Source organism: Oncorhynchus nerka, linkage group LG17 (genome assembly GCF_034236695.1).
Source record: "Oncorhynchus nerka isolate Pitt River linkage group LG17, Oner_Uvic_2.0, whole genome shotgun sequence".
Taxonomy (NCBI): Eukaryota; Metazoa; Chordata; class Actinopteri; order Salmoniformes; family Salmonidae; genus Oncorhynchus; species Oncorhynchus nerka.
This window is the reverse complement of record NC_088412.1, coordinates 22,328,507-22,472,685: the sequence shown is the minus strand read 5'-3', so window position 1 is coordinate 22,472,685 and position 144,179 is coordinate 22,328,507. Positions and strand designations below refer to the sequence as shown.

At 43.4% G+C, this 144,179-nt stretch overlaps 3 protein-coding genes across 4 annotated transcripts; 2 read left to right on the top strand and 1 right to left on the bottom strand.

Annotated features, from left to right (window-relative positions):
- Positions 1 to 25,655: 25,655 nt before the first annotated feature.
- On the top strand, positions 25,656 to 72,992 carry LOC115144893 (leucine-rich repeat and immunoglobulin-like domain-containing nogo receptor-interacting protein 3). Its single transcript, XM_029686007.2, has 2 exons — positions 25,656 to 26,212; positions 69,964 to 72,992. The coding sequence occupies exon 2, from the start codon at positions 70,014 to 70,016 to the stop codon at positions 71,832 to 71,834; it is 1,821 nt and encodes a 606-aa protein (XP_029541867.1). The 5' UTR covers positions 25,656 to 26,212; positions 69,964 to 70,013; the 3' UTR covers positions 71,835 to 72,992.
- Positions 72,993 to 74,942: 1,950 nt separating this feature from the next.
- Positions 74,943 to 78,143, top strand: LOC135561341 (uncharacterized). The gene is made up of 3 exons (XM_065002789.1): positions 74,943 to 74,957; positions 76,815 to 77,153; positions 77,349 to 78,143. The coding sequence occupies exons 1-3, from the start codon at positions 74,943 to 74,945 to the stop codon at positions 78,141 to 78,143; spliced, it is 1,149 nt and encodes a 382-aa protein (XP_064858861.1).
- Positions 78,144 to 106,934: 28,791 nt separating this feature from the next.
- Positions 106,935 to 123,276, bottom strand: LOC115144891 (nuclear factor interleukin-3-regulated protein-like). 2 transcript variants are annotated; one of them, XM_029686006.2, is made up of 2 exons: positions 122,980 to 123,276; positions 106,935 to 108,832 (listed from the first exon to the last, which is right to left on the bottom strand). In XM_029686006.2, exon 2 carries the CDS (start codon positions 108,797 to 108,799, stop codon positions 107,960 to 107,962), a length of 840 nt encoding a protein of 279 aa, XP_029541866.1. In that variant the 5' UTR covers positions 108,800 to 108,832; positions 122,980 to 123,276; the 3' UTR covers positions 106,935 to 107,959. The 2 variants fall into 2 exon arrangements, with proteins under 2 accessions (XP_029541866.1, XP_029541865.1); XM_029686005.2 differs by having other exon boundaries at positions 106,935 to 108,905; positions 122,980 to 123,275.
- Positions 123,277 to 144,179: the final 20,903 nt, after the last annotated feature.

Below are 144,179 nucleotides of genomic sequence, written 5' to 3'. Positions count from 1 at the left end.
GAAGGGACCCTCCAGATGACTGGCATGGTTACCTAAGGAGCCTGTAAATCACAATGAAGATTAAAGTGGGCACATTTAAAGCTGCTGTGGATGTGCAGTGCCCACCAGAAATTGTGTGCAGAAACATTTGAAATAGGTAGACATTTTTTGGGGGGGTCTCATAGAGTTGATAATAGTTTGGGATGCAGATGGAGGCTCTTGAGCCATCGGGCTCCAAAACATGGCCTTGTCCTTGATGTAATCTCCAATTTTTCAGCTAGAGCAACTCAGTGGTGTAAAGTACTTGAGTAAAAATACTTTAAAGTACTACTTAAGTAGTTTTTTGGGGTATCTGTACTTTACTATTTTATATTTTTGACAACTTACTTTTACTTCACCACATTCTTAAAGAAAATCATGTACTTTTTACTCCATACATTTTCCCTGACACCCAAATGTATTCGTTACATTTGGTATGTTTAGCAGGACAGGAAAATTGTCCAATTCACGCATTTATCAAGAGAACATCCCTGGTCATCCCTTCTGCATCTGATCTGATGCACTCTCTAAACATAAATGCTTTGTTTGTAAATCATGTCTGAGTGTTGATGTGCCCCTGGCTGTCGGTTAAACAAAATTATAAAATCGTGCTGTCTGGTTTGCTCAATATAAGGAACTTGAAATGATTTATACTTTTGCTTTTGATACTTAAGTATATTTCTAACAAAACTTTTAGACTTTTACTCAAGTAATATTTTATTGGGTGACTTTAATTTGAGTCATTTTCTATTAAGGTATCTTTACTTTTACTCAAGTATGACAATTGGGTATGTTTCCCACCACTAGAGAAACTGTGTTGAAATGGAAACAAAAATAATCTGAATGCCTTGAAGGCCAGTAGACTAGGTTTGGCTGAACGACGTGCACCTTGTGTTTTGGTCCATCAGCTCATCATACCTACACACGGGATTAAACGGCCTGGCTGAACTCTCAGTCCTGAAGGTAGCTGGCCAGATGTGGTCAGTAACATCTCTCCCCAACAGCCCGACTCACTGAAGTGAGAAGCAAGAGATCAGGGCTTGGGGCCGTCACCTCTCCTTCTCAGTCTGACCATGATGACAATCCCTTTCACACATGCAGCAAACCCTCTTAGAATGAAGATGGATCATAAGAGGACACTGTGCACCTGCGGCAGACATTCTAGACTCTGATTCTTTTTTGTTAATGAGCAAACTTATGAATGCATGGTTAATGTCTAAACTGTCCATCAAAGAACTGAGAGGTACTGGTAACCTGCGAAAATAAAGGAAACACCAACATTAAGTGTCTTAATAGGGCGTTGGTCCACCACAAGCCAAAACATATTCAATACACCTTGGCTTAGATTCTACAAGTGTCTGGAACTTTATTGGAGGGATGTGACACCATTCTTCCATAAGAAATTTCAGCATTTGTTTTGTTGATAGTGGTGGAAAGCGCTGTCTCAGGCGTCGCGGCATTCTCCCATTAGTGTTCAATTGGGTTGAGATCAGACAGCCATGGCGTATGGTTTACATCATTTTGATGCTTGTCAAACCATTCAATGACCTCTCGTGCCCTGTTGATGGGGCCATTGTCATCCTGCCTAGAAGGCCAGCATCCCAGAGTCTCCTCTTCACTGTTGAGGTTGAGACTGGTGTTTTGCAGGTACTCTTTAATGAAGCTGCCAGTTGAGGACTTGTGAGGCGTCTGTTTCTCAAACTAGACACTGTAATGTACTTGTCCTCTTGCTCAGTTGTGCACCGGGGCCTCCCACTCAAATCAAATTTTATATTCTTTATATTCTGGTTAGAGACAGTTTGCACTGTTCTGTGAAGAGAGTAGTACACTGCTTTGTATGAAATCTTCAGTTTCTTGGCAATTTCTCACATGGAATAGCCTTAAATTCTCAGAACAAGAATAGACTGACGAGTTTCAGAATTAAGGTCTTTGTTTCTGGCCAGTTTGAGCCTGTAATCAAAGCCACAAATGCTGATGCTCCAGGTACTCAACTCGTCTAAAGAAGGCCAGTTGTATTGCTTCTTTAATCAGAATAACAGTTTTCAGCTGTGCTAACATAATTGCTAAAGGGTTTTCTAATGATAAACTTGGATTAGCTAACACAACGTGCCATTGGAACACAGGAGTGATGGTTTCTGATTATGGGCCTCTGTACACCTATGTATATATTCCATAAAAAACATCTGCCGTTTCCGCCTATGTAGATATTCCATAAAACATCTGCTGTTTCCAGTCATTTACAACATTAACAATGTCTACACTGTATTTCTGATCAAGTTGATGTTATTTTAATGGACAAAAAATGTGCTGTTCTTTCAAAAACAAGAAAATGTCTAAGTGACCCCAAACTTTTGAACGGTTGTGTACTTTTATGCCTAATTTACTCAAGTGTTTCCACTATTTTGGCAGTTACCTTTAACTCACACACTAGGAGCCTCACAGTTTGAGAGCAGAGACAGCTTGTTAAGTCCCTATATTTCACAATTAGGGCCAGGAATGCAGATGGCCTGTTCTGATTGTCATTTGCTTGATTGGAGGACAGGCTCTTTGATTCAATATGCTCACAACACCTGCATTACGTGTCACTTTATGTTAACATCATGCTGATTTCATTACAAGATAATTGAGAGGACAACTTCTGACATGATGTTTTTGTGAAATTGTATCCATCGTACATTTGAACTGGTATAAAAAAAAGTACCTCATTAAAAACGAGACTTTCTGTTTGACGCTTTTGGAACATTCCCCATGAATAATGATGATGCCACTTGTACAGAGACCTAATTTGCTTGTAGCTAACGACTTCTGGCCTCTGGATCCAAACACCAAAATAGCTCCTATTAAGACTGACGGCCAATTACAGCCATTTAACAACTGCATTTAGGCTGCGTTTAGACACGCAGCCCAATTCTGATAATTTATTCCACTAATTGGTCTTTTGACCAATCACATCAGATCTTTTCACATCCGATCTTTTCACATCAGATCTTTTTCAGAGCTGATCTGATTGGTCAAATGTGCGAAGAAAAAAAAGATCTGAATTTGGCTGCCTGTGTGAACAGGTCCAATGCAGCCGTTTTGATCTAAATTTCAAATAATTTCTGGGTAACAATTAAGTACTTTACTGTGATTGTTTTCAATTTAAAAAAGCTTCTTAACAAAGAGCAATTTCTCAAGCTAGAATTTTGCTAGTACTGTCTGGGAGTGGTCTGAGTGAGGGTCCTAATTGGATGAGCCTAATGGGAGGGATATGTAACCTGAACTAGCTGTCATTGCCAGAGAGGTTTGAAACTCTCTTTGTTATTGGTCTATTAACTTATACCGCCTGGTGATGTCGCCAGGCAGGCCAAAACTCCATCCCACCAAAACAGGCTGAAAGTTCAGGCAGTCTTTTCAAACAGCTCTTACACTAAAATTACATTATCATAATTTTCACAATTTCACAGTATCTTTCCAATCTCAGGAAAATCAAGTTTGACTGCATTGGGCCTTTAACATACACAGCACCACAGAGATGGCAATGCAATAAGATTTTCCAGTGAGTTCTATATATGCACAATTTCATTCTGTATATGCCCCTTGCTTGGGGATTAGTGTTTGGAAGGTGCTGCTGACTCTAGAATGTAGGGCAGAGAGCTGGTTAGAGACACACCATCCAGGAGATCTCATTCTCTCACTTTTAGGGTTGCAAAATTCCAGAATTTTCCCAAAATGTACAGGTTTTCCAGAAATCCCGGTTGGAAAATTCTTTGAATCGGGAGGGAATGAGCAAGAAATCCAGAATCGTCTAACCATGACTTCTGAAAAACCTAGGGGTTTTGGGAAAGTTACTGACATTTTGAAACTCCACTCACTTTTAAGGCTTTAAAAAAAAATACTTGACAAAAATAGCAGCTTTAGTTTTTCTAGTTTTATAGAATATGGTTAATTTATGTGAAACAGGATAGCACAGTGGAGGGTACTAGTCCATTACTAATGGGGTGGACACAGATGTTTATAGCCTTATGTACTATATAGTGTCAGTTCATTACCATTTCTCATGTAGTCCCCTATTCCTCAGTCTGTGGGGTCTACGCAATATAAACAAAGGTTATGCAACGTCTCTAGTGAATGTTTGTTTTCGTCTCCCCCAACAGCCACTCATAGATGTTCTCTGCCTGACAGTACAGTAGCAGACAGGGTTGGGTGACAGTGATGGTAATATGCAGAGTGTGTGTACCTCCCCCTTTAGTCAGAGGCCCTACCTCAGCTCTTTGATGTGCCCACCGGAAGTAATGGGATTTGTCATGTCTTCAGACTTCACTGTATCTTCACTCACTCCTGTTCTGTCTGTGTACAAGAGATACAACTGACCATTTCCCTGTTTCCTGAGCGATGCTAATGATTCAACTCATTACAAATATGTATTTCCTCTCTGGACCTGTACACACAAAGTAAAGTTTGGTATTTGAGATGAGGGCATCGCCTTAGTTTGAGCTGATGGAGCTGGGGGAGAGGATGTGGAGGAGTGTTACACTCATGTTTCAATAACCTCATTGAGAGCTCATTTTCACTGACTTAGTGTCTGTAGATGAGATTTCAGATTGGTCTGCCTTGCCAGCAGGAAATTAAAGTTGGATGGTGTGAGATTTCTGTGACGCTGTCTATGTGAAGCGAGCAAAATCCACTTCTGTTTCTGACAATAATTTCAAAAGAAAGTAGGCCTATGCCGTCAGAAAATAAAATATCCCCCAGCCTTAGTGCCCTGTATAGCTTGGTGATCTCATTTGATCATTTTCTCACAAAAAGGCCATTTTGTGACAAGTAAGTTTTCATCCTGCCTTGCCTTGGCTGGCAGTTGATCATTGGACATAATAACAGCTATTTATTTATTTGTGCAGCCAAGAGAGAATTTATGGCTCCCTAAAAGCGTGTGATGGATATAAACTCTGGAAGGCCAAAACAATCTACCATTCCTTTATGCTTGTGTGCTCCCAATATTGGTATTTGTCATATTGAATAGAATGAATGCTCTGCCAGTCATGTTATTTGTTTTAGAATGGGAAAATGAAAACCGATACTAAGACTAAAATGAATGCAGAACCAGGGACGTGTCAGGCCAGGGTGAGTGTAGCAATGTGTTTTTGAAGCACCACGGCCTATAGAGAGACCGGAGGAGGGAGTTTTGTGAGGCATCAGTCTGGTTTTATAGTGCTGCTGGTACGCCAACCCAACATGGCAACTACAGCCAGGGTTCTTATGTAAGAAGCCGTGAGCAGGGAACTCTGAATAGGACTGTTGAACCGCTCATGAAAAGGAGTCCAACTACCTTCACTCACAACAAAACAAACCGTTTGACTGAAAATAAGCTGGAAGGGGAAAATGTGGAAAGGGGAGCGGTTACATAATGGGAGCGATTTGTTTCCTTTTCCTTCTATGAAATGAACTGGGTTTTTCAGGGGGGGGTTCGAGTCATTCAGAGCACTGTGCTCTGACAATACAATAACTGATATATATTATACACTGTACGTACATACATACATACATACAGTTGAAGTCGGAAGTTCACATACACCTTTTAGTCAAATACATTTAAACTCAGTTTGTCACAATTCTTGAAATTTAATTTAAGTAAAAATTCCGTCTTAGGTCATTTAGGATCACCACTTTATTTTAAGAATATGAAATGACAGAATAATAGTAGAGACAATTATTTATTTCAGATTTGATTTCTTTATTCGCATTCCCAGTTAGTCAGAAGTTTCCATCCACTCAATTAGTATTTGGTAGCATTGACTTTAAATTGTTTAACTTGGGTCAAATGTTTCGGGTAGCCTTCCACAATAAGTTGGGTGAATTTTGGCCCATTCCTCCTGACAGAGCTGGTGTAACTGAGTCAGGTTTGTAGGCCTCCTTGCTCGCACATGCTTTTTCAGTTCTGCCCACAAATGTTCTATAGGATCGAGGTCAGGGCTTTGTGATGGCCACTCAAATACATTGACTTTGTTGTCCTTAAGCCATTTTGCCACAACTTTGGAAGTATGCTTGGGGTCATTGTCCATTTGGAAGACCCATTTGCGACCAAGCTTTAACTTCCTGACTGAGGTCTTGAGATGTTGCTTCAATATATCCACATTATTTGACTTCCTCATGATGCTATCTATTTTGTGAAGTGCACCAGTCCCTCCTGCAGCAAAGCACACCCACAACATGATGCTGCCACCCACGTGCTTCACGGTTGGGATGGTGTCTTCGGCTTGCAAGCCTCCCCATTTTTCCTCCAAACATAATGGTCATTATAGCCAAACAGTTCTATCTTTGTTTCATCAGACCAGAGGACGTTTCTCCAAAAAGTATATTCTTTGTCCCCATGTGCAGTTGCAAACCGTAGTCTGGCATTTTATGGCGATTTTGTAGCAGTGGCTTCTTCCTTGCTGAGCAGCCTTTCAGGTTATGTCGATATAGGACACGTTTTACTGTGGATATAGATACTTTTGTACCTGTTTCCTCCAGCATCTTTACAAGGTCCTTTGCTGTTGTTCTGCACTTTTCACACCAAAGTATGTTCATCTCTAGGAGACGACGCGTCTCCTTCCTGAGCGCTATGACGGCTGTGTGGTCCCATGGTGTTTATACTTGCGTACTATTGTTTGTACAGATGAACGTGGTACTTTCAGGTGTTTGGAAATTGCTCCCAAGGATGAACCAGACTTGTGGAGGTCTACAATTTTTTTTCTGAGGTCTTGGCTGATTTCTTTTGATTTTCCAATGGTGTTAAGCAAAGAGGCATTGAGTTTGAAGGTAGGCCTTGAAATACATCCACAGGTACACCTCCAATTGACTCAAATGATATCAATTAGCCTATCAGAAGCTTCTAAAGCCATGACATAATTTTCTGGAATTTTCCAAGATGTTTAAAGGCACAGTCAACTTAGTGTATGTAATCTTCTGACCCAGTGGAATTGTGATACAGTGAATTATAAGTGAAATAATCTGTCTGTAAACAATTGTTGGAAGAATGACTTGTGTCATGCACAAAGTAGATGTCCTAACCGAATTGGCAAAACTATAGTTTGTTAACAAGACATTTATGGAGTGGTTGAAAAAGTAGTTTTAATGACTCCAACCTAAATGTATGTAAACTTCTGACTTCAACTGAACCTGCACTAGAAACACAAAGCCACCTTGTCTTGTCCAAGTTTGTATTTCGTATAGCAATGCCCACACTAATACCAACAGTATATTCTAGAACAAACAGAGTAAAAGCAGGCATAGAAAAGTGATTTAGTTGCGCTTAACACCACATCACCTAATGGGTTCTCATGGCTTGACTGGAGCACTGCCAGGCTAAAACAAAATGGAGCAGTGGTCAGCACACTCTACAGTACAGACTCTCTCACAAATCAAGCAAAAGAACCCATTCCGGGATATTCATGCCTTGCATTTGATCTTTGTGTTTGTGTGTGTGTGCATGAGAGTGTGGAAAGGTGCACGGTATGCATGGGTGTGTGTATCAGTGTATATCCATAGAGAGAATCATTCTGCCACTGAGATGGATTCTCATGAAGCTCACTTAACGTTATCTAAAAACCATTCAGCACTGAACACCCAGTGATTTTTTTACACAGCCTGGAGGTGTGTTGGGTCATTGTCCTGTTGAAAAACAATTGATGGTCCCACTAAGTGCAAACCAGACGGGATTACGTATCGCTGCAGAATGCTGTGGTAGCCATGCCTTGAATTCTAAATAAATCACAGACAGTGTCACTAGCAAAGCACTCCCATACCATCACACCTCCTCCTCCATGCTTCACGGTGGGATCCACACATGCAGAGATCATCCATTCACCTACTCTGCGTCTCACAAAGACATGGCGGATGGAACCAAAAATCGCAAATTATGACTCGGCAGTCAAAAGGACAGATTTCCACTGGTCTAATGTCCATTGCTCGTGTTTCTTGGCCCAAGCAAGTCTCTTCTTATTATTGGTTTCCTTTAGTAGTGTTTTCTTTGCAACAATTCGATCATGAAGGCCTGATTCACGTAGTCTCGTCTGAACAGCTGATGTTAAGATGTGTCTGTTACTTGAACTCTGTGAAGCATTTATTTGGGCTGCATTTTCTGAGGCTGGTAACTCTAATGAACATATCCTCTGCAGCAGAGGTAACTCTGGGTCTTCCTTTCCTATGGCGGTCCTCATGAGAGACAGTTTCATCATGGCACCTGATGGTTTTTGCGACTGCACTTGAAGAAACTTTCAAAGTTCTTGAAATGTTCCGTATAGACTGACCTTCATGTCTTAAAGTAATGATGGACTGTCGTTTCTCTTTGCTTATTTAAGCTGTTCTTGCCATAATATGGACTTGGTCTTTTACCAAATAGGGCTATCTTCTGTATACTACCCTTACCTTGTCACACACACAAACAACACAACTGATTAGCTCAAATGCATTAAGATGGAAAGACATTCCACAAATGAACGTTTAACAAGGCACTCCTGTTAATTCAAATGCATTCCAGGTGACTACCTCATGAAGCTGGTTGAGAGAATGCCAAGAATGTGCAAAGCTGTCATCAAGGCAAAGGGTGGCTACTTTGAAGAATCTCAAATATAACATATATTTTGATTTGTTTGACACTTTTTTGGTTACTACGCGATTCCAGAGAAGGAGTGTCCAAACTTTTGACTGGTACTGTACATACACATACATATACACACGCATATATACGTATATATATATATAGATATACATATTTATAAAACAAATATATTTTCCTTTATTACTTTCTAACCCTATCACCCCTCCCCTAAACTCAGCAACAACAAAAAAACTGTCTTTCAAATATAATTCATAAAAATACAAATAACTTCACAGATCTTCATTGTAAAGGGTTTAAACACTGTTTCCCATGCGTGCTCAATGAACCATAAACAATTAATGAACATGCACCTGTGGAACGGTCGTTAAGACACTAACAGCTTACAGACGGTAGGCAATTAAGGTCACAGTTATGAAAACTAAGGACACTAAAGAGGATTAGTGTCCTAAGATTTCTACTGACTCTGAAAAACACCTATAGAATGATACCCAGGCTCCCTGCTCATCTGCGTGAATAAATTGCAATGTCCGTACTGTGAGACGCCTAAGACAGCGATACAGGGAGACAGGACGGACAGCTGATCGTCCTCGCGGTGGCAGACCACGTGTAACAACACCTGCACAGGATCGGTACATCTGAACATCACACCTGTGGGACAGGTACAGGGTGGCAACAACTGCCCGAGTTACACCAGGAACGCACAATCCCTCCATCAGTGCTCAGACTGTCCGCAATAGGCTGAGAAAGGCTAGACTGAGGGCTTGTAGGCCTGTTGTAAGGCAGGTCCTCACCAGACATCATCGGCAACAACGTTGCCTAACCCATTGTCGCTGGACCAGACAGGACTGGCATAAAGTGCTCTTCACTGACGAGTCACGGTTTTGTCTCACCAGGGGTGATGGTCGGATTGCCGTTTAAGACATCCTCCTCCCTCATGTCGTACCTTCCTGCAGGCTCATCCTGACATGACCCTCCAGCATGACAATGCCACCAGCCATACTGCTCGTTCTATGCGTGATTTCCTGCAAGACAGGAATGTCAGTGTGCTGCCATGGCCAGTGAAGAGCTCGGATCTCAATCCCATTGAGCACATCTGGAACCTGCTGGTTCGGAGGGTGAGGGCTAGGGCCATTCCCCCCAGAAATGTCAGGGAACTTGCAGGTGCCTTGGTGGAAGAGTGGGGTAACATCTCATAGCAAGAACGGGCAAATCTGATGCAGTCCAGTTTTGAGCCCCCCTTTGTTCAGGGTCACATTATTCCATTTCTGTTAGTCACATGTCTGTGGAACTTGTTCAGTTTATGTCTCAGTTGTTGAATCTTGTTATGTTCATACAAATATCTACACATGTTAAGTTTTCTGAAAATAAACACAGTTGACAGTGAGAGGACGTTTCTTTTTTTGCTGAGTTTACTGTATTGTCTATATTGTAATTGTTTTGAATGACCTGCCCAGGGACTGAGGTTGAAAATTAGCCGGCTGGCTAAAACCGGCACTTTTACTGAAACTTTGATTAATGTGCACGGTCCCTGTAAAAATAAAATAAACTCAAACTCAATATACATTTTGTGGACACAGTCTATTTTAATAGTTCTCTTTTGTTTGTTTTTGGTCCTGTCCTTCCTCTACCCTCAACCTCTCCCATCTATTTCTTGATTTCTTTTTTGCCATATCTTTGAAACTGTGCTCTTTCACAATGTTTTACATTAGTTATCTTGTTATTATTTGTTGTTATTAGTCCCAACCTTAAACTCCATTCAACTCCTCCCATCTATCTCTTAACACCATTCATAATGGATACCATTTTTCTAGTAAATTCAGATTATATCTCCTTTGTGTTCATCTCATTGTGAAATCATGTGAATTCCTGTACTCGTGTGAAATCCTCCTGGAAACCACAGAGAAATGTGATCCTCTCCACGGCGTTCTAATCCACCCACCATCCTCTTGTCTCGGCTCGGCCTCAATCTGCATACTGTGTGGGTGGCCTCACTGATCTGTATGAATAGTTACATTGCTCTCAGGTACACATGTATGCGGACGCACGCACGCACGCAGACACACACACACACACACACACACACGCATAAATCACTCCCCAGGGACATTGGGGACTATAATCAAGGCCTGGAGAGAAACAAAATGATTTGCATTGTCAGAACTCCGCAAGAAGGGAAACATTTCTATTGCAGATTTTAGAAATAACAATAAATAACTCCCTTATTTAGCCTTGAATATTTCCGATAGATTTTGACGTTGCATGTTAATCTCAATAAGCCAATTTAACATCTGAAATAACACCCAGGGGATTGTGCAGCATGAGCAGTTGTTACCATCCAGTTGCATCTCGTACTGTAGCTGCAGTGTTCGTAGCATACGCTTGACCTTTCAAATAAGAGGATACACTTTCAAATAGGAGGATACACATGTTGCTGAGAGGAAGTTTATCAAGGAAAAACCAGAGACATATTTCCGGGCTCTGTGAAACTGTTGCTGGGAATAGCTCATCTCCCTCTTTCTCTAAGCTCCTGTATGACTTTACCTTCCTACTGAGTATAATTCACTGGTGGAATATTTTAGACCTGAATTTTTGGGGATTCTTTACAGACTTCAGAAGTTCTTGCGAATGAAGAGGAATGGGATGATTGAGAAGCTGATTGCAGGCATGATGCTAGAGAAGCTGCAGGCATGATGCTAGAGCTCTAGTAATTGTATCTGGAATGAGCAGAATGCCTTTAAGGAGTAGACAGTCCTCATGAAATATATTTTCTCCATAATCCCCGCTCATAAATTTCCATCGTTTGGATATTTGTGTTTGAAATCTGTATTGTGTTTAGGCTATCTCTTTCCGGTTCCAAGCGGTTTAAAGGCTCTCTTCCTTTGATAGTAATGGGAGGAATGAGCTGCCTCAGAAAGCAAAGCGGGGTTCACTAATCCTGCCCTCTATCTCCTTCCACCCATACACTTCTTATTTACTCATGACAGCTCCAAATTGAAACTGTGATCACATTTTTCACACCATCACTCTTCCCCCACTTCAATCTTTAAGCTGCTCTCTTCCCGAACACAGAAGTAGCATTTTTGCTTTCTCTCTTCCTGGCTGTCTCCTCCAAGGTTGCATTCCTGCGTTGAGGGCGCTATCAATATCTGATCCCTGTGCACCCCTGTTCACCCTGTCACAGTCTATGGAGAACACTTCATCTGTTAAGATGGAGGACTGCGGTGTTGGTGGAGAGCAGTGGGGTGGATTAATCACAGCTGATGTATTTCTCCCTCTGACAGCTACAGCCAGTCTTGTCATTACCAGCAGATAAAGATGAAGAGAACCAGTGGCTGGGAATTGACTGGGCCATGTGTCCTACCACTCCTCTATCGCTGGTTGTGTTGTAGAACACTTGGTGTAAGGTTTAAAGTGTAAACAGTGGCAGACTTCTGCCAGGCTCACCCCAACAACCACTGGGTTAAATGCATTAGTTAGGAATGGTGTATATTGGATAAATACTATACTATTGCCCAATGCAATGTATATAGCCTAAAGCAAATTTTTTGTGTGTACACACACACACACACACACACACACACACACACACACACACACACACACACACACTTAATGGGATAACACAATGTATAAACAGCCGTGGCCTGTTGGTGGAGCGTAAACTGGGTGGCTGTGACAGCCGGTTTGTGTGAGCTCTGGCCCTGAGCCCAGGCTTGCTCTGGCATGTGGTTGTGGGCAGTGCGCTTGACTAGGCTTTGTATTGCTCATGAAATCCTCCATAGGCACACAGACCAGCTCTCAGGCAGGCTTCAAACAGAGACCGAGACAGGCAGCTCAGCTGTCCATATGGAATCTTCTCCCTCTACCGCTACACTGCAGCAGGGCTCCCCACTCATTAGTCTACTACAACCTACAACCTACTTTTGGCCAGATCCACCTGCCTCTGATGAGAACTAATGACTAGCTAGAGGAATGCTGATACACAATTCATTTGCATGATCATTCAGCACAGCAGCCTGATTCATGAAGGGGACAATGAGTGGGATCAACAGCCATTTTATAGAACATAGCTGAATGGATTATGTTTTAGATTACAGTAGTACATAAGCAGGCATGTGAATACTGCAGAACTACAGGGAATGAGAAAGGGGTGAAATGTTCCCATAGAGCTAAATGTAATTGTTTTGATAATTGCAACAGCTGTTGGAAGGAGTGGAGGACCAAGGTGCAGCGTGGTACGTGTTCATCTTTATGGTAGGAGACTATAACTGTAACGGCTGTTGGAAGGAGTGGAGGACCAAGGTGCAGCGTGGTACGTGTTCATCTTTATGGTAGGAGACTATAACTGTAACGGCTGTTGGAAGGAGTGGAGGACCAAGGTGCAGCGTGGTACGTGTTCATCTTTATGGTAGGAGACTATAACTGTAACAGCTGTTGGAAGGAGTGGAGGACCAAGGTGCAGCGTGGTACGTGTTCATCTTTATGGTAGGAGACTATAACTGTAACAGCTGCTGGAAGGAGTGGAGGACCAAGGTGCAGCGTGGTACGTGTTCATCTTTATGGTAGGAGACTATAACTGTAACGGCTGTTGGAAGGAGTGGAGGACCAAGGTGCAGCGTGGTACGTGTTCATCTTTATGGTAGGAGACTATAACTGTAACGGCTGTTGGAAGGAGTGGAGGACCAAGGTGCAGCGTGGTACGTGTTCATCTTTATGGTAGGAGACTATAACTGTAACGGCTGTTGGAAGGAGTGGAGGACCAAGGTGCAGCGTGGTACGTGTTCATCTTTATGGTAGGAGACTATAACTGTAACGGCTGTTGGAAGGAGTGGAGGACCAAGGTGCAGCGTGGTACGTGTTCATCTTTATGGTAGGAGACTATAACTGTAACGGCTGTTGGAAGGAGTGGAGGACCAAGGTGCAGCGTGGTACGTGTTCATCTTTATGGTAGGAGACTATAACTGTAACAGCTGTTGGAAGGAGTGGAGGACCAAGGTGCAGCGTGGTACGCGTTCATCTTTATTATTTGGACTGAACACTGATTAACTAAAAAACAAGGAAGAGACCGAACGAAACAATTCTGTCTGGTGCAGAGAAACTCAAAACAGAAAACTACCCACACCACACAGGTGGGAAAAGGCTACCTAAGTATGGTTCTCAATCAGAGACAACGATAGACAGCTGCCTCTGATTGAGAACCACACCCGGCCAAACATACAGAAATAGAAAACATAGAACCCACAACATAGAATGCCCACCCCAACTCACGCCCTGACCAAACCAAAATAGAGACATAAAAGGATCTCTAAGGTCAGGGCGTGACAATAATGCTGCGTTTTTTTGCTGCCAGGGGCCCAATAATTGTCTTTCACATGCTGCACATTTGCATATAAAAACAGAGAAACAACCAATTAAAGGTGACTTTTTCCTTGTTTAAATATAATCCATTTCCGTATGCCGTTGTTCCTTGTCGTTGTTACAAGTCAAGTACACAACCCACAACACCTACACTGTCTTCACTACAGAGCTTTCACTGTCCATTGATTTTAATGTAATGTTTTCATTTCAGTTGAGAATTGCTGTGTCTGAATGTGAATTTTGTGTACAGTTGGCAAATATGTATACTTGTATAATTGACTTAGCTGAGGATAATATGGGCTTTGTTGAAAAACATAATGGCCAGCTGTGTATACACCATGAGCATCAAATACATTTCCATTTGTCACATGCTTTGTAAACAACAGGTGTAGACTAACAGTGAAATTCTTACTTACGGGCCAGAGAAAAATGATAGAAAAAATAAATACACAATGAGTAACTATCACTTTGTGTACACGGGGTACCAGAACATTATACAAAATCCATGTAAGAGCATGTAAATACCACGACTGTCCGGCTGGATCTGTCCCTACTGTGTTGAGCAGAGCGGCCGGGTAGGAGATCCCTGTGGGTTAGCCACTACTACATTACATTTACATTACATTTAAGTCATTTAGCAGACGCTCTTATCCAGAGCGACTTACAAATTGGTGCTTTCACCTTATGACATCCAGTGGAACAGCCACTTTACAATAGTGCATCTAGGTCTTTTAAGGGGGGGGGGGGAGAGAGAAGGATTACTTTATCCTATCCTAGGTATTCCTTAAAGAGGTGGGGTTTCAGGTGTCTCCGGAAGGTGGTGATTGACTCCGCTGTCCTGGCGTCGTGAGGGAGTTTGTTCCACCATTGGGGGGCCAGAGCAGCGAACAGTTTTGACTGGGCTGAGCGGGAACTGTACTTCCTCAGTGGTAGGGAGGCGAGCAGGCCAGAGGTGGATGAACGCAGTGCCCTTGTTTGGGTGTAGGGCCTGATCAGAGCCTGGAGGTACTGAGGTGCCGTTCCCCTCACAGCTCCGTAGGCAAGCACCATGGTCTTGTAGCGGATGCGAGCTTCAACTGGAAGCCAGTGGAGAGAGCGGAGGAGCGGGGTGACGTGAGAGAACTTGGGAAGGTTGAACACCAGACGGGCTGCGGCGTTCTGGATGAGTTGTAGGGGTTTAATGGCACAGGCAGGAGCCCAGCCAACAGCGAGTTGCAGTAATCCAGACGGGAGATGACAAGTGCCTGGATTAGGACCTGCGCCGCTTCCTGTGTGAGGCAGGGTCGTACTCTGCGGATGTTGTAGAGCATGAACCTACAGGAACGGGCCACCGCCTTGATGTTATTTGAGAACGACAGGGTGTTGTCCAGGATCACGCCAAGGTTCTTAGCGCTCTGGGACGAGGACACAATGGAGTTGTCAACCGTGATGGCGAGATCATGGAACGGGCAGTCCTTCCCCGGGAGGAAGAGCAGCTCCGTCTTGCCGAGGTTCAGCTTGAGGTGATGATCCGTCATCCACACTGATATGTCTGCCAGACATGCAGAGATGCGATTCGCCACCTGGTCGTCAGAAGGGGGAAAGGAGAAGATTAATTGTGTGTCGTCTGCATAGCAATGATAGGAGAGACCATGTGAGGTTATGACAGAGCCAAGTGACTTGGTGTATAGCGAGAATAGGAGAGGGCCTAGAACAGAGCCCTGGGGGACACCAGTGGTGAGAGCACGTGGTGAGGAGACGGATTCTCGCCACGCCACCTGGTAGGAGCGACCTGTCAGGTAGGACGCAATCCAAGCGTGGGCCGCGCCGGAGATGCCCAACTCGGAGAGGGTGGAGAGGAGGATCTGATGGTTCACAGTATCGAAGGCAGCCGATAGGTCTAGAAGGATGAGAGCAGAGGAGAGAGAGTTAGCTTTAGCAGTGCGGAGCGCCTCCGTGATACAGAGAAGAGCAGTCTCAGTTGAATGACTAGTCTTGAAACCTGACTGATTTGGATCAAGAAGGTCATTCTGAGAGAGATAGCGGGAGAGCTGGCCAAGGACGGCACGTTCAAGAGTTTTGGAGAGAAAAGAAAGAAGGGATACTGGTCTGTAGTTGTTGACATCGGAGGGATCGAGTGTAGGTTTTTTCAGAAGGGGTGCAACTCTCGCTCTCTTGAAGACAGGAGGGACGTAGCCAGCGGTCAGTAATACTAATACAGGGCTTTGCTGACCTAGTGGCCAGGGCCAAGTTTAGCTGTGTTTAAGCCAGTGATGAGGGACATACAGCATCTGACTAGACAGGTGGGTGATGATGATGGTACTGACCCAGTGAGCTCCAGACACCATCCACCCTACTATAACACTCCCAGGGACTGGACAAACCAATACATACTAAACATCATAGATAGGCTATTTCCCATGTGGTCTGGGTGCCTGTTGTCTTGCATGGCAGTTACTATGTATCCTTGTTGAATAGAGATACAGCCAGGTACCCAGGTTATTTCTCATGGTGATCTCAGTGTGTTTATAATTCATTTTCCAGACCCTTTGCCTCCCTCTTTCTTTTCTGTCGACTTCAGCATTATCGGGGCACGTGTTCCTGACTGATATTCACCGCCACCTTCATTTGCTGGGGCAGCTGTTTCCCCGCTAAAAGCGTAGGGGATAGATGTTTCATACTGTCGTGTGAACGTATAGCTGCAGTCATGTCTAATGTATTATTTTGTTTCAATTATGTATCTGTCTGTCGTGAGGATATCCATATCGAAATACTAAAGCAGGAAAATCCCTGCTCTCTCTCTCTCTCTCTCTCTCTCTCTCTCTCTCTCTGTGTGTGTGTGTGTTTACTCCACAATAAATGACAGATTTTAAGACATTTAAATCTTCTGCTCTCTCCATGACAGACTGACCAGGTGAAATATATGATCCCTTATTGATGTCACTTGTTAAATCCACTTCAATCAGTGTAGATGAAGGGGAGTAGACAAGTGAAAGAAGGATTTTTCAGCATTGAGACAGTGTACTTGTGCCATTGAAAGGGTGAATGGACAAAACAAAATATTTAAGTGCCTTTGAATGGGGTATGGTAGTAGATGCCAGACACACTGATTTGACGGTGTCAAGTACTGCAATGCTGCTGGGTTTTTCACGCTCAAATGTTTCCTGTGTTAATCAAGAATGGTCCACCACCCAAAGGACATTCAGTCAACTTGACACAAGTCAACTTAGATGAAATGGGTCTCATTGTGTCTGATGAAAACCAAACACTGCATTCCACAGTGAGAACCTCATACCAATGGTCAACGACCAACGGTCGTCATCAAAATCAAATGTATTTACAAAGCCCTTCTTACATCAGCTGATATCTCAAAGTGCTGTACATAAACCCAGCCTAAAACCCCAAACAGCAAGCAATGCAGGTGTAGAAGCACGGTGGCTAAGAAAAACTCCCTAGAAAGGCCAGAACCTAGGAAGAAACCTAGAGAGGAACCAGGCTATGAGGGGTGGCCAGTCCTCTTCTGGCTGTGCCAGGTAGAGATTATAACAGAACATGGCCAAGATGTTCAAATATTCATAGATGACCAGCAGGGTCAAATAATAATAATCACTGTGGTTGTCGAGGGAGCAACAGGTCAGCACCTCAGGAGTAAATGTCAGTTGGCTTTTCATAGCCGATCATTCAGAGTATCTCTACCGCTCCTGCTGTCTCTAGAGAGTTGAAAACAGCAGGTCTGGAACAGGTAGCACATCCGGTGAACAGGTCAGGGTTCCATAGCCGCAGGCAGAACAGTTGAAACTGGAGCAGCAGCACGGCCAGGTGGACTGGGGACAGCCAGGTAGCCCTGAGGCATGGTCCTATGGCTCAGGTCCTCCGAGAGAGAGAAAGAAATAATTAGAGAGAAAAATACTTAAATTCACACAGGACACCGGATAAGACAGGAGAAATACTCCAGATATAACAGACTGACCCTAGCCCGCCAACACATAAACTACTGCAGCATAAATACTGGAGGCTGAGACAGGAGGGGTCGGGAGACACTGTGGCCCTGTCCAAAGATACCCCTGGACAGGGCCAAACAGGGCTAGCACTGGAGTAATATGATCAAATTTTTTGCTTCTAGTCAAGATTCTAGCAGCCGTATTTAGCACTAACTGAAGTTTATTTAGTGCTTTATCCGGGTAGCCGGAAAGTAGAGCATTGCAGTAGTCTAACCTAGAAGTGACAAAAGCATGGATTAATTTTTCTGCGTCATCTTTGGACAGAAAGTTTCTGTCTGGCAATTTCTTTTTTACACGGGCAATTTGGGTGATGCATAACTTTGTTAATTAAATAAATAAAATATGCGTCCATTTTTTGTTGTTGTTGTTATTTGTAAACTCATGTTCCCTGTATCTAGTATTAGGTTTTGGTTGAAGATCTGAAACCATTCAGTCAAAAAATATGCAAAAATAGAGAATCAGAAAGGGGACAAATACTTTTTCACGACACTGTACATATCAACCTCAATTACCTCCTACCCCTGCACATCGACTCAGTTCTGGTACTCCGTGTATATAGCCATGTTATCGTTGCTCATTATGTATTTATTACTTGTGTAGTAATTTTTCTAGTTCTCCTTTTTCTCTCTGCGTGGTTGGGAAGTGCCCGTAAGTAAGCATTTCACTGTTAGTCTACACCTGTTGTTAACGAAGCATGTGGCCATTTTTCTGTTTTAATTTGTTGATGTTAACATAATAACATTACATTATAGAATCATATTGTATATCATTTTAATTAATGGACATCAGTGAATGCTTCTCCAAAAATGTTTGAAGTGTTTTAATGTAATGTATTTGAAACAGTTACAAAACAAAACATTTTGTTGGCATATCTGGTAATATTTTGTTAAATATATATAACTGACATGCTTGATCCATCGTTTTCGGTTGTCCTCATTATTGGCTTTATTAACCCAGTTATTTATTCAGGTATGGCCATGCAAAATCTTTGACTCTCTATAGCAAAAAGTAATTTGGTGGAGTTATCATATAGGGTGCCATGTGGTAATATGGTACTATACCAATACTGTCCATTCTGGCTCATCATACCCCAAAATGCATACATGTATGACCTTTGACCCCCCCTCCCCCAAGGTGAGCCCATAGGGATGTCATTACCATTCCAATTGTTTCATACCTTATTGTGTTCTGAAGTTAATAACATATCAAATTGCCTTAGTTTGAGAAGATTGTTCCCTGATAATACAGAATTACATTTCATACCCTCAATCCTGTTGGCCCAACTAACCGCATAACATACACTGAAAAAATATATAAGCGCAACATGCAACATGTAACATGTTGGTCCCATGTTTCGTGAGCTGAAATGAAAGATCCCAGAAGTTTTTGATACGCACAAAAAGTGTATTTTTTCTTAATTTCTGTGCACAAATTTGTTTACATCCCTGTTAGTGAGTATTTCTCATTTGCCAAGTTAATCCATCCACCTGAGGGTGTGCCATATCAAGCTGATTAAACTGTATTATCATTACACAGGTCCACCTTGTGCTGGGGACAATTAAAGGCCACTCTAAAATGCCACAGATGCCTCAAGTTCTGAGGGAGTGTGCAATTACCATGATGAGTGCAGGAATGCTCACCAGAGCTGTTGCCAGAGAATTTAATGTTAATTTCTCTACCATAAGCCGCCTCCAACGTCATTTTAGGGAATTTGGCAGTGCATCCAATTGGTTTCACAACCGTCCGCAGACCACGTGTAACCACGCCAGCCTAGGACCTCCACATCTGCCTTCTTCACTTGTGGGATCGTCTGAGACCATCCACCCGGACAGCTGATGAAGCTGTAGGTTTGCAAAACCAAATCATTTTTGCACAAACTGTCAGAAACCGTCTCGGGGAAGCTCATCTGCATGCTCATCGTCCTCCCCCTGGTCTTGACCTGAGAGAGGTACAGCGTGACAGCGAAGCCTAATCATTACAGCAATTATAATCTGGCCTGTGGATTTTTTGTTGTTGTTGTTCATGTATTAATTCTAGACATGTTTCATGGGAACATTGCAGGAACATTTCTGTGTATCAGTTGTTAGGGCGCCACCTGATGGTCCCAAAGAAACGTTCTCCCCGAAAAAAAAAATCATTAGACATCACTCCTTGTTACGGTTGCCAAGCCAATCAAGGCTCTGAACCACTGATCAATTTGTAGCTCTGTCTGTTGGTAAGGTTAGGGATACTCACACACAGTGCTTTTAACATACAGTGTTTTCAAGTTACATATTTGAAGTAGGTGATTCATGTCCTCACCTGGGTTTCTCAACCTCTTCGGTCATGGTACCCCGGTCTTCCCGCTACGCCACCATGTCGTTGTAAGGTATCGGTTAATCTGACTATTTTCATAATTTGACTTGATTTACAGTACTTTTTTTAGCGATTTAAGCATATTAACATGTTTTTTTTGTGTTTGTTTAAATTTTTTTACCCCGTTTTCTCCCCAATTTCGTGGTATCCAATTGTTTAGTCGCTACAACTCCCGTACGGGTTCGGGAGAGACGAAGGTTGAAAGTCATGCGTCCTCCGATACACTACCCAACCAAGCCGCACTGCTTCTTAACACAGCGCGCATCCAACCCGGAAGCCAGCCGCACCAATGTGTCGGAGGAAACACCGTGCACCTTGGTTAGCGTGCACTGCGCCCGGCCCGCCACAGGAGTCGCTGGTGCGCGATGAGACACGGATATCCCTACCGGCCAAGCCCTCCCTAACCCGGACGACGCTAGGCCAATTGTGTGTCGCCCCACGGACCTCCCGGTCGCGGCCGGTTACGACTGAACCTGGGCGTGAACCCAGAGTCTCTGGTGGCCCTTAACCACTGCGCCACCCGGGAGGCCCTATATTAACATGTTTTAATGAAATCCTGAATCACTATAATAAATAAAATAGCTTTTCTTGAGTGTACTTTTAACAGAGCTGAGATTTACTTCAAAGTGCATTCACTCTATTGTGTACACCAATCAAGTTGTTTCATCTACATAAGTGCCTAGGGAGACGGGGTTAAGGTTTATTCTGGACAGGGCCTAACTGTACTTGCCCAATAAGCACATGCCCTAAAGATATCCCTTATTTGGACAATGGTTAGGGTGTTCAACGTTGGTGCTGGTGGCCTGGGTTTGAGTCACCATACTCTCACATTCTTAGCGATATAAAATGTGTATACACAACATTAAGAGCGTATGGTCTTTCCATGACATAGACCGACCAATTGAATCCAGGTGAAAGCTATGATCCCTTATTGATGTCTCTTGTTATTTTTAATCCTTGAAACATGAATTGTGTACATTATGTGTGCCATTCAGAGGGTGAATGGACAAGACAAAATATTTAAGTGCCTTTGAACTGGGTATGGTAGTAGGTGCCAGGTGCACTGGTTTGTGTCAAGAACTGCAACGCTGCTGGGTTTTGCAACGCTCAACAGTTTCCTGTGTGTATGAAAAGGACATCCAGACAACTTGACACAACTGTGGGAAGCATTGGAGTCAACATGGGCCAGCATCCCTGTGGAACTCTTTCGACACCTTGTAGAGTCCATGCTCCGACGAATTGTTGCTGTTCTGAGGGCAAAAGGGAGTGCAACTAAATATTAGGAAGGTGTTCCGAATGTTTTCTCTACTCAGTGTAAGTAGACAGTATAACCTGCAGCCATTCATCCGCCCTGTGATCTTGTTGCAGAAGTAATTATTCAGTAATGATAAGGCTTTGCTGCTGGTAAATGGTGTGTGTAGTGTAATCACATTCACACAGAGAGGCAGTCTCCCAGTGGGAATCTGTATTTAGTAAACATGGCCCCCCGCCCACCGAGCGCCCTCATTCAGCGTGTAGGCCAACGGGTGCAGCTAGCGCTGTCTGTCTCCAGGGCCCAGACTTCCCTTCCCTTCTCTCTGCAAGCTGGCAGTCTCTGTGGATGTTACAGGATGCACAGCCTACACACTCTCCCCACAGACCCCTCTTTATCTCTCCCTCGTCATCCAGCTTTCACTCCGCCTCCTACCCCGTTTTCCATTTCATTCTTTCACTCCTCCCATTTTTACTCACTCTCCCTCATCTACCATCTCTCTCTCCTAGTCTCTGGAGGCTACAGGGTACAAACACTCCACACCCGCCTTTCTTCCTCCCCTCCCTCCTTCCCCTCGCTCCTTCTCTCTCCTCCCTCCTCACAGGCCACAGGGTCTCCAGCGTCAGCTCAGGCCAGTGTGAGTCACCACCTCTCTCGCATAAACCACCACCGTGTCACGCACGCAGACACACACTCACCCCTCACAGGTACGTTAATCACCATGACTCTGCACCAAGGCACACATTTGTTCAGTTTGGGAATATGTTTCAGGTGCCAGAGGCAGTGACACTTGCAATAACCCAGCTCCACTCCACAGGTGTCAGATGCTGCACCTTTCTGCTCCTAACATCAAATCGGGATTTGATCAGAGATGCGTTTCTCTGCCCCCATAACGACCTTCCTACTGATATCTGTAGTGAGCATGCTACTTATGTGTTTTGATAGTGTTTGGCCAGTCACACAAATCATACAGCACTAGTTGAGGTCAGCATACCACCCTCCCAGTCCTGGGAGTGTGTGTTACTGTGTTGCTGTGTGCCACCCCAGATCGGCCTGGTCCGCAGGGCGTGAACGAGCAGCAGAATTACTCGGCCCCTTTCACAGCTGCAGTGAGGGAGCAGTGAGGCTGCAAAAGCTGTTTACCCCCCAGCACAGCAGCTTCCTCCCTAGGGCAGACATGCAGTTGATAACAGCAGTCATACTGTTGTGGCTGAGCCACACAGACAAACTCGTGCATGTATGCTCACGCACGTATGCACATACAGATTCCAGTGCCCCTCACTATAAAAGCTGCACTCATCTGTGATTGCAAGGGCACATAGTTGCAATCCGGTCCATTTATCAGTTTTCTCAGTCTATTAAACTTCCCTCTCTCTCTTCTTTCCCTTCTCTCTTCCTTCTCTCAGTCTTTTGCATTTGGTGTGCGAGGATGTTTGTGAGTGTACTTAAAGTTGCTCAGGGCCAGTAGATAGACTATTACTTACTTCAAAAATGAGTGTGCTGGCTTGAACATATCGAGAGCATCTGTATGGGTTTGTTGACTGCATTGATTAGGTGAAATGTGATGGTTGACTTTGCACCAACATCCGTATGCTTCTCAATATCACAATAGCTCAGCATCACATGCAAGACATTGACTCAGAGTACACTTGACTCCAACATCCCTGAGAACACTTGACTCCAACATCCATGAGTACACTTGACTCCAACATCCCTGAGAACACTTGACTCCAACATCCATGAGTACACTTGACTCCAACATCCCCGAGAACACTTGACTCCAACATCCCTGAGTACACTTGATTCCAACATCCCTGAGAACACTTGACTCCAACATCCCTGAGTATACTTGACTCCAACATCCCTGAGAACATTTGACTCCAACATCCATGAGTACACTTGACTCCAACATCCCTAAGAACACTTTACTCCAACATCCATGAGTACACTTGACTCCAACATCCCTGAGAACATTTGACTCCAACATCCATGAGTACACTTGACTCCAACATCCCTGAGAACACTTGACTCCAACATCCCTGAGAACACTTGACTCCAACATCCATGAGTACACTTGACTCCAACATCCATGAGTACACTTGACTCCAACATCCCTGAGAACACTTGACTCCAACATCCCTGAGAACATTTGACTCCAACATCCATGAGTACACTTGATTCCAACATCCATGAGTACACTTGACTCCAACATCCCTGAGAACACTTGACTCCAACATCCCTGAGTATGCTTGACTCCAACATCCCTGAGAACATTTTACTCCAACATCCATGAGTATGCTTGACTCCAACATCCCTGAGAACATTTTACTCCAACATCTATGAGGATACTTGACTCCAACATCCCTGAGAACACTTGACTCCAAGATCGTGCAAACTTATGCCTGCCTCTTGCCTGGGGAAATACATGGGGTGGAGAAATTCCTAGCAGGGCTTCAGAGACCAGAGCTTCAACAGAAGGCTAGAGTGTTTCCTCACGAAACCCAGACATAAAAATTCCATGATTTTCTTCTCACTAAATGTAATCCATAGAATAGTCATTTGGAGGAAGGATTGTTTACATAAACTTGTATGTGGACACCCTTTCAAATGAGTGGATTCGGCTATTTCAGCCACACCTGTTGCTGACAAGTGAGCATAGAGTAATGCAATCTCCATAGACAAACATTGGCAGTAGAATGGCCCGTACTGAATAGCTCAGTGACTTTCAACGTGGCACTGTCATTGTGCTGAAGCACGAAATGCCTAAAAATGGTCTGTCTTCGGTTACAACACTCACTACGAGTTCCAAACTGCCTCTGGAAGCAATGTCAGCACAAGAACTGTTCTTCGGGAGCTTCATGAAATGGGGATCCATGGCCGAGCAGCCGCACACAAGCCTAAGATCACCACGCACAATGCCAAGCATCGGCTGGAGTGGTGTAAAGCTTGCCGCCATTGGACTCTGGAGCAGTGGAAACAAATTATCTGAAGTGATGAATCACGTTTCACCATCTGGCAGTCTGACGGATCAATCTGGGTTTAGTGGATGCCAGGAGAACGCTACATGCCCCAAAGCATAGTGCCAACTGTAAAGTTTGGTGGAGGAGGAATAATGGCCTGGGGCTGTTTTTCATGGTTCGAGCTAGGCCCCTTAGTTCCAGTGATGGTAAATCTTGACGCCAGAGCATAAAATGACATTCTAGACGATTCTGTGCTTCCAACTTTGTGGCAACAGTTTGGGGAAAGCCCTTTCCCGTTTCAGCATGACAATGCTCCTGTGCACAAAGCTAGGTCTATGCAGAAATTATTTGTCGAGATTGGTGTAAATGATTATTTTTTATAAATAACTCCCTCATGCGCCTGTTGCCAACCCCTGCTTTAAGAGATCAATGTAAACCCTCAGACAAAACAGCAGAATTATCATGTAGGCTGTAATATGATTATGAACATACATTTTTGGAATGACGTTTTCTGCCAGTGAGTAGGAATCGTGCTAGTACAGAAACAGAGAAATAATGATCACCCCTTCCATATGATCATTACTGGGTGGTTCCTTACATAATTAGAACCGTGTTCGCATTTTCTTAGCTTTGCATAGAGATTCTGCATTAGTGCACCTGAAGTGTTGTCTCTTAGGGACAATAAAGGGACAATAAGGGGTGAAATAAGGTACAGTCTATGCGTTCACCTGAATATGACACTCTTGCACTGCCTTGGACTCCGATTTACTCTGTTATTTAACACCATGGCTGAAGTATAAAATATCGGTTTGAACAGCCTGGAGGTAAAGTTATCTCCTCATTCTCAGCTTCTGAGCTCCCAGGGGGCATAAAATGTGACTCCTATGTTGCTTGTCTGGGGTTATGCAGAGGGAGAAAGTAAATGTGCTTTTTTACTGTCTGGTCAGAAGAAGTTTAGAAATATATTAATAATATCAAGCGAAAAGTATATTTCCATGTTCAAGCAATCTCAAATGCAATGTATTGAACCTCTCTATCTTCCATCATTCCATTGCCATCTGGCCCTTTGTGGATGAGCTAAACCTTTTGTCTATGTTTTTCCTGTTTTCCAGACTTTTGAGATGATCCCTAAGCCGTTAGTTGGCTAGCAGAGTGAGTTGTGAAGCTGAACAGCCGGAGTAGTGGAGAGGCAGCAACAGCACAGATGTGCTCCACTGAACAGCAGCAGCAGGGCTGTCTCTCTCCCTCACACACACATGCGCACACACATACACTCACATGCCCCTGTAGTGAAAGAGCACACCATCACCAGCTCAGGCTGTCACAGTGGCAGAGACACAAAGCCCTGTGTCCAATGGGAACCAGAAGCTGACTCTGGAACACAAAGAAGAGAGAGAGAGGGGGAAAGAGACTTCAGTTGCCTTTTCATCTGCAGAGGCAGAGGGAAGAGGTTGATGCACTATAGATAGCGGGAGCGAGGGGGAGCGAGAGGGGGAGCGAAGCAATTGCAGTCAGGCTCAGTTGCTGCTGTCAAAAGCTGGAGGCTCAGTGAGTATTATCATAGGAAGCTGGTTGAGCAACATCACAGTCCAACACACACACACTCTCTGGACAGACGGACCGCAGAACCAGAGACGCACAGGCAACACACACACGCCGAGTGAGGACCAGGCTTGCGAACGTGGATGGACCACCGGTCAAGATCTGGGTAAGACAACTTCTACTATGCAAAAGCCACACATTCACACAGGCATGCACCCAGCACAGACATTGAACACATGGGATCCCCATAGCACTTGGGACAGGACTCCCTGTCACTGACATCCACCTGTAATCACCTGAAGGTGTAATAGCATTAATTCATTAGGATGTAACACCACATATTAGATTGAAGCTAAGTGAATGGATACTGTATAGTCATCCTCTTGTCTCCCTGCCTTGTGGATTTTTGTGCGGTTTCCTATCACATCAGTGTCATCCCATTCCCAACCCTTCTGTTATCACTTCCAGAGGCTCTGTGTGTTGTTTCTCCATCAGCCTCAGGTCAAAGTGGGTTTGTGCAGTCATAGCAGATTGTTTTCCAAGGAGCTAGACAGACATCTGATGTTGTTATCACTTTGGGTGGGTATTTTCTCTCTGTCCCTAAAACGTGTCTTCTGTATTTGCTTCCTCTGTACCACCACGTTCTGCCCGTGTCTTTGCTCATCCTCACACAATTAGAGCTTGATTACCAGGACAGAGAGGAGGCTGCACCCGGGATCGACCCCGCAGGCGTCTCACTGTGAGGGGGATGTGTTGTTGGACTGACTCCCTGTCCTGCCACAGTCAGACTGACTGGCTTAGTGGGACTGACTGAATGACTGACTCTGGAGCTCTAGGGCTTCCAACCGCCCTAGTCAGACAGACAGACATGTAGTCAGACAGACAGACAGACAGACATGCAGTCAGACAGACAGACATGCAGTCAGACAGACAGACAGACAGAGAGACAGACAGTCATGCAGACAGACAGACAGACAGACAGACAGACAGACAGACAGACAGACAGACAGACAGACAGACAGACAGACAGACAGACAGACAGACAGACAGACAGACAGACAGACAGACAGACAGACAGACAGACAGACATGCAGTCAGACAGACAGACATGCAGTCAGACAGACAGACAGAGAGACATGCAGTCAAACAGACATGCAGTCAGTCAGACAGACATTCAGACAGACAGTCAGACAGACAGTCAGACAACAGGAACAATAGCTGCTGGTGAAACAGTCTAGTTCTCCTATCCAATCTGCCTGCCTGTATGCCTGGACTTATTTCTGATGCCAGTTTTTATTGGTTTTCCTGATGGATTTTTATGTGATAGATGAGATAAGATGCAATGAGACAAGATGATACTTTGTCTGTTATGGGATATTGGATGGGATATTGGTTAATCAGAGACAGGAGAGCACCGGTAGCAATTGCACTTATAACCCTCAGTCAATTGCGTTTAACAGCACCTAGCCACAGGATAACCCTGCCCATCCATAATGAAATGGCCTAATGAATTGTTATGGCACCCACGGTGCCTCCGAGTGCAATGTATCCATTACGCCTACGGATCTCTGCCATCTCCTGCTGTTGCATATAAAGCTGTCCACTGTGCTCAAATGTGACATTACATCTCCTCAGCACTGGCAGAGTCGAGCCTCATTGTTTCCCAGCATGGCTTTGAGGCCAGTAAAACAGCCATGCATCCCCTGTAAGCAAACTTAGAGCACCACTACTGTCACAGTGGGCAGAAGAGAATGGGGGAGTGGAAAAGTGGTGGAGGACAGCAGAACACTGCCCCTGTGTGCTGTCAAACGCCTGAAGGCTACTAGTAGCATGTAAGTGGCAATAGAGAAAATATCCTGTTCGCTCTTGAAATAATGGCATTCCGCTTTAGTTGACTTCCCACTCTCTCACCTCTTCAGCTGCATAATGAATATTCAGAATGACCTGTCCTGAACCAACTGCAGCACTGTGAGTCGGCAACATCAATCATACCTTAAGAACATCAAACATGGTTCACAGCTCATAGAGGTCATTGAACAGATAGGCTCCTTTCAACATTTTAATTTTACCTTTATTTAACTAGGCAAGTCAGTTAAGAACAAATTCTTATTTACAATGAAGGCCTACACCAGCCAAACCCTAACACAGACGACGCTGGGCCAATCGTGTGCCACCTTATGGGACTCCCAATCACGGCTGGTTGTGATGGAATCGAACCAGGGTCTGTAGTGACACCTCTAGCACTGAGATGCAGTGCCTTAGACCCCTGCGCCACTCGGGAGCCCAATATTGTCAACCTCTGTTACAGTTTTACGTGTCAGATTGTCATTTACTACATTGCCTTGTTATGAAGGTGTAATACGTACAACAGAGATGTACTGATTGGAATTAGCACCATTATGTAACTCGATTCAGTATTGTACTATGATGTCTTTGGATGTCCACCAGCTGGTGACTAAAGCCAATAAAGGAGATTACAGAAGGAGCCCTGCTTGTGTTCGCAGGCAACATTCCTCAGTTTTGTCCCACCACCACAATCCCATCATCATACCACACCTATCCACCGGTCATTCCACCTCCTCCCACCGTAATGCATTTCCTCTGTTCCCGCTTTGAGCGGAACCCTTGTAACAACATGGCCGGTTCATTTGGCATCTGAGCTAATGAGTTTGCCGGTGACCCCTTTGTAGCACCCAGAGCATCTGCCAACGCAGATACTACAATAGCAGGTCCGAACAGAGGAGAGAGTGAGACAGGGATTTGTATTCCTTGGGGGCAGCGTTTTGATGTCTTTCTGGTCTTGGCATGAAAGAGAGTGGAATGAACTAGTCATGTCTTTACAAGAGGGCTAAAAGAGAGAGCTAGGACTGATTTGTAGCGGTTTGTATGCTTTAGCTGGTTCACTGTAGCTGGTTATCATATATATAGGCTATTTCTGTTCCATGGTCAATGTAATTAATCTGCTACAGCCTGGAATCTGTTAATCGCTGATAAGTAATTTGTTAATGGTTGGTTTCTCATCACATTTCAGGGATGTCAATTATTGGTCAACCATAAACTTTGTTCCTTACCCAAACACAGCCTTTAAAAACAAAGACCTAATCCTGTTGTTTTCAGAAGGTTTACAAAATGGCAGAAGATAGAGGCATGGAAGTGTGAGAGACTGACAGTTAAAAACATGAACCTGTAAGTGTAACTGAGCGTGGCCGCAGAGCCGGTAAATCACCTAGTGGGCAGTGGAGAGCCGGAGGAGGTGGTCAGGGGCTGTGAGTTCATTTCATTTGATGTATTTTCTTTGCCTGGCAGCTCGACTTGAAATAGTGTGACTTGCTGGTCATAAAACAGATCTCTCTCCAGTATGGATGTACATGAGTGGGTTATGGGGCAGCAGGGTGAGTTATACAGGCTCCATGCTACAGTAGCTATATCACTCATCGTAGGCCATAGCCCCTCTGGCATTCCTGTATTAGAACACCTGTTTAATGTGGCCTTTGGAGGACAATGGCTCAGGTTCCTCTTTGTCTCTCAGTGGGCCTGTTGCTTGGGCCCGCTCTTTAATTACAGTGCCTTGCGAAAGTATTCGCCCCTTGAACTTTGCGACCTTTTGCCACATTTCAGGCTTCAAACATAAAGATATAAAACTGTATTTTTTTGTGAAGAATCAACAACAAGTGGGACACAATCATGAAGTGGAACGACATTTATTGGATATTTCAAACTTTTTTAACAAATCAAAAACTGAAAAATTGGGCGTGCAAAATTATTCAGCCCCCTTAAGTTAATACTTTGTAGCGCCACCTTTTGCTGCGATTACAGCTGTAAGTCGCTTGGGGTATGTCTCTATCAGTTTTGCACATCGAGAGACTGACATTTTTTCCCATTCCTCCTTGCAAAACAGCTCGAGCTCAGTGAGGTTGGATGGAGAGCATTTGTGAACAGCAGTTTTCAGTTCTTTCCACAGATTCTCGATTGGATTCAGGTCTGGACTTTGACTTGGCCATTCTAACACCTGGATATGTTTATTTTTGAACCATTCCATTGTAGATTTTGCTTTATGTTTTGGATCATTGTCTTGTTGGAAGACAAATGTCCGTCCCAGTCTCAGGTCTTTTGCAGACTCCATCAGGTTTTCTTCCAGAATGGTCCTGTATTTGGCTCCATCCATCTTCCCATCAATTTTAACCATCTTCCCTGTCCCTGCTGAAGAAAAGCAGGCCCAAACCATGATGCTGCCACCACCATGTTTGACAGTGGGGATGGTGTGTTCAGGGTGATGAGCTGTGTTGCTTTTACGCCAAACATAACGTTTTGCATTGTTGCCAAAAAGTTCCATTTTGGTTTCATCTGACCAGAGCACCTTCTTCCACATGTTTGGTGTGTCTCCCAGGTGGTTTGTGGCAAACTTTAAACAACACTTTTTATGGATATCTTTAAGAAATGGCTTTCTTCTTGCCACTCTTCCATAAAGGCCAGATTTGTGCAATATACGACTGATTGTTGTCCTATGGACAGAGTGTCCCACCTCAGCTGTAGATCTCTGCAGTTCATCCAGAGTAATCATGGGCCTCTTGGCTGCATCTCTGATCAGTCTTCTCCTTGTATGAGCTGAAAGTTTAGAGGGACGGGCAGGTCTTGGTAGATTTGCAGTGGTCTGATACTCCTTCCATTTCAATATTATCGCTTGCACAGTGCTCCTTGGGATGTTTAAAGCTTGGGAAATCTTTTTGTATCCAAATCCATCTTTAAACTTCTTCACAACAGTATCTCGGACCTGCCTGGTGTGTTCCTTGTTCTTCATGATGCTCTCTGCGCTTTTAACGGACCTCTGAGACTATCACAGTGCAGGTGCATTTATACGGAGACTTGATTACACACAGGTGGATTGTATTTATCATCATTAGTCATTTAGGTCAACATTGGATCATTCAGAGATCCTCACTGAACTTCTGGAGAGAGTTTGCTGCACTGAAAGTAAAGGGGCTGAATAATTTTGCACGCCCAATTTTTCAGTTTTTGATATGTTAAAAATGTTTGAAATATCCAATAAATGTCGTTCCACTTCATGATTGTGTCCCACTTGTTGTTGATTCTTCACAAAAAAATACAGTTTTATATCTTTATGTTTGAAGCCTGAAATGTGGCAAAAGGTCGCAAAGTTCAAGGGGGCCGAATACTTTCGCAAGGCACTGTACAAAATGAATGGTCTAGTCATCAAACAAGCCACACGCTGATTGTACCATTGTGCCATAATCTGAATGATGTGAGGGCACAGGGTATCTGATTACCCTACCCATGATCTGCCCACCACTTGTCAGCTGCAGGTGGCCTTAATTTGATAGATTTGTGTTTGTCCAAAATAGCTATTTTATTGCTTAAATGTTCCCACACACAGCCCGATCCTGGCGAGAAGTTATAATAGAACCCTTTTGTCTGGTGTGACCAGACTTAAACCGATTGCTGGTCTGATTAATCACTTTTCTTATGAAGCATTTTGCGCATGTTAGTTAATAGTTTACAGGGTATTAGACTGAGCTGACTGAGCTTGGGACCGGCAACCTTCAGCAGGGGAGCTGAGTGAGTGTGATGATGAAAGGAAGATGGATGATCAGTCAGATTGTGCTGGAGCTCAGCCATCCACCAGCATTCTCCTCAATCAGCCTCTCTGTCCAATGCATGACTCCTATCTATCATCTAAAGCAGGAGATCATGGTATCAGTTCAGAAGCATGCCATCTTTCCTCTGTGTTAAATAATAATGAGTCAGTTCCTCAAATCGTCTCCAGAGGAGGCAGCAGATACCACAGCAGCAGGAGAGCAGAGCAGGCACAGCTATATAGCAGCAGGATGTCGGGTACATTTATATTTTATATAAGTGTTATGGCAGAGTGTGGTAGTGAGGACAGCTAATGATGGGAACTGAACCCAGTTATTTCCTTCATTATGCCGGGTTAATTTATATGTGTGGGGCGGAAGGCAGAAGGAGAGATGGAAGGCAGCCTCCTCGTCTCCCTAAGTGTCCCAAGAGTTGGAGTGTATTTTTAGGGTCATGTTTTTTACTACTCTATCTGTATCTGTGTCATTTTATAAGGCTGCCTACGAGCAGGGGGAAGGGACCTATTCCATTCTCCAATTCCAATTCTTTCTGGATGTTTTGAAAGAAGAAATCAAATGTGGTCCTTTGTGTCTGTCTGTACATTTTGGTGACATTTGGATGGTGAGAACCTTCTAAGCATTTTGATGACAGTTGGATGGTGAGAACCTTCTAAACAGGCTGCCTCATCCTCAGGGAACATGAATTTAGTTCAGAGAGAGTGAGTGGAGAGAGTGGAGCTGTTTGATCAGAAATACTGTACCTAGGCTTTTTCATTTCCTAGGCTTTTTTATTTGTATTTATTATGGATCCCCATTAGCTGCTGCCAAGCAGCTACAGTCGTGGCCAAAAGTTTTGAGAATGACCCAAATATACATTTTCACAAAGTCTTCTGCCTCAGTTTGTCTGATGGCAATTTGCATATACTCCAGAATGTTATGAAGAGTGATCAGATGAATTGCAATTAATTGCAAAGTCCCTCTTTGCCGCGCAAATTAACTGAATCCCCCAAAAACATTTCCACTGCATTTCAGCCCTGCCACAAAAGGACCAGCTGACATCATGTCAGTGATTCTCTCGTTAACACAGGTGTGAGTGTTGACGAGGACAAGGCTGGAGATCACTCTGTTATGCTGATTGAGTTCGAAAAACAGACTGGAAGCTTCAAAAGGAGGGTGGTGCTTGGAATCATTGCATTTCCTCTGTCAACCATGTTTACCTGCAAGGAAACGCGTGCCGTCATCATTGCTTTGCACAAAAAGGGCTTCACAGGCAAGGATATTGCTGCCAGTAAGATTGCACCTAAATCAACCATTTATCGGATCATTAAGAACTTCAAGGAGAGCGGTTCAAATGCTGTGAAGAAGGCTTCAGGGCGCCCAAGGAGGTCCAGCAAGCGTCAGGACCGTCTCCTAAAGTTGACTCTGCTGCGGGATCGGGGCACCACCAGTACAGAGCTTGCTCAGGAATGGCAGCAGGCAGGTGTAAGTGCATCTGCACAAATAGTGATGCAAAGACCTTTGGAGGATGGCCTGGTGTCAAGAAGGGCAGCAAAAATGCTGCTTCTCTCCAGGAAAAACTTCAGGGACAGACTGATATTCTGCAAAAGGTACAGGGATCGGACTGCTGAAGACTGGGGTAAAGTCATTTTCTCTGATGAATCCCCTTTCCGATTGTTTGGCATCCGGAAAAGAAGCTTGTCCGGAGAAGACAAGGTGAGCGCTACCATCAGTCCTGTGTCATGCAAACAGTAAAGCATCCTGAGACCATTCATTTGTGGGGTTGCTTCCCAGCCAAGGGAGTGGGCTCACTCACAATTTTGCCTTTGAACACAGCCATGAATAAAGAATGGTACTAACACATCCTCCAAGAGCAACTTCTCCCAACCATCCAGGAAGAGTTTGGTTACAAACAATGCCTTTTTCAGCATGATGGAGCACCTTGCCATAAGGCAAAAGTGATAACTAAGTGGCTCGGGGAACAAAACATCAATATTTTGGATCCATGGCCTGGAAACTCCCCAGACCTTAATCCCATTGAGAACTTGTGGTCAATCCTCAAGAGGCGGGTGGACAAACAAAACCCCACAAATTCTGACAAACTCCAAGCATTGATTATGCAAGAATGGACTGCCATTAGTCAGGATGTGGGCCAGAAGTTAATTGACAGCATGCCAGGGCGGATTGCAGAGGTCTTGGAAAAGAAGGGTCAACACTGGAAATATTGACTCTTTGCATCAACTTCATGTAATTGTCAATAAAAGCCCTTGACACTTATGAAATGCTTGTAATTATTCTTCAGTGTTCAATAGTAACATCTGACAAAAAATATCTAAAGACACTGAAGCAGCAAACTTTGTGGAAATTAATACTTGTATCATTCTCAAAACTTTTAGCCACGACTGTACTCTTCAGCAAAATTAAGGTTATATTTAATTTTAAAACATTATCCCAGAAAGGAGAGTGTAGAACGGTGGAACTCGCACTTCTCCACTTTCACAAATAACTGGTTCTCCAGGAGGCGCTGAAGGACTTGTCGAACAAGGAGAATGTGTTCTTGGGCAGAAACGATTTAACATGTCCCGGAGCACATACAGTGCCTTGCGAAAGTATTCGGCCCCCTTGAACTTTGCGACCTTTTGCCACATTTCAGGCTTCAAACATAAAGATTTAAAACTGTATTTTTTTGTGAAGAAACAACAACAAGTGGGACACAATCATGAAGTGGAACGACATTTATTGGATATTTCAAACTTTTTTAACAAATCAAAAACTGAAAAATTGGGCGTGCAAAATTATTCAGCCCCTTTACTTTCAGTGCAGCAAACTCTCTCCAGAAGTTCAGTGAGGATCTCTGAATGATCCAATGTTGACCTAAATGACTAATGATGATAAATACAATCCACCTGTGTGTAATCAAGTCTCCGTATAAATGCACCTGCACTGTGATAGTCTCAGAGGTCCGTTAAAAGCGCAGAGAGCATCATGAAGAACAAGGAACACACCAGGCAGGTCCGAGATACTGTTGTGAAGAAGTTTAAAGCCGGATTTCCCAAGCTTTAAACATCCCAAGGAGCACTGTGCAAGCGATAATATTGAAATGGAAGGAGTATCAGACCACTGCAAATCTACCAAGACCCTCTAAACTTTCAGCTCATACAAGGAGAGGACTGATCAGAGATGCAGCCAAGAGGCCCATGATCACTCTGGATGAACTGCAGAGATCTACAGCTGAGGTGGGACACTCTGTCCATAGGACAACAATCAGTCGTATATTGCACAAATCTGGCCTTTATGGAAGAGTGGCAAGAAGAAAGCCATTTCTTAAAGATATCCATAAAAAGTGTTGTTTAAAGTTTGCCACAAGCCACCTGGGAGACACACCAAACATGTGGAAGAAGGTGCTCTGGTCAGATGAAACCAAAATTGAACTTTTTGGCAACAATGCAAAACGTTATGTTTGGCGTAAAAGCAACACAGCTCATCACCCTGAACACACCATCCCCACTGTCAAACATGGTGGTGGCAGCATCATGGTTTGGGCCTGCTTTTCTTCAGCAGGGACAGGGAAGATGGTTAAAATTGATGGGAAGATGGATGGAGCCAAATACAGGACCATTCTGGAAGAAAACCTGATGGAGTCTGCAAAAGACCTGAGACTGGGACGGACATTTGTCTTCCAACAAGACAATGATCCAAAACATAAAGCAAAATCTACAATGGAATGGTTCAAAAATAAACATATCCAGGTGTTAGAATGGCCAAGTCAAAGTCCAGACCTGAATCCAATCGAGAATCTGTGGAAAGAACTGAAAACTGCTGTTCACAAATGCTCTCCATCCAACCTCACTGAGCTCGAGCTGTTTTGCAAGGAGGAATGGGAAAAAATGTCAGTCTCTCGATGTGCAAAACTGATAGAGACATACCCCAAGCGACTTACAGCTGTAATCGCAGCAAAAGGTGGCGCTACAAAGTATTAACTTAAGGGGGCTGAATAATTTTGCACGCCCAATTTTTCAGTTTTTGATTTGTTAAAAAAGTTTGAAATATCCAATAAATGTCGTTCCACTACATGATTGTGTCCCACTTGTTGTTGATTCTTCACAAAAAAACACAGTTTTATATCTTTATGTTTGAAGCCTGAAATGTGGCAAAAGGTCGCAAAGTTCAAGGGGGCCGAATACTTTCGCAAGGCACTGTAGTTTACCAGGGCCTGGAAGACACAGTGGGCGTTGGTGAGTCCAAACGGCATGACCAGGTACTCGTAATGTCCACTGGCAGTGTTGAAGGCTGTCTTCCACTCATCTTCTTCACGTATCTGAACCAGGTGCTAGTCATTCCGAAGGTCCAGCTTGGAGAAGATGGTAGCTCCCTGGAGAGGTTCGAAAGCTGAGGAGAGGAGTGGTTTGGGGTAACAATCCTTGATCGTTATGTCATTAAGACCCCGGTAGTCAACGCACGGACGCAGGGTCTTGTCCTTCTTTTCCACAAAGAAAAACCCTGCGCCGGCAGGAGATGCAGACGGTCGGATGCCTCCAGCAGCCAGAGATTCCTCAATGTACTCCTCCATGACCTTGGTCTCCGGGCCAGATAGGGAATATAGCCGACCACGGAGCGGTGTGGTGCCTGGGAGAAGGTCGATGGCAGAATCGTAGGGACGATGCGGGGAAAGAGAAGTTGCCCCGAGCCCTGCTGAAGACCTCCAGGAGGTTATGGTACTCTGCGGGAATGGCAGAGAAATCCGAGGCTTTACTTAAGCACTGAGGAGGACGTCTCGGGGAAGGCTACGCCGCTTTGAGACAATGGGAATGACAGAACGGACTCCAACCCAGGGTTGAACTCGTGGTCCAGTCAGTAACGGGGTTGTGGTTTTAGAGCCAAGAAAAATCCCAAAACAACAGGAACATGGGGGAAATCAATGAGGAGAAGCTGTATAGCCTCACTGTGATTTCCTAAATCCCGCAGATTAACAGGAACAGTGCTGTGGGTAACTCTTCCAATAGAGTGGCCGTCCAGTGCCCTAGTGTCCATGGGAACAGAGAGGAGTTGAGTGGGGATACCTAACTCAGAAACTAGGGTAGCGTCCATAAAACTCTCATCCGAAAACAGGCGATAATCCAGCTCTGCCCAGTTGCACAGTCTCAATGATTCTCGAGGGAACTTGGGTGGCTTCGGTTCTTCTCAGAAGTGCACACTTCGGGGACCTCCGGATTCCTTCAGAGGTGAGCAAGCAGCAGCGGATGAACGAATGTTCCCGAGACTCAACCTCCACTCACTCCGGCGTTCTCGTAGACCCCCATCAATCCTAATCGTAAGGGCGATGAGGGAATCGAGGTTCAACGGTAACTCCTGCGCTGCGAGCTCATCTTTTATTTCCTCCGACAGTCCATGAAGGAAGGTATCAAACAGAGCCTCCGGATTCCAGGCACTCTTGGCGACCAATGTGCGAAACTCTACCGCGTAGTATGTCACACTACGGGATTTCTGGTGTACCTTCAGTAGTTTTCGAGCCGCCTCTCTCCCGGGCACCGGTGAATCGAATATCTTCCTCACCTCAACAATGAAATCTTTCAGGTTATGGCAAATGGTGGATTGTTGCTCCCAAACAGCCGTCGCCCAGTAGAGTGCCCTTCTGAACTTTAGCGTAAGTAGATAAGCTATCTTCGATCGATCCGAAGCCAGCATATCGCTCCGAAGGAGGTAAAAGGGGTCCTCGGGGAGCCGGGGTAGGCTGAACAAACCCACCACTAGTAGGGAAGTTACAGAGTGGCTGGGAGGTCTCAGATGTGGCATGCTGCTTGTGAGCTAATTCACGGAATTGCTCTGTTAATGCCTTGAACCCCTGGTCGTGATGTTCCGCCAGAGATCGGAACACCTCCATCAGGTTCGGAAGTAGCTTCTCCTGTCTCTTAATGGTAGCTCCCTGCAGGGAGACAGCGTGAGGGAGCTGGTCCAAGTCTGCTTGATCAGTCATGGCCAGTTCGTACTATAACGACACAAGGTGAGACCCAGATGCAGATACAGGAGGCAGATGGTTTGAGCTCTGATATTTATTAGAATCCAAGGGTAGGCAAAAGGCGGGTCGGGGACAGGCAGGAGTTCATAGCGGGGCGGCAGGCAGGCTCGAGGTCAGGGGCAGGCAGAGTGGTCATGCAGGCGGGCTCACATTTAGGACAGGCAAGGGTCAGAACCAGGAATGACGAGAAAAAGAGAGACTGGGAAAAAACAGGCGCTACGAGAAAAACATTGGTTGACTTGGCAAACAAGACGAACTGGCACAGACAGACAGAAAACACAGGTATAAATACACAGGGGATAATGGGGAAGATGGGCGACACCTGGAGGGGGGTGGAGACAGCACAAGGACAGGTGTGACAAGATCATTCATTTAAAAAAATGTGATCTAAAATATTGTTCGGCACCAACAGTGCACACACTGCATATTTATGTTTGCCAACACACATGAGAGAATTTGACTTCACTGGCTGCTTATACAGTAGAGTAGAGTGAGGAGAATACTTTGGTTCTTGAGTGTGTGTGTGTGTGTGTGTGTGTGTGTGTGTGTGTGTGTGTGTGTGTGTGTGTGTGTGTGTGTGTGTGTGTGTGTGTGTGTGTGTGTTTGTGTGAGCCTTTTCAAACAGGGCTGAGGCACGTTGGGTATGCGTTGTGTGTGTTTTTTTCTTGGATGGCGTTCACTGTTCTCTCTGTTTGACAGGTGTACTCTCGTCTGTGTGTACTGGGTTGCCACACTCTTAAGGTTAAGAGGACAGAGTGCCTTTGGACCACTGGGATATGCTATGAATTTATCATGCACAAGTGCCTCTCTCCACTCCAGCATGTCATTGGTTGAAATGAATTATTCAGCTTTCTTAGAAATACACAACCATCACAGATTCATAGATTGGTCGGTTGTATGGCAGTAAACTGTCAGAACCTATCCCATCATCCTCTCCAATCCCCCCCTCTCTCGTTCGCTCTTTTTCTCACTCTCATCTCAGATCAGTTGATCTCTTGTCCTTCGGATGAAGAGCTACCTTTCTTCCAAATGTGGTGAAGGCTGATTGGTGGATGAGTCGGGATAAACATTGTCTAAGGGACCTATTATCTGTGTGATGGCAGGGAGTTTGCTGTTTGTTTGTTTGTGTGCTTGGCTGTGCTGTTTGTTGACACTAACTGCCTGTGTGCTTTTATACAGCATACTGTTTTATCCGTGCCCCAGTGAGTTCCTGTGTGATGTCAGAAGAGATCTGCATTTGATGTGCAGCACCCAATTACCCAGAGATCTCATGGTACAGAGTGGACCATGGCATGCTGCCTAGCCAAGCCTGTGGGAGGCTATGAAGTGAATATGGGATCTCTGTTAGCAGCTGCCCCAATCCAGGGTCAGTGAAATGACATGCTTAGACTGGTTTAGTGTGATTTCAATAGACAGTTTTCATTTTACTCTGCTGTGAGCATAGCATTTAGTTGATTATCATAACGCTAGATATGCTACAGACTGTCACCATTGTTATTTGAGACTCAATTGTTGGCCTTTTTCTGGCATTTTCTATAAGGCAAATACTCAATAATATATGATCTACTGTATGTTGCAGATTAAAATGATATATGATTGTAAAAACATATGATACACGTCACATAGTACTATTCCTGTTCCTGTTGGGAGGCAGGACCAAGGTGCTAGGGTATGAATCACATACTAAGAGAGAGAGAGAGAGAGAGAGAGAGAGAGAGAGAGAGAGAGAGAGCAGCTGAGTCCTCCTAAGCTTTCATCTGGGAGAACTCAGAACCTCTGTTATTTACCACGGCTCAGTGTTACCTCTCCATGGAGCATTAGGCAGACTTTAGTATGGCCACTGCACAGTGGGGTAGGATTTCTCTCGAGCTGAGATTTACACCAGAGAGACAGGAGAGATCACCTGTCAAATACCCATCCAGTCACACACGTCTGCACTCTCTGCCGCGCTTCAATTTAGACAAATCCATTTCTTCCACTCTCTCCTTCCCTGGTTCTATCACGTTGTATAATCCCTCAACTTCCTTTAAACCAGGGGTGGGGAACCTTTTTTGCCATCAAGGGCCATTTGGATACTTGTAAATGAATTTGGGGGCCATGTTATGAAAATGTGCTATTTTCTGCTTTATTCATGTTGTAATGTGACTTTAATCACTGACATTGGTTGTATAGTTTAAATATGACTTTTATGATGTTGCTTGTGCCCTTGAGTATTTAGACAAGTGCTAGTCCTATTTAAATAAATATTAGTATTGTAAATGTTGTTGTTGTTATTATGATTACTTGTTCAAACTCACCTCTAATGCGATGGCTGAAACTGCTTATCTTTGACGAGCGTATGCTGTCAGCTGGCAGTGAAGATGATGCTACTCGCAGCTTGTTTTCCAGGTTTGTATCAGTCAGTCTTGAGCGGGAAATCGAATCTTTGCAAGAATCAGTTTGGAAAAGAACTTCTCACAGCAGTAGGTCGTCCCGAACACAGGTGCACATTTAAGTGCATGTCTTCTCAGAACAGGAAAATACTCAGCACTAACGTACATTTTGTAGAACTCAAAGGAGAGGGAGGTTGTTCTACCTGGCTTTGAGCTCGTCATTGCTTTGCAGCTCAATGACTGTGTGTTGTAGGCCATCCGGCACATCCACTGGTTTGACGTTAAACGGGGTTGCAAATATGTTCATCTCCAGTTGTTTACTTTTCACATCCTTATACTGCTCACAAAATGCATTCGCAAGCTTTCCACACTCACCAGCATATTCCAACGTAATATCAGGCTCTTGTCCTTGCAGAGTAGGAAAATGCACTGTGTTATCCCTTTCTAGTTGGACTTGCCACAGCTTTAATTTCGCTTTGAAATATTTCACGTTTGATAGCAGATCGCTGAGAAGCTGGTTCGGCCAGTGAAGCTTCAAGTCAGACAGATACTTGGTTATGTCCACCATGAAGGCCAAATCACACCACTTGTCATCACTCAGTTCTGCGACAGGTTTCCCCTTCATCTCCATGAATTGTTTTACTTCCTCCTTCAGTCCGTAAAACCGTGAAAGCATGTTTCCACGGCTCAACCATCGTACCTCACAGTGGTAAACCACATCACCATACTCTGATTCAAGATCAATCAATAGCTCCTTAAACTGGTGGTTGTTCAGCCTTTTGCTTTTGACAAAATTGATGATCGACACTACAGTTGCCATGACGTTGTTCGGCTTCAGGGGCTGTGCATATAGACTTTCTTGATGTATAATGCAGTTGCATACAATTAAATCACTTGGATCAAGACTGAGGTAACTCATTTATTTTTTCACTAATGCTGTTAACCCCTTTTTCGAGCCAACTGTGACTCAAATTTGCTCATGGCCGAGACAAGTATCTCAAACAAGTCCTCGCCTCTGGTGGTGCCCTGCATGGCTTCCAAAGACAGCAATTCCTCCCTTGTGTAAAACTCAGCGGTATTCCCACGCACAAAAATGGCAAATTGGGCAGTATTTGTTATGTCAGTTGTTTGATCACATGCCAAAGAGAAAAACGGAGTCCGTCAATGTTTTTTCAAAATCTTGTGCCATGTCAGTTTATCCGCTCCGTGACGATTCTTCGAGACAAACTGACACTTTGGAACAATTGAACTTTGTCTGGTGCTAGCAACTCTGCAGTGGCAAGGAGACACTCTTTTACAAATTATCCTTCTGAATGAGGCTTTAGTTTCTTTGCGATAAGCTCACTCATAACATTTCCCCCATCCAAACGTGTTTTCGTGAAGGCGGCTTGTTGGGCACCCAAACCCTGCTGAAGAGCAATGACTTCATCCACACGAAGTTGTCCTTGCAACTCATTCAGTTTAGCATGTTTCCAGCTGTAATGACGCTCCAAATATGCCTTTTTCATTACTGCAAGTGCATCCCCACAAATTAGGCACACAGGTTTGCCTTTCACTTCGACCAAAAAAATATGAATTTGTCCATTTGTCTTGAAAACGCAACACTCTGCATCTACTTTTCTTTACTGTAGACATTTTTCTGAGGTACAGGGGCTCGATGATGATGAGCACCTGAATCTTTCAATTTATTTTTGTGGAAAAACGATATATTTATGAATTGGCTCAAGGACCTGATCAAACGTTCTCGTAGGCCGTATACGGCCCGGATGCCGGACGTCCCCCACCCCAGCTTTAAACCCTGTCTCTCCTATTCTCTTTGTTTCTTCAGTTGTTTTTATTATTTCTTTCTTCGGGAAAGACTGCTTTCTCTCTTCCTCTCTGTCATCCTGCAGGCTTGTCTCTTTCCTTACCCCTTGTTGAAAATGTTCCTTTTGATTTTCACTGGATTGTTCACTGTTTACTCTTCATGGTCAATCGGTCTCTCCACACCTCTATTTTCTCTTCTCCTTTTCTCTGTAACAAGAGGCAGTATCAAATGGTGTTAAATGAATTTCTCTGTAGACGTGGCCCAGATACTTCATTTGAATCCACTCCTCCGCAGCAGTGGTGTCTGGGTAAAATCACTGGGGAAACCAAGCCAGAAAAAACAGACATATTACAACATGTGTTGTGATAATTGCGTTGTTTGCTCTATAACCTGTTAGTTCATATTCCTTGCGACAGTATGTGCCAAAGGCAGAGACAATAAGAAGAGACAGTGGAAGAATCAATTCAACCACAGCTTTATGTTTCATCACAAAACCAGAGAGCAACCAGGAGCTGCCTCCACTCTTCCAGCAAGTTTCACATTTTAATGTCACATGCACAAGTACAGTGAAATGCCTTTTTTGCAAACTCAAAATCCAACAATGTAATAATCAATAACAATGGAATACTAGAAGAAAAACACACGAGAAATAAGAAATATATAAGAACACAATAAGTAAGTAAGTAAGTACTATAATACAGGGTCAGTTCCAATACCATATTTAAAATGTGCATGGATACTAGAATGATGGAGGTAGATATGTATAAGGGTAAGGGGACAGGGATACTAGAGTGATGGAGGTAGATATGTATAGGGGTAAGGGGACAGGGATACTAGAGTGATGGAGGTAGATATGTATAGGGGTAAGGTGACAGGGATACTAGAATGATGGAGGTAGATATGTATAGGGGTAAGGGGACAGGGATACTAGAGTGATGGAGGTAGATATGTATAGGGGTAAGGGGACAGGGATACTAGAGTGATGGAGGTAGATATGTATAGGGGTAAGGTGACAGGGATACTAGAGTGATGGAGGTAGATATGTATAGGGGTAAGGGGACAGGGATACTAGAGTGATGGAGGTAGATATGTATAGGGGTAAGGTGACAGGGATACTAGAGTGATGGAGGTAGATATGTATAGGGGTAAGGGGACAGGGATACTAGAGTGATGGAGGTAGATATGTATAGGGGTAAGGTGACAGGGATACTAGAGTGATGGAGGTAGATATGTATAGGGGTAAGGTGACAGGGATACTAGAGTGATGGAGGTAGATATGTATAGGGGTAAGGTGACAGGGATACTAGAGTGATGGAGGTAGATATGTATAGGGGTAAGGTGACAGGGATACTAGAGTGATGGAGGTAGATATGTATAGGGGGAAGGAGACAGGGATACTAGAGTGATGGAGGTAGATATGTATAGGGGTAAGGTGACAGGGATACTAGAGTGATGGAGGTAGATATGTATAGGGGTAAGGTGACAGGGATACTAGAATGATGGAGGTAGATATGTATAGGGGTAAGGGGACAGGGATACTAGAGTGATGGAGGTAGATATGTATAGGGGTAAGGTGACAGGGATACTAGAATGATGGAGGTAGATATGTATAGGGGTAAGGGGACAGGGATACTAGAGTGATGGAGGTAGATATGTATAGGGGTAAGGTGACAGGGATACTAGAGTGATGGAGGTAGATATGTATAGGGGTACACTGTCGTGTTGTCAGCAAACTTGATGACGGTGTTTAAGTTGTGCGTGCGTGCCCACACAGTCATGTGTGAACAGGGAGTACAGGAGGGGACTAAGCACACACCCCTATGGGGCCTCTGTGTTGAGGGTCAGCGTGCCTGAGGTGAAGTTGCCTACCCTCACCACCTGAGATCTGCCCATCAGGAAGTCCAGGATCCAGTTGCAGAGGGAAGTTGTCCCATCCTAAGCTTGGACGGGACAATGGTGTTGAATGCTGAACAGTAGTTAATGAACAGCATTCTTACATAGGTACTGTATTCCTCTTATCTAGGTGGGTGAGGACAGTCTGGAGAGCAATTGAGATTGCGTCATCCATGGATATGTTGGGGCGGTATGCAAATTAGGTGGGTCTAGAGTGTCTGGGATGGTGGAGTTAATGTGTGCCATAACCAGCCTCTCAAAGCACTTCATGATTACAGAAGTGAGTGCTACAGGGCGGTAGTCATTTTGTCATGAAGACAGAAAGGATGGTAGTCATCTTAAACATGTGGGGATTACAGACTGGGACAAGGAAATGTTGAAAATTACTGTGAATATGTCTGCCAGCTGCTCTGTGCATGCTCTGAGAACGCGCCCTGGAATACCGTCGGGTCCTATGGTCTTGTGGGTGTTGATCTGATTAAATACCTTTTTCACGTCTGCCTCGGCGAGCGAGATCGCCCAATCAACTAGGTCGGGGACGGCCCTCACCCCCAGCACGATGTTGTTGTTGAAGTGTGCATAAAATGCATTGAGCTCGTTTGTAATCCATAAATGAACTGTAGCCCCTGCCACATGCGGCGGGCATCGGAGCCTTTGTAGTATGATTCGACCTTATTCCTATATTGTCATTTTGCTAGTTTGATGACTCTGCGGAGGTCATAGTGGGACTTCTGTACTTATTCCTGTCCGCGGCCGTAGCCTCAGGGTTGTCTATGATAGCTCTCTGTGCGGTAGCCCTGTTCTTTAGTTTAGCACCAACCTCTGTGTTAATCCAAGGTTTTTGATTGGGGAAGCAGCGAACCCTCACCGTGGGGACAACGTTGTCGATACATTTTTTTAATGAACCCGGTGATGGAGGTGGATAGCTCGTCAATGTTATCGGCGGAGTGTTTTAACATATCCAATCATCGCTAGCAAAGCAGTCCTGTAGCATAATCTCTGATTCTAGTGACCATTTCTCAATGGCGCGAGTCACAGGTACTTCCTGTTTGAGTTTCTGCATGTAAAGAGGAAGCAGGAGTACAGAGTCATGATCTGATTTGCCGACACAGGAGGGGCCTTGTATGCTTGCTTGTGGGTAGTATAACAGTGGTCTAGGACTTCTTCGACCGTAGTGGCGGAGACATTTTGATGGATGTTGGAAATCACATGTCTTAGTGACAAGGAACTAAAATTGCTGGCGACCAGAAAAGCAACCTCTGGATGTAGGTTTTCTTGCTTGTTTATAGCCTTGTTCAGTTTGTTAAGTGCCAGCTAGTTTTTTTTCTTATCCTGAGGTGGAATGTATACAACAGTCACAATAACAGCTGAAAACTCCAGCGGGTCGACACTGGAGTTATCACACCAGTTGGAGCTGATGTAGAGGCAAACCCTTCCCCCCTCGATTTCCCCGACTCCACTGTCCTGTCTGCCCTGTGAGTTGCGGAGGATCTTGTCCGAAATCCTTGTTTCAGAAAAGCAAAGAATATAGCATTTTCGAGAGTCCCGTTGGTAGCAAATCCACGATCGGGGGTCATCCATCTTATTATCGAGTGACTGTACAGTTGAATAGAGGGAAAAGGTGGCCGGTTCCCTTCGCCTAAACCACATCAGCCCCCCTTGCCTCTGTAACGCCGGTGTTTAGGACCATTTCAACTTCAACATTTCACCATCATCAAATGACCTATGCTTAGTCTAACACAGTGACAACTAAAAGATACCAAATGCAATTTAGTCCAATCAATGTCAGCTAAATGACGTGGCTGTCCGTGGTTCGATTTTTGTGTGTGCACATTCATGCAAGTAGAAAAAACATGTTGACTCACCCTACTTGTAGAGAAACGCCAATGCCGTCCTCTCTTTCAGGTTGATGAAACGGTCTATGACTGTCATACAGTACATGCTTTTATTTTGTTGTCCTAAGCTTCCTGGCTAAAATGCTTGCTCGCAAGCCTAAATTCCTTTCATGGGCAACGTTAGCTAGTTAACATTAGCCTTCTACATCTAGCTACATATTGAACTTCCATCCTCTCAGGCCAAGGGCACAATGTATTTTATGGTTGGATCAGAATCGCTGTTATAATCATTGGCCAGTACGAAGAATTAAGTAAAGTCCAAATCCCAATCTCCAGCCATGGCTAATTTAGGAAAGGGACTATTTTAGCTTGCTAGCTAACCACCGGAGGACAACACAACAAGATGTTTCTATCAATGACGTATTTCTCTGTGATAGGAGTGAAACAAATCCAAACTGAATTTCGTCAACACCTTTTTTTTGTGTATGTGTCAGGACCATTCACATTTGAGCTCACTCAGTTTAGCTCAATGCTGATTGGCTACTATTTTATATTTTTATCAAGAGAGCCCAAATGCTCGCTGGCTTCCCTTGCATTCAGTGCTACGGGCAGCAACAATGACCAGACACTCTTTATGACCAGACCGCATCAAATAGATGGCCTACACATGGAGAGACAGAGGGGCGCTGTTTCGCTCTTTCGGATGCTTTCTCCAGTGATACATTCAGTCTCTTGCAAACTGAAGGAAAATTATGAAAACACAGAGAAGAAAGATACATCATTTAAAATAAAACAAATTGATTGGTCAATTGTTTTAAGGAGGTCTGGCTTCCCTTCACATCCATGAATATATGCCACTGCTCCTCCATAGACCTTTTACCAGATGGGTTTTCCTCTGAAATATGTTTTCCTCTCATTTGTGTATTTGGCTAAGCATGTAATAGATAAAGTAATTATGTTTGTAGATTAATTACCAATCACTATCTATGATGTAAATAGAGATTTTCTTCCCTGTGCCTTGAGAAAAGTTTGCGAATGTTTTTTGTGGCGCTTAATTGCATTAGCAGTCAGTGTAATTAACGTAATCTTGTCAAATAGCATTGGCATGAAGACCTCATTATTTGGCATTATCAAGACATATATGTTATTAACACTCAGAGTGTAGCTCACTAAACAAATAAATAAAGAATCCAACAGCATTTCCTCATAGCAAAATATTACATCAATGCTGGACTGTGAAGGGGACCATATTCTGCCTTTTTGGTGAACAAACAAAAAGCAAAATGCAATTTCTTTTACAACTGCACCACAATACTTACCTGTGGTGTTTACTGTGGCCTGGACTGTACTGGACTCATTTTGGATCAGTCCAAACTAGGCTCCACCCAGCTCAACCAGTTTACATCAGACACGTCTCTCCCTGCATACCTTGGTCACAGTGCTACGTGTCCCTTGTGATTGAATGAGGCGAGTTCCCCAAGGGATTTACAATGATACCATCAACTTAATTCTCCCAGACGTCAGACTTATGTGGCCTTGTGACCCACTAGATACATTGTGCTGGCTGGTGTGCATGAGATGGGGAGAACAGAGATGAACCAGTCAAGTAGCTCGTGTAAAGCTAAGTTAGCGAGTGTGCAAAAATAGAGTAAGGGAATGGAGACGCTTGCTAGACACAACGATGATTGTTTCCGGAGTGGAGGAATATGGGAGGTGGATGGATGAACTTGAAAATGGTGAAAGAGAGTAGAAGACGGTGATATTGAAACAAAAAGGGCTAAAGTTGTAAATGAACATAGGTTTTTGGTTGGATTACGATACACTAATGATGATGCTTTTTTTGGGCGATCCGTTTGAAGTATCGAGGATGCATTAGGAAAGCTGGAGTTCGGTCAGAGGGACTAGAAGTGGTTTCGTTTGGATTTGTTGTGTGTCAAAAGAGCAGAAGCAGAAGGCATCATGGCTCTACAAACTACTGACATAAAAAGTGGAGAGTTTAGATTGTGGGGGTAGAACACAGATAAAAGGTGTCATCTCTGGCGTTGGATGTTGAGGCCTCGTGGGTTACAAGGAACATACCAGGAGTAGTTGAAGCATCTGAACCGTGTAGTGGAAAGAGGAAAGCCTGCCGGTGTCATTGATGTTGGATGAACAGTATCTCCTTTATCATGTGAAGCTGGGATATGTGAGGTACGCGGTGAGTTTCCAAGTCCAAGCCATTTTGCCGGAATTGAAAAAGGTATGGCCATGTATCAAGTGTTTGCCGGAAGGAATATTGTTGAAGAAAGTGAGGATGTACGGTGTTGCACTTTCCCAATTCCCAAGAGTGCCCCGGTTAGGGTAAAGGAGTATGAAGTGACAAGGGTCAGGGCCGTACAGCAGGTTTCCTACATGGAGGCACAGGAAGTAGTTAGAGGAGCGAGTGGAGCTGAAGATAATAGTGGTGGATGCCCCACAGCCTGTGGAGATTAAGGATTGTTCAACAGTTGAGGGAAAGTGATCAAGAAGAAGGTGGATATTGTGGCATTTTATTGCGCATGTGATTAATTGTACTGCCCAAACGAACCAGAAGTCCCAGAAACCGGCTTTACTTTTATTTGCGGCTTCTCATGCCCTAGAGCCTGTTGACATTTGAATCTGACTAAAGGAGAACGTTGATTTATTTTTTGTTTACTTTGTATTTTCCTGAATATACACCTGTAAAAATATAAATGTTCTCTCATATAACACCCCATACAATACAGTGGGTGGTGGCAGGCACCTCTAACATATGTTTCTGGACAGCAATAATACCATAATCCCAAACTGTACTGTCACTAGGGGGGCAGGCAGCATAGCAGAGACACAATTTTGGATATTTAACCTTTTGTTCCAGTGTTTAGACAGTTTTCTGTGTGTGTCATTTTCCTAGAGGCTGCCAGCTGTCCACAATAGCTGTCTGTTTTGTCAGCGGTGAGATTACCAGGGGTGTAGAAGGCAGAGTGGGCCGGGCGGAAAGAGCACCACCGGATTAGACGGAGTACATTGAAGTAGGCCAGGCAAACATGCCGAGGCTAAAATATGGACAACAGAGCCCTACATTCCATCACAATAACATTATATAATAATCCTTCTGTGTGCCTCAGATGTGTGTGTGTGACAATTTTAAATAATTGGTCAGTAGTAGTTATTGTCTGAACTGCACATTTTGCTGTTTAGAATGAACATTTTGAAAAAAAATTATATGATTACATTTTTATCTAAAGACAAAGCTCAAAATAATGAATCATATTGTACATCTGTAACGTCCTCCATATGGAATCGATGTGCAAAAGAGAAGTAAACTAAAACCAATCCCTCTGAATATAGACTAAAATAGCCTACTGTATCTCATGCTGTTGTCCTGTCATTATGCTAACTACAGTGCCTTGCGAAAGTATTTGGCCCCCTTGAACTTTGCGACCTTTTGCCACATTTCAGGCTTCAAACATAAAGATATAAAACTGTATTTTTTTGTGAAGAATCAACAACAAGTGGGACACAATCATGAAGTGGAACGACATTTATTGGATATTTCAAACTTTTTTAACAAATCAAAAACTGAAAAATTGGCCGTGCAAAATTATTCAGCCCCCTTAAGTTAATACTTTGTAGCGCCACCTTTTGCTGCGATTACAGCTGTAAGTCGCTTGGGGTATGTCTCTATCAGTTTTGCACATCGAGAGACTGACATTTTTTCCCATTCCTCCTTGCAAAACAGCTCGAGCTCAGTGAGGTTGGATGGAGAGCATTTGTGAACAGCAGTTTTCAGTTCTTTCCACAGATTCTCGATTGGATTCAGGTCTGGACTTTGACTTTGCCATTCTAACACCTGGATATGTTTATTTTTGAACCATTCCATTGTAGATTTTGCTTTATGTTTTGGATCATTGTCTTGTTGGAAGACAAATGTCCGTCCCAGTCTCAGGTCTTTTGCAGACTCCATCAGGTTTTCTTCCAGAATGGTCCTGTATTTGGCTCCATCCATCTTCCCATCAATTTTAACCATCTTCCCTGTCCCTGCTGAAGAAAAGCAGGCCCAAACCATGATGCTGCCACCACCATGTTTGACAGTGGGGATGGTGTGTTCAGGGTGATGAGCTGTGTTGCTTTTACGCCAAACATAACGTTTTGCATTGTTGCCAAAAAGTTCAATTTTGGTTTCATCTGACCAGAGCACCTTCTTCCACATGTTTGGTGTGTCTCCCAGGTGGCTTGTGGCAAACTTTAAACAACACTTTTTATGGATATCTTTAAGAAATGGCTTTCTTCTTGCCACTCTTCCATAAAGGCCAGATTTGTGCAATATACGACTGATTGTTGTCCTATGGACAGAGTGTCCCACCTCAGCTGTAGATCTCTGCAGTTCATCCAGAGTGATCATGGGCCTCTTGGCTGCATCTCTGATCAGTCTTCTCCTTGTATGAGCTGAAAGTTTAGAGGGACGGCCAGGTCTTGGTAGATTTGCAGTGGTCTGATACTCCTTCCATTTCAATATTATCGCTTGCACAGTGCTCCTTGGGATGTTTAAAGCTTGGGAAATCTTTTTGTATCCAAATCCGTCTTTAAACTTCTTCACAACAGTATCTCGGACCTGCCTGGTGTGTTCCTTGTTCTTCATGATGCTCTCTGCGCTTTTAATGGACCTCTGAGACTATCACAGTGCAGGTGCATTTATACGGAGACTTGATTACACACGGGTGGATTGTATTTATCATCATTAGTCATTTAGGTCAACATTGGATCATTCAGAGATCCTCACTGAACTTCTGGAGAGAGTTTGCTGCACTGAAAGTAAAGGGGCTGAATAATTTTGCACGCCCAATTTCAGTTTTTGATTTGTTAAAAAAGTTTGAAATATCCAATAAATGTCGTTCCACTTCATGATTGTGTCCCACTTGTTGTTGATTCTTCACAAAAAAATACAGTTTTATATCTTTATGTTTGAAGCCTGAAATGTGGCAAAAGGTCGCAAAGTTCAGGGGGGCCGAATACTTTCGCAAGGCACTGTAGGAGTAGGCTATTGCTTGAGAGGGGCAATCAGGTGACCTATTCTGCTTTGGTTTTTGAGCCCTACTGCGCAAGCAGGCTGTGAGAGACACTTTCATGTGGGTGAGGGCCGGAGTATCAGGTGTTCCCTATGTTGTTGGCAATGAGAGCCCAGGCTCAGCCTCAGTCTGTCAGCACCTCTGGTGCAGTGGTGACCCATTCCCTGGCCCCTGGGGCCCCCTGTTGTCCCCTGTGGCCTTGTCCACCTCTTGCTGGCCCTTTACTCTTCCACTCTGCTCTTCAGTCACCTTCTTCCTCCTCCTCCTTCTCTCCCCCTCGTTCCACCCTCATCACCTCAGGTCAGTACTGCAGGGGGCCAGTCTGCAGCAGGATCGCTGTGTCCAACAAGCCACTCAACCTTGACAACCAAAGTCACTTCACCAACATGTGCCATCAGTGGACACGATGTACATTTCACTTTACCTCTTAAAAAGGATGTTTTTGACATAGTTTGCTTGAATTTTCTTTAGCACCTTGAAATTTGAGTTTTGCTCAATAAGCAACCTGACATCTGGTCCTCTTTGGAAATAGAGCAGTGTAAGACCATTAATTTAACTTGGAGGGTAATTCTGTTCTCTCAATTAATGGCTTTCCAATTCAGTACTGGTACATGAGAGTATATGTGGAAGGCTGTTGTGAGTGAGATCGTTTATTGTTCAGTTTAAAGTGCTATGTATTTTCCCTAAGTGTCTTTGGCATGAGTTTGTGGATTACGACTAATATGTTTTATCCAGCTGAGTGACTTCCTGTGTCACTTCAGTGGGAAACTGCATCATCTGTAATGTATTTTATATTTCATACTCTGAGAGCCAGCCTGATCAGATTGGGTAACGATAGTACCTTTATAATTACTTCGATTTTTCTTTGCGGTTCCCTTTAGGTTTCATAATAAAGACAAAACCACTCTCCTCTTAAAAGGGAAAGGGGATATGTGTCCAACATTTAACCCAACCCCTCTGAATCAGAGAGGTGCGGGGGGCTGCCTTAATCGATGTCCACGCCATCGTCGCCCAGGGAGCAGCTCTTGTTGGGGGTTAACTGCTTTGCTCAAGGGCTTAACTGCTTGCTCAAGGGCAGAACGGCAGAGTTTTCCACCTTGCCTGCTATTACAATGTTGGAATGCGTTGCAGGCACAAGTAGCAGTGAAATACAGATCTTACTGAAACTAGATCAATATCTCTGTGAGCTCAGTTAAGCTTAGAAGTTTGATGGACAAAAGAGTGGCGTATAGACTTTAGGGAGATTGACTGTAGCTCCGATAAGTGGTCTTTTCCTACACTAAACGGATGGCTGAGCTTGATAAGGCTAATGGATAAGCAATAGACATATTTACATACGGTCGTGGCTGGCTCCTTGTCACAGTGGAACTACTTCAGCGTTCTCATGAGAACTATTCTCACCAGAGCATTTGATTGGCCTTCCTCTTCTGGAGATGTCTTTGCATGGACTATTATACTGAGCTTTCACATTGCTTCTGAGAGTTTGAATCCCCCAGCATTTGCCCGAGCAAGAGGAAAGGGATTACCTTCAATTTACATACCACTCCCTCTCTGGCAGACCTCTTCCTCAATGAGGTTTAAATGCAGTATTGGATTGCCTGAAATACTAGCCTGCCATTCATCATAGCAGTTTGAGAAATGGGCATGTAGCAACTAGTTACTGTAAATTTCCTCATGTTACTGACTCTCTATTTGACTCCTCCACTCATAGTTCTCAATTTACTGACAGAAGCTAAAGGAAGAGCCACCGTAACCCTCACAGATGCTCAATGACATTTACATTACATTTAAGTCATTTAGCAGACGCTCTTATCCAGAGCGACTTACAAATTGGTGCATTCACCTTATGACCTCCAGTGGAACAGTAGTGCATCTAAATCTTTTCAGGGGGAGGGGGGGTGAGAGGGATTACTTTATCCTATCCTAGGTATTCCTTAAAGAGGTGGGGTTTCAGGTGTCTCCGGAAGGTGGTGATTGACTCCGCTGTCCTGTCCTAATGACTTCTGTTAACTGTGCTTAATTGCCCCTGTTGATTTGCTTGCAGTGAAAGCTATAGACTGAATGACGGAGAGTCCGAGATACTCTTAATGGACACGATGAGAACGACACCGAGCGCCTGTGGGTCCCATCCGATTACATAATCTGTTACGCATCACTGAACTGTCCTTGGCACCAATTAGAACCCAGAGAATGCAAAGAGGCTGTTCTGGCATTCCAGAATCCCAACTTCATTAGCTCAACATGGATGTGTTTGCAAACAAGGACTCTTCCTGTGACCCCGTGTGTACTCTCTCTGCCTGCAGACACTAGACACTGACCTTTAGAGGGAACGGTCACAGTCACGCTGACTGCACAGGAGATGGAGATGGTGTGTGTTTGACTGTGTGTGCGTGTGTTGTTGTGTCTCTGTCTTGTCATTAAATGGGAAGACTGTTATTTTATCATATCAATTCTCTATATGTAATTATTATTCAGTGATTAAACTAATCATGTAAACTTTAATTAACTAGGAATTAACTAGGAAGTCGGGGCTTCAGGGGGAAATGTTTATAGAGTCTATTTCCCGAATCGACTCTAAAGATATTTTCATATCTTATCAAGTACAGTTTCCTATTAATGAATTATTACCTCATCAGTTCTCATTCCAAATGTCGTAAAATTCTTGGTTATCTGCATGGACGCAGCCTTTACTTATGAATCATCTATACACAAATTGACAAAATTATTGATTTACTAACTAATTAAACAATTACCGAATATACAATACATAATAATAATATACAGTAAATATCATCCCTAGTGGACTAAACAAAAACAGTTTGGTTACAACACGATGGATTCAGAGAGAAGAGAAGTGGGTTTCGGAAGGAAGAATAAGGAACATGGGTCTCTATCGGACCTGGGAAGCTATTCTCACATAAATACATAAGCCACTAACGATCGCTCAGTTGGAAAAGCAATGCATTGTATTTACGTGAAGCTGGCTTCGATAGGTGAGCTGGTGTTGTGAGGCTCTGGTTTGTCCAGTCAATGTCCCCCTCGTCCTTTGTGGAATCGCGTGAAAGGTTCACATGGTCTGAGAGGTCCATCTCACTCTGGAGATGCTTCCTCGTCAGTCATTGTTCTCGTACTAGATTTGCGCATATGGTCAGCTGCAGTCTGATATACAGTGGAAGTCGGAAGTTTACATACATTTAGGTTGGAGTCATTAGATCTCGTTTTTCAACCACTCCACAAATGTCTTGTTAACAAACTATAGTTTTGGCAAGTCGGTTAGGACATATACTTTGTGCATAACAGAAGTAATTTTTCCAACAATTGTTTACAGACAGATTATTTCACTTATAATTCACTGTATCACAATTCAAGTGGGTCAGAAGTTTACGTACACTAAGTTGACTGTGCCTTTAAACAGCTTGGAAAATTCCAGAAAATGATGTCATGTCATAATTGACATAATTTGAGTCAATTGGAGGTGTACCTATGGATGTATTTCAAGGCCTACCTTCACACTCAGTGCCTCTTTGCTTGACATAATGGGAAAATGAAAAGAAATCAGCCAAGACCCCAGAAGAAAATATTGTTGACCTCCACAAGTCTGGTTCATCCTTGGGAGCAATTTCCAAACACCTGAAGGTACCACTTTCATCTGTACAAACAATAGTATGTGAGTATAAACACCATGGGACCACGCAGCCATCATACCGCTCAGGAAGGAGACGCGTTCTGTCTCCTAGAAATGAACGTACTTTGGTGTGAAAAGTGTGAATCAATCTCAGAACAACAGCAAAGTACCTTGTGAATATGCTGGAGGAAACGGGTACAAAGCATACTTCCAAAGGTGTGGCATAATGGCTTAAGGACAACAACGTCAAGGTATTGGAGTGGCCATCACAAAGCCCTGACCTCAATCCCATAGAAAATCTGTGGGCAGAACTGAAAAAGTGTGTGCGAGCAAGGAGGCCTACAAACCTGATTCAGTTACACCAGCTCTGTCAGGAGGAATGGGCCAAAATTCACCCAACTTATTGTGGGAAGCTTGTGGAAGGCCACCTGAAAAGTTTGACCCAAGTTAAACAATTTAAAGGCAATGCATTCAAATACTAATTGAGTGTATGTAAACTTCTGACCCACTGGGAATATGATGAAAGAAATAAAAGCTGAAATAAATCATTCTCTCTACTATTATTCTGACATTTCACATTGTAAAAAATAAAGTGGTGATCCTAACTGACCTAAGACAGGGAATTTTTACTAGGATTAAATGTCAGGAGTTGTGAAAAACTGAGTTTAAATGTATTTGGCTAAGGTGAATGTCAACTTCCGACTTCAACTGTATGCTAGTTTAGTATGCACTTCTTCTTTAGATGATAAATAGTTCAGAGTTCATACCATTTCACATGTGGCGCAAGCTCTCACGTTTCCTGTCCGGAAGAGTTGAATTTAGCCCTTTTCAACGTGGAGGACAAGTCCTCCTGTTATTTGGAACTGAGGTGACTTTTTGTCACGGAGGATTTTATTCAGTGGAAAAGGGGTTGGTTCATCATTGCCAAGCACTGTCTATTGACTTGGGCGTGGCTACTGACTTAGTTAAACATTAAATGGAGGCCAATTATCTCATTTTAAAGGTTAACAGCATATTACATCATTTCACAAATAGTTTCATCTTTACTCATTCATTTTATACAATAATTAGATGCAAGCCTCATAACTGAGGAACCTGTATAAACAGAGTTAGGGTCATGTGGCTGTATTGTCTTTCATGAGGTCACAAACATGAAACAAAATGGACCGGGTCGTAGCTGGCTTCTCCACTGACCGTTTACACATTCTCTAAAAAAGGAATACTGTTCAATTCTCAAATTCTGGAATGTAGTAGAATTTGGCGGGAGAGATCCTTTGTTCTAAATCAAATCAAATGTATTTATATAGCCCTTATTACATCAGCTGCCTTACTACATCAGCTGCCTCAAATGTATTTATAAGCCCTTATTACATCAGCACCCTCAAAGTGCTGTACAGAAACCCAGCCTAAAACCCCAAACAGCAAGCAATGCAGGTGTAGAAGCACGGTGGCTAGGAAAAACTCCCTAGAAAGGCCAAAATCTAGGAAGAAACCTAGAGAGGAACCAGGCTATGAGGGGTGGCCAGTCCTCTTCTGGCTGTGCCGGGTGGAGATTATAACAGAACATGGCCAAGAAGTTAAAATGTTCATAAATGACCAGCATGGTCAAATAACAATAATCACAGTAGTTGTCGAGGGTGCAACAAGTCAGCACCTCAGGAGTAAATGTCAGTTGGCTTTTCATAGCCGATCATTCAGAGTATCTCTACCGCTCCTGCTGTCTCTAGAGAGTTGAAAACAGCAGGTCTGGGACAGGTAGCACGTCCGGTGAACAGGTCAGTGTCCCATAGCCGCAGGCAGAACAGTTGAAACTGGAGCAGCAGCACGGACAGGTGGACTGGGGACAGCAAGGAGTCATCATGCCAGGTAGTCCTGAGGCATAGTCCTAGGGCTCAGGTCCTCCGAGAGAGAGAAAGAAAGGAAGAAAGAGAGAATTAGAGAGAGCATACTTAAATTCACACAGGACACCGGATAAGACAGGAGAAATACTCCAGATATAACAGACTGACCTTAGCCCCCGACACATAAATTACTGCAGCATAAATACGGGAGGCTGAGACAGGAGGGGTCAGGAAACACTGTGGCCCCATCCGATGATACCCCTGGACAAGGCCAAACAGGCAGGATATAACCCCACCCACCTTACCAAAGCACAGCCCCCACACCACTAGAGGGATATCTTCACCACCAACTTACCATCCTGAGACAAGGCCGAGTATAGCCCACAAAGATCTCCGCCACGGCACAACCCAAGGGGGGCGCCAACCCAGACAGGAAGATCACGTCAGCGACTTAGCCCACTCAAGTGATGCACCCCTCCTAGGGATGGCATGGAAGAGCACCAGTAAGCCAGTGACTCAGCCCCTGTAATAGGATTAGAGGCAGAGAATCCCAGTGGAGAGAGGGGACCCTCTATTGTGACCCTCTCTCTCCCATACTGCATGGTCAGTATGAGTCTCTGAGTCTCTGCAAGGAATTTACGATGTGGTTGTAAAGTCTTAAAACTGCCCCTGTTAGGAGGGGAGGGGGTTGTTCACATCTCAGCTAGCCAATTCACCGAAAGGGTTAGCATCATGACAGTGTGTGTTCATGAGAGTGTGTGCAAGTGTGAATGACTGTGCATTTGTGTATTTGCACAAGTATGAGTGTTAATGTGAGTGCGAGTGTGGATGGGACTGTTTTCTGTCCTTTTCGGTCTGTGAATATGTGTAATCAAGTGGCTTTTTTGCCCCATCTCTGTTTGCATCTATTCTAATGTGATGCCAAGTGAAGCAAACGGGCAATGCCCAGCCCGGGTGAAGTGATGACTCTTGACAGGGGATTGAGGCCAGCTGAGGAAGGCTGAATGCCAAGCAAGATGGCTGCTCTCATTCACTTTCACCCTCTTGCCTCCAAGCTATCTACAGTGAACAAAAATATTAACTTAACATGTAAAGTGTTGGTCCCATGTTTCTTGAGCTGAATTAAGAGGCCATACACACAAAAACATCCCTGTTAATGAGCATTTCTCCTTTGCCAAGATAATCCATCACCTTGACAGGTGTAGCATATCAAGAAGCTGATTAAACAGCATGATCATTACACAGGAAACAGCAGAGGGAGCACCCCCCCCATCCACATCAAAGTGACAGCAGTGGAGAAGGTGGAACGTTTTAAGTTCCTCGGTGTACACATCACAGACAAACTGAAATTTTCCACCCACACAGACACTGGCGAAGAAGGCGCAAAAGCACCTCTTCAACCTCAGGAGACTGAAGAGATTTGGCTTGTCACCCAAAACCCTGATAAACTTTTACAGATGCACAATCTAAAGCATCCTGTTGGGCTGTATCACAGCCTGGTACGGAAATTGCACCGCCCTCAACTGCAAGGCCCTCCAGAGGGTGGCACAACGCATCACCGGGGGCAAACTACCTGCCCTCCATGACACCTACAGCACCCAATGTCACAGGAAGGCCAAAAAGATCATCAAGGACAACAACCACCTGAGCCACTGCCTGTTCACACCGTTACTATCCAGAAGGTGAGGTCAGTACAGGTGCATCAAAGCTGGGACTGAGAGACTGAAAAATAACTTCTATTTCAAGGCCATCAGACTGTTAAACAGCCTTCACTAGCACAGAGAGGCTGCTGCCTACTTACAGACTTGAAATCATTGACCACTTTAATAAATGGAACACTAGTCATTTTAATAATGCCACTTTAATAATGTTTACACATCTGGCATTAGTCATCTCATTTATATATACTCTATTCTATATTACCTATACTATCTATTGCATCTTAACCTATGCCTCTTTCTCATTGCTCATCCATATATTTATAAGTATATATTCTTATTCCATTCCTTTACTTAGATTTGTGTGTATTAGGTATTTGTTGTGGAATTGTTAGACATTACTTGTTAGATATTGCTGCACTGTCAGAACTAGAAGCACAAGCATTTCGCTACACTCGCAATAACATCTGCTAACCATGTGTATGTGACCAATACAATGTTATTTTAATTTGACAGGTCCACCCTTGAGCTTGGGGCAATAAAAGGCCACTCGAAAATGTGCAGTTTGGTCACACAAAACAATGCCACAGATGTCTCAAGTTTTGAGGGAGTGTGCAATTGGCATGCTGACTCCAGGAATGTCCATCAGAGCTGTTGCCATGGAATTGAATGTTAATTTCTCTACTATAAGCCGCCTGGCAGTAAGAATCTGGCAGTATGTCCAACCGGCCTCACAACCGCAGACCACGTGTAACTACGCCAGCCCAGGACCTCCACATCTGGCTTCTTCACCAACGGGATCGTCTGAGACCAGCCACCTGGACAGCTGATGAAACTGTGAGTTTGCACAACCAAAATATTTCTGCACAAACTGTCAGAAACCGTCTCAGGGAAGCTTATCTGTGTGCTCGTCGTCCTCACCAAGGTCTTGACCTGACAGCAGTTCTGCGTCGTAACCGACCTCAGTGGGACAAATCTCACCTTTGATGGCCACTTGTACGCTGGAGAAGTGTGCTCTTCACAGATGAATCCCAGTTTCAACTGTACCGGGCAGAAGGCAGACAGCGTGTATGGCGTTGTGTGGGCGAGTGGTTTGCTGATGTCAACATTGTGAACAGAGTGCCCCATGGTGGCAGTGGGGTTATACTATGGACCGGCATTAGCTACAGACAATAAACACAATAGCATTTTATCGATGGCAATTTGAATGCACAGAGATACCGTGAGGAGATCCTGAGACCCATTGTCGTGCCATTCATCCATCGCCATCACCTTATGTTTTAGCATGATAATGCACGGCCCCAAGTCGCAAGGAACAGCACACAATTCCTGGAAGCTGAAAATGTCCCAGTTCTTCCATGGCCTGCATACTCACCAGACATGTCACCCATTGAACATTTTTGGGATGCTCTGGATCAACGTCTACGACAGCGCATTCCAGTTCCCGCCAATATTCAGCAACTTCGCACAGCCATTGAAGAGTGGGACAACATTCCACAGGCCACAATCAACAGCCTGATCAACTCTATGCGAAGGAGATGTGTTTGATTCACGCCACTACTTTTTCTTAAGGTATCTGTGACCAACAGATGGATATCTGTTGTCCCAGTCATGTGAAATCCACAGATTAGGGCCTAATGAATTTATTTCACTTATTTCTTTATGTGAACTCTAACTCAGTAAAATCTTTGAAGTTGTTGAATGTTGCGTTTGTATTCTGGTTCAGTGAATGTTAAGGTCCTGCACTGTACAGTGCACTCTGTCCCCCTGCCAGAAATCAATGGACATCCTTATGCAGGTATAAAGTTCCTGCTGTTCATCCTCAATGTCATCATGTTTTTCTACTTGCTGAAGATTTACTACCTTCAATTGTTAGCCATTATTCTGCCACATATTATAAACTACAAAACTAATTTTAGTTTTCAATTCCACGACAGGAAATGGAAATGGAATGAAGGTATTTCAGGGCGGTTGAACAGGTACCATGTACACATAATCAATCAGAGCACTTCACAAAAATCATACAGGGTCAAGGATGTTTGCAAGGCATTACATTTGGTAATTGATGACAGTACTTTTCAAGAACAGACATTTACGTCATTTAGCAGATTCTCTTATCCAGAGTGACTTACAGTAAGTAGTGAGTGCCTACAGTTTCATTCTGGTCCCCTGTGGGAATACAAACCCACAACCCTGGCATTTCAAGTGCCATTCCCTACCAACTGAGCTACACAGAACATCCAAGTCCATTGAGTTCTTTCCAAATGGATTTTCTACAATGACTTCATAGTAATCAAAGGCTATAAGAGGATATTTTTTCTGTTTTTATACTGCAAGTTGCCCAGACAACTGTGTAATACAGTGGGGCAAAAAAATATTTAGTCAGCCACCAATTGTGCAAGTTCTCCCACTTAAAAAGATGAGAGAGGCCTGTAATTTTCATCATAGGTACACTTAAACTATGACAGACATAATGAGAAAAGAAATCCAGAAAATCACATTGTAGGATTTTTTTAATTAATTGATTTGCAAATTATGGTGGAAAATAAGTATTTGGTCACCTACAAACAAGATTTCTGGCTCTCACAGACCTGTAACATATTTTTTAAGAGGCTCCTCTGTCCTCCACTTGTTACCTGTATTAATGGCACCTGTTTGAACCTGTTATCAGTATAAAATACACCTGTCCACAACCTCAAACAGACACTCCAAACTCCACTATGGCCAAGACCAAAGAGCTGTCAAAGGACACCAGAAACAAAATTGTAGACCTGTGCCAGGCTGGGAAGACTGAATCTGCAATAGGTAAGCAGCTTGGTTTGAAGAAATCAACTGTGGGAGCAATTATTAGGAAATGGAAGACATACAAAGACCACTGATAATCTCCCTCGATCTGGGGCTCCACGCAAGATCTCACCCCGTGGGGTCAAAATGATCACAAGAACGGTGAGCAAAAATCCCAGAACCACACGGGGGGACATAGTGAATGACCTGCAGAGCTGGGACCAAAGTAACAAAGCCTACCATCAGTAACACACTACGCCGCCAGGGACTCAAATCCTGCAGTGCCAGACGTGTCCCCCTGCTTAAGCCAGTACATGTCCAGGCCCGTCTGAAGTTTGCTAGAGAGCATTTGGATGATCCAGAAGGAGATTGGGAGAATGTCATATGGTCAGATGATGGCAACGAAGGAGTGGCTTCGTAAGAAGCATTTCAAGGTCCTGGAGTGGCCTAGCCAGTCTCCAGATCTCAACCTCATAGAAAATCTTTGGAGGGAGTTGAAAGTCCATATTGCCCAGCAACAGCCCCAAAACATCACTGCTCTAGAGGAGATCTGCATAAAGGAATGGGCCAAAATACCAGCAACAGTGTGTGAACACCTTGTGAAGATTTACAGAAAATGTTTGACCTCTGTCATTGCCAACAAAGGGTATATAACAAAGTATTGAGAAACTTTTGTTATTGACCAAATACTTATTTCCCACCATAATTTGCAAATAAATTCATAACATTTTTTTTCTCATTTTGTAGTTGAAGTGTACCTATGATGAAAATTACAGGCCTCATCTTTTTAAATGGGAGAACTTGCACAATTGGTGTCTGACTAAATACTTTTTTGCCCCACTGTATATAGCTAGACACACACACCTACTATTTTCATATACTCTACCACTTGTCTTTGTCTGATGAAGATGTAGGGTTGCACTACTACTCTGTGGTCATCCCTCCACCATGTCTGTGATGTTGTGTAACGGGTAGAGGATAGGGTCAGGGAGAGGATGTTCATTTAAGAGTCCTACTGCCGGTGGCTGCGCCTACATGCCTCAGGTGCCACATATGCTTATTTACTGTACCACAGCCCAGTTCTCTGTTTCCCTGTCTCTGTCTCTGGACAACCCTCTGTCACTAACTACAACGCTCCTCGCCTTGTCCCGCCTGCCCACACCCACATCTGGAAAGCACAGCCACCCCACAGGACAACCCCCCCCCCACTTTGAACCTAAATCCAATGACATGGTGAAATGTTTTGTTGATTTCACAGGGAATTCACGTTAGTTGACAACTCAGGCAAATGCAAATCAAAACTAGACGTTGAACACTGCCTAGTGGGACAGGTGTCTCAACCCTCTACATTTCCAAATGGCCTATAGAGTGAAATCTGACACTGGAGGTCATTTACGAACGCACCCTTTATAGCATGTGAGAAAATATGTATTGCATTGAGTCATTTCGGAGTTGAATTATGTCCTTTATATTGTGGGAAAGAATATTGCTCCAAAAGGTTTTTTAATAACAACAGAGAGAAGAAACCATAGTGAGGTGATAATGAAAGAGTTACGATTTAGACGGAGGTTGGTAGTTGGTAAGATAACACCATTGGGTGCACAGCCTAGGAGGTTGGTAGTTGGTAGTTGGTAAGATAACTCCATTGGGTGCACAGCCTAGGAGGTTGGTAGTTGGTAAGATAACACCATTGGGTGCACAGCCTAGGAGGTTGGTAGTTGGTAAGATAACACCATTGGGTGCACAGCCTAGGAGGTTGGTAGTTGGTAAGACAACGCCATTGGGTGCACAGCCTAGGAGGTTGGTAGTCGGTAAGATAACGCCATTGGGTGCACAGCCTAGGAGGTTGGTAGTTGGTAAGATAACGCCATTGGGTGCACAGCCTAGGAGGTTGGTAGTTGGTAAGATAACACCATTGGTGCACAGCCTAGGAGGTTGGTAGTTGGTAAGATAACACCATTGGGTGCACAGCCTAGGAGGTTGGTAGTTGGTAAGATAACACCATTGGGTGCACAGCCTAGGAGGTTGGTAGTTGGTAAGACAACGCCATTGGGTGCACAGCCTAGGAGGTTGGTAGTTGGTAAGATAACACCATTGGGTGCACAGCCTAGGAGGTTGGTAGTTGGTAAGATAACGCCATTGGGTGCACAGCCTAGGAGGTTGGTAGTTGGTAAGATAACACCATTGGGTGCACAGCCTAGGAGGTTGGTAGTTGGTAAGATAACGCCATTGGGTGCACAGCCTAGGAGGTTGGTAGTTGGTAAGACAACGCCATTGGGTGCACAGCCTAGGAGGTTGGTAGTTGGTAAGATAACGCCATTGGGTGCACAGCCTAGGAGGTTGGTAGTTGGTAAAATAACACCATTGCGTGCGCAGCCTAGGAGTTTGGTAGTTGGTAAGATAACACCATTGCATGCATTTTAAAAGCTACCCTGGCGTCATGGCATCATTGTGTGCAACTAGGTGAGGATATTTCACATAGCATTACGGTGATGGAGTGTGGGTCATTGGAGGGTGACATTTAACTTAATGTTCTTTTGAGCAACAACTCTGTGGCGTTAACTCAAACTGACTTTGCTTAGACGGATAGATCGTTTGGAAGTGTTTGTCAAGGACCTCACCCAATCCCGACCTCGGAGCAATGCTGTCTGAATGCTGCTCATACAAAATGTCAGCTTACCATTTGTCACCCAACAATGAGGTACCGTTTATAGTCAGTCAACGTAGTCAATACAATATTTTGTTTGTAAAAACAATGAAGAAAATAAAGATAAGACAATGGTTGCTGGTGAAGGGGCTGGCCTGGACCATTGTCTTGTCTATGGATCTAGTATCCATACGTTATCCATATCCACCCATCTATCGTAGATTGTGAATCAGTGGTGGTAGTGGTATGGGTAGATGGGGGGTCTAATGACGCAGGTAAGGGTATGTCACTGTCAGTGTGTCATGACCGTGGACTGTGACATTTTTTCACTTGTATTATTCAGCGGCTGTTTCGAGAACCCCTCACGTATACAGTAAGGGTCTTTCTATAAACTAGGGTACCAATGAGGATTTTCCTTGTTACAGCTGTTGATAAGTCATTGATAATTACATCAGCAAATTGTTTTAATGTCATTACATTCAGATTACAACTTCACACATCATCATCTAATCTAGGAAGGAATTTTCCTAATGACAGTCAAGTGATGAACAGCTGGTGTGTGCAACAACAGTGCTGGAAAAAAAGGTGTTTGCGAGTAATGTCCAGAATATTTTGGAGTCTCATTTGTTAAGCTGGTGAAGACAGTTGTGCCTCGATCCACGTTGGATCTAATACTCCTGGCAAATGGATGTTGATCACCTGTTGTTGTCTGCTTGATTTACAGTAGGGTCTCGTTTGATTTAACAGAATAAGCATCAAGGTAATAAATTCATGTTTTCATATGTTTTTGTGTCACGGAGTGGACAGGATAGACTACCCAACACTACGCTATCCTACACAACGCTATCCTACACCTACGCTATGTGTAGGATAGACTACCCAATGCTACGCTATCCTACACATACGCTATGTGTAGGATAGACTACCCAACGCTATTCCTTCTAAGTATTCTGTGTATAATGACAACGGATTACATGGCCTAGTGGGCTTCTTCACAACAACATCTGGTAATGAAATATCATGACAAATACATTTTGCTTTCCATGTTGCACCTGCAATTTGAAACAATATAAGGCCTACTTTACTTTACTTTATTTTAAGCCTACTTTACTTGAACTTGAATGTGGAGCTCAGAAATTCAAGTATTGGAAAGGCCTACCTTGAAAATCAGACATTTCCTCAATTCGGTGCTTGAAAATGCATAGCAATTATTGTAGCCAATTCAGAAGTTCTCCTGCTCCCTTATAATTATCCTTGATATCATTCTTGATCCATTTTTGTGAGAGATGTGGCCACTTTCATTTTGTTTCCAAACGCACCCTTTATAGCATGTGAGAAAATATGTATTGCATTGAGTCATTTCAGAGTTGAATTATGTCCTTTATATTGTGGAAAATATATTTCACAGCGGTTTAGATGGTACAATGATTCTCTACACTATACTTGCTTATTTTGTCATACAAACGGAAATTAGGCGAACTATTAAAGTTTCAGCAACTAGGAAATGGCAGCTTTCTGCATAGTGCACCTTTAAAACCACGTGTGGTTGTTATGAGGATGACAGTGTTTAATGTTGGCTTCAACTTTGCTTTCCAGAGAAATTCTTCCATTAAAAAAGGAACCTTGTTTTTGGTCAGTTTGTCATTATAAAAACAGTGATGGTGCTATTCAAATGGTGAGATGAATACTACCGCTATTCATGGCTTTGTTATGTGTGCCTGCGGCAGCCACATAGGCTACAGAAAAATCGCAATGCATGTATCAAATCTATTTAGTCAGGCAATGTCCACATTATTTTAGAATGTAATAATGTAATAATATTTTGAATAACAATGCATTGGCAAGGTCCCCAGAAAATGCATTCTTCTTAAATTGGGAATTGCCTACTATTTGGGGAGGGGGGATAAAAGTTAGGCCCTATATGTCAAGTAGTATAAGTTGGCCCCATTATTTATTAAAAAAAGACCCATAAGCTCCCTCCGTTTTTCCCTTATCAAATATGCATGTTGGACAACATCACATTCTTACTCCCATCCTCTGTGTGCCATTGGGTTTCTCCATACGACACAAAGTAATCACTGATGATTTTAATAGAAAGCCTCTATAAAGTACCTCTATAAAGCACCTCTTACTCCTCTATAAAGCCTCTATACAGTACCTCAGTTCCTCTATAAAGCCTCTATACAGTACCTCTTAGTCCCTCTATAAAACCTCTATAAAGCACCTCTTACTCCTCTATAAAGCCTGTATACAGTACCTCAGTTCCTCTATAAAACCTCTATACAGTACCTCTTAGTCCCTCCATAAAGCCTCTATACAGTACCTCTTAGTCCTTCTATAAAGCCTGTATACAGTACCTCTTAGTCCCTCTATAAATCATCTAAACAGTACCTCTTAGTCCCTCCATAAAGCCTCTATACAGTACCTCTTAGTCCCTCCATAAAGCCTCTATACAGTACCTCTTAGTCCTTCTATAAAGCCTGTATACAGTACCTCTTAGTCCCTCCATAAAGCCTCTATACAGTACCTCTTAGTCCTTCTATAAAGCCTGTATACAGTACCTCTTAGTCCCTCTATAAATCATCTAAACAGTACATCTTAGTCCCTCTATAAATCATCTATACAGTACCTCTTAGTCCTTCTATAAAGCCTGTATACAGTACCTCTTAGTCCCTCTATAAATCATCTAAACAGTACCTCTTAGTCCCTCTATAAATCATCTAAACAGTACCTCTTAGTCCCTCTATAAATCATCTATACAGTACCTCTTAGTCCCTCCATAAAGCCTCTATACAGTACCTCTTAGTCCTTCTATAAAGCCTGTATACAGTACCTCTTAGTCCCTCCATAAAGCCTCTATACAGTACCTCTTAGTCCTTCTATAAAGCCTGTATACAGTACCTCTTAGTCCTTCTATAAAGCCTGTATACAGTACCTCTTAGTCCCTCTATAAAGCCCGAAGAACACATGAACATAATACGACATCCATTATAGAGCAGACAGCAGCCATCATCAGTCACAGTACTTTGCATATCGCCTGAGAACAAAAACACACTTACGTGTGCTATTTACCTCCTTGTCCATCTCCTCTGACCTGCCCTGTCACCATAATGTCCACAGTGGTTCCCCATACCACTCCTGGCCTGCTGTCCTCCAGTGGTGGCTGCATGCCCTTGCCTGCTGTGGAGGGCCCAAGGCCCAGACTGGTAGTGCAGCAGTGATCCATCATAGGACTATGAGGTGGAAGGTAGAGGGGAAGTCTGGGAAATAGAGCCCATCCAGAGAATCGATTTTCATGCTGGCCTACTATGCCAAGTGCCCACGGGCTTCCCCATGCTGGCTGGGTATTACTACTTCTGATGATGGAACCTCAGAGAGAAGTACTGTGTTTTAGGCTGAGGAGGACATGCTTATGTAAAGTGTGAGTGGGTATGGTGGTGGAGCTGAAATCGATGCGAGTCTATCACTTGCAGTGGAAACGCTGGAGAGATTAGATGATGTGCTGCCTGCTGGAGAGATTAGATGATGTGCTGCCTGTTGGAGAGATTAGATGATGTGCTGCCTGCTGGAGAGATTAGATGATGTGCTGCCTGCTAGAGAGATTTGATGTGCTGCCTGCTAGAAAGATTAGATGATGTGCTGCCTGCTGGAGAGATTAGATGTGCTGCCTGCTGGAGAGATTAGATGATGTGCTGCCTGCTGGAGAGATTAGATGATGTGCTGCCTGCTGGAGAGATTAGATGATGTGCTGCCTGCTGGAGAGATTAGATGATGTGCTGCCTGCTGGAAAGATTAGATGTGCTGCCTGCTGGAGAGATTAGATGTTGCTGGAGATTAGATGCCTGCTGGAGAGATTAGATGTGGTGCCTGCTGGAGAGATTAGATGTGGTGCCTGCTGGAGAGATTAGATGTTGCTGGAGATTAGATGCCTGCTGGAGAGATTAGATGTGCTGCCTGCTGGAGAGATTAGATGTGGTGCCTGCTGGAGAGATTAGATGTTGCTGGAGATTAGATGCCTGCTGGAGAGATTAGATGTGCTGCCTGCTGGAGAGATTAGATGTTGCTGGAGATTAGATGCCTGCTGGAGAGATTAGATGTGCTGCCTGCTGGAGAGATTAGATGTTGCTGGAGATTAGATGCCTGCTGGAGAGCGCTACACACACCAACACCTCTTCCTTGCTACCTCTAAGCAGTATCCAACACCCACATATCCTTAAGTATGATCCCCAATTAGAGACAACGATAATCAGCTGCCTCTAATTGGGAACCATACTCAATCCCAAAACATAGAAACAAAATGACTAGAACACCCCCCTAGTCACGCTCTGACCTACACACCATAGAGAACCAAGGGCTCTCTATGGTCAGGGCATGACAACTACTTAAGTCGTATTTTGTGGTCTCTGTACTTTACTTTACTATTTATATTTTTGACAAGTTTTACTTTTACTCCACTACATTTTCCAAATGCACACTCAATCATTCATGGGGGATGACATGTTTACGTTTGTCTTGTTTGGCAGAACTTCTGCCCTGTCCTCTCTTAATGTCCCTCATGTTTCATCATGTGGAGGCCTCACATTACAGGTCCTCAGGTCAGCCCTTCAACTCCATAACTCTGAATTGGTATCTGTAAATAAGGACAGACATCATTTGGTAAACGGCTCTTCTCATCTACACATTTTCTGAATTTGCCATCCACTTTGTCCGCTAATAGCTGTTATGCAAACACAGGTGAACGAGGAGAAGCGGACAAACGAGGCTGAGGTGAATATAGTGTTGCAAAGATAGAGGGGTGCAACACAACCCCCTCTATATTCTAAATCTGTCTCTGTTGCTAACCTGTGCTTGGTACTTTGGAGCTGAAAAGCCACACTTTGCCAGAATCTCTCTGGGTGTTTTCGGGGGCTGCTAGGTAATTCGCTCCGGCCAGAGAACTGATGAGTTCAGGGTCACTGTATCCACCCACTCCACGGTCTGTGTTCATCTGGCTGGCGCTGTACTGTATAGTATGGTCTCTTTAGGAGAAATGGGAGAACTATTGTTCTTGACTGTGTGCCCCCCATAAGTACAATGACTTAATATATTATTCATTCGTTTTTACATCGACCCATGCCAGGGGAATTGCCATATGATATTACACTCCCATTGTTTACTCAATACCTCTGCAGCTTAAATTTGATGAATTTGAAAATCACACAGGGCCCATAGAAAGATATGCTAACAAGACCATCAAGTAGGCCATCCTTTTATTTTGCTCAAAAGGACCTTGTATGGGCTTTCCAGGAAGATACTGTAACATTTAAAGGGCAATTAGATTGCGTTGTGTGGTCCTTAAGCCTGGCAAAATAAATCATTGAAATCGATAGCATTTGCATTTCCTAAATATGCCTGACATGCATTTCCTGTGTCTCTTCAAAGCTGTACTGTACAAATGCATTTATCCCTTTAAACTGATCAGAAGACATTATTATCAGCTAGTTTTAGGCTGTGACAGGTCGACTAATGGGTATACTTATTCCTATGTCTCAAGATCAATTTAAATCCGAGCGTGTAGATTTTAGGAACATGAAAAGAATGTTTAAATCATCCGTGGGAGTTGAAAATCCTCAGACCTTTTCTGTTTCCTCTCGAGTGTCACGGGTCCTCTCTGATCACACCCTGTGTTGTGTGTGTGAAGGTGTGAGGGGGTTGGGTGTGTGCATAACATATTGTGTCAGAGGGGAGGAGACTATAACACAGTGTTAGAGTTCTCAGAATTCTTACTAATAACCCCCCAAAGGAAATGACATTAATCTGGGACTTTAGCAGCATTTATGTCTAATTGATTCATACATTTATGACACACTGTGTAGAGTGCATATTTCATGAGGCGTTGCTATGTTTAACCATTCTAGGGCATGCTCCTCTGTTCATGATTTCACTGTGTTCATTTATGGCCTGTAGTAAGTAGAGTATCTGTGTGCTCGGGTGACACACAGAACACATGGCTTGGGGACTTCCTCATGCATGAACTAATGGGAGTGACAGGTCTCATGGGGTTTTAATACATTTACTCCTTCGTAAGCCCACCATTTAATGAATATGATGTTATGGAACGCGTTAATCCTGGGATGTTTCATGTCAAAGGTATAAACTGGAGAAAATGATGGATTGAGGAAGGGATTAACGCTCTGATGCAGGTGGTCATTATCCTGTGGAGTGGTCTGGTATATGAGATCCAGGCAGAGTTCTTTCAAGCTTCAGAGAGACAATATGGAGATGTAATGAAAGTATTATAGTGTTGTGCGCTGGGTCGTAGCCTTGTGTGATGGGTGACATTGCCTGAGAGCTACACTAAAGAGTCAATTGAACACTATAACATTCGCTCCCGGATTGAACACTAGATTTTCTGCCCAGCGGTATTGCTTGATGTTGGAGCATGGAGGCATGACAAACAGGGTATGAGTCAGTTAGACAGAGTCTTGGTGTGATCTTTAGAGCACACCATTGTTTCTGACCTATTTATGATGAGTAAATTAACTTTTCACTCATTATCTTCTGGGGTCCTTCCTCTAAACAGAATAATAATTTACTGGGAACTCAGACTGAGTTTCCCATGGTGTGTAACCCTCTGAGACTTGACTCAGAGCACTAGCTGTAATTGTACTTCAGTGCGAAGTTAATTAAAACCAGTAATTGTAATTTTACTAATTTACAGGGTTTGATCTCAACTGTTGGAGGGGATATACATGCACTGATTTGTCTTTGTCTGTTTCATTCTCTCTCTTGGTCTCTGTGGACAGGTGTCTGGTGCAGTGATCCAGCCCCAGTGGTGCAGAGGTAGTGAGGGGACATGGCAGCCGTTCCAGGCCTGGGGTGGCCTGGCCTGCTACTGTTGCTGCTGACTACTCTGGCCTCCACTCAGAGCCAAGGCTGTCCCCAGCGCTGTGAGTGCATGGCCAAGCTCAAGTCTGTGGCATGCCAGGGCAAGCGTCTGTCTGCCTTCCCCGACGGCATCTCCTCGGACACACGTCTGCTGGACCTGAGTGGGAACAGGCTTCGCTGGGTGGAGCATGGCGACCTCCTCTCCTTCCCTCGGCTGGAGGAGCTGGACCTGAGTGAGAACATCATCACCGTCCTGGAACCCAACGCTTTCTCCAGCCTGCAGAGCCTGAGGGTGCTGTCGCTGAGGGGTAATCAGCTCAAACTGGTCCCCATGGGCGCCTTCTTACGCCTCACCAACCTCACCACACTGGACCTGAGCGGGAACAAGATTGTCATCCTGTTGGACTTCACCTTCCAGGACCTAAAAAGCCTGAGGAACCTGGAGGTTGGTGATAACGACCTGGTCTACATCTCCAACAAGGCCTTCCTGGGCCTGGTGGGTCTGAGGGAGCTCACCATTGAGAGGTGTAACCTGACCTCCATCTCCAGCCAGTCTCTGTCCTACCTCCGCAGCCTGGTCACTCTGCGCCTGCGCTACCTCAGCATCTCCTCCCTGGAGGACCAGAACTTCCGTAAACTGGGCGGGCTGCGGGGGCTGGAGATCGACCACTGGCCTTTCCTGGAGCACATCTCCCCCCACAGCCTCCAGGGCCTTAACCTGTCCTGGCTGTCGATCACCAACACCAACATCACCTCCGTGCCCACGGCCGCCCTGCGCAGCCTGCCCCACCTCATCAGCCTCAATCTCTCATACAACCCCATCTCTGTGCTGGAGTCCTGGGCCCTGAGGGACTTGGTCCGTCTAAAGGAGCTACACCTGGTCAACACCAACCTGATGATGGTGCAGCCGTATGCCCTCGGCGGCCTTCGGCAGATCCACCTGCTCAACCTGTCCACTAACGCCCTGGTAACCCTGGAGGAGGGTGCCTTCCAGTCCGTCAATACCCTGGAGACGCTGCGTGTGGATGGGAACCCTCTGTCCTGTGACTGCCGCCTGCTCTGGATCCTCCAGCGCAGGAAGACCCTCAACTTTGAAGGGAAGTCCCCAGTGTGTGCGGGCCCCATGGAGGTGCAGGGCAGGGCCCTCGGCGCCTTCTCAGACTCTGCCCTCTTCGACCACTTTACCTGCCAGAAGCCCAAGATACGCAACAGGAAGCTGCAGCCAGTGACTGCCAGGGAGGGCCAGGTGGTGTCTTTTGTGTGCCGGGCGGAGGGTGAGCCCACACCTATCATCTTCTGGGTATCTCCCCAGCGCCGCCGGATCACTACCAAGAGTACTGGACGTGTCACCGTCCTACCCGAGGGAACGCTGGAGATTCGCTACGCCCAGCTGACCGACACCGGCACCTACATCTGCATTGCCAGCAACGCCGGGGGCAATGCCACCTACTTTGCCACGCTGACCGTGAGTTCACTGCCTCTGGACGCTGCACTCATGGCCAACCGCACATACTACACAGGTGACCTCAACGAGACCAATCTGAACGACACCAAGGTCTTCCTCAAGTTCACCTTGGACCTCAAGACAATCCTGATATCCACAGCCATGGGGTGTTGCTTGTTCCTTGGCGTGGTGGTTTTCTGTTTCCTGATGCTGTTCGCATGGAGCCAGGGCCGGGGACAGCACAAGAATAACTTCTCAGTTGAGTACTCTTTCAGAAAGGTGGACGGCCCTGCAGCCAGCGGCGGACAAGGAGGGGCACGCAAGTTCAACATGAAGATGATTTGAATCAGAAAACGGGTCACTCTGTTTACTAGTAGACTCAGATGGGGACACAATAATAACTTTGGACTTTATGATTCGGATCCCTATTGGTTCAGAAATCAACACATTAGGTGATCTAAGACAATGTACTAAAACTTTGTTTTGTATTTGTAAATGTCTGTATCAACAAAAAGTAAATAGGTAAATGGATTTGGTACAGACACATTTTCTCTCATTTGCTATTTGTGTATTGTGGTTTATCTTGTGCAGAGGACTCTGGATGATAGTTAAAGATGTCACTAAATCCCATTGACTGTTAAGATTCAAAACACAACACCCCTGCACAGCTCCATATGTCTCTCTGCAGTGCACCCTCCCCTTTTAAGGTTCTTAAAGGGGAGGGTGACCTGGGGCTCCGAGGTATGGGAACGCATGGAAAAAATGACCTTTATATTAAAGCATTGCATGCATTATCACCGCTTTTGCTTACTGGCATATAGTAGTATAGTAGAGGCGCCTGTAGAAGTTGCACACATGGGGCAAACATGGGGCAAACATTTGTAGTCTAGGGTCCGGGAAAAATGTGGCCTTTTATATTTCATTGCAATTCTACATCATTTTAGATGACTGGAGACTAGCAGAATATTTTTTATACCTCACAAATTATGAAATTGTCAGGCTACTTTGACACTGACAAACTGAGAATCTGAGATCAATAAAAAGGACCTTGTCTTGAATCCATCAGTAGCCTAGGCCTAGGTTTGTGGAGACACATATCGTACAATATGAGGAGGAAAATATAGTCATAAAAAGCTTCCAGTTTCACTGACTCAACCAATGATGAGCAGCTCACTCATGGACATGGCCGATGCGCTCGTGCCAAAAGCTTGTCGCTCTCGTTTTACTTTGTAAGACAATGCTGTTTGCTTAATAGGCCTATTTGGAAGTTGATAACTTGGTAGCCTACAATCAGATTAGTATTGTCTTTTCAGCAGGATCCCTTTAATTTCCAACCTGTGTTTTCTCGCGATTGCATTTTAAATATGGCGAAAGGCCTGTTTTGGCTGCATGCTGTTCACTGACAGATTTGCCTCGAGTTCCTGACTCTCAGCATGCCTTGTGATTGGGCTACACACAATCCACAGCAAGGCTATTTAAAAAAATAAAAAAATAAGATATTGATTCTCTGTAGCTAAATTATAGTCCAACTGCTGATGTAGTATTCAGAATTATGTCATTTCTTTCTGAACATGGAGGTAATTCTATTACTTTGGCAAATGTATTTGAATTCATCATGTGGCACCTTCAGCACCCCTCCTGCGTATATGATTCTATAAGGAAATAAATGATGAAGTGCAACTCTGGAGAGATGAGAGTTGAGAGGCTCATGTCTATCAGAACAGGGAGAGGGAGAGAGCTCATAGAAAGTGAATCTCATTCTAGTTATGTGAGGGATAGATGCTGTCTTCTCTCTCTCACCGCAGCTATGGCCATGCGTTGGTGTATAAAGGTTACAGTGTTGCGCCAACCATAAACCCCCGCTGGCCAACACAAATCAATTCTTAGAATATTAGGCACCTTTTAACATGACGTTTTTAAGGGGGCAGCCAGGAGAATTACAAAGGAGAACTTGAATTAACTCTGATAGCTTTTATTAGGATTTTTACATTTCAAACAGTGAGAATTATTTGTCATGCCATGAGAGCTACCGGATCCTGATAAATGGGTTCTGGAAAGAAGCAGTCAAAAACTGAGAGGTGCCGGCTCGCTCAAATTACGCCCTGCTTAACAGTATTTTATATGGTACACTCCCAAGCTAAAACCATACAGAATGACTCCAAATGCAAACCAAATTACAGGAGACATCCAAGCTCATCTGTCATTCAACAGCATTAAATGCTGCTACACATTTGACTAGTTCCATTTTTTCAAATGGATTTGTTACGTAAAGTACCCTGAATGACGAAGTGAAAAATATATAAACCTGGTGTACAGGTGAGTTATCACAAACAAAACCAGACACAATTTGCTATGGGATCAGATGGTGGTGGTGTATTTAGCAATAGTGACACGCCCTCAGACTGCACCCCATCTGAAGATGTATACAAAACGTTTTGTGTGTGTATATTGTTGTTGTTGGGTGTTCAGATTTGTTGTCTCCGTTTCTAAAATTACTTGCTATATAACCTTTGTTAATTCATCATTGTCTGATTGCAACTCAATATTAGGCATGTGTTCTTAATGTTTTGGTACCCCCCAGTGCATTTTGTAATCTTTAAAATCTATTGTGGTTGATCATAATGTGTTGTAAATCAGATTTTATGTGGATAATTCTAAGGAAAATGTCCTAACTGGTAATACCCAGTAATTTAATTATTATCAGACACAGATTGCCTGGCACAGAGATTTGCCCTTTCTGTGCTTTCTAAACAACTTATGAAGGGCAAGCGTGCAGTGTATTTGATCAGTTTCCTCTTTTAGGCTTAGGAAAGCAGTGGGAGCCTGGTGACCAGCAGTGACAGTGTTTCTCATCAGGACCCAAGTCTCAGAGATATGCAGGAAAATGCTAATGTGACAGAGACCTTGGATGCTGGAAGAGAGGTCACAATGGAATGGAGCTAGGCTGTGCTAGAGGGCCTTCCGTGCCCAATCACATGGGCTGACATTATTTGCGTTCTGCAGATTAATTAGAATAGGATCAGAAATTATGTGAAGATTACACTGTTCTTGAATATTTGTAAAATGTGTATTTGATTATGATAGCAGTATTTTGTATATTTTGGAAGAGCAGTTATAGCTAAGGTTTTTTGAACCAGTAATAGGCAAAACTGTTTAATCATCCCTCTTAGCACTTTGTGCAGGTTCCTAGCACATACTGTAGTCAACATCCGTATTAGCACTGTGCAGCTGCCTAACACATAATCATTATTCTCTTTCCACACTACAGAAGACAATTCGTATTGGGATTTAGGGTGCTAAATCCCAATGTAAAATGTAAAAAATGTAAATGTCTAATGTGTGAAATGTACTTCTCATCCTGAAGTGTCCCGATTTGCGCCAGCGAATAACTAGCATTTCGCACGGCGCTGACTTTTCAGGAGGACGGTCACGTGTGCTAGCAAGGCAGAGGTCATGAGTTTGCGCCAGGTATGGACCAAATCGTGAGAAAGTGGTACTTGCTAAGCAAGCAGCGTGGCATCCTTTACACACTAATTTCTGATCCGTCATCGGTCTGATTTAAAGTTAATATCAACATCTGCCTGTCTATCTGTGGTTTGGCACTATGTCACGCTAGTTCACTGGCTCCATAGATCGTTCCCTCACTCAATGCCCAATTGCCAACAGTCCCAATAGTTTACATTTGCAGCCCTCTGCTGGAAGAAGGGTAATCTACAGCATCGTCACTGGAGAGAGGTTCACTTCATTCTGAATATATGTACAACAACATGTCGTACAGAGAATCATGTCAGCTCTTCATTGCATTTCTATCTGCAATGTTCAACAACTTTTGGCAACTGATCCTGGACCTGAATGCACTGCCCATTTAGCATCAGACCTTCATTGAATACTAATAATAAAATAACTACTTTTGTGTTCTGGGAAAAATAACAATATGATAAACATTCCTGCGCTTCAGCATCCTAAAGATTAAATTGGTGTGGTTTACACTGTCCTGCAAATGTTGGGAGAATTTTGTATATTACTGTATGTTTCATATTTAAAAAATACCCCAATTCAATAAAGCACGCTGTTTGTAACATATACAGTGCTTCCGAAAGTATTCAAACCCCTTGACTTTTTCCATATTTAGTTACGTTACAGCCTTATTATAAAAAGGATTAAATACATTTTTGTAATCAACAATCTACACACAATACCCCATAATGACAAAGTGGAATCAGGCAAAAAAATGTTTTTGCAAATTTATTTTATAAAACAACAACAACTGAAATACCTTATTTACATAAGAATTCAGACCTTTTGAGCTGAGACTCGAAATTAGCTCAGGTGCATACTGTTTCCATTGATCACCCTTGAGATGTTTCTACAACTTGATTGGAGTCCACCTGTGTTAAATTCAACTGATTAGACATGATTTGGAAAGACACACACCTGTCTATATAAGGTTCCACAGTTGACAGTGCATGTCAGAGCAAAAACCTAGCCATGAGGTTGAAGGAATTATCCGTAGAGCTCCGGGTCAGGATTGTGTCGAGACACAGATCTGGGAAAGGGTACCAAACGATGTCTGCAGCATTGAAGGTCCCCAAAAACACAGTGGCCTCCATCATTCTTAAATGGAAGAAGTTTGGAACCACCAAGACTCTTCCTACAGCTAGCCTCCTGGCCAAAAATATCAATCGGGGGAGAAGGGCCTTGTTCAGGGAGGTGACCAAGAACCCGACCGGCCACTCTGACAGAGCTCCAGAGTTCCTCTGTGGAGATGGGAGAACCTTCCAGAAGGACAGTCATATCTGCAGCACTCCACCAAGTAGACCATTATGGTAGAGAGAACAGACAGAAGCAACTCCTCAGTAAAAGGCACATGACAGCCCACTTGGAGTTTGCCAAAAGGCACCTAAAGGACTCTAAGACCATGAGAAACAAGATTTTCTGGTGTTATGAAAGCAAGATTGAACTATTTGGCCTGAATGCCAAGCGTCACGACTGGAGGAAACCTGGCACCATCCCTACACTGAAGCATGGTGGTGGCAGTGTCATGCTGTGGGAATGTTTTGTCAGCGGCAGGGACTGAGAGAATAGTCCGGATCAAGGGAAAGATGAGTGGAGCAAAGTTCAGAGAGATCCTTGAAAACCTGCTACAGACCGCTCAGGACCTCAGACTGGGGGAAAGGTTCACCTTCCAACAGGACAATAATCCTACGCACACAGCCAAGACAATGCAGGAGTGGCTTCGGGACAAGTCTCTGAATGGTCTTAAGTTTCCCAGCGAGAGCCCGGACTTGAACCCGATTGAACATCTCTGGAGAGACCTGAAAGTAGCTGTCCAACCGGACAAAGTTTGAAAGGATCTGCAGAGAAACCCTTGAACGTGCCGTCCTTGGCCAGCTCTCCCGCTATCTCTCTCAGAATGACCTTCTTGATCCAAATCAGTCAGGTTTCAAGACTAGTCATTCAACTGAGACTGCTCTTCTCTGTATCACGGAGGCGCTCCGCACTGCTAAAGCTAACTCTCTCTCCTCTGCTCTCATCCTTCTAGACCTATCGGCTGCCTTCGATACTGTGAACCATCAGATCCTCCTCTCCACCCTCTCCGAGTTGGGCATCTCCGGCGCGGCCCACGCTTGGATTGCGTCCTACCTGACAGGTCGCTCCTACCAGGTGGCGTGGTGAGAATCCGTCTCCTCACCACGTGCTCTCACCACTGGTGTCCCCCAGGGCTCTGTTCTAGGCCCTCTCCTATTCTCGCTATACACCAAGTCACTTGGCTCTGTCATAACCTCACATGGTCTCTCCTATCATTGCTATGCAGACGACACACAATTAATCTTCTCCTTTCCCCCTTCTGATGACCAGGTGGCGAATCGCATCTCTGCATGTCTGGCAGACATATCAGTGTGGATGACGGATCACCACCTCAAGCTGAACCTCGGCAAGACGGAGCTGCTCTTCCTCCCGGGGAAGGACTGCCCGTTCCATGATCTCGCCATCACGGTTGACAACTCCACTGTGTCCTCCTCCCAGAGCGCTAAGAACCTTGGCGTGATCCTGGACAACACTCTGTCGTTCTCAACTAACATCAAGGCGGTGGCCCGTTCCTGTAGGTTCATGCTCTACAACATCCGCAGAGTACGACCCTGCCTCACACAGGAAGCGGCGCAGGTCCTAATCCAGGCACTTGTCATCTCCCATCTGGATTACTGCAACTCGCTGTTGGCTGGGCTCCCTGCCTGTGCCATTAAACCCCTACAACTCATCCAGAACGCCGCAGCCCGTCTGGTGTTCAACCTTCCCAAGTTCTCTCACGTCACCCCGCTCCTCCGCTCTCTCCACTGGCTTCCAGTTGAAGCTCGCATCCGCTACAAGACCATGGTGCTTGCCTACGGAGCTGTGAGGGGAACGGCACCTCAGTACCTCCAGGCTCTGATCAGGCCCTACACCCAAACAAGGGCACTGCGTTCATCCACCTCTGGCCTGCTCGCCTCCCTACCACTGAGGAAGTACAGTTCCCGCTCAGCCCAGTCAAAACTGTTCGCTGCTCTGGCCCCCCAATGGTGGAACAAACTCCCTCACGACGCCAGGACAGCGGAGTCAATCACCACCTTCCGGAGACACCTGAAACCCCACCTCTTTAAGGAATACCTAGGATAGGATAAAGTAATCCTTCTCACCCCCCTTAAAAGATTTAGATGCACTATTGTAAAGTGGCTGCTCCACTGGATGTCATAAGGTGAATGCACCAATTTGTAAGTCGCTCTGGATAAGAGCGTCTGCTAAATGACTTAAATGTAAATGATGTAAATGAGAAACTCACCAAATATAGGTGTACCGAGCTTGTTGCGTCATACCCAAGAACACTCGTGGCTGAAATCGGTGCCAAAGGTGCTTCAACAAAGTACTGAGTAAAGGGTCTGAATACTTACAGTACCAGTCAAAAGTTTGGACACACCTACTCATTCCATGGTTTTTCTTTATTTTCACTATTATCAACATTGTAGAATAATAGTGAAGACATCAAACTATGAAATAACACATATGGAATCATGTAGTAACCAAAAAAGTGTTAAACATATCCAACATATATTTGAGATTTGAGATTCTTCAAAGTAGCCACCTTTTGCTTTGATGACAGCTTTGCACACTCTTGGCATTCTCTCAAACAACATCATGAGGTAGTCACCCGGAATGCATTTCAATTAACAGGAGTGCCTTGTTAAAAGTTAATTTGTTTTCCTTCTTAATGCGTTTGAGCCAATCAGTTATGTTGTGACAAGGTAGAGGTGGTATACAGAAGATAGCCCTATTTGGTAAAATAACAGCTCAAATAAGCAAAGAGAAATGACAGTCCATCATTACTTTAAGACATGAAGGTCAGTCAATATGAAAAGTTTCTTCAAGTGCAGTCGCAAAAACCTTCAAGCGTAATGATGAAATTGGATCTCAGGAAAGGAAGACCTAGAGTTACCTCTGCCGCAAAGGATAAGTTCATTAGTTACCAGCCTCAGAAATTGCAGCCCAAATAAATGCTTCACAGAGTTCAAGTAACAGACATATCTCAACATTAACTGTTCAGAGGAGAATCAGGCCTTCATGGTTGAATTGCTGCAAAGAAACCACTACTAAAGGACATAAAAAAAATAAGAAGATACTTGCTTGGGCCAAGAAACACAAGCAATGGACATTAGACTGGTGGAAATATGTCCTTTGGTCTAATGAGTGCAAATTTTAGATTTTAAGTTCCAACCGCCATTTCTTTGTGAGACACAGAGTAGGTAAACAGATGATCTCCACATGTGTGGTTCCCACTGTGAAGCATGGAGGAGGAGGTGTGATGGTGTGGGGGTGCTTTGCCGGTGACACTCTGCAGTGATACACCATCCCATCGGGTTTGCGCTCATTCGTTTTTCAACAGGACGATGACCCAACACACCTCCACGCTGGACAAGAAGTAGAGTGATTTGACCAAGAAATAGAGTGATGGAGTGCTGCATCAGATGACCTGGCATCCGACCTCAACTCAATTGAGATGGCTTGGGCTTGGGATGAGCAGCCAACAACTGCTCAGCATATTTTAGAACTCCTTCAAGACTCCTTCAAAAAAAAATACAGGTGAAGCTGGTTGAGAGAATACCAAGAGTGTGCAAAACTCTCATCAAGTCAAAGGGTGGCTACTTTGAAGAATCTAAGTTTAACACTTTTTTGGTTACTACATGATTCCATTTTTGTTATTCCATTGTTTTTTCATTGTTATTCTACAATGTAGAAAATAGTAAACATAAAGAAAAACCCTTGAATGAGTAAGTGTGTCCAAACATTTGACTGGTACTGTACGTAAATGTGATATTTCAGTTTCTTATTTTTAATACATACATTTTTTTGGTATATATATATATATATGTGTTTTTGCTTTGCAATTATGGGGTATTGTGTGTAGTTTGATGATTAAAACATTTTATGTAATCCATTTTAGAATAAGGCCGTAACGTAACAAAATGTGGAAAAAGTCAAAGGGTTTGAATACTTTCCAAATGCACTGTATGTCTTCTTGCTGCTTGTTGAAATATTTGCCACTTTTCTACATAGGCCTACCTGTATTCGCGCAGTGCCTTCTGGCTAGATCAGAGCTGCCATATGATGTAGTGTGGGGAGGTCTCACTATTCCCTCTCCCGTTTTTATTATTTTAATTCCCCTGATAAGTTATGCAGTCTCATCCTTAAAGTTTGCTGTCTCAGCCTGTTCTCATATACTAGACGTAACATAGTAAAAGTAAATCCGGGAGACTCAAATTAGTATATGTTACGTTCACCATGGTTATATAAGACAGAAGGTTACTTAAGGCAAAAACAGATGTATGCTGGTTGGGCGGGTAGGTGTGTAAAGTGGAAAGGCATCACGGACAACCTTAGCATTTGAGCTACTTTCAACTACTTAGCATGTAAGATAACCCTAACCTTAACCCTTTAACCTAACTCTTAACCCCTAGCCTAGCTATTGTTAGTCACCTAGCTAACGTTAGCAAATTGGAATTCGTAACATACTGTGTTGTACACATTGCAATATGTAACATATGATACGAAATGGATGATGGATGATGGACATCTACAAATTAATACCATATGAAACATCACCATTTTTAAAACCGTCACTGCTTGTATTGTTTGCATTAAATAATCATTACTATAACTAATTATTGTACTGTACAATGACAGATACATATATTTGAATTGGAGCCAAAATAATAGTGCGATTATGAAACGTCAATAACAAATCCTTCAAAATAAAAACATTAAAGAAAGATCTGGTTGATTTGACTATATATACAACACTGAATGGCATGAAAGATGGCAAAAATAACGATAATTGAAATGATAACTGGAACGAGTTGCAGATGTCTCCATGGCCTGGAGGAACAATCTCATTAGTTTGTTGTCATGACTCTCATGTGAGGATCCAAATATCAGGTTTACAATGGATCAATTTCTATCAGACCCCTCTCACCCGCAGAGGGTTTTGTGACACCTCATGCCCAGTCATAAATTGTATGCAGCAGAGGACTCTTTTTACCCTTTCATATTGGTGATTGGAATGTGAGACTTTTTGCCGCCAAAAAACTCTAATGTCCAAAAGAGAACACTGGAACAATATTCCTATCATCCAAATGTGGGGAATGATGAGAGGTGGTCTATGGAAAACTAGTCTATTTTGTGATGTCATTAAAAATGGAATAAAAATGTTCTAACAAAAATATTGTAACTTGAACAGTATACACGCTGTACAAAGATGATGCGAGTGTTTTTGTTAAGATAGGAATTAAATGTTTGTTTTCAAACGAGATCATAGTTTTGATGATACTTTGCTCCAGTAAGTAGCCACATCCGAGGGAGCTCAGAGAGCGTGTCAGCATGACGGAACGCCCCCTTTTTACCAGAGTGTATAAAGGATGAGTTGAGAATTAACATATCAGACCAGAAGGACTCAAGCTACAGCTTAGGTCTCTATTGGTTACAACCCTGAAAATCAACACGAGGTGAAGACGACAAAGTAGCCTCAATGTTACGGCTGAGTAGCTGTTCTAAGTACTGTATCTAAGAAAGTGAATTTAAGTAGGACCATCCTGTTACTCTCTTCAAACCATCGTCTACTACACTGCTCTCATCACCCCGCTGGGGATCATCGACCTGGCTGATGAGCTGTCTTCAGTGGACCACTCTTCCAGAACGAGGGAAATTAAACACCAACCTGTTAGTTCTGCTTCAGACTACAGGACAAGGCATTGAAACCACAGCCAACTAAGAAGAAGGACATTATGGCCTCTTGTGGACAGTCAGAGCCTTACACTTAAGAGCTCAGGCCCAACAGAACCCTTTCCACAAAGGCCTGGGCCCAACAGAGATAAACGACAAAGGAAGACATTCAAACACGTAAATATGTTCATGACTTCTTACTCCAAATTGGCGGCGGTTCGGGGGCAAAGTATTATGATTACTGTGAGCATAGTTCCAATTGTATTAGTGTTTTCTCTCTTTCTCCATTTTCCCCTCTCTACCCCTCTCTCTTTTGATAAACAATCTGTCATGTTGTTGTTAGTCCACTAGGAACCTGTTTCCATCGTATGAAGTTTCTAATCAATAACCTATACCATGTGTGTGTGTATCCTGTGTTATCATTTAGTTAGTTAGGAAATAAATAATAATAATAAATCAGTTTGTGTGGTACAGAATGATCAGTAAAGCTGGGGTTTGTGCAGATGCAAGAAGTACGTGACATTCAGAATTATGAGACTGATATGAGGTAATGATTAGTAAATTACTGTTGTCAATATATATAACTTATATATCATCTAGAGTTTAATTCGGGAGATGGTAACTCGTTAAACAACTTCTTCCATGGTGCCCCTGTAATGAACACAAGGGGAGACAGAGAGCTGGTTTCAAGCGCAGGGCGCAGCAGGTGTTTATTGCAAAGGACCACAGGAGGAGGCAGGTAGCTGGGCCCAGGGGCAGGCAGAAGGTCATACACGGGAGGAGGCAGGTAGCTGGGTCCAGGGGCAGGCAGAAGGTTATACACAGGGGGTCCAAAAGGGCAACAGTACAGGCAGGGAAAAGGCTAGTAACGTAGTCCGGGAGATCAGGCAATAGGGAGATAACAGGAAATCCAATAGGCTAAAGTACAGGCAGGGTACAGGCAAAAGGTGTCGTTAGTGAGGCAGACAAAAACTATCATACACGGGAGGAGTAACTCACGGGAAACCCAGCACTCTGAAAGACGTGTCACAAAACAAACAATACCTCACAGTGATGGGGTGCAAAGAACTGAACTAAATAGTGTGTGATAATGACATACAGGTGTGTGAACAGGTGATTGGAATCTGGAGAGTGAGCTGCATTCAGGGGATCTAGGTGTTTGAGAGTGTGAGCTGGAAAGTGGGCTGGAAAGTGAGCTGCATTCAGGGGATGTGAGTTGGAAGCAGATGTTACAGCCCCAAATCCTAATGAGTTGATTGTTACATGATTAATCAAACAAAACAATACTCACAACACTAAAAGATCATTCTGATTCAAATTAATATATATCCGAAGAAAAGCATGTAAAATAGTACAGTACTAGTGTGCAAAAGCCAATAAAGTTACTGGGTAGTGTTGTGTATTGACTGCGACCTGGTATTGTTGAAGGCCAGGATTGCAGTGGGCAAGAAGATTTTACCCAGAGGATCTTTTTTTTTGTTTCAGTGCTTTATCAGTCTTATTTATTAAAACACATACACACACACTCACAAAGAAGGGGCTCTCTTCTTCAAACCACTGTGCGTCTCTTATCAATACCTCTCTCTCCCTCTTGCTCAATTAATTAACATTTACTTGATAGCTACCTAACTTGTTTTGTGGGATACAGGGATGAAAAATACCACGTCTGCTGAAATAGTCAGTGAAACATTTAGGCTAACGTTAGCTATAGCATCTTGTCTTCAATAGTACTGTCACTCCATCATCACAGGCTATAGCCTACCTTGAACAATACAAAGAAGAGTAGTGAAGGGCTGATAGTTTATCAAGTCTAGCTAATGCATCATGTACCTAACTAGCTAGCTAGCTTAACATACCTTGCTTGCTCCTCAGTGAAGATGCTCTCATCTCCTCATCTGAGGTGAGAGACGATCGTTGGGACCACTCGTAAAATAATCCTTCATTAAGTGTAATTCAGATAATAGTTGCAATTTTGTTCGAAATAATGACAACTAAGTAGCTAAATAAAACAACAAGCAACATCGCTCCCGAGTGGTGCTGCATTCTTAGGCACTGCATCTCAGTGCAGGAGGTGCCACTACAGTCCCTGGTTAGAATCCAGGCTGTATCACATCGTGATTGGGAGTCACATAGTGTGGCGCACAATTGGCTCGGCGTCATTGTAGGCCGTGGTAGGCCGTCATTGTAAAATAAGAATTTGTTCTTAACTTGCTTGCCTAGTTAAATATACAAAAATGAATCTGAGAAGTCAGCTTCAACGATGGGACCACGTTTACATGCGCACCAATATCCTGTTATTATTCAGAATACTCAAGCATTCTGTTTTTGTGTTGACGCATATAAACATCATATCCCATTTACAATAACTTGAAAAGCTTGTGTCCCGGTTATGTGAAACCAGGATAAGATGCCTGGGATATGATGATCGTAGACGGGATACTGTGGCATGTGACCATCTTATCTCGCTTACTGTTTTTGTTAACAGTCTGCACAGGCTCAGAGGCACATATCATGGGTGTTTTGCAGTCTATGGGGTTGTGTTTCGAAGTTTTCATCTGATTGTCAAACAAATCACTTCAAAAAGTAGGCTACATGCGCAGTTCTTTCCACCATAATAATTCCATAATAATGTATGTTTCTTATACTCCGTACTTCACCATATAGCACAATGACTACTTTCACCCCAAATTTACACAAGTTTCTGCTTAAAATTCCCAACATTCGTTAGGCCATATTCTCATATATGCAGCTTCTCTTCTGTCAGGACATGTTGCCCCAGAAAACTGAATAAAGTAGTGCTCACCAGAAAATTGTCTTACTTACATGAATAGAATGAATGCATTAATCTAGTTAACAAGTTGTCTGTTTCGTTTACGAACCCGAGAGAGAGAACTCAATAACTCCAAAAGAGTGGTAAGATTGGAAAATGTCCAATGTCATCAGTTTGACCGATTTTAAAACCATCAGGATCCTTAGAAACTGAATTGCCACCAACCAAGTATACCTTACTCAATTGTCTAAAAGATTGAATGACAAAATCTGGATGCTATCTTGCTAAGACCTACTACTAAGGTGACAAAGGTACAAACAAGGTTCTAGTACATGATGGTAGCACATTTCTCATTAATGAGAGGCCATAGAAGTCCAAGTATGACTAAGTATGACTAAGTGAGATGAGGGGGAGAATACCAACGCGACATGGAAGGAGATTAACTTCAACAGAACTAGTGATACATTCTGTGTATAATACAGATGTGACAACTTCGTGGTTAGTTACATGTTACTGCTGTAACCACCAGAAAGATGATTGGCCACATAACGGAATGGGGTTGGGGTCTCTATGAGTCACATGGCCAAATTGTTTGTCTTTTAAGACCCCCTGATCAACCTTCTAATGCTTCTTACTGTAGCCTATGTCTCAATTTCTGTCACAGAATAGAACAGTGACATCCCACTGGGCACAGAAGTCTATTTTAGATTTACATTTGGTTGAGTTGTCATTCAACTAACATGAATTCAACATGAAATCAACAAAACATGTCACAATGGCATTCAACATGAAATCAACTAAAAATGTCACCATGACATTGGATTTAGGTTCAAAGTTGGGTGAAAAAAATATGAAATTCCCTTACGTTGATGATTTTTTGCAAATCCAATCAACATCATCACATAGAATAATTTTGTTTATATTACGTGGAAACAATGTGAAACCCGGATAAGATGCCTGGCTTTGCTAACTTTACTTGCTAACAATACATTTTTTTCCACCATGTCTCGATCATCAAAATGCCACATCTCAATTGACTCCTCTTGCCAGTAGCTATCAAAGAGAAAAAGTCAAATTCATGATAATGTTAATTTTGAGGGTTATTTTGAACATGGACTATTTAACCTTAAAGTAAACAATGCATGTGAAAAACTTTTCGAATTGCTTTATTTTCCAACCCGAGCAAAGTATGGTGTTCTGTATTAAATGTTACTGTACTGCAATTTAAAGAAAAAGTTCATTGTCCCTCTATCAGAATAATGACTTCAGTCAAACCTTGTCATCCCATCCCACTGGGAAAAAACTGGTTGAATCAATGTTGTTTCCATGTCATTTCAACAAAACAATTCTATGTGATGCCTTTGAATCAACATGGAAAACTAATTGGATTTTCAAAAAGTCATCAACATAAGGTAATTCAGTATTTTCTTCATCCAACTTTTTACCTAAATCCAATGTTGATTTAATATTGAATTCACCTTAGTTGAATGACAATCCTATGTTTCACGGAATCGTGGCTGAATGATGACATGGATATTCAGCTAGCGGGATACACGCTGCACCGGCAGGATAGAACAGCACACACCCTAAGACGAGGGGGGGCGGTCTGTGCATATTTGTAAACAACAGCTGGTGCACGAAATCTAAGGAAGTCTTTAGATTTTGCTCGCCTGAAGTAGAATATATTGTGAGAAATTGCAGGCCACACTACTTGCCTAGAGAGTTCTCAACTATACTTTTCATGGTTGTTTATTTACCACCACAAACAGATGCTGGCACTAAGACCGCACTCAGTCAGCTGTATAAGGAAATAAGCAAACAGGAAACCACTCACCCAGAAGTGGCGCTCCAAGTGGCGGGAGACTTTAATGCAGGGAAACTTAAATCAGTTCTACCAAATCTCTATCAACATGTTAAATGTGCAACCAGAGGGGGAAAAAAATTCTAGATCACCTGTACTCCACACACAGAGACACGTACAAAGCTCTCCCTCACCCTCCAAATCCGACCACAACTCTATCCTCCTGATTCCTGCTTACAAGCAAAAATTAAAGCAGGAAGCACCAGTGACTCGGTCTATAAAAAAGTAGTCAGATGAAGCAGATGCTAAACTACAGGACTGTTTTGCTATCACAGACTGGAACATATTCCGGGATTCTTCCGATGACATTGAGGAATACACCACATCAGTCACTGGCTTTATCAATAAGTGCATCGAGGACGTCGTCCCCACAGTGACTTTACGTACATACCCCAACCAGAAGCCATGGATTACAGGCAACATTCACCCTGAGCTAAAGGGTAGACCTGCCACTTTCAAGGTGCGGGACTCTATCCTGGAAGCTTACAAGAAATCCCGCTACGCCCTGCGACGAACCATCAAACAGGCAAAGCGTCAATACAGGGCTAAGATTGAATCATACTCCACTGGCTCCGACGCTCGTCGGATGTGGCAGGGCTTGCAAACTATTACAGACTACAAAGGGAAGCACAGCTGTGAGCTGCCCAGTGACACGAGCCTACCAGACGAGCTAAATCACTTCTATGCTCGCTTCGAGGCAAGTAACACTGAGGCATGCATGAGAGCATCAACTGTTCCCAGACGACTGTGTGATCACGCTCTACGCAGCCGACGTGAGTAAGACCTTTAAACAGGTCGACATACACAAGGCTGCGGGGCCAGACAGATTACCAGGACGTGTGCTCCTGGCATATGCTGACCAACTGTCTTCACTGACATTTTCAACATGTCCCTGATTGAGTCTGTAATGCCAACATGTTTCAAGCAGACCACCATAGTCACCGTGCACGAGAACACAAAGGCAACCTGCCTAAATGACCACAGACACGTAGCACTCACGTCCGTAGCCATGAAGTGCTTTGAAAAGCTGGTAATGGCTCACAACAACACCATTATCCCAGAAACCCTAGACCCACTCCAATTTGCATACCGTCCAAACAGATCCACAGATGATGCCATCTCTATTGCACTCCACACTGCCCTTTCCCACCTGGACAAAAGGAACACCTATGTGAGAATGCTATTCATTGACTACAGCTCAGCGTTCAACACCATAGTACCCTCAAAGCTCATCACTAAGCTAAGGAACCTGGGACTAAACACCTCCCTCTGCAACTGGATCCTGGACTTCCTGACGGGCTGCCCCCAGGTGGTGAGGGTAGGTAGCAACACATTTTCCACACTGATCCTCAATCCTGGAGCTCCCCAGGGGTGCGTGCTCAGTCCCCTCCTGTACTCCCTGTTCACCCACGACTACATGGCCAGGCACGACTCCAACACCATCATTAAGTTTGCAGGCGACACAACAGTGGTAGGCCTGATCACAGACAACGACGAGACAGCCTATAGGGAGGAGGTCAGAGACCTGGCCGGGTGGTGCCAGAATAACAACCTATCCCTCAACGTAACCAAGACTAAGGAGATGATTGTGGACTACAGGAAAAGGAGCGACAAGCACGCCCCCATTCTCATCGACGGGGCTGTAGTGGAGCAGGTTGAGAGCTTCAAGTTCCTTGGTGTCCACATCAATAACAAACTAGAATGGTCCAAACACACCAAGACAGTCGTGAAGAGGGCACAAGATGCTCCAAGATGGCGTAGCAGTCGGACGTGTGTTTTGTCTTGTCCCGTCCTGTATAGTGTAAATATAGTTTTTTTTCCGTATATATTTCGTACATATTTTAATCTCACTTCCCAACCACAGGCTGAATATACTCTCCTGCAACCCGCATCACCCAATGTGGTACGGATCTGCTTTTTCTATGCTTTAGAAACGGAACCCTCATCAGAAGCTAGCCGCTAACTAGCTACTAGCTAGCGGTCTTCAACGCTAACTAGGACACCAGCGCGACATCTACCCAAAGCATATCAGACTGCTTTTTCTCTACCACATCTCCGGATTCCTACCGCAAGCTCTGAAGCTTTATACCGGATCATCGTAAATAGCTAGCTGCAATCCGAGTGGCTACTCCTGGCTAACGTCTCTGTCCCAGAGCAAGCACCAGTTAGCCTGGAGCTAGCCTCGAGCTAAGCCCATCTCCCGACTACCCGAAGAGGTCCAAAAATACCTAATTTGCCAATTGGCCTGGACCCTCTACTGACCCTCTACTGCCGACACGGAGCCCCGCCGATCCATCACGACTGGTCCGCCGACATAATCGTCCGAGGGGTTTCAACAGGCTTTTCCGCTGCGACATCGCCAAAGATCCGTCTGCTGGCCAAGGCCCGCGAGCTTTCTGAATCGCTGTATCTCCAGCTCACCGCACGAAGAGGAATAAACAGACTCACCCCATCGCGACGTCCCCCAAAGGTTAACTCTCTAGCCCTCGCTATCTCCCTGCTTGCTAATTCGGCCTGCTAACGGCTAGCTTGTCAAGCTCCGGTCCGCTAACTGCTACCTTGTCTAGCTCGGGCCTACGAACTGTTAGCTTGTTAGCACAGGCCTGCTAACCGTCTGTACCACCGCGTCCCAATCACTCTCTGACCCCATTTACTTTCTATCTCTTTTTGATTTTTAATTTGTTTATACCTTCCGGAAACCTGCCTCACCCAATGTGATACGGAATCGCTATTACTTTTACTCTTATTTTTATTTTTATGACACACTCAAGAACCTCCAGACGCTAACCAGCTAACTAGCTACAAGCTAGTTAGTCATTGTTAGTTTAACAAAAAAAAACCAAAAAAAAAAAACCTGGATAACACTCGCCAGCCCAGCCCCCCTGCCCATCCACCACCGCTGCCCCCTGGACACTGATCTCTTGGCTACATAGCTGACGCACGCTGGACTGTCCATTAATCACGGTACTCCTTTCTGCTTGTTTGTCTTACCTGTCGGCCCCGTTGCCTAGTCAACGCCATTTTACCTGCTGTTTGTTGTGCTAGCGGATTAGCCTCGCCTACTGTTTTTAGCTAGCTTTCCAAATTCAACACCTGTGATTACTGTATGCCTCGCTGTATGTCTCTCTCAGATGTCAATATGCCTTGTATACTGTTGTTCAGGTTAGTTATAATTGTTTTAGTTCACAATGGAGCCCCTAGACCCACTCTGCATACCCCTGTTACCTCCTTTGTCCCACCTCCCACACATGCGGTGACCTCACCCATTACAACCAGCATGTCCAGAGATACAACCTGTCTCATCATCACCCAGTGCCTGGGCTTACCTCCGCTGTACCCGCACCCCACCATACCCCTGTCTGTGCATTATGCCCTGAATATATTCTACCATGCCCAGAAACCTGCTCCTCTTATCCTCTGCCCCCAACGCTCTAGGCGACCAGTTTTGATAGCCTTTAGCCGCACCCTCATACTACTCCTTCTCTGTTCCGCGGGTGATGTGGAGGTAAACCCAGGCCCTGCATGTCCCCAGGTACCCTCATTTGTTGACTTCTGTGATCGAAAAAGCCTTGGTTTTATGCATGTCAACATCAGAAGCCTCCTCCCTAAGTTTGTTTTACTCACTGCTTTAGCACACTCTGCTAACCCTGATGTCCTTGCCGTGTCTGAATCCTGGCTCAGGAAGGCCACCAAAAATTCAGAGATTTCCATACCCAACTATAACATCTTCCGTCAAGATAGAACTACCAAAGGGGCGGAGTTGCAGTCTACTGCAGAGATAGCCTGCAAAGTAACGTCATACTTTCCAGGTCCATACCCAAACAGTTCGAACTACTAATTTTGAAAATTACCCTCTCCAGAAATAAGTCTCTCACTGTTGCCGCCTGCTACCGGCCACCCTCAGCTCCCAGCTGTGCCCTGGACACCATTTGTGAATTGATCGCCCCCATCTAGCTTCAGAGTTTGTTCTGTTAGGTGACCTAAACTGGGATATGCTTAACACCCCGGCAGTCCTACAATGTAAGCTAGATGCCCTCAATCTCACTCAAATCATCAAGGAACCCACCAGGTACAACCCTAACTCTGTAAACAAGGGCACCCTCATAGACGTCATCCTGACCAACTGGCCCTCCAAATACACCTCCGCTGTCTTCAACCAGGATCTCAGCGATCACTGCCTCATTGCCTGTATCCGCCACGGGCCGCAGTCAAACGACCACCCCTCATCACTGTCAAACGCTCCCTAAAACACTTCTGTGAGCAGGCCTTTCTAATCGACCTGGCCGGGTATCCTGGAAGGACATTGACCTCATCCCGTCAGTTGAGGATGCCTGGTCATTCTTTAAAAGTAACTTCCTCACCATTTTAGATAAGCATGCTCCGTTCAAAAATGCAGAACCAAGAACAGATACAGCCCTTGGTTCACTCCAGACCTGACTGCCCTCGACCAGCACAAAAACATCCTGTGGCGGACTGCAATAGCATCGAATAGCCCCGTGATATGCAACTGTTCAGGAAGTCAGGAACCAATACACGCAGTCAGTCAGGAAAGCTAAGGCCAGCTTCTTCAGGCAGAAGTTTGCATCCTGTAGCTCCAACTCCAAAAGTTCTGGGACACTGTGAAGTCCATGGAGAACAAGAGTACCTCCTCCCAGCTGCCCACTGCACTGAGGCTAGGTAACACGGTCTCCACCGATAAATCCACGATTATCGAAAGCTTCAATAAGCACTTCTCAACGGCTGGCCATGCCTTCCGCCTGGCTACTCCAACCTCGGCCAACAGCTCCGCCCCCCCGCAGCTCCTCGCCCAAGCCTCTCCAGGTTCTCCTTTACCCAAATCCAGATAGCAGATGTTCTGAAAGAGCTGCAAAACCTAGACCCGTACAAATCAGCTGGGCTTGACAATCTGGACCCTCTATTTCTGAAACTATCTGCCGCCATTGTCGCAACCCCTATTACCAGCCTGTTCAACCTCTCTTTCATATCGTCTGAGATCCCCAAGGATTGGAAAGCTGCCGCAGTCATCCCCCTCTTCAAGGGGAGACACCCTGGACCCAAACTGCTATAGACCTATATCCATCCTGCCCTGCCTATCTAAGGTCTTGAAAGCCAAGTCAACAAACAGGTCACTGACCATCTCGAATCCCACCGTACCTTCTCCGCTGTGCAATCTGGTTTCCGAGCCGGTCACGGGTGCACCTCAGCCACGCTCAAGGTACTAAACGATATCATAACCGCTATCGATAAAAGACAGTACTGTGCAGCCGTCTTCATCGACCTCGCCAAGGCTTTCGACTCTGTCAATCACCATATTCTTATCGGCAGACTCAATAGCCTCGGTTTCTCGGATGACTGCCTTGCCTGGTTCACCAATTACTTTGCAGACAGAGTTCAGTGTGTCAAATCGGAGGGCATGCTGTCCGGTCCTCTGGCAGTCTCTATGGGGGTGCCACAGGGTTCAATTCTCGGGCCGACTCTTTTCTCTGTATATATCAATGATGTTGCTCTTGCTGCGGGCGATTCCCTGATCCACCTCTACGCAGACGACACCATTCTATATACTTTCGGCCCGTCATTGGACACTGTGCTATCTAACCTCCAAACGAGCTTCAATGCCATACAGCACTCCTTCCGTGGCCTCCAACTGCTCTTAAACGCGAGTAAAACCAAATGCATGCTTTTCAACCGATCGCTGCCTGCACCCGCATGCCCGACTAGCATCACCACCCTGGATGGTTCCGACCTTGAATAGACTGCAAACTCTCCTTCCAGACTCACATCAAACATCTCCAATCGAAAATCAAATCAAGAGTCGGCTTTCTATTCCGCAACAAAGCCTCCTTCACTCACGCCGCCAAGCTTACCCTAGTAAAACTGACTATCCTACCGATCCTCGATTTCGGCGATGTCATCTACAAAATGGCTTCCAACACTCTACTCAGCAAACTGGATGCAGTCTATCATAGTGCCATCCGTTTTGTCACCAAAGCACCTTATACCACCCACCACTGCGACTTGTATGCTCTAGTCGGCTGGCCCTCGCTACATATTCGTCGCCAGACCCACTGGCTCAGGTCATCTACAAGTCCATGCTAGGTAAAGCTCCGCCTTATCTCAGTTCACTGGTCACGATGGCAACACCCATCCGTAGCACACGCTCCAGCAGGTGTATCTCACTGATCATCCCTAAAGCCAACACCTCATTTGGCCGCCTTTCGTTCCAGTACTCTGCTGCCTGTGACTGGAATGAACTGCAAAAATCGCTGAAGTTGGAGACTTTTATCTCCCTCACCAACTTCAAACATCAGCTATCCGAGCAGCTAACCGATCGCTGCAGCTGTACATAGTCTATTGGTAAATAGCCCACCCATTTTCACCTACCTCATCCCCATACTGTTTTTATACTGTTTTTTTAAATTTTATTTATTTATTTATTTACTTTTCTGCTCTTTTGCACACCAATATCTCTACCTGTACATGACCATCTGATCATTTATCACCCCAGTGTTAATCTGCAAAATTGTATTATTCGCCTACCTCCTCATGCCTTTTGCACACATTGTATATAGACTGCCCATTTTTTTTCTACTGTGTTATTGACTTGTTAATTGCTTACTCCATGTGTAACTCTGTGTTGTCTGTTCACACTGCTATGCTTTATCTTGGCCAGGTCGCAGTTGCAAATGAGAACTTGTTCTCAACTAGCCTACCTGGTTAAATAAAGGTGAAATAAAAAAATTTAAAAAACAAAGCCTATTCCCCCTCAGGAAACTAAAAAGATTTGGCATGGGTCCTGAGATCCTCAAAAGGTTCTACAGCTGCAACATCGAGAGCATCCTGACCGGTTGCATCACTGCCTGGTACGGCAATTGCTCAGCCTCCGACCACAAGGCACTTCAGAGGGTAGTGCTTACGGCCCAGTACATCACTGGGCCAATGCTGCCTGCCATCCAGGACCTCTACACCAGGCGGTGTCAGAGGAAGGCCCTAAAAATTGTCAAAGACCCCAGCCACCCCAGTCATAGACTGTTCTCTCTACTACCACATGGCAAGCGGTACCGGAGTGCCAAGTCTAGGACAAAAAAGCTTCTCAACAGTTTTTACCCCCAAGCCATAAGACTCCTGAACAGGTAATCAATTGGTTACCCAGACTATTTGCATTGTGTGCCCCCCCAACACCTCTTTTACCCTGCTGCTACTCTCTGTTTATCATATATGCATAGTCACTTTAACTATACATTCATGTACATACTACCTCAATTGGGCCGACCAACCAGTGCTCCCGCACATTGGCTTTACTGGGCTATCTGCATTGTGTCCCACCACCCGCCAACCCCTCTTTTTATGCTACTGCTACTCTCTGTTCATCATATATGCATCGTCACTTTAACCATACCTACATGTACATACTACCTCAATAAGCCTGACTAACAGGTGTATAACCTTGCTACTGTTATTTTCAAATGTCTTTTTACTGTTGTTTTATTTCTTTACACACACACACAAACCTTTTTTTCGCACTATTGGTTAGAGCCTGTAAGTAAGCATTTCACTGTTGTATTCGGCGCATGTGACAAATAAACTTTGATTTGATTTGGCAACTGAAATAAATGTAAATCAAAAATAGACTTCTGTGCCCAGTGGGATGTCACTGTTTTATTCTGTGACAGAAATTGAGACATAGGCTACATGTCTTCCCCCTTATAATGTTAGTCACTCTGTTAGGTCAGGTCTCTTTTCTCGAAGAACAGGCCTGTAAAAGCTTTCTAGAGAGGAAGCTACTTTGTCATTTCACAAAGGTGAAGATTCAACAAGTCAGTCAGTGACACTCAGAATTCATGTCAGTACAAAAGGTGAGCGATGAAGATGTAGCTACTGAGATGCACAGTGGTTGTATTGGTTCTCATCTGTTGGTAACACCAAAAGATGTTGGCTGACAATGTAGTGGGACAAAAAAACATAACTTGGGAGACCCCAACCCCATTCCGTTATGTGGCCAATCATCTTTCTGGTGGTTACAGCAGTAACATGTAACTAACCACGAAGTTGTCACATCTGTATTATACACAGAATGTATCACTAGTTCTGTTGAAATGTATCTCCTATGTGAAGTTGGTATTCTCCCCTCATCTCACTTAGTCATACTTGGACTTTTCTGACCTCTCATTAATGAGAAATGTATTTGTATTTATTATGGATCTCCATTAGCTGCTGCCAAGGCAGCAGCTACTCTTCCTGGGGTCCAGCAAAATTATGGCAGTTTATACAATTTTAAAAAGATTACTATACATTCACAGATTTCACAACACACTGTGTGCCCTCAGGCCCCTACTCCACCACTACCACATATCTACAGTACTAAATCCATGTGTGTGTGTGTATAGTGTGTATGTTATCGTGTGTGTGTGTGTGTGTGTGTATGCATGTGTCTGTGCCTATGTTTGTGTTGCTTCACAGTCCCCGCTGTTCCATAAGGTTATTTTTTAGTCATTTTTAAACATTTAATTGTACTGCTTGCATCAGTTACTTGATGTGGAATATAGTTCCATTTAGTCATGGCTCTATGTAGTACTGTGCGCCTCCCATTGTCTGCTCTAGACTTGAGGACTGTGAAGAGACCTCTTGTGGCATGTCTTGTGGGGTATACATGGGTGTCCGAGCTGTGTGCCAGTTGTTAAAACAGACAGCTCAGTGCATTCAACATGTCAATACCTCTCAGAAATACAAGTAGTGAAGAAGTCAGTCTCTCCTCCACTTTGAGCCAGGAGAGATTGACATGCATATTATTAATATTAGCTCTCTGTGTGCATCCAAGGGCCATCCGTGCTGCCCTGTTCGGAACCAATTGCAATTCTCCTAAGTAATTTTTTTTGTGGCACCTGAGCACATAGAGCAGTACCTTATCATGGACATACTTTTCCCCATCTTAGCTACTGTTCTATCAATATGTTTTGACCATGACAGTTTACAATCCAGGGTTACTCCAAGCAGTTTAGTCACCTCAACTTGCTCAATTTCCACATGATTTATTACAAGATTTATTTGAGTTTTTGGGTTTAGTGAATGATTTGTCCCAAATACAATGCTTTTAGTTTTACAAATATTTAGGGCTAACTTATTCCTTGCCAACCACTCTGAAACTAACTGCAACTGTTTGTAAAGTGTTGCAGTCATTTCAGTGTTGAGTCATCTGCATACATAGACCACTCTGGCTTTACTCAAAGTCAGTGGCATGTCGTTAGTAAAGATTGAAAGGAGCAAGGGGCCTAAACAGCTGCCTGGGGAATTCCTGATTCTACCTGGATTATGTTTGAGAGGCTTCCATTAAAGAACACCCTCTGTATTCTGTTAGACAAGTAACTCTTTATCCACATTACAGCAGTGGGTGTAAAGCCATAACACATACTTTTTTCCAGCAGCAGACTATGATCAATAATGTCTAAAGCTGCACTGAAATCTAACAAGACACAATCATTTTATCATCAATTCCTCTCAGCCAATCATCAGTCATTTGTGTAAGTGCTGTACTTGTTGAGTGTCCTTCCCTGTAAGCATGCTGAAAGTCTGTTGTCAATCTGATTACTGTGAAATAGCATTGTATCTGGTCGAACACATTTTTTTCCAGAAGTTTACTAAGGGTTGGTAACAGGCTGATTAGGTGGTTATTTGAGCCAGTATAGGGGGCTTTACTATTCTTGGATAGCGTAATGACTTTAGCTTCCTTCCGGGCCTGAGGGCACACACTTTCTAGTTGGCTTAAATTGAAGATGTGGCAAATAGGAGTGGCAATATCATCTGCTATTATCCTCAGTAATTTTCCCTCCGGATTGTCCCCGGTGGCTTGTCATTGTTGATAGACAACAATCATTTTTTAACCTCTTCCACTCTGACTTTACGGAATTCAAAAGTCCAATTCTTGCCTTTCATAATTTGGTCCGATATACTTGGATGTGTAGTGTCAGCCTTTGTTGCTGGCATGTCATCCCTAAATTGGCTTATCTTGCCAATTAAAAAGTCATTAAAACTTCTTCAGGATAGGTGGGTCCCCTGCAGGACTGTTGAGCTAATGTAGGCTAATGTGATTAGCATGAGGTTCTAAGTAACCAGACCATTTCCCAGGACATAGACATATCATATATTGTCAGAAAGCTTAAATTCTTGTTAATCTAACTGCACTGTCCAATTTACAGTAGCTATTACAGTGAAAGAAAACCATGCTATTGTTTGAGGAGAGTGCACAGTTTTGAACATGAAAAGTTATTAATAAACAAGTTAGGCAGATTTGGGCAGTCTTGATACAAAATGTTGAACAGAAATACAACGGTTCATTGGATCATTGGAACTGTGACATGCTTAACACCCCTGCCATCCTACAATCTAAGCTTGATGCCCTCAATCTCACACAAATGATCAATGAACCCACCAAGTACAGCTCCAAATCCGTAAACACAGGCACTCTCATAGATAGGATCATTTTCAAAATAGCCTCCAACACTCTACTCATCAAATTGGATGCAGTCTATCACAGTGCCATCCGTTTTGTCACCAAAGCCCCATATACTATCCACCACTGCGACCTATACGCTCTTGTTGGCTGGCCCTCGCTTCATACTCGTCACCAAACCCTCTGGCTCCAAGTCTTTGCTAGGTAAAGCCCCGCCTTATCTCAGCTCACTGTTCACCATAGCAGCACTCACCCGTAGCACGTGCTCCAGCAGGTACTGTATATCTCACTGGTCACCCCCAAAGCCAATTCTTCCTTTGGCCGCCTCTCCTTCCAGTTCTCTGCTGCCAATGACTGAAACGAACTGCAAAAATCACTGAAGCTGGAGACTCTTATCTCCCTCACTAGCTTTAAGCACCAGCTGTCAGAGCAGCTCACAGATCACTGCACCTGTACATAGCCCATCTGTAAATAGCCCATCCAACTACCTCATCCCCATACTGTATGCATTTATTTATCTTGCTCCTTTGCACCCCAGTATCTCTACTTGCACATTCATCTTCTGCACATTCTACCATTCCAGTGTTTAATTGCTATATTGAAATTACTTTGCCTTACCTCCCTTATCCTACCTCATTTGCACATGCTGTATATAGACTTTTTCTACTGTATTATTGATTGTATGTTTGTTTATTCCATGTACAACTGTGTTATTGTATGTGTCGAACTGCTTTGCTTTATCTTGGCCAGGTCGCAGTTGCAAATGAGAACTTGTTCTCAACTAGCCTACCCGGTTAAATAATAATACATTTTTTTTTTAAATCAGTCTAAAACATTGCACATACACTGCTGCCGTCTAGTGGCCAAAATCTAAATTGCAACTGGGCTGGAATAATACATTATGGCCTTTCTCTTGCATTTCAAAGATGATGGTACAAAAATAAAAACATTTTTTTTTCTTTGTATTATCTTTTACCCGATCTAATGTGTTATATTCTCCTACATTCCTTTCACATTTCCACAAACTTCAAAGTGTTTCCTTTCAAATGGTACCAATAATATGCATATCCTTGCTTCAGGGCCTGAGCTACAGGCAGTTAGATTTGGGTATGTAATTTTAGATGAAAATTGAAAAAGGGGGCCGATCCTTAAGAGGTTTTTAAAGTAGTTGGCAATATCGTCTATCAAATTGGATGCAGTCTATCACAGTGCCATCCATTTTGTCACCAAAGCCCCATATACTATCCACCACTGCGAGCTATATGCTCTTGTTGGCTGGCCCTCGCTTCATACTCGTCACCAAACCCTCTGGCTCCAAGTCTTTGCTAGGTAAAGCCCCGCCTTATCTCAGCTCACTGTTCACCATAGCAGCACTCACCCGTAGAACGTGCTCCAGCAGGTACTGTATATCTCACTGCTCACCCCCAAAGTCAATTCTTCCTTTGGCCGCCTCTCCTTCCAGTTCTCTGCTGCCAATGACTGGAACGAACTGCAAAAATCACTGAAGCTGGAGACTCTTATCTCCCTCACTAGCTTTAAGCACCAGCTGTCAGAGCAGCTCACAGATCACTGCACCTGTACATAGCCCATCTGTAAATAGCCCATCCAACTACCTCATCCCCATACTGTATGTATTTATTTATCTTGCTCCTTTGCACCCCAGTATCTCTACTTGCATATTCATCTTCTGCACATTCTACCATTCCAGTGTTTAATTGCTATATTGAAATTACTTTGCCTTACCTCCCTTATCCTACCTCATTTGCACATGCTGTATATAGACTTTTTCTACTGTATTATTGATTGTATGTTTGTTTATTCCATGTACAACTGTGTTATTGTATGTGTCGAACTGCTTTGCTTTATCTTGGCCAGGTCGCAGTTGCAAATTAGAACTTGTTCTCAACTAGCCTACCCGGTTAAATAATAAAAAATAAAAATAAATAATCAGTCTAAAACATTGCCTCATACACTGCTGCCGTCTAGTGGCCAAAATCTAAATTGCAACTGGGCTGGAATAATACATTATGGCCTTTCTCTTGCATTTCAAAGATGATGGTACAAAAATATAGACACATTTTTTTTCTTCTTTGTATTATCTTTTACCCGATCTAATGTGTTATATTCTCCTACATTCCTTTCACATTTCCACAAACTTCAAAGTGTTTCCTTTCAAATGGTACCAATAATATGCATATCCTTGCTTCAGGGCCTGAGCTACAGGCAGTTAGATTTGGGTATGTAATTTTAGGTGAAAATTGAAAAAGGGGGCCGATCCTTAAGAGGTTTTTAAAGTAGTTGGCAATATCAGTGGGCTTTGTGATGAATGAGCCATCTGATTCAATGAATGATGGAGCCGAGTTGGCCTTTTTCCGCAAATTTAATTTAAGGTTCCCCATAGCTTTTGACTATCATTCTTTATAACATTTATCTTTGTTTCATATTATAGTTTATTTTGATTTACTTTAGTCACATGATTTCTTAATTTGCAAAACGTTTGCCTATTAGTTGGGCTGCGGGCCAGAAGATTGAGAGTTTGCCGACTACCGCAGACGAGCTCACTCTCCCTGCCTGTTCAATTACACTACGATCGGAGCTGGCTGTAGACAATGATCAGCTAGGGGGAAATCAGATTATATCAAATATATGCAACGAATTTTCCACCTGTGCCAATACACCACAGAACCAATAAACAAAGCATACCGACTTCAGGCGCTTCAATATCATGGTTTACATTTTCAACACCACAATAAGTAGACGTTGTCAACCTGGACAAACAGAGAATACATCCCTCCCTACCTTATAGGCTATATCCAGTATCGAAGGGTTTAACAATCTCTGAATGTCATTCAACTTTTCTGTGTTTTGTAACAGATGTTTCTTTCCATTCATCTAATGGCGGCTGCACAGTTTGGATTGATTGATTGAATTTATTTGTCAGTTTAAAAAAATACATATATACACAAAGATTTTTTTTAAGTGACTGGGATTGCACACTAATGCCGGGGACTTATTTCTATTGTGATCCCTATATTTTACATAAATACATATACAATTACATAGATACAGACACATTACAGAGATAGAGACGAAAACATTCTCAACTTCGAGATGAGTATAAGGGGGGCATTTATACAGGTGAATTTGGAAGTTTACATACACCTTAGCCAAATACATTTAAACTCAGTTTTCCACAATTCCTTTCTTTTAATCCAAGTAAAAATTCCCTGTCTTAGGTCAGTTAGGATCACCACTTTATTTTAAGAATGTGAAATGTCAGAATAATAGAAGAGAGAATGATTTATTTCAGATTATATTTCTTTCATCACATTCCCAGTGAGTCAGAGGTGTACATACACTCAATTAGTATTTGGTAGCATTGCCTTTAAATTGTTTAACTTGGGGCAAACATTTCGGGTAGCCTTCCGCAAGCTTCTCACAATAAATTGGGTGAATTTTGATGAGGTAGGTTGGGCCTCCTGACAGAGCTGGTGTAACTGAGTCAGGTTTGTAGGCCTCCTTGGCCTCCTTGCTCGCACACGCTTTTTCCTCCTGACAGAGCTGGTGTAACTGAGTCAGGTTTGTAGGCCTCCTTGCTCGCACACGCTTTTTCAGTTCTGCCCACACATTTTCTATAGTATTGAGGTCGGGGCTTTGTGATGGCCACTCCAATACCTTGACTTTGTTGTCCTTAGGACACTTTGCCACAACTTTGGAAGTATGCTTGGGGTCATTGTCCATTTGGAAGACCCATTTACGACTTAGCTTTAACTGATGTCTTGAGATGTTGCTTCAATATATCCACATAATTTTCCTACCTCATGATGCCATCTATTTTGTAAAATGGACCAGTCCCTCCTGCAGCAAAGCACCCCCACAACATGATGCTGCCATCCCCGTGCTTCATGGTTGGGATGGTGTTCTTCGGCTTGCAAGCCTCACACTTTTTTCTCCAAACATAACGATGGTCATTATGGCCAAACAGTTCTATTTTTGTTTCATCAGACCGGAGGACATTTCTCCAAAAAGTACAATCTTTGGCCCCTTGTGCAGTTGCAAACTGTGGCTTCTTCCTTGCTCCCTTGCTTCTTCCTTGCTGAGCGGACTTTCAGGTTATGTTGATTTAGGACTCGTTTTACTGTGGATATAGATACTTTCTACCTGTTTCCTCCAGCATCTTCACAAGGTCCTTTGCTGTTGTTCTGGGTTTGATTCTCGCTTTTCGCACCGATGTACGTTCATTTCTAGGAGACAGAACACGTCTCCTTCCTGAGCGGTATGACGGCTGTGTGGTCTCATGATGTTTAAACTTGCGTACTATTGTTTGTACAGATGAACGTGGTACCTTCAGGTATTTGGAAATTGCTCCCAAGGATGAACCAGACTTGTGAAGGTTTACAATTTTTTTCTGAGGTCTTGGCTGATTTCTTTTGATTTTCCCATGATGTTAAGCAAAGAGACACTGAGTTATAAGGTAGGCCTTGAAATACATCTACAGGTAGACCTCCAATTGACTCAAATGGTGTCAATCAGAAGCTTCTAAAGCCATGACATAATTTCTTTGAATTTTCCAAGCTGTATAAAGGCAGTCAACTTAGTGTACGTAAACTTCTGACCCACTGGAATTGTGATACAGTGAATTATATGTGAAATAATCTGTCTGTAAACAATTGTTGGAAAAATGACTTGTGTCATGCACAAAGGAGATGTCCTAACCGACTTGCCAAAACTTAACAAGAAATTTGTGGAGTGGCTGGAACCGAGATTTAATGACTCCAATCTAAGTGTATGTAAACTTCCGACTTCAACTGTATATATAATGTAGTATATATATATACATTACCAAAAGTATATATTTTTTACATTACCAAAAGTATGTGGACACCTGCTCGTCGAACATCTCATTCCAAAATCATGGGCATTAATGTGGAGTTGGTCCCCCTTTGCTGCTATAACAGCTTCCATTCTTCTGGGAAGTCTTTCCACTAGATGTTGGAACATTGCTGCCGGGCCTTGGTGACATTCAGCAACAAGAGCATTAGTGAGGTCAGGCACTAATGTTGGGCGATTAGATCTGGCTCGCAGTCGGCTTTCCAATTCATCCCTAAGGTGTTCGATGGGGTTAAGGTCAGGGCTCTATTCAGGCCAGTCAAGTTCTTCCGCACCAATCTCGAAGAAAAAAAAAGTTTTTTTTGTGCACAGGTGCGTTGTCATGCTGAAACAGGAAAAGGCCTTCCCCAAACTCTTGCCACAAATTTGGAAGCACAAAATCATCTAGAATGATGTAGCATTAAGATTTCCCTTCACTGGAACTAAGAGACCTAGCCCGAACCATGAAAAACAGCCCCAGACCATTATTTACAGATCACTGCACCTGTACATAGCCCATCTGTAAACAGCCCATCTATCTACCTACCTCATCCCCATACTGGTATTTATTTATTTATTTTGCTCCTTTGCACCCCAGCATTTCTAACCTGCACATTCATCTTCTGCCGATCTACCATTCCAGTGTTTAATTGCTATATTGTAATTACTTTGCCACCATGGCCTATTTATTTGCTTAACTTACATTTGCACTCACTGTATATAGACTTTTTGTTTTCTTTTGTTCTACTGTATTATTGACTGTATGTTTTGTTTATTCCATGTGTAACTCTGTGTTGTTGTATGTGTCGAATTGCTACGCTTTATCTTGGCCAGGTCGCAGTTGCAAATGAGAACTTGTTCTCAACTAGCCTACCTGGTTAAATAAAGGTGAAATAAAAAATTATAAATTCTCCTCCACCTAACTTTACAGTTGGCACTATGCATTCGGGCACGTAGCGTTCTCCTGCCAAACCCAGATTTGTCCGTCAGACTGCCAGAAGGTGAATTATGATTCATCACTCCAGAGAACACGTTTCCACTGCTCCAGTCCAATGGCAGCGAGCTTTACACCACTCCAGCCGACGCTTGGTATTGCGCATGGTGATCTTAGGCCTGTGTGTGGCTGTTCGGCCATGGAAAACTATTTCATGAAGCTTCTTGTGCTGACGTTGCTTCCAGAGCCAGTATGGAACTTGGTTGTGAGTGTTGCAACCTAGGACAGAGGATTTTTACTCTTTATGCGCTTCAGCACTCAACGGTCCAGTTCTGTGAGAGTGTGTGGCCTACCACATAATTGACCAGGGCAGCTCTAGCAGGGCAGAAATGTGACAAACTGACTTGTTGGAAAGGTGGCATCCTATGACGGTGCCACATTGAAAGTCACTGAGCTCTTTAGTAAAGCCATTTTTTTCTTCCAATGTTTGTCTATGGAGATTGCATGGCTGTGTGCTCAATTTTATACACCTGTCAGCATAGGGTGTGGCTGAAATAGCTGAATTGTCACACCTACTCCCTGTCCCTCTCTCCAGCTCTCGACGTCGGTCTACTCAGTCATCAGTCAGTATTGGATTGTTTTCATGTGCAGTACGCATCCCCTGTTTTGTTCATTTGCCTTGCATCTTTGTTTTTAAACTCTCCTTCTGCACCTGCTTCCTGACTCCCTCCATATACGTGACACTGATCCACTCATTTATAGGGGTGTCCACATACTTTTGTATATATGCATATATATAGTGTGTGTATATGTATATATTTACAGTACCAGTCAAATGTTTGGACACACCTACTCATTCAGGGGTTTTTCTTTATTTTTACTATTTTCTACATTGTAGAATAATTGTGAAGACATGAAAACTATGAAATATCACATATGGAATCATGTAGTAACCAAACAAGTGTTAAACAAATCAAAATGTATTTTCTATTTTAGATTATTCTAAGTAGCCATCCTTTGCGTTGATGACAGGTTTTCATACTCTTGGCATTCTATCAACCAGCTTCACCACGAATGCTTTTCCAACAGGCTTGAAGGAGTTTCCGCATATGCTGAACACCTATTGGCTGCTTTTCCTTCACTCTACGGTCAGCACTCCATCACTCTCCTGCTTGGTCAAATAGCCCTTACACAGCCTTGAGGTGTGTTGGGTCATTGTCCTGTTGAAAAACTAATGATTCTCCCACTAAGCGCAAACCAGGTGGGATGGCAGAATCCTGTGGCAGCCATGCTGGTTTTGTGCCTTGAATTCTAAATAAATCACTGACAGCGTCACCAGCAAAGCACCCCCACACCATAACACACACATACGGAGATCATCCATTCACCTTCTCTGCATCTCACACGGCGGTTGGAACCAAAAATCGCAAAATTGGACTCATCAGACCAAAGGACAAGTTTCCACCAGTCTAATATCCATTGTTCGTATTTCTTGGCCCAAACAAGTCTCTTCTTGTTATTGGTGTCCCTTAGTAGTGGTTTATTTGCAGCAATTCAACCACGAAGGCCTGATTCACGCAGTCTCCTCTGAACATTTGCTGTTGAGATCCGAGTTGGGCATCTCCGGCGCGGCCCACGCTTGGATTGCGTCCTACCTGACAGGTCGCTCCTACCAGGTGGCGTGGCGAGAATCCGTCTCCTCACCACGTGCTCTCACCACTGGTGTCCCCCAGGGCTCTGTTCTAGGCCCTCTCCTATTCTCGCTATACACCAAGTCACTTGGCTCTGTCATAACCTCACATGGTCTCTCCTATCATTGCTATGCAGACGACACACAATTAATCTTCTCCTTTCCCCCTTCTGACGACCAGGTGGCGAATCGCATCTCTGCATGTCTGGCAGACATATCAGTGTGGATGACGGATCATCACCTCAAGCTGAACCTCGGCAAGACGGAGCTGCTCTTCCTCCCGGGAAGGACTGCCCGTTCCATGATCTCGCCATCACGGTTGACAACTCCATTGTGTCCTCGTCCCAGAGCGCTAAGAACCTTGGCGTGATCCTGGACAACACCCTGTCGTTCTCAAATAACATCAAGGCGGTGGCCCGTTCCTGTAGGTTCATGCTCTACAACATCCGCAGAGTACGACCCTGCCTCACACAGGAAGCGGCGCAGGTCCTAATCCAGGCACTTGTCATCTCCCGTCTGGATTACTGCAACTCGCTGTTGGCTGGGCTCCCTGCCTGTGCCATTAAACCCCTACAACTCATCCAGAACGCCGCAGCCCGTCTGGTGTTCAACCTTCCCAAGTTCTCTCACGTCACCCCGCTCCTCCGCTCTCTCCACTGGCTTCCAGTTGAAGCTCGCATCCGCTACAAGACCATGGTGCTTGCCTACGGAGCTGTGAGGGGAACGGCACCTCACTACCTCCAGGCTCTGATCAGGCCCTACACCCAAACAAGGGCACTGCGTTCATCCACCTCTGGCCTGCTCGCCTCCCTACCACTGAGGAAGTACAGTTCCCGCTCAGCCCAGTCAAAACTGTTCGCTGCTCTGGCCCCCCAATGGTGGAACAAACTCCCTCACGACGCCAGGACAGCGGAGTCAATCACCACCTTCCGGAGACACCTGAAACCCCACCTCTTTAAGGAATACCTAGGATAGGATAAAGTAATCCTTCTCCCCCCTTAAAGACCTAGATGCACTATTGTAAAGTGGCTGTTCCACTGGATGTCATAAGGTGAAAGCACCAATTTGTAAGTCGCTCTGGATAAGAGCGTCTGCTAAATGACTTAAATGTAAATGTAAATGTAATGAGATGTGTCTGTTACTTGATCTCTGAACTTATCCTCTGCAGCAGAGGTAACTCTGGGTCTTCCTTTTCTGTAGTGATTTTCATGAGACATTTTCATCATATCGTTTGATGGTTTTTGCGACTGCACTTGAAGATTTTCTGCATTGACTGACCTTCATGTCTGAAAGTGATGATGGACTTTCGTTTTCTCTTTGTTTATTTGAGCTGTTCTTGCAATAATATGGACTTGGTCTTTTATCAACCCTACCTTATCACAACACAACTGATTGGCTCAAACGCATTAAGAAGGAAAGAAATTCCACAAATTAACTTTTAACAAGGCACACCTGTTAATTGAAATACATTGCACCTCATGAAGCTGGTTGAGAGAATGCCAAGAGTGTGCAAAGCTGTCATCAAGGCAGAACGTGGCTACTTTGAAGAATTTCAAATATAAAATATATATTTGTTTATTATTATTTTTCGTTACTACATTATTCCGTTTGTGCTATTTCATAGTTTTAATGTCTTCACTATTATTCTACAGTGTAGAAAATTGTCAAAAATAAAGAAAAACCCTGGAATGAGTAGGTGTGTCCAAACGTTTGACTGGTACAGCCAATATAAAGGAAGAGAAGCTTAGTCCTAACCCCAGAGAGATAGAGATAGGCCCGTGGTATGCTACGACACAGACATGCATTTCTTTATGTCAGATGACTACTGTGTCTGCTATACAGATATACATGTAGCCATAATGAAGGAGGATTATTTGTTAATTTTCAATACAAATATTTTGTATAAATGTAAGCATTATATTGTTAAATTATAGGAGTAACTCTGGAAGGCCTGATACAGTCTTCCTCACCTCAAGTTCAATTGTCGGAGTCAGTTGGAGTGCCGTGGCACACTGCCTTCATATCATAGGCCTGCAGTAGCTATAGCTTCATAATAATAACCACACCATACCAAACCTTCATAAGCCTGTCTAAACTTTAATAGGATCAGATCAAAAGTAAGTCAGGCCATTGTTTATTGGGGAAATACGAGCAGAAGAGCTAATGAAAACCAAGGAAAAAACGCACTCCCCTCCCCTGTGCTCCCCCAAAAATACACACAACCCTCCCCAAAGCTAAAAAAAAGTTTGTCAACCCTCCCCTATTTTGGACCAACCAGTAAATGTTGACCTATCCCTTAGAAAACATGTCACAGGTGGCCCATCTCTCCACCTGAAAGTCTATGAAGTACCTTTGAAATGCTGGCAGGCAGAGCAGACAAAAATAATATGTCTGTAACCACAAGCCAAAAACATACTCCTCACCAGGATTGTTGTCAGGGTCTGAGTTTTAGTGCAGTCTTGAGAACAGCAAAAACAAGCATAAATAACCCCAGCATTTATCACATTGGTTTCTGTAGCTTCACCCACCTGTCTCTATGAAAACACATAGCTATTAGCTATACAATTAGCCGCTACACACTAACTCAGTACCGAGATTAAAAACTATAATTTAATACATGAGGGATCTGTTAGCAGAAAAGTATTTTATTAACAAAGGTAAACAATTAAGTTTGCTTTACAGAAAACATTTTCTCATCAGTTTTACAGCCAATTTCCTGCAATTCTACACATTTTGCCCTTGGGTAGGGAGACATTTTGTGCAATTCTGCACATTTTGCCATGACTTTTGCCAGGTTAATATGATATCTGAGTGAGAGTGACTAACAAAATCAATGGGGGCTCTGTGGAGGTCAGGGCAGCTGGGCACGTGCCCTGCGTTTTCGATTGGTAATTCGGTCATGATTACTACAAGTTTAGATAGCTGGCTAGACTAACTAGACTAATTGACCAATCTAAAAATATTTAACTGACAAGGGTTAATTGAGTGACTGTCAGTGAGTGACATATACCAAGAGGAAAACTGCTGCAACAAAAGTTTTGAAATTGCACCTTGTATGTTCTACGATTCTAACTCTCAACAGTAAGTTGAGACCCCGACAGATTTTATAAATGTAGTATTATTATTTATATATAAATGTTTTAAATTACAGAGGTCTGGAGCTCGGCGTCCTCATGTGTAGCTACAGCCCTGCTCCTCACTCCAGAGAGGCACTGAACCACAGTGCTATCTTGCTCTACCAGCCAGCCAGCCAGGCAGCCAGCCAGCCAACAAAACCTTAACATTACCCACACAGTAATGTAAACACTTGATTCAATAAAAAAAAAGATCAATTCCATCCACCACCCCAGAGTCCCTCAGTACTATGAAACATAGCATCATCCCAAAGTCCAGCTAGTTCAGCATGATTGCCAGTAAAGTATATTACATTGTATTTAATCCAGTTAACTTGGGCAGTAAGGAAGCATGGCGAAACCTGAGAAGCAACAACTTTCAGAAAATAAATCAAAAGACAAAATGTCTGTTTTAAGTTGGACATAATGCACTTCTGTAAATTTGGTGTCAATGTTACAGCGCTAAGAGCATGGATCCTTCATGTTCTCAGTGCTGTGGTTGGTCTGCTCTGTGCTGCTGTGCCATGTGCTATGTGGTCTGTCAGTCAGATACATAGAGCGGGAGCGGGGGGGAGGCCCTGTCTCTGACATCCCTGTGGACAGTAGGAGCTCTGATGGTCTTCAGCCTCAGCTTGTGCGGTAATGCAGCACTGGAGGAGGCTGCTGGGACCTGTTGTTCTCCCTCCTCATCTGAACCCCCTCTCCTAGGGGTGGGCCTCAGCAGGGGAACCCCCGTCCAGGACAATAGGGGAGAGGGGAGAAGCGGGGGCAGGAGAAGGGAGGATGAGTTTGCAGGGTGGACAACACCAGGAATTTCTAAGAAGTATGGATAGGCCCTTCTAGTTGGTAGAGCATGTGGATTGATCATGGCAGGAGCCAGTTGTCCAGTCAGGACAGGGGGTAGGTGGTGGTAATTTGGCAAAGAAGAGGGGTCTCTGTAGCTGGGCCTCCTACCCCAGTAGACGTCCTTGTCCAGGGACTGGGTTGGGCTGCTGGGTGGCGGAGAATGAGGGCTGTGGGTATAGGCATGGTGGAGCCGTAGCAGGCTGCTCTGGTGGGCAGCATAGCCCGCAGGGCTCACCAGGCCAAAGTGGAGTTTGAGGGCCAGCAGTTCTGTGTTCAACCGGGCGTTCTCTTTGTTCATGGCCTCCAGGCGGCTCTCCAGCACATAATCGTTTACCCTCCTCTTCTCCCTCGAGCGCTTGGCCGCCTCGTTGTTCTTGCGACGCTTCTCCCAGTATGTGACGTCCTTCTTCTCCTCTGGAATGAACTCTCTCTTGCGCCTCAGGCCCTTGTGTATCAGCGCCCCCTCTAGGGAGGCTGTATGACCATCCTCCACTGTCTCCGTGCTCCCATTTGGAGATACTGACATGGGCTCCATCTGGTCTCAGTATAGAAAGTAGGATGGCTATTTCTTGGTTGGGCAGATAAAAGAAGGATAAGTAAGTTCTCGTGCACTTCGTTCAGGTTTCTGTCTAGGATTTCACCTGTGAAGGGAATGTTTATTATTAGTTATTTGCAAAATCCTATGATTAGGCTATACATTTTCACATTTCTGCTCTACAGTCTGGGTCACAGATCAGATCATTTATTCATTTCTGTGTTTGAGCATTGAAATCTTTGAATGACATGGTGTTGTAGAGCCACTAACACACTCATATCCCACTGTCTAACCGGATATACAGGCTGAATAAAGCAGTGGTGTATATGGTGGAAGGGCAGAGAGGAGGAGTTGTCTGAGGTGTAGCCATCCCCTCTAATGTGACTGAAATAATGTAACACATTTTGCTCTTAATGTCTGAAAGACGTGTACATTTAACGTGTGATTCAACTCGTAGACAGAGACCAGACAGTATGCATGGCCTGCACATTAAAATGCTCATGTTGGAGAGTTGGTATGATATAGTATAAGTATATATAGTCTAGTCTTTGCTGTGCCAGCTTTTATGTCATTCGCACAACCAGCTTCTAGATTTGACACAGGAACCTCTCTGGACCTGTCTCTTCCTTCAACTTGACTAATAAACTCATATTGTTTTCCTAGATTACTATTACTTTTTTACTACCACTATTTTGTCTGACAGAACGGGCAAGTCAAGTGGTTGAGAGTTACGATCACACTCAATCTGCTTGATGCAGATCAGGCCCATTTTAGAAACAAGGAAGGTTTTGGTTTCACAATTCTGCTCTCTCCCTCTCTCACACTCTTTTTTTCTCTCTCTCTCCCTCTCTTACACTCTCTTTTTCTCTCTCTTTCGCTCTCCGTCTCTCTCTCTCTCTCTCTCTCTCTCTCTCTCTCTCTCTCTCTCTCTCTCTCTCTGTCTTTTTTTTGTTATGGTGCACTGACTTGCCCACCCCTTCACAAGAAGCTACTGCTTGCCTGCAGTGTGCTCATCTCTGGTTCCATATCCTCTACCTCCCTTTCATCTGTATGAGATAAGAGGTTAGATGCATGGGCCCTAGCCACTGGAAAATAGAAACCCTAATACAACCCTAATAAAAGTCTCTCCTGAACCATTACATGCTTATTAGTAAGAGCACCATGTCCCAATGTGAACTCTGATCTGTCTGGATGTCAGTGATATGCAGCTCAATAGTTGAGATTGATTGGTCGCGGGCTGGTTTGGGTTACAATGCTGATGGCTGTTTGACGTTGTTTCTCCACCATGTTTCCTACAGCAGAGAGAGAGATGAGACCATAATGCACCAACTGTCAGCACCATGACGCCAGAAACATAGAGCAACAGAAGAACAGAAGAACTACTAGAATAATCTGAAGGAGACCAGGTGAATGTACAGTTGAAGTCGGAAGGTTACATACACTTGGTTGGAGACATTAAAACTCATTTTTCAACCACTCCACAAATTTCTTGTTAAGAAACTAAAGTTTTGGCAAGTCGGTTAGGACATCTACTTTGTGCATGACACAAGTCATTTTTCCAACAATTGTTTACAGACAGATTATTTCACTTATAATTCACTGTATCACAATTCCACTGGGTCAGAAGATTACATACACTAAGTTGACTGTGCCTTTAAACAGCTTGGAAAATTCCAGAAAATTATGTCATGGCTTTAGAAGCTTCTAATTTACATAATTTGAGTCATAGGAAAATCAGCCAAGACCTCAAAAGAAATCAGCCAAGACCTCAGAAAAATATTTGTAGACCTCCAAAAGTCTGGTTCATCCTTGGGAGCAATTTTCAAATGCCTGAAGGTACCACGTTCATCTGTACAAACAATAGTACGCAAGTATAAACACCATGGGACCACGCAGCCATCATACCACTCAAGAAGGAGACGCGTTCTGTTTCCTAGAGATGAACATCCTTTGGTGCGAAAAGTGCAAATCAATCGCAGAACAACAGCAAAGGACCTTGTGAAGATGCTGGAGGAAATAGGTACAAAGTATCTATATCCACAGTAAAACGAGTCCTATATCAACATAACCTGAAAGGCTGCTCAGCAAGGAAGAAGGCACTGCTCCAAAACCTACATAAAAAAGCCAGACTACGGTTTGCAACTGCACATGGGGACAAAAATCTGACTTTTTGGAAAAATGTCCTCTGGTCTGATGAAACAAAAATAGAACTATTTGGCCATAATGACCATCGTTATGTTTGGAGGGAAAAGGGGAGACTTGCAAGCCGAAGAACACCATCCCAACTGTGAAACACGTGGGTGGCAGCATCATGTTGTGGGGGTGCTTTGCTGCAGGAGGGACTGGTGCACTTCACAAAATAGATGGCATCATGACAAAGTCATATGATGTGGATATATTGAAGCAACATCTCAAGACATCAGTCAGGAAGTTAAAGCTTGGTTACAAATGTGTCTTCCAAATGGACAATGACCCCAAGCATACTTCCAAAGTTGTGGTAAAATGGCTTAAGGACAACAAAGTCAAGGTATTGGAGTGGCCATCACAAAACTCTGACCTCAATCCTATAGAAAATATGTGAGCAGAACTGAAAAAGCGTGTGCGGGCAAGGAGGCCTACAAACCTGACTCAGTTACACCAGCTCTGTCAGGAGGAATGGGCCAAAATTCACCCAACGTTTTGTGGGAAGCTTGTGGGAGGCTACCCAAAATGTTTGACCCAAGTTGAACAATTTAAAGGCAATGCTACCAAATACTAATTGAGTGTATGCAAACTTCTGACCCACTGGGAATGTGATGAAAGAAATAAAATCTGAAATAAATCATTATCTCTACTATTATTCTTACATTTCACATTCATAAAATAAAGTGGTGATCCTAACTGACCTAAGACAGGGAATTTGTACTTGGATTAAGTGTCAGGAATTTTGAAAAACTGAGTTTAAATGTATGTTGTTAAGGAGTATGTAAACTTCCGGCTTCAGCTGTAGCTCTAGTCCATAAGTTATTATAGACAAGATTATAGACAAGGTTATAGACAAGACCATAGACAAGGTTATAGACAAGACCATGGACAAGGTTATAGACAAGACCATGGACAAGGTTATAGACAACTTTATAGACAAGGTTATAGACAAGACCATAGACAAGGTTATAGACAAGACCATAGACAAGGTTATAGACAACGTTATAGACAAGGTTATAGACAAGACCATAGACAAGGTTATAGACAACTTTATAGACAAGGTTATAGACAAGACCATAGACAAGGTTATAGACAAGACCATAGACAAGGTTATAGACAAGCCCATGGACAAGGTTATAGACCACGTTATAGACAAGGTTATAGACAAGACCATAGACAAGGTTATAGACAACGTTATAGACAAGGTTATAGACAAGACCATAGACAAGGTTATAGACAAGGTTATAGACAGGGTTATAGACAAGGTTATAGACAAGGTTATAGACAAGGTTATAGACAGGGCTATAGACAAGACCATAGATAAGGTTATAGACAAGGTTATAGACATATTTATAGACAAGGTTATAGACAGGGTTGTAGACAAGGTTATAGACAAGGTTATAGACAGGGTTATAGACAGGGTTATAGACAAGACCATAGACAAGGCCATAGACAAGGTTATAGACAAGGTTATAGAAAATGTTATGAACAGGGTTATAGACAGGGTTATAGACAAGGTTATAGACAAGGTTATGAACAGGGTTATAGACAGGGTTATAGACAAGGTTATAGACAAGGTTATAGACGGGTTTATAGACAGAGTTATAGACAACGTTGTGGACAAGGTTATTGACCTTGGGGCTCCCGAGTGGTGCAGCGGTCTTAGGCACTGCATCTCAGTGTTAGAGGCGTCACTACAGACCATGGTTCAATTCCAGGCTGTATCACAACCGGCCGTGATTGGGAGTCCCATAGGGCGGCGCACATTTTGCCCTGCGTCATCCGGGTAAGGGTTTGGCCGGGCTAGGACGTCATTGTAAATAAGAATTTGTTCTTAACTGACTTGCCTAGTTAAATAAAGGTTAACTAATAAATCAATATAAATAGACAGGGTTATAAACATGGTTATAGACAGGGTTATAGACAAGTTTATAGACAAGGTTATATACAAGATTATAGACAGGGTTATAGACAAGTTTATAGACAAGGTTATAGACAAGGTTATAGACAGGGTTATAGACAAGGTTATAGACACAGTTATAGACAGGGTTATAGACAAGACCATAGACAAGGTTATAGACAAGGTTATAGACAGGGTTATAGACAAGACCATGGACAAGGTTATAGACAAGACCATGGACAAGGTTATAGACCACGTTATAGACAAGGTTATAGACAAGACCATAGACAAGGTTATAGACAACGTTATAGACAAGGTTATAGACAAGACCATAGACAAGGTTATAGACAAGACCATAGACAAGGTTATAGACAAGGTTATAGACAGGGTTATAGACAAGGTTATAGACAAGGTTATAGACAGGGTTATAGACCACGTTATAGACAAGGTTATAGACAAGACCATAGACAAGGTTTCGCTTCACAGGTAGTATCACATTTTTCATTTCATTTCATTACAGTACAACGGCTTGATTTGTTTGATCGTAGCTAGCTACATAGCTAGCTACATAGCCGTCTTTGTATCAAAGATAATTGTGTAGTCTTGAGCGATTTCCTAGGTTAGCTAGCCAGCTATTGTCGTTCTTTTAACGCAACGTAACGTAATCAACACTGCTAGCTAGCCAGCTAGCCCCGAATAGCAGCACAGTAGCACAGTAGAAACTATTACACTCAACGGAACGACTTGATTAGTGTAGTGTCAACAACGCAGACACTGCCAGCTAGCCTACATAGTCAACAACGCAGCCTCTGCCAGCTAGCCTACTTCAGCAGTACTGTATCATTTTAATCATTTTAGTCAATAAGATTCTTGCTACGTAAGTTTAACTTTCTGAACACTCGAGACGTGTAGTCCACTTGTCATTCCAATCTCCTTTGCATTAGCGTAGCCTCTTGTGTAGCCTGTCAACTATGTGTCTGTCTATCCCTGTTCTCTCCTCTCTGCACAGACCATACAAACGCTCCACACCGCGTGGCCGCGGCCACCTAATCTGGTGGTCCCAGCGCGCACGACCCACGTGGAGTTCCAGGTCTCCGGTAGCCTCTGGAACTGCCGATCTGCGGCCAACAAGGCAGAGTTCATCTCAGCCTATGCCTCCCTCCAGTCCCTCGACTTCTTGGCACTGACGGAAACATGGATCACCACAGACAACACTGCTACTCCTACTGCTCTCTCTTCGTCTGCCCACGTGTTCTCGCACACCCCGAGAGCTTCTGGTCAGCGGGGTGGTGGCACCGGGATCCTCATCTCTCCCAAGTGGTCATTCTCTCTTTCTCCCCTTACCCATCTGTCTATCGCCTCCTTTGAATTCCATGCTGTCACAGTTACCAGCCCTTTCAAGCTTAACATCCTTATCATTTATCGCCCTCCAGGTTCCTCGGAGAGTTCATCAATGAGCTTGATGCCTTGATAAGCTCCTTTCCTGAGGACGGCTCACCTCTCACAGTTCTGGGCGACTTTAACCTCCCCACGTCTACCTTTGACTCATTCCTCTCTGCCTCCTTCTTTCCACTCCTCTCCTCTTTTGACCTCACCCTCTCACCTTCCCCCTACTCACAAGGCAGGAAATACGCTCGACCTCATCTTTACTAGATGCTGTTCCTCCACTAACCTCATTGCAACTCCCCTCCAAGTCTCCGACCACTACCTTGTATCCTTTTCCCTCTCGCTCTCATCCAACACTTCCCACACTGCCCCTACTCGGATGGTATCGCGCCGTCCCAACCTTCGCTCTCTCTCCCCCCTACTCTCTCCTCTTCCATCCTATCATCTCTTCCCTCTGCTCAAACCTTCTCCAACCTATCTCCTGATTCTGCCTCCTCAACCCTCCTCTCCTCCCTTTCTGCATCCTTTGACTCTCTATGTCCCCTATCCTCCAGGCCGGCTCGGTCCTCCCCTCCCGCTCCGTGGCTCGACGACTCATTGCGAGCTCACAGAACAGGGCTCCGGGCAGCCGAGCGGAAATGGAGGAAAACTCGCCTCCCTGCGGACCTGACATCCTTTCACTCCCTCCTCTCTACATTTTCCTCTTCTCTCTCTGCTGCTAAAGCCACTTTCTACCACTCTAAATTCCAAGCATCTGCCTCTAACCCTAGGAAGCTCTTTGCAACCTTCTCCTCCCTCCTGAATCCTCCTCCCCTCCCCCCTCCTTCCTCTCTGCAGATGACTTCGTCAACCATTTTGAAAAGAAGGTCGACGACATCCGATCCTCGTTTGCTAAGTCAAACGACACCGCTGGTTCTGCTCACACTGCCCTACCCTGTGCTCTGACCTCTTTCTCCCCTCTCTCTCCAGATGAAATCTCGCGTCTTGTGACGGCCGGCCGCCCAACAACCTGCCCGCTTGACCCTATCCCCTCCTCTCTTCTCCAGACCATTTCGGGAGACCTTCTCCCTTACCTCACCTCGCTCATCAACTCATCCCTGACCACTGGCTACGTCCCTTCCGTCTTCAAGAGAGCGAGAGTTGCACCCCTTCTGAAAAAAACCTACACTCGATCCCTCCGATGTCAACAACTACAGACCAGTATCCCTTCTTTCTTTTCTCTCCAAAACTCTTGAACGTGCCGTCCTTGGCCAGCTCTCCCGCTATCTCTCTCAGAATGACCTTCTTGATCCAAATCAGTCAGGTTTCAAGACTAGTCATTCAACTGAGACTGCTCTTCTCTGTATCACGGAGGCGCTCCGCACTGCTAAAGCTAACTCTCTCTCCTCTGCTCTCATCCTTCTAGACCTATCGGCTGCCTTCGATACTGTGAACCATCAGATCCTCCTCTCCACCCTCTCCGAGTTGGGCATCTCCGGCGCGGCCCACGCTTGGATTGCGTCCTACCTGACAGGTCGCTCCTACCAGGTGGCGTGGCGAGAATCCGTCTCCACACCACGTGCTCTCACCACTGGTGTCCCCAGGACTCTGTTCTAGGCCCTCTCCTATTCTCGCTATACACCAAGTCACTTGGCTCTGTCATAACCTCACATGGTCTCTCCTATCATTGCTATGCAGACGACACACAATTAATCTTCTCCTTTCCCCTTCTGATGACCAGGTGGCAAATCGCATCTCTGCATGTCTGGCAGACATATCAGTGTGGATGACGGATCACCACCTCAAGCTGAACCTCGGCAAGACGGAGCTGCTCTTCCTCCCGGGGAAGGACTGCCCGTTCCATGATCTCGCCATCACGGTTGACAACTCCATTGTGTCCTCCTCCCAGAGCGCTAAGAACCTTGGCGTGATCCTGGACAACACCCTGTCGTTCTCAACTAACATCAAGGCGGTGGCCCGTTCCTGTAGGTTCATGCTCTACAACATCCGCAGAGTACGACCCTGCCTCACACAGGAAGCGGCGCAGGTCCTAATCCAGGCACTTGTCATCTCCCGTCTGGATTACTGCAACTCGCTGTTGGCTGGGCTCCCTGCCTGTGCCATTAAACCCCTACAACTCATCCAGAACGCCGCAGCCCGTCTGGTGTTCAACCTTCCCAAGTTCTCTCACGTCACCCCGCTCCTCCGCTCTCTCCACTGGCTTCCAGTTGAAGCTCGCATCCGCTACAAGACCATGGTGCTTGCCTACGGAGCTGTGAGGGGAACGGCACCTCAGTACCTCCAGGCTCTGATCAGGCCCTACACCCAAACAAGGGCACTGCGTTCATCCACCTCTGGCCTGCTCGCCTCCCTACCACTGAGGAAGTACAGTTCCCGCTCAGCCCAGTCAAAACTGTTCGCTGCTCTGGCCCCCCAATGGTGGAACAAACTCCCTCACGACGCCAGGACAGCGGAGTCAATCACCACCTTCCGGAGACACCTGAAACCCCACCTCTTTAAGGAATACCTAGGATAGGATGAAGTAATCCCTCTCACCCCCCTTAAAAGATTTAGATGCACTACTGTTCCACTGGATGTCATAAGGTGAATGCACCAATTTGTAAGTCGCTCTGGATAAGAGCGTCTGCTAAATGACTTAAATGTAATGTTAAATGTTATAGACAACGTTATAGACAAGGTTATAGACAAGACCATAGACAAGGTTATAGACAAGGTTATAGACAAGGTTATAGACAAGGTTATAGACAGGGTTGTAGACAGGGTTATAGACAAGACCATAGATAAGGTTATAGACAAGGTTATAGACATATTTATAGACAAGGTTATAGACAAGGTTATAGACAAGGTTGTAGACAAGGTTATAGACAAGGTTATAGACAGGGTTATAGACAGGGTTATAGACAAGACCATAGACAAGGCCATAGACAAGGTTATAGACAAGGTTATAGAAAATGTTATGAACAGGGTTATAGACAGGGTTATAGACAGGGTTATAGACAAGGTTATAGACAAGGTTATGAACAGGGTTATAGACAGGGTTATAGACAAGGTTATAGACAAGGTTATAGACGGGTTTATAGACAGAGTTATAGACAACGTTGTGGACAAGGTTATTGACCTTGGGGCTCCCAAGTGGTGCAGCGGTCTTAGGCACTGCATCTCAGTGTTAGAGGCGTCACTACAGACCCTGGTTCAATTCCAGGCTGTATCACAACCAGCCGTGATTGGGAGTCCCATAGGGCGGCGCACATTTTGCCCTGCGTCATCCGGGTCAGGGTTTGGCCGGGGTAGGACGTCATTGTAAATAAGAATTTGTTCTTAACTGACTTGCCTAGTTAAATAAAGGTTAACTAATAAATCAATATAAATAGACAGGGTTATAAACATGGTTATAGACAGGGTTATAGACAAGTTTATAGACAAGGTTATATACAAGGTTATAGACAGGGTTATAGACAAGGTTATAGACAAGGTTATAGACAGGGTTATAGACAAGACCATAGACAGGGTTATAGACAAGTTTATAGACAAGGTTATAGACAAGGTTATAGACAGGGTTATAGACAAGGTTATAGACACAGTTATAGACAGGGTTATAGACAAGGTTATAGACAAGGTTATAGACACAGTTATAGACGAGGTTATAGACAAGATTATAGACAAGGTTATAGTCAAGATTATAGACAAGGTTATAGACCACGTTATAGACAAGGTTATAGACCACGTTATAGACAAGGTTATAGACAAGGTTATAGACAAGGTTATAGACAGGGTTATAGACAAGGTTATAGACACGGTTATAGACAAGGTTATAGACAAGGTTATAGACAGGGTTATAGACACGGTTATAGACACGGTTATAGACAAGGTTATAGACAAGGTTATAGACAGGGTTATAGACACGGTTGTAGACACGGTTTATAGACAAGGTTATAGACAATGTTATAGACAAGGTTATAGACAAGGTTATAGACAAGGTTATAGACAGGGTTATAGACAAGGTTATAGACCACGTTATAGACAAGGTTATAGACAAGGTTATAGACACGGTTATAGACACGGATATAGACAAGGTTATAGACAAGGTTATAGACAAGGTTATAGACACGGTTATAGACAAGGTTATAGACAAGGTTATAGACACGGTTAGCAGGGACAAGGTTATAGACAAGGTTAGCAGGGACAAGGTTATAGACACGGTTAGCAGGGACAAGGTTATAGACAAGGTTATAGACACGGTTAGCAGGGACAAGGTTATAGACAAGGTTATAGACACGGTTAGCAGGGACAAGGTTATAGACACGGTTATAGACACGGTTATAGACACGGTTAGCAGGGACAAGGTTATAGACAAGGTTAGCAGGGACAAGGTTATAGACACGGTTAGCAGGGACAAGGTTATAGACAAGGTTATAGACACGGTTAGCAGGGACAAGGTTATAGACAAGGTTATAGACACGGTTAGCAGGGACAAGGTTATAGACAAGGTTATAGACACGGTTAGCAGGGACAAGGTTATAGACCACGTTATAGACAAGGTTATAGACCACGTTATAGACACGGTTATAGACAAGGTTATAGACACGGTTAGCAGGGACAAGGTTATAGACAAGGTTATAGACACGGTTAGCAGGGACAAGGTTATAGACAAGGTTATAGACACGGTTAGCAGGGACAAGGTAAGGTCCTACAGTGGTGTGTTGCAAACAAGATGGCTTGTAAATGTGAAATAGACAATAATACACTAGAGATTTACACTACATTTATTTGCCAGTTATGTAACTTGAGACCAACAATGATGTCATTTGAGCTTAGTGTAAGTTATGCGATCTGGAGATATGAGGCCTTGAGGGAAAGGCATGTGTTCAACTTCATATGGCTTATGCTGCTCTGCTCTCACTGTACCCTGGGACGAAGCTCAGTAAAATGTCAGTGTAAAATGAAGTAAGCTACCGATCTGGGGATTTACTCTCTCAGAGTTCAAATGTTGTAAACATACCAGCAATGACTGTGCCCTTGGGTGAGACCACTTACTCATCATACCTTTGATCAAGTGTCTGATCACAATCACAACTGTAGGTAATACAGTGTGTCCATTCTAAATGGTTAGAATCACACTGGCAGACACACACAGACAAAATTCCCCCAAGGTTGTCATGTCTATGAAGGTCAACATTTTGCTCTGAGAGATGAAAATAATTTGTTAATAACCATGGGTCAGAGGGAGGTTCCCACCTCACTCCCTTTTAGGGTTGTCAAGATACCAGTATCGTGATACTCAGAAGTATCATGGCACGCAAACAAAACATGATAATTATTATTATTATGAAGCAAACTACATTTCTTGGGGAAAATCATTGTAATATTGAAAACATACAAACAGCCTTATGTTGTCATTCAGAGTCACAATTGCTAATTTTCCTAACTATAGCACACAAAAAGCAGGTTTTTAAAGAGTTTAGTCTTCTTTGTGTTTTACTTTTTTGTCATGGAAAGTGCAGCATAATAGTATTGTGATACTGGTATAGTAAGAGCCCTCTTGCCTTTGACCAAGGTTTCAGCCTTTGGCTAATTAATATGATGAGTATAATGTGTCTTTTTAACCGCACATGCACACATGGGACACGCTCTCTTTACTGTCTCGATTTGTCAGATGTGTGCGTACTGGTAGCGAAGTCAGGTGCAGGAGAGCAGAGATTTGTGAACAGGCACACACTTTATTTAGGCAAAAGTGCAAAACGTGCAAAACAGTCACAAGAATTGTGTTTAACAATAAACATCTTCGTGAAAAAATAGCACGGAAAAAACAAGCCAGTCTGGCGCGTCAACAATACACACGTAACACAAATAATCTTACACAAAGATATGATGGGGAACAGAGGAATAAATACATATGAATTGATTGGGGAATGAAAACCAGGTGTGCGGGGAACAAGACAAAACAAATGGATACATGAAAAATGGAGCAGCGATGGCTAGAAAGCCGGTGACGTCGACCGCCGAACGCCGCCCGAACAAGGAGAGGAGCCGACTTCGGTGGAAGTCGTGACACCATTAGGCAAAATTAAAGCTTCTTAACGGGCAAAATGTACAATCAGATATTACTCCTCTTGTTGACCGCTGTACTTAACACTTCATAGATGCACTGAAAAATATGTATTCGCACAGGATTTCACACACGAACCAGTGCTGTATAAAGTGCAAAAACATAACTATTATAGCTTTTTACCTCAACTTATAGTGAAATATCCTGCAAGTTCTCGTTTTCATTAATACTTTGCGAGCAGTCTCGCTGTCTGTCCTATTAGATGTATTATTATTATGTAGATCTTTGTCTGAAGCAATTTTGCAACATCAATGAAATATTACGAAAGTTAACAATATTGAAAAAGAGTTTAAAAATGGAAATGTTGCATGTACGAGAACCCCAGAAAATACAACTTTGAGAATTTGACTATTCATGTAGATCACAGTAGACCAGCGTTGTTGCGCGTTGCTGATACTTACTCTTTGAAGTGGCAGTCAAAGCAAAGGACATAAACATTTACCCAAAGAATGAGATGAGAGACAGAGATTAGTGCTCTGCCTTGTGGTGGAGAGCACACGAGTTTAGAGGTCCAAATACCTATATATAGTCTACCCACTCCCCTACACCAGATATAGCTGGACTTCTCAATGTTTCCCTTGCAGTTGTACCTTCTCTTTATATTGTTGTATGATGAGCTAGAAAAATTGCAGGCCATGATAATTTCTTAATGCATATCTTCATCAATTGATAACTAGAAGCAACCAATCTGTTTATGGCGTGTACAACCACATCCAGACCATTTTAAACCTCATTGACATTGCTGTTGTACTGTTGCACAGTATTTCATGCGGTGCTACATATTTACAGCCTGGTGCTAGAGGTGCTGGAAGTAGAGCAGCTCTGTGTCGAGATGGCAGAGTGGCCTAAACGGGTACAAACTGGAAAAACTTGCCACAACTCTTCCGTAAAAAGATTGCAGTCAGATTGCAATATAACAGCAGTATACTGAAAATACTGCTTCCAAAATAACCGTTTTTTTTTTACTGCAGTAAGTTTGCAGTGTAACTGCTGTTAAAGTGCAGTATAACTGCTGTTCAACTGCGGTACACTGCAGTTATTTTGCATTTATTGAGTCCAAAATACCACAGTCGACTGCAGTTACTGAACTTCTACTGCAGTTTCAAAACCTCAATCTTTTTTTGTAAGGGAACAGTGAGTTGGAGGACATTTGTCAGGGGTCAAGGGCTGAGAACTAGCAAGTGGAGAGCACTGTTGCTGTGTACAGCGTTAGCGATTAGGGAAGCTTGAAAGCACAGGACTGCAGCAGAGAGAGTTGCTCAGCTTCCTGAACAGTCCTCTCCAGAGACGAGAACCTCACTGCTAGAGTTCTGCACCTGCTTCTTAGTGACATGCTTATTATAGACCCTGCTTTTTAGTAAGAAACTCTCAAACTTCTTCTTTTGACACCTATCTGTTTTTACTGCAGCAGTCACAGCACCAGTTGGTCTGTTGTTGTTTCCTTCCTTGCTTTGTGAAGTACTTGAGTCTCTCTCCCTGGTTCCTAATAGGAAACCATTGGTTAACCTCCTGACTTCTGCTGTTTATGTTTTCGGCGAACTGTCACGGTGGCAATGATAGAAAATGTCCAGTACCTCTTAAATTCTCCAGGGAATTTTGCCTTCATTACAAGCATGCTTTTTCAGTTAACGCATACATTCTTCAAAAAATAACATATCAAATCAGTTAGGATTGTATTGTATTTCTTGCATTGTATGTGTCTATAAGAAAAGTACTTTTTTATTAATAACACTTTAATTGACTCTTATTTATTAGCTCGTCACCAGAAGAAGAAGAAGAACAACAACGAGTTCCATTATGAATTTTCTGGTTGTTCTACCTTCTACAAGCTTTATACAGTATGTAGGGAGAAGTAACTAAGCCTTTAACTCTACAAAGTTTGTAGCGTTTTCAACAGGGAATAAAATAGACGATAATATCTGTCTGATGTCTCTTCTTTTACAATTCTATATTTTCACCCTCTTATATAGAACAATAATCGGTCAATTACAAATATTTGTCATTGCTGTAATCACTTTTATGTAAATGTAGAAAGGTCTTACAGGTCCTACACTGCCTGACTACATTTCACATTTCTCCTAGTTTACACTTATGCAACACATATGCAATAAATAGCATTATTGTATTGGTTTTTGTATGTTGTACAAAAGTATTCTAAATAAGTTAAAGAAAGATGTTAATTTGTTTAAAAAACTAGCTCCTATCCAGTGTCAACATTTGATAAAATGTGTGATCTTTTTTAAATGGGGAAGTCACCTCATTTAAAATATACCCAGATCTGAGATACCACATGTAAAATAGACTTGCTATGATAACACACTCCAAAAATCTCAAAACTAGAATTGTGTAAATCAAGACTAACTTTTCAAGTCTGAAAATATTCGTTAGGAATTCAAGAGTGCAGTAATATTCTCTGATGACTGCTGCAACCTGAGACTTGAGAGTTAGATCAGACGGCAGAGCATGACTCTAAAAAATGACTTATTGTACCCAATCAACTCCTTGATATTTACCTCACTCTCTCTGTAGCTGTATACGTCATATGTGAAGGGAACTTGAATTTAGTTGGGTGAAAATGAGGTGAAAATGAACACAGGATCTTACCTTCTGCTGCCAGACAACTATATTCCAGTGAGTCCACCACTGATGCAACATGACAACGACCTCACTCAAAGTGCCACCGCCCACCCATTGTGTTTCTGTGAGAAACAGACGGCAACTTACAGAACTGTATAATCATCCTTCCACTGTAACTCAAGTGAAGTTCACCTACAGTAATGTGGCTATGACCACCAATACTATGTGTGACATCTCACAACCTTTTGTTTTCTCACTCTTAGCGCATTAAGTCTGTCTGCCTGTTTGTCTTTCCACCCCTGCACCATCGAGCCTAGCCCATCACTTGTGTTCTGTGTGTCTGTATCCCCCTCAGTCCCCCTCAGTGTAAAGTTTGAGGCTTACGCATGTTATCGTCTGGGAGATGGGTTTGATCAGAGAGAGCCTGGAAGGGTCAGCCTTTAGATCTGATGATACCTGGCTTACCGGGTCCTTCCCAGAAACGTCAAATATTTGTTTCTCTCTTTCTAGCCCTTAACCATCACTATGTATTCTATGTGGTGATAAGGCAGCTTACTTTATGATGCATAAAGTCCCTCATATGACCTCAAGTTTCCCACAAATTTTCAATAAAAATGTTAGGAACGACATACAGTACTTCTTTGTCCACTAGGTTAAACACTGGAAAGTGGAATCTCTGAAAACTTTCTATTACTTTATTATAAAATATTGTTTTGCAAATTTGAGATCAAGATCCAATAGGGAAATTCCAGTGGAATGGCAAAACATCATAGACCTAGTGTGTCACCACACTTTTTAAACCTCCAGCATCAACAGTTAGGCTACAATTGTTCACAACTGTCACGAGCTTTCTAGTTTGTTAATAACTAGTTAATAATTACTTCATACAATTTTACATAAAGTATTTTGGGGATTAACCTGTATGATTCAGACGATTTTGACAAACAATACTATATTGACAAAGCATGTCATGACTGAGATTCCGTGTCTGGTAGTAAAGTACTCCATCTAGTGGCTTATCATAGAAACAGGTGCTGCATTTTACTGCCATGTTGTGCAGTGTACAGAGTGCTGTACTGCAGAATCCTCTCCTGGAGGTCTAATAACTGTTAACATGTAGAATAGTGCTGGTCTGAGGACCATGCTTCAAGAGTTCATGAGTTGCCCAATTTATTCTCTAATGTGATCTTGTTTTGTTACTATAACTGTTACTATACTGGTTTTGTAGTTACTGTCTACAAAATGGTTAGTTATAGTTGTAGTTATAGTAGTTATAAAGCACCAGTCAAAAGTTCGGACACGCCTACTTATTCAAGGGGTTTTTCTTTATAGACATCAAAACTATGAAATAACCCATATGGAATCATGTAGTAAGGAAAAAAGTTGAGATTCTTCAAAGTAGCCACCCTTTGCCTTGATGACAGCTTTGCACACTCTTGGCATTCTCTCAACCAGCTTCATGAAGTAGTCACCTGGAATGCATTTCAATTAACAGGTGTGCGTTGTTAATAGTTCATTTGTGGAATTTCTTTCCTTCTTAATGCGTTTGAGCCAATCAGGTGTGTTGTGTCATGGTAGGGGTAGTATACAGAAAATAGCCCTGTTTTGTAAAAGACCAAGTCCATATTATGGCAAAAACAGCTCAAATAAGCAAAGAGAAACAACAGTCCATCATTACATTAAGACATGAAGGTCAGTCAATGCGGAAAATGTCAAGAACTTTGAAAGTTTCTTCAAGTGCAGTTGCAAAAAACTTCGAGCACTATGTTACCAGCCTCAGAAATTGCAGCCCAAATAAATGCTTCACAGAGTTCAAGTAACAGACACATCTCAACATCAACTGTTCAGAGGAGACTATGTGATTCAGGCCTTCATGGTCGAATTGCTGCAAAGAAATCACCACTAAAGGACACCAATAATAGGAAGAGACTTGTTTGGGCCAAGAAACACGAGCAATGGACAATAGACCGGTGGAAAGTCCAAATTTGAGATTTTTGATTCCAACTACTGCATCTTTTTGAGATGCAAAATAGGTGAATGGATGATCTCTGCATGAGTAGTTCCCACCTTGAAGCATGGAGGAGGAGGTGTGATGGTGTGGGGGTTCTTTGCTGGTGAATGTCAGTGGTTTATTTAGAATTCAAGGCACACTTAACCAACATGGCTACCACAGCATTCTGCAGTGATACGCCATCCCACCTGGTTTGCGCTTAGTCTACCTATAATTTATTTTTCAACAGGACAATGACCCAACACACCTCCAGGCCATGTAAGGCATATTTGACCAAGAAGAAGAGTGATTGAGTGCTGCATCAGATGACCTCCCCTCCACAATCACCCAACCTCAACCCAATTCAGATGGTTTGGGACGAGTTGGGCCGCAGATTGAAAAAGCCAACAAGTGTCCAGCATATGTGTTAACTCCTTCAAGACTGTTGGAAAAGCATTCCAGGTGAAGCTGATTGAGAGAATGCCAAGCGTGTGCAAAGTTTTAATGTCTTCACTATTATTCTACAACCCATATATCATATTGAATGAGTGATGTTCTCACACTGTAGTTTGGGTGTGAAGGGCCTCAGAAAAAAATTAGACGAAATCAAAATATTTTAAAAATATGTTTCAAGAGGCATGCCCATGCTGTCACCTTTGAGCAGCAATGGTTTCACACCCCAAAACAGCATGACTTTTACAGTGTCCTCTCACCAGCTCAGATACATTCACATAATATGTATGGTATTAACAACTCAAATAAAATTATTGTATTTTGTTATTTGAGAAGATGTAGGCTACTGAAGGAATTTGATATTAGAATCACTTGATGTTGTCTTGGCTAGGTGTGTGTTTTAAAAGACTCGTAGGTGCACAGTTTGCAAAAGTGTAAAAGCTAAATGGTATGAATTTATCAAAGTGCTTTTCTTACTACTGATGTACCCAATTGTCATACTTGAGTAAAAGTAAAGATACCATAACAGAAAATCACTCAAGTAAAAGTGAAAGTCATCCAGTAAAATCTACTTGAGTAAAAGTCTAAAAGTATTTGTTTTTAAATATACTTAAGTATCAAAAGTAAATGGAATTGCTCAAATGTGCTTAAGTATCAAAAGTAAAATTAAAAGTGTAAATAATTTCAAATTCCGTATATTTAGCAAACCAGAAAGCACACTTTTCTTGTTTTGTTAATTTAAGGATAGCAAGGGGCAGGCTCCAAAACTCAGGCATAATTTACAAATGATGTGTATAGTGAGTCCGCCAGATCAGCGGAAGCAGAGATGACCAGGGATGTTCTCTTGATAAGTGTGTGAATTAGACACTTTTCCTGTCCTGCTAAGCATTCAAAATGTAACGAGTACTTTTGAGTGCCAGGGAAAATGTATGGAGTACAAAGGATATAATTTTCTTTAGAAATGTAATGAAGTAAAAGTACAGATAATTCTACTTAAGTAATACTTTCAAGTAGGTCTGTACACTGTGAGTCGCCTTACTGAATGCAAGGTGTTTATTAACCATTGCTAACATCCTTTACAGCACAGTTGACAATGATATCAAACTTGCGGATGCATTCAAGATTAAATGCTGCAAACTTTATTTTAAATTCTTCCTATGGATTCCACCTATAAAATTATAATCATATGATGTTATACATTTATGGAAGTAGCCTTCACTCACTCACTCACTCACTCACTCACTCACTCACTCACTCACTCACTCACTCACTCACTCACTCACTCACTCACTCACTCACTCACTCACTCACTCACTCACTCACTCACTCACTCACTCACTCACTCACTCACTCACTCACACACACACACACACACACACACACACACACACACACACACACACACACACACACACACACACACACACATGATCTCATCCTACCCTATCCTCATCCTAACAATTCTAAGGCTGAGGTTCTGACACTTGTTGGGGCCGGGGACCCTTTTGTGAAAGCAAATTCTTCAGGGACCCCCTCGTAATCAGAACACAACTTGAGTGCGATAAAAAAAAGTCTACAAGGAGTTTTACAATGACATCTGCAGTGCATGGCTGGACAAAACAAGTCTACAAGGAGTTTTACAATGACATCTGCAGTGCATGGCTGGACAAAACAAGTCTACAAGGAGTTTTACAATGACATCTGCAGTGCATGGCTGGACAAAACAAGTCTACAAGGAGTTTTACAATGACATCTGCAGTGCATGGCTGGACAAAACAAGTCTACAAGGAGTTTTACAATGACATTTGCAGTGCATGGCTGGACAAAACAAGTCTACAAGGAGTTTTACAATGACATCTGCAGTGCATGGCTGGACAAAAAAAGTCTGCAAGGAGTTTTACAATGACATCTGCAGTGCATGGCTGGACAAAACAAGTCTACAAGGAGTTTTACAATGACATCTGCAGTGCATGGCTGGACAAAACAAGTCTCGAGCCTGGGGAAAGAACATTTAAAAGGCCCGCCTCTTGGCATCGTAGAGAGATTTTTGCAGTTTTCAAGCTTATTTCCTGCAACTCTACACATTTTTAAAGCTTAAATTACAGTGCATTTATGTACAAATTGACCATTTTTGGTGGAGTACTCCGGATACCAATATCCCTGGAAGCCTCCCAGGCCCATGTTGCCCAGGGTTTAGAACATAAGTAGGCTACCTTGTCCACCGACCGCACATTGAGAACCGTTGTTCTGAGGCATACAGTTGAAGTCGGAAGTTTACATACACTTAGGTTGGAGTCATTAAAACTCATTTTTCAACCACTCCACAAATTTCAAACTATAGTTTTGTCAAGTCGGTTAGGACATCTGTGTGTATGACACAAGTCATTTTTCCAACAATTGTTTACAGACAGATTATTTCACTTATAATTTACTGTATCACAATTCTAGTGGGTCAGAAGATTACATACACTAAGTTGACTGTGCCTTTAAACAGCTTGGAAAATTCCAGAAAATGTAACGGCTTTAGAAGCTTCTAATAGGCTAAATGACATCATTTGAGGCAATTAGAGGTGTACCTGTGGATGCATTTCAAGGCCTACCTTCAAACTCGGTGTCTCTTTGCTTGACATCATGAGAACATCAAAAGAAATCAGCCAAGACTTCAGAAAATATATTGGAAACCTCCACAAGTCTGGTTCATCCTTGGGAGTAATTTCCAAACGCCTGAAGATACCATGTTCATCTGCATAAACAATAGTACGCAAGTATAAACATCATGGGACCACGCAGCCGTCATACCGCTCAGAAGGAAACGCGTTCTGTCTCCTTGAGATGAGCGTACTTTGGTGTGAAAAGTGCAAATCAATCCCAGTGCAACAGCAAAGGACCTTGTGAAGATGTTGGAGGAAACAGGTACAAAGTATCTATATCCACAGTAAAACGAGTCCTATAACGACATAACCTGAAAGGCCGCTCAACAGAGAAGAATCCATGGCTCCAAAACCGCCATAAGAAAAGCCAGTCTACGGTTTGCAACTGCACATAGGGACAAGGATCATACTTTTTGAAGAAATGTCCTCTGGTCTGATGAAACAGAAATATAACTCTTTGGTGATTATGACTTATGTTTGGAGGAAAAAAGGGGAGGCTTGCAAGCCGAAGAACACCATCCCAACTGTGAAGCACGGGGGTGCCAGCATCATGTTGTGGGGGTGCTTTGCTGCAGGAAGGACTGGTGCACTTCACAAAATAAATGGCATTATGAGGAAGGAAAAATATATGGATATATTAAAGCAACATCTCAAGACATCAGTCAGGAAGTTAAAACCTGACTCAGTTACACCAGCTCTGTCAAGAGGAATGGGCCAACATTCACATAATTTATTGTGGGAAGCTTGTGGAAGGCTACCCAAAACGTTTGACCCAAGTTAAACAATCTAAAGGCAATGCTACCAAACACTAATTGAGTGTATGTAAACTTCCGACCCACTGGGAATGTGATGAAAGAAATAAAAGCTGAAATAATTCATACTATGATTCTGACATTCACATTCTTAAAATAAAGTGGTGATCCTAACTGACCTAAGACAGGGAATTTTTACTAGGATTGAATGTCTGGAATTGTGAAAAACTGAGTTTAAATGTATTTGGCTAAGGTGTATGTAAACTTCCGACTTCTATTGTATGTGAATTGTATTGTTTACACCTGCTGTATCCTGTACAAGTGACAAATAAATGTTGATTTGTTTTGATTAGAAAATGTCTACTTTCCCACGACAATGCATTGAAGTAATGTCTAACTTTCTGCAATGTGCAATAGTTGTCAATAACGGAATTCTCAGTGTGGGGTAGAGGGGATTACCAACCACCAACCAAAAAGAGCTCCCAGTTTCAATGCTTCACACCACAGAAAAAACGCTATTTGAACTGTAAAATTCCTATAAGGCTAAGCTAAATGTTCAAACCGATGTCGCTCATCTCCGTTTGCAGATGTCAAGGCATTTCAAATCCATATTTGCAGCGTGCGTTAGGTCTGCTTGACGTGTTAGTGTCACTTATTCTTGACATTAGGCTAATAAAGCAAAAGTTTTTTCCCCACACCTAATAGGACAAAGTGATTGAAAATGTTACTTTGATCGCCTTCAAGCCTGCCCTACCCTATATTGCTTATTTCAGAACTAGACAAATATTTGATTATCTTTGAAAACGTGTATGTTTCATTGGTGTAAGTATTCAATAATTCATTGAAAGAAAATGCAATCTGTCTATTTTATCCCTAATTATTGAATCTTCACTGTAATTGTAAAAGTAGTTAAACCAGTTGTATTGCTGCGGTTAGACAAATTACACTTTTAGTCCTATAAGGTATACAGCAGAAGTAACTCGTTTTTGATAAAAACAGATGAAATTAGAAAATTCAAACAGAGTTCATTGTAAACTTGTGTTCAATTAAAATATATTGTGTTTGAAAGGCATTCATTTAGAAGAATAATTGTGTGAAAATTATAATTTTCTCAATCAAAATAAGTACATTACATTCTCAAGGGTTAATCCGTTTCTTGGGAAATACCAAATTGATGTTTTGCCAAAAAAATACCAAAATGATATTCCTGCATGTAATAATGTGACATTCATTCAATGAATTCCCAGTTCACTCTCAAAATAAATTTTCTATACATAATGCATTTATAGAAGTATTTGAAATGATAATTGCAATTGTTGATTAGTAACCTTTAATTAAATACAGTGTCCGTTTATTATCTGAGATTATCTGACATTTAAAAGACTCTTAGAAAAAAGGGTTCCAAAAGAGTTCTTCGGCTGTTCCCATAGGAAAACCTTTTTGGTTCCAGGTAGAACGATTTTGGTTTTCAGGTAGAAAGGGTTCTACGTGAAACCATTAACGGTTCTACTTGGAACCAACAAGAGTTCTTCAAAAGGTTCTCCTATGGGGACAGCCGAAGAACCCTTTTAGGTTCTAGTTAGCACCTTTATTTCTAAGAATACCGTTACAACATGTATTAATATGTGGGTCCGATTTCTTCTTAGCGACTCTGTTAGCTAGAAGCTGTTTGGACTGCGGTACCTTCTGAACTGAGCCAGAGTGTTGAACCTTCCCCTGAAGCCCCTGTGTATGTCCAGGACCTGGTGCTGTCCCTCACGCTCCTCCAGTGGCAGGTGGAGAGGCAGGCTGGGGTACAGGGCTGACTGGGGAGGCTGGGGAAACCCCAGGGCATCAACAGGTTGGTATGCATTGAGGAATGACTAAGATCGGGCATCAGCAAATTCTGGGGTGGGCATGAAGAGGGGGTGATGATGGAGGAAGTGGGGAAAGGGTGAGAGGGGGGAAGGAAGGCTCTATTAGAGGCAGAAGGGGGTTCCTCGTTGCCAGGAAGATCATTGCTGGAGGAGATCTGGTGGTGAGCTGCTTTCTCTTGTTCAGCCAATCCAACACTCTCTGGAGCACAGGCTCTTATATGTGAGAGGAGGGATTGAGGGAAGAAACTAGGAAGACCTGAATCAAAACCAATCTGAGGACTACGTTGATTGAGACCCACACCACCACTGCTGGTTATCAATGTAGGGTTTACCATGGTTCTAAGGAACAACCCTTCCAGATCCTGCTGGTCACCTAGGAGGGAGGTGGGATGGCCCCAGAGCAGTGGAGCTGAGCTATAGGAAGGCAGCGTGGCTGGGCCTGCCTCTTTCCCCAGGTCCATGTGGTACTGCAGGTTGAACACCTTGGCCCTCAACCGGGCGTTTTCCTCACTCAGGGCCAGCAGATGGCCCTCCAGTATAAGGTCATTCACCCTCCTCTTCTCCCTCGAGCGTTTGGCAGCCTCGTTGTTCTTTCGGCGCTTGTCCCAGTAGCAGGCGTCCTTCTTGTCATTAGGGGTCATCTCTCGCTTGCGGCGTGTAGTCTCAAGCCTCAGTAGTCTCTGGCCCAGAAAGGACGGCCGGGCCACAGGGAAGAGGAGGCCAGGGTCCGTCGACACCTCCTCCCCACCACTACTCTCCAACGAGGAGGAGGGCTGGCATATACCCTCCTGGGGCCCGTCCCTACTCCGTGGGGTAGACATGTCACTCAGTAGGCTTTGAGAGAACACAGAATGTATTTATTTATCCGGGAGTCATACTGAGACCAAGTCTCTTTTACAGATGAGCACTTTACAGGATAGGCTCTATAGTAAAATTGTTTTAAAGGAAATATATTGGACTTTGAAATATTTATCTTACACAGTAATTGACTTGATAATAGTTGACTTGATACAAAAAAAAAGCCAAGGTTGGAATTTCAACAAAATATACTGGAAAATGTGATATTCTTTAGACTATTACAAAATATTGAGAAAACTATAAACTGCACAGTGGTGTAGGTATTTCCCATCATTTTCAAGTAACGTTTTGGTAAGCTATAGTGACCGTATTTGGATGTTTTAGGCCTACCTTTGTTTCGCTGTCATGATGTGAAGTGATAATGAGACAATGAGCATCTTGCGCTCTGAAAACTTTTAAGCTTCTTGTGTGTGCGTGTGCACCCATGGTGTGTTTATTTCTGTGCACGCGCATCTATGTGGTTGGAAACCATGCTTACTTTCAGTAGTCTTACCTAGCTTCTTCAGGAGTTCTGAAAGTGGAAATCCTGAGCAAAAAAAAGTTAATCAAGAAATGACTGAATCAAGAAATGACTGAATTACCCATCCTACAGTATGTATCGCTACTGTAGCCTACCTTACTAACATCCTCTCCATAGAAATGGGTCAGTGTTTGTGTATCTATGGTTGAGCCATAGGCATGTGGTGAGTGGGGGGGGGGGGGGTTGTCCAAGCAGTAAGTGGGGGAGAGTCTTGTGGGGAAAGGAAGCTTTGTGTTAAACATGTTGCTTGCGCTCTCCTGTGAGTCATCCACAGGTCTTCTATAGTTCTGAACTGCCAAAGCCTGACAACTTGTCAGATTCTGTGGTCATGATGACTCATAAAGTCTTGTCTATATTTCCGAACAACTGAAAGGGTTTAACCACAGACATTCAGCTGAATTTGTATCTAGTCCGACTTACCGCAAGCATACCTTTTATGCCATTATACTGTAGAAGTCAAAAAGCACTTTGAAAAAACTGTCTTTGTGGGAGTACGGATCCATTTTGAGATTTAGTAGACAGGGCTTGTTGTGGTGCTCAGACTTATTATTGGTAGTGATTTCAAGATTCATTCTATACTTTACAGGTACCATGGGGGCAATGATTGGGAAGCTACTCTAAAAATATAGTTTACCAAGCTTCCAATTACTTCACACCGGAAGAAGTTAAGCTACACTAAAGCTAAGCTTAAGAAAAATACAGTTTGGTTAACTAAAGTAACTACATCCAAACTACTTTGTGAAAAATTATCATATGTAAATCTGTAATGTCATAACTACAAATTGCAAGACAGATCACTTTGGGGTCATATGTTAACAGAATGTGTAATTTAGCATATTAAACACAAAAACAATGTTTCAAGTGAGAATTAGGCAGGTCTGATGCGGAAAAAGAAGGAAATTATTTTATTTTACTTTTGCATTAAATGTAGTGTATAGTTCCAGTAGTTCCAGTGCATCAGAAAGTATTCAAACCCCTTGACTTTTTCCACATTTTGTTACGTTACAGCCTTATTCTAAAATTTAGTACATTGTCCAACCCCCCTTATCAATCCACACACAATACCCCATAATGACAAAGCAAAAACAGGTTTTAAATGTATTTTTGCAAATGTATAAAATAAAAAAATCACATCACATTTACAAAAGTATTCAGACAATTTACTCAGTACTTTGTTGAAGCACCTTTGGCAGTGATAACAGCCTTGAGTCTTCTTGGGTATGATGCTTGGCACACCTGTATTTGGGGAGTTCCTCACATTCTTCTCTGCAAATCCTTTCAAGCACTGTCATGTTGGATGGTGGAGCGTCACTGCACAGCTATTTTCAGGTCTCTCCAAAGATGTTTGATCAGGTTCAAGTCCGGGCTCTGGCTGGGCCAATCAAGGGCATTAAGAGAGTTGTCCCGAAGCCAATCCTGCGTTGTCTTGGCTGTGTGCTTAGGGTGGATGTCCTGTTAGGGTGGATGTCCTGTTGGAAGGTGAACCTTCACCTAAGTCTGAGGTCCTGAGCGCTCTGGAGCAGGTTTTCATCAAGGATATCTCTGTACTTTGCTTGGTTCATATTTCCCCCGATCGTGACTAGTCTCCCAGTCCCTGCCACTAAAAAACATCCCAACAGCATGATGCCGACACACCACATGATGCCGCCACCACCATGCTTCACTGTAGTGACAGTGCCAAGTTTCCTACAGAAGTGACGCTTGGCATTCAGGCCAAAGAATTACATCTTGGTTTCATCAGACCAGATGATATTTTTTTTCATGTTCTGAGAGTCATGTGCCTATTACTGAGGAGTGGCTTCCATTTTTTATTTTTTTATTTTACCTTTATTTAACTAGGCAAGTCAGTTAAGAAGAAATTCTTATTTTCAATGACGGCCTAGGAACAGTGGGTTAACTGCCTGTTCAGGGGCAGAACGACAGATTCGTACCTTGTCAGCTCAGGGGTTTGAACTTGCAACCTTCCGGTTACTAGTCCAACGCTCTAACCACTAGGCTACGCTGCCGCCCCATCTGACCATAAAGGCCTGATTGGTGGAGATCTGCAGAGATGGTTGTCCTTCTGGAAGGTTCTCCCATCTCCACAGAGGAACTCTGAAGCTCTGTCAGAGTGACCATCGGGTTCTTGGTCACCTCTCTGACCAAGGCCCTTCTCCCCTGATTGCTCAGTTTGGCAGGGCGGCCAGCTCTAGCAAGAGTATTGGTGATTCCATTCTTCTTCCATTTAAGAATGATGGAGGCCACTGTGTTCTTGAGGACCTTCAATGCTGCAGAAATGTTTTGGTACCCTTCCTCAGATCTACAGTGCCTTGCGAAAGTATTCGCCCCCCTTGAACTTTGCGACCTTTTGCCACATTTCAGGCTTCAAACATAAAGATATAAAACTGTATTTTTTTGTGAAGAATCAACAACAAGTGGGACACAATCATGAAGTGGAACGACATTTATTGGATATTTCAAACTTTTTTAACAAATCAAAAACTGAAAAATTGGGCGTGCAAAATTATTCAGCCCCCTTAAGTTAATACTTTGTAGCGCCACCTTTTGCTGCGATTACAGCTGTAAGTCGCTTGGGGTATGTCTCTATCAGTTTTGCACATCGAGAGACTGAATTTTATTCCCATTCCTCCTTGCAAAACAGCTCGAGCTCAGTGAGGTTGGATGGAGAGCATTTGTGAACAGCAGTTTTCAGTTCTTTCCACAGATTTTCGATTGGATTCAGGTCTGGACTTTGACTTGGCCATTCTAACACCTGGATATGTTTATTTTTGAACCATTCCATTGTAGATTTTGCTTTATGTTTTGGATCTTTGTCTTGTTGGAAGACAAATCTCCGTCCCAGTCTCAGGTCTTTTGCAGACTCCATCAGGTTTTCTTCCAGAAAGGTCCTGTATTTGGCTCCATCTGCCCATCAATTTTAACCATCTTCCCTGTCCCTGCTGAAGAAAAGCAGGCCCAAACCATGATGCTGCCACCACCATGTTTGACAGTGGGGATAGGGTGTTCAGGGTGATGAGCTGTGTTGCTTTTACGCCAAACATAACGTTTTGCCAAAAAGTTCAATTTTGGTTTCATCTGACCAGAGCACCTTCTTCCACATGTTTGGTGTGTCTCCCAGGTGGCTTGTGGCAAACTTTAAACAACACTTTTTATGGATATCTTTAAGAAATGGCTTTCTTCTTGCCACTCTTCCATAAAGGCCAGATTTGTGCAATATACGACTGATTGTTGTCCTATGGACAGAGTCTCCCACCTCAGCTGTAGATCTCTGCAGTTCATCCAGAGTGATCATGGGCCTCTTGGCTGCATCTCTGATCAGTCTTCTCCTTGTATGAGCTGAAAGTTTAGAAGGACGACCAGGTCTTGGTAGATTTGCAGTGGTCTGATACTCCTTCCATTTCAATATTATCGCTTGCACAGTGCTCCTTGGGATGTTTAAAGCTTGGGAAATCTTTTTGTATTCAAATCCGTCTTTAAACTTCTTCACAACAGTATCTCGGACCTGCCTGGTGTGTTCCTTGTTCTTCATGATGCTCTCTGCGCTTTTAACGGACCTCTGAGACTATCACAGTGCAGGTGCATTTATACGGAGACTTGATTACACACAGGTGGATTGTATTTATCATCATTAGTCATTTAGGTCAACATTGGATCATTCAGAGATCCTCACTGAACTTCTGGAGAGAGTTTGCTGCACTGAAAGTAAAGGGGCTGAATAATTTTGCACGCCCAATTTTTCAGTTTTTGATTTGTTAAAAAAGTTTGAAATATCCAATAAATGTCGTTCCACTTCATGATTGTGTCCCACTTGTTGTTGATTCTTCACAAAAAAATACAGTTTTATATCTTCATGTTTGAAGCCTGAAATGTGGCAAAAGGTCGCAAAGTTCAAGGGGGCCGAATACTTTCGCAAGGCACTGTATGCCTCAACACAATCCTGTCTCAGATCTCTACGGACAGATCCTTCAACCTCATGGCTTGGTTTTTGCTCTGACATGCACTGGCAACTGTGGGACCTTATATAAACAGGTGTGTGGCTTTCCAAATCATGTCCAATCAATTGAATATACCACAGGTGGACTCCAATAAAGTTGTAGATGAAGGATGAACAATGGAAACAGGATGCACCTGAGCTCAGCTTCAGAGCAAAGGGTCTGAATACTTACAGCACCAGTCCAAAGTTTGGACACACCTTTTCATTCAAGGGTTTTTCTTTATTTGTGTACTATTTTCTACATTGTGGAATAGTAGTGAAGTCATCAAAACTATGAAATAATCACCTAGTAACAAGAAATGTGTTAAACGAATCAAAATATATTTCATATTTGAGATTCTTAAAAGTAGCCACCCTTTGCCTTGATAACAGCGTTGCACAGTCTTGATATTCTCTCAACCAGCTTCAGAAGGTAGTCACCTGGAATGCATTTCAATTCACAGGAGTGCCTTGTAAAAAGTTAATTTGTGGGATTTATTTCCTTCATTAATGCGTTTGAGCCAATCAGTTGTGTTGTGACAAGGTAGGGGTGGTATACAGAAGATATCTATATTTGGTAAAAGACCAAGTCCATATGCAAGAACAGCTCAAATAAGCAAAGAGAAACGGCAGTCCACCTGTCACGACTGCCGCCGAAGTCGGCCCTTCTCCTTGTTCGGGTGGTGTTCGGCGGTCGACGTCACTGGCTTTCTAGTCACCACCGATCCATGTTTCAGTTTCGTTTTGTTTTGTCTGTATCACACACACCTGGTTTCAATTCCCATATCATGTTCCTTATTTAACCCTTTGGCATACATTTCTGTTCTGTCCGTGATTGTTGGTGTCTTAAGTGGTTGTTGTATGTGCTAGTGTGTATGTATGTTCCTATTTGGAATTTTTGCTTGACTTTTTGAGTAAACTCCGTTGTGTTGCTCAAACCTGTGTCCTGCGCCTGACTCCACTACATCTCTGCACCGAATCGCTGACACCATCATTACTTTAAGACATAAAGGTCAGTCAATACGGAACATTTCAAGAACTTTCAAAGTTTCTTCAAGTGCTGCCACAAAACCCATCAAGCACTATGATGAAACTGGCTCTTACCTGGACCGCCACAGGAATGGAAGACCCAGAGTTACCTCTGCTGCAGAGGATACGTTCATTAGAGTTACCAGCCTCAGAAATTGCAGCCCAAATAAATGCTTCACAGAGGTCAAGTAACAGACACATCTCAACAGCAAATGTTCAGAGGAGACTGTGTGAATCAGGTCTTCATGGTTTCGAATTGCTGCAAAGAAACCACTACTAAAGGACACCAATAATAAGAAGAGACTTGCTTGGGCCAAGAAACACGAGCAATGGACATTAGACCGATGAAAATCTGTCTTTTGGTCAAATTCTAGATTTTTGGTTGCAACCCTTGTGTCTCTGCAGTTCCCACAGTGAATCGTGGAGGAGGAGGTGCGATGGTGTGGGGGTGCTTTGCTGGTGACACTGTCAGTGATTTGTTTAGAATTCAAGGCACACTTAACCAGCATGGCTACCGCAGCATTCTGCAGTGATACACCAGCGCTTCGTGGGATTATCATTTGTTTTTTAACAGGACCCAACACCCCTCCTGGCTGTGTAAGGGCTGTTTGATTAGGAAGGAGAGTGATGGAGTGCTGCATCAGATGACCTGGCCTCCACAGTCACCTGACCTCAACCCAATTGAGATGGTTTGGGATGAGTGGGACCGCAGAGTGAAGGAAAAACTACCAACAAGTGCTTAGCATATGTGGGAACTCCTTCAGGACTGTTGGAAAAGCATTCCAGGTGAAGCTGGTTGACAGAAGTCAAGATTGTGCAAAGCTGTCATCAAGACCAAGGGTGGCTACTTTGAAGAATCTAAAATATTTTATATATTTTGATTTGTTTAACTCTTTTTTTTTACTACATGATTCCGTATGTGTTGTTTGTGGCGCAGCGGTCTAAAGCACCTCATCTCAGTGCTTGAGGCATCACTACAGACACCCTGGTTTAATTCCAAGCTGCACAACCAGCTGTGATTGGGAGTCCCATATAGCGTTGTACAATTGGCCCAGCGTTTGGCCAGTGTAGGCCGTCATTGTCAATAAGAACATGTTCCTAACTGACTTGTGTAGTTAAATAAAGGTTAAATAAAAAAGTTTTAAAAAGTAAATATCAGTTGTCTTCACTATTATTATACTATGTAGAAGATTGTTAAAATAAAGGAATACCCTTGAATGAGTAGACTTTGACTGATACTGTATGTAAATAAGTTATTTCTGTTTTTTTTTTTTTTAATACATCTGAAACATTTCTAAAAGCTTGTTTTCGCTTTGTCATTATGGGGTATTGTGATGTCATTACGGGGTATTGTGATGTCATTATGGGGTATTGTGATGTCATTACGGGGTATTGTGATGTCATTATGGGGTATTGTGATGTCATTACGGGGTATTGTGATGTCATTATGGGGTATTGTGATGTCATTACGGGGTATTGTGATGTCATTATGGGGTATTGTGTGTCGAATGAAGAGGATTTTAAAAAGAATCCATGTTAGAATAAGCCTGTAACATAACAAAACGTGGAGAAGGAAAATGGTCTGAATACTTTCTGAATGGACTGTAGCTACACTGCTACATGGCAAAGAAGTCATTAACTACAGGAAATATTACCTAGATTTGACTTTAGTTCAACTACCACCAAGCTACGGCAAAATGTTTTTAAATTACTAGTTGAACTACATGTAGTTCACTACTTCCCAACACTGCCAGGAGGGCATATCTATAATAGTCTAAAGTAGTTTAAACTCATTTATCTGCACTGAACTGAGAATACATGGTGGCTGAAAACAATGTGGTGGACGGCCTATCGGGTATTTTCTCACAACTGTCCAGTTCTTTCACATTAGTGCAGATGGAGGTATGAGGAGAGGAAGCCACTTTAAACTATTGAGATACAGTACAGGTTTCAGTTCATTGTGTGGCAAAACCACTTCCTGCCATTATGCTTGCATGGGATTTTCTTCCTCTGCATACATAGGCCTACAGTATGTCAACAAAGCGACACGCTAGCTAGCATATCTATAGGCAAGTAGCAGAACCCTGTCCATATCACCGCTTCATCCTCCCAACCCCCATCTTATCACAGCTAACAGATACAGGGTGTTGCATCCATGCACAGTCTCACATACAGTACTTCCAGAAAGTGGTTCATTGTGGTGTCCTGTAAACTAGTACACATCAAGTATTGTTTGACAGGTTATGACTCCTAATCTTACATGGCTAATTAAAGAGTTGATCAAAAAATGACTTAAAAAAAAAAAAAAAACTTTTCGGCCTTGTTTTTTTTGCTTTCTGTTTCGAGCTGTCAGAAGTGTGTGCATGTGCATTTTGACAATTTAACATAATGTAATGTGAATGACAAGACGTGGTTCTATTTCAAACCAAATCATGTCTTCATGTTCACCATCTTGGTCGAAAGGCCCTTTTGAAATATTGTTGTCTTTGCATGATTCCTGCTCCTCTCCTGTCGGCTAAGGTGCTAACCACTCTACACAGGAAGTTTCACTGCCTCATTTAGCTCACAAGTGTCACCTCCTGCCTCAGATGCAGTGTGACTGGGTGACAGGGTGACAGGTTGACTGAGAGCAGAGGTTGGTCAGAGCCTGGATGGTATTCCCTGGCAGGTAGACTCTTCAAAGAGAAAAGTAGAGTTCTCCCACACTAATCCACTTACCCATCGGTACATATCACATCCAGTAGTATGTAAAGGGCCACAGAGATTATAGTTTGATCTCACAGTGTGTGAAGGATTACAAGTCTGTAATTCGGGTCAGGGTATTGCACTGCTTTTGAGCTCATGTGGAAGTTTTTCTAATGGCACCGGAGGAGATGGCTGCCGTTTTACGGGCTCCTAACCAACTGTGCTATTTTGTTTGTTTTATTTTGTACTTAATGTTGCTGCTACCATCACTTATGACGGAAAATAGCTTCTGGACATCAGAACAGCGATTGCTCACCTCGAACTGGACGAAGATGTTTTCTTTGATGAGTCCAACGCAAAGGATATACAAGACCATTAAACAGGTTAACATTCACAAGGCCGCAGGCCAGACGGTTTACCAGGGTGTGTACTCAGAACATGCGCAGACCAACTGGCAAGTGTCTTCACTGAAATGTTCATCCTCTCCCTGACCCAGTCAGTAATACCTACATGTTTCAAGCAGATCACCATAGTCCCTCTGTGCAAGAATGTGAAGGTAATCTTCCTAAATGACTACTGCCACGTAGCACTCATGTCTACAAATACCTAGGTGTCTGGCTAGACTGTAAACTCTCCTTCCAGACTCATATCAAACATCTCCAATCCAAAATCAAATCTAGAATCGGCTTTCTATTTCGCAAAAAAGCCTCCTTCACTCACGCCGCCAAACTTACCCTAGTAAAACTGACTATCCTACCGATCCTCGACTTCGGCGATAACATCTACAAAATAGCTTCCAATACTCTACTCAGCAAATTGGATGTAGTCTGTCACAGTGCCATCCGTTTTGTTACCAAAGCGCCACCCACCACTGCGACCTGTATGCTCTAGCCGGATGGCCCTCGCTACATATTCGTCGCCAGACCCACCTGCTCCAGGTCATCTATAAGTCTCTGCTAGGTAAAGCTCCACCTTATCTCAGCTCTGGTCATGATAACAACACCCACCCGTAGTACACGCTCCAGCAGGTATATCACACTGGTCATCCCCAAAGCCAACACCACCTTTGGCCGTCTTTCCTTCCAGTTCTCTGCTGCCAGTGAGTGGAACGAATTGCAAAAATCGCTGAAGCTGGAGACTTACATTTCCCTCACTAACTTTAAACATCAGCTATCTGAGCAGCTAACCAATCACTGCAGCTGTACTTAGTTCATCTGTAAATAGCCCACCCAATCTACCTACCTCATCCCCATAATGTTTTTATTTACTTTGCTGCTTTTTTGCACACGAGTATCACTACTTACACACCATCATCTGCTCATCTATCACTCCAGTGTTAATCTGCTAAATTGTAATTACTTTGCTTGCTACTATGGCCTATTTATTGCCTACCTCCTCATGCCATTTGCACACACTGTATATAGACTTTCTTTTTTTTCTATTGTGTTATTGACTGTATGCTTGTTTATTCCATGTGTAACTCTGTGTTGTGTTTCTGTCGCACTGCTTTGCTTTATCTTGGCCAGGTCGCAGTTGTAAATGAGAACTTGTTCTCAACTAGCTTACCTGGTTAAATAATAGTACATTTTTTAAATGTCGGTAGCCATGAAGTACTTTGAAAGGCTGGTCATGACTCACATCAACACCATCATCCCAGAAACACTAGACCCACTCCAATTCGCCAACCACCTCAACAGATCCAAAGATGATGTAATCTCAATCGCACTCCACACTGCCCTTGCCCACCTGGACAAAAGGAACATCTATATGAGAATGCTGTTCATTGACTACAGCTCAGTGTTCAACACCATAGTGCCCTCAAGGCTCATCACTAAGCTAAGGACCCTGGGACTAAACACCTTTCTCTGCAACTGGATCCTTGACTTCCTGATGGGCCGCCCCAAGGTGGTAAGGATAGGTAACAACACATCCACCATGCTGATCCTCAACACAGGGTCTCCACAGGGGTGTGTGCTCAGTCCCCTCCTGCACTTCCTGTTCACCCACGACTGCGTGACCAAGCAGATCTACAGCTGCATCATTGAGAGCATCCTGACCGGTTGCATCACTGCCTGGTATGGCACCTGCTCGGCATCTGACAGTAAGCCGCTACAGAGGGTAGTGCATACGGCCCAATACATCGCTGGAGCAAAGCTTCCTGCCATCCAGGACCTATATACTAGGCGGTGTCAAAGGAAGGCCCGAGAAATAGTCAAAGGCTCCAGTCGTAGACTGTTCTCTCTGCTACCGCACGGCTAGCGCTACCGCACCTCCAAGTCAAAGTCCAAAAGGCTCCTTAACAGCTTCTACCCCCAAGCCATAAGACTGCTGAACAACTAATCAAATGGCCACCTGGGCTGTTTATTATCCATGCATAGTCCCTTTACCCCTACCTACATGTACAAATGACCTGGACTAACCTGTTTATTATCCATGCATAGTCCCTTTACCCCAACCTACATGTACAAATGACCTGGACTAACCTGTTTATTATCCCTGCATAGTCCCTTTACCCCAACCTACATGTACAAATGACCTGGACTAACCTGTTTATTATCCCTGCATAGTCCCTTTACCCCTACCTACATGTACAAATGACCTGGACTAACCTGTTTATTATCCCTGCATAGTCCCTTTACCCCAACCTACATGTACAAATGACCTGGACTAACCTGTTTATTATCCATGCATAGTCCCTTTACCCCAACCTACATGTACAAATGACCTGGACTAACCTGTTTATTATCCATGCATAGTCCCTTTACCCCAACCTACATGTACAAATGACCTGGACTAACCTGTTTATTATCCATGCATAGTCCCTTTACCCCAACCTACATGTACAAATGACCTGGACTAACCTGTTTATTATCCCTGCATAGTCCCTTTACCCCTACCTACATGTACAAATGACCTGGACTAACCTGTTTATTATCCATGCATAGTCCCTTTACCCCAACCTACATGTACAAATGACCTCCACTAACCTGTTTATTATCCATGCATAGTCCCTTTACCCCAACCTACATGTACAAATGACCTGGACTAACCTGTTTATTATCCATGCATAGTCCCTTTACCCCAACCTACATGTACAAATGACCTGGACTAACCTGTTTATTATCCATGCATAGTCCCTTTACCCCAACCTACATGTACAAATGACCTCCACTAACCTGTTTATTATTCATGCATAGTCCCTTTACCCCAACCTACATGTACAAATGACCTGGACTAACCTGTTTATTATCCATGCATAGTCCCTTTACCCCAACCTACATGTACAAATGACCTGGACTAACCTGTTTATTATCCCTGCATAGTCCCTTTACCCCAACCTACATGTACAAATGACCTGGACTAACCTGTTTATTATCCATGCATAGTCCCTTTACCCCAACCTACATGTACAAATGACCTGGACTAACCTGTTTATTATCCATGCATAGTCCCTTTACCCCAACCTACATGTACAAATGACCTCCACTAACCTGTTTATTATCCATGCATAGTCCCTTTACCCCAACCTACATGTACAAATGACCTGGACTAACCTGTTTATTATCCCTGCATAGTCCCTTTACCCCAACCTACATGTACAAATGACCTGGACTAACCTGTTTATTATCCCTGCATAGTCCCTTTACCCCAACCTACATGTACAAATGACCTGGACTAACCTGTTTATTATCCATGCATAGTCCCTTTACCCCAACCTACATGTACAAATGACCTCCACTAACCTGTTTATTATCCATGCATAGTCCCTTTACCCCAACCTACATGTACAAATGACCTCCACTAACCTGTTTATTATCCATGCATAGTCCCTTTACCCCAACCTACATGTACAAATGACCTGGACTAACCTGTTTATTATCCATGCATAGTCCCTTTACCCCAACCTACATGTACAAATGACCTCCACTAACCTGTTTATTATCCCTGCATAGTCCCTTTACCCCAACCTACATGTACAAATGACCTCCACTAACCTGTTCCCCTGCATATTGACTCGGTACAGGTACCCCCTGTATATAGCCTCATTATTGTTATGTAATCTTATTGTGTTACTTTTGATTAAATTTTTTACTTTAGTTTATTTAGCAAATATTTTCTTAACTCTATTTCTTGAACTGCATTGTTGGTTAAGGGCTTGTAAGTAAACATTTAACGGTAAGGTTTACACCTGTTGTATTCGGCGCATGTGACAAATACAATTTGATTTGATTTGATTGGACTGAGTACTGGTTTGATCTAACCAGGTGAGATGGAGCTAGCTCAAAGGGGCCTCCAGTCCTCTCTGCGCTACTGGGCTGCAGTTTGACACCAACACAGTGGTACTGATGTACTCCCAACTAAATATACTGCAGTATGTCTGCCCATCCAGCTCTCTTTGTGTGGACATCAATCAGCAACTGTCCCTACGGTTACATGTACTATCATAAGTAGGCCTCCTC

Bases quoted from the DNA above. Each gene is read 5' to 3' on its own strand.
- LOC115144893 (XM_029686007.2), top strand. From the start codon at position 70,014: ATGGCAGCCGTTCCAGGCCTGGGGTGGCCTGGCCTGCTACTGTTGCTG.
- LOC135561341 (XM_065002789.1), top strand. The intron at 77,154-77,348 runs GTGGCGTGGTGA...TCTGATGACCAG, and splicing joins TGACAGGTCGCTCCTACCAG to GTGGCGAATCGCATCTCTGC.
- LOC115144891 (XM_029686006.2), bottom strand. From the start codon at position 108,799: ATGGAGCCCATGTCAGTATCTCCAAATGGGAGCACGGAGACAGTGGAG.